Source organism: Marmota monax, unplaced genomic scaffold (genome assembly GCF_021218885.2).
Source record: "Marmota monax isolate L192 unplaced genomic scaffold, Marmota_monax_Labrador192_F-V1.1 WCK01_AAM20220418_F8-fsc00019, whole genome shotgun sequence".
NCBI lineage: Eukaryota > Metazoa > Chordata > Mammalia > Rodentia > Sciuridae > Marmota > Marmota monax.
This window is the reverse complement of record NW_026695242.1, coordinates 1,452,271-1,595,996: the sequence shown is the minus strand read 5'-3', so window position 1 is coordinate 1,595,996 and position 143,726 is coordinate 1,452,271. Positions and strand designations below refer to the sequence as shown.

The following is a 143,726-nucleotide window of genomic DNA, read 5'->3' as shown; positions in this document are numbered from 1 at the left end:
GTGGCTCAGTGGAGTGCCCCTGAGTTCAATCCCCACTACCCACCCACCCCCAAATAAACAACAAAAAGTATCCATCGAGGGGCTGAGTATAGTGCACGTACCTATAATTCCAGCCACTCAGGAGATTGAGGCAGGAAGATTGCAAGTTCAAGGCTAGCCTTGGGAACTTAGTGAGAACTTTTCTCAAAAGAAAAAAAAAAAAGAAGAAGAAGAAGAAGGTTGAGGATGTAGGGATGTAGCTGAGTGGTCAAGCATTCCTGGGTTCAGTTCTCAGTGCTGCAACATAAAACAAACAAAAAAACCACCAGTAAGTATCAGCAGTCTGGGGGTGCAGCTCAGTGGTGGACACCTACTTTGCAGGTGTCCAGCCCTGTGTTCATTCCCCTGCACAATGACAATAACAACAACAACACAACACACACACACACACACACACAGGAAGTATCAGCTAAAAAACAAGAATTTGGGAAGGCGGGCAGCTCAAAAGAAATGACATAAAGCCACCTCTGGGGGGCTAGGCACCAGGAGCCCCACCCTTTCCTGCCTAACCCTGCACAAAAGCTTACTAGATCCTACTAAAGATGTCCCTGCTCAGAAATCCAGACCAGTGCAACAGGCAGCAAGACAAATGTGGCCCCCAGGGCACAGCCCTTCCAGTTTCTGCAAGCACAGTCCTGCCTGGGAGTGAGAACCTTCTCATTCTGAGGCAGTTCTTCACATTTCCACTGAGAGGTGAACCTGCTGTGGGGCGCCATCTGAGCCTTACTAGCCTCCTGGCAAAAGGGTTTGATGTCCCTGCTACTTGCTGTCATTGTAACTTTCTATATCCCGCTTATTAACATTTGTCAACTAGTATTGTTACACTGACCAATTTACTTCTCTATCTCCCAGTGGTAGGCAGAATCCCCACCCCCAGAATTGACACCCATGCCCTAAATTCCTGGGATCTGTGAATAGGTTTTGTTCCATAGCTAAAGGGGCTTTGCAGATGTGATTAAGATTATGGACTTAAAATCCAGAGAGTATCCTGGATTACCCAGGTGGGTCCAACCTAATCACATGAGCTCTTAAAAACAGCATTTTTCTCAGGCTGGGGGCAGAAGGGGAAGGCAGAGAGATTCCAAGCATGAGAAGGGTTTGATTAATCATTGCTGACTGTGAAATGTGAGGGTTCAGATGCAAGGACCAGAGAGGCTCTAGGAGTTCAGTGTGGTCGCCAGCTGACAACCAGTCAGAAATGGGGACTTTCTAGGGCTGCAAGGAATTGGATTCTGTCAACAACCTGAATGAGCTTGGAAGTGAATTCTTCCTAGCACCTCCCATAAGATCCCAGCCAGCCATCTCCTTGTTTTTAGTCTTGTGAAAGAGACCCTGAGCAGAGAAACCAGCCAAGCTCACCTGCACCTCTGCTTTCCAGTGCTATAATATACTGGAAATTTCGTTATGGCAGCAATAGATGACTAACAATTTCCGAAGGAACAGGAGCTCTACTGGGGCAGGAGTGACATTGATTTATTCATTGCTCCACCCCACAGACCTAACCATAGCTCCTTGCACTTGACAAACACTCAGCACAGTGCATTGCCTGGATGAATGGAAGCCTCCCCTTCCACCAGGACTGACTTTTGGAATAATTATTTGAGGCAGAATTCTGCTGTTCCACCAGTGATTGGAAGTAAAGCTTTCAAGTAAAGACACCTAGACACTGGGCCCTGTCTGCAGGCTGAGTGAGCTGAAGCCCCAGGGGCCCCAGTCCCTGGATTTTATGTTCCAATGAATGAGCAACAGCTGTTGCTGGAGAAACAGTTCCTGGAGCTCAGCTCCACGTGTGTGGCTCCTTGGGAAGTCAGCAAGTCTGCCCGCCAGAGTGGACATGCAAGAATGTAGGGGCATCCAGCACAGGCCTGGGACCATTTCCATGTGAGTGTGGGCAGCTCTGAGTGCAAACTCAGGCTTGTGAGGGTGTGCAGCCTTGGGTGTGTGTGCCCAAAGAAGCAGTCCTTCCTAGGATGGGTGCTCTGTCCCACCCAGGAAATCACAGGTGGCCCAACATCTGAGACGTGGCATTTAAAAGAGTTTCTTTGAAAATTTCCTTAAAAGAATGACTACCCCAAGATGCTAAAAATGGAATTCTATTTGTAAAAATGCATAAATTCACACAACTTTTTAGGAATACTATGACTATGAAATAAACTAGACAAGTTAGGGAAAAAAAAATGACCTTAAGCTTGGCTCTTGTTAGTTTCTCAAATATTGAAGACGTTTTTCTTTTAGACTGATTTTTTTCTTAGTTCAGGAGTGGCTCAGAGGATTTGTTTTTTAATATTTTTTTTTAGTTGTCAATGGACCCTTATTTTATTTATATGTAGTGCTGAGAATAGAACCCAGTGTCTCAACATATGCTAGGCAAGCACTCTACTACTGAGCCACAATCCCAGGCCCAGCTCAGAGGGCTTCAAAAGGGGATCTGGGAGAGGCCCATTACTAGTAATGCATCTTGCCCTTGCAGAGTACATGGAGCAAGGCAGGATTCTGGGATCAGAGATTCAAAGCACTGCAAAACCTTAGATTAATTCTTAGGAAGGATTAACTAATGACTAAATAAATAACTATTTACTGAGGGCTACTGTGTGCCACATGCTAGGCTAACCCTAAGTCTACCAACCTCACTTTGCAAACAAATTACTAAGAAAATGCCCCAAACCCAAGTCAATTACTGTTTATCACCCAAATTCACTGCTCTCTTCCCTGAAGCCCAGGCTCTCCATTTTGAAGTCACCAACATCAGTTTTTAACCCTGCAGCAACTCAGCCAGGCCTATGCCCCAGCTCCTCATCTCTCTCTCTCTCCCTCCCCACCCCCTCAAGGGTTAAAACTCAGGGGCACTCAAACACTGAGCCACATCCCAGCCCTATTTCGTATTTTATTTAGAGGGTCTCACCGAGTTGCTTAGCGCCTCACAGTTGCTGAGCTTTGAACTCGCAATCCTCCTGTCTCAGCCTCCCAAGCTGCTGGGATTACAGGCATGTGCCATCATGCACGGCTAGTGCCTCATCTCTTATCCCACCTTCCTGTTAAAACATTCCTAAGGTATGTCTCCTACAGAAACCACTTTGAAGTCATATTTGGAAGAGATTAGACAGTACGTAATAACATCTTCCCAAAAGAACCTGCCTTTTAACAACAGAGCTGGACTGAAGTCCAGTTTTCTCCAGGAAACCCAGTGGGTCAAGCAGACCGCCTCCTGGCCAGCTGGCCTTGTGTCCATGCTCTGTGCACTGTGGGATTGGCCCCTTGAGAACTATTCTCATTTCCCCTAGAATCTTTACAGGGTCCCCACTGCATTCAGGACAAAGCGGAGCTCCCCAGATGGACGCCCGAGGCTGGCTGTCGTCTGACTCCATCTCTGATCACTCCAGCCATGCTCCAGCAGCTGACCCACTCTGCTGTACCATGTGCCCCTCTCCCCGTTCTTGCCCACTTCTCTGCCTCCTCTTCACCTGCCCAGACTCCTCTCATTCCTTCAGGCCAGGAGCAACCCCACCGCCCCTGCTTTCCCTCCTCAGAAGTCCCAATGTCCTTTTGCTTCAAATCGCTTTTCTTCCCCCTTCTGCCATTGTCTATTGCCATCCATGGTTTGTGAGTTTTTCTGGGATGTGCTCTGCCTGGAAATCAGGAGCCTCTGCATTATCGATCCTTCACAGTGCCTCTGCTAGTAGAAATCTGGAGTACATGCTTCAGAAATGCTTGAGGGTTGATGGCAGGTACAGTGGCTAATCCCAACAACTTGGGAGGCTGAGGCAGGAGGATTGCAAGCTCGAGGCTGGCCTCAACAAACTTAGCAAGATGCTTGCAACTTAGGGAGGCCCTCTCTCAAATAAAATAAATTAATTTAAAAGGCTGAGGATGAGGCTCAGTGGTTAAGCAACCCTTGGTTCAATCCCTAGTACCCCCCCCCAACACAAAAAATAAATAAATAAACAACAATAACAACAACAACAAAACCCTTGAGGGTTGAAAGAACCAAAGCGAGGGAAAGTGGGCAAGGGACATAGAGGTAATTTCCAAAGACACCCACTTAGGTCCTGCTTCCCCCAAATGAGCCACACTTGCTCTGACTCGGGAGCAGACATTTGCCTTCCTGGTACTCATAGCATTTTATCTATTTTGGGGACTGTGTTTAGCGATGGCCTCCCATGGACTATGTGCTCCGCAGAAAACCAGGTTCACCTCTGTGACCCCAGCATCTAGCCTGATAGGGGCTCACAACTATGAATTGAAAGAATGAATTGGGGGGCTGGGGATGTGGCTCAAGCGGTAGCGCGCTCGCCTGGCATGCGTGCGGCCCGGGTTCGATCCTCAGCACCACATACAAACAAAGATGTTGTGTCTGCCGAAAACTAAAAAAAAAAATATTAAAAAAAAAAAAAAGAATGAATTGGGGGCTGGGGTTGTGGCTCAGTGGTAGAGCACTCCCCTAGTATGTGTAAGGCCCTGGTTCGATCCTCAGCACCACATATAAATAAATAAATAAAACAAAGGGATTGTGTCCAACATCAACTTAAAAAAAAAAAAAGAATAAATTGGGAGGGACGAGATCCCCTGTTCTGCTTGCTTGTGATTTGCACTCAGAGACTCTCAACATTTGCTCTTCTCCAGTTTAGGCCAGGACTGGAATGCGAGAATCGGTGTCTTCAGGGTAAATAGGACCCTGGCCACAGAGCAAGTCAGAACTTTCTTGCGAGCTCGTTGTGTGGCAGGCACCTCGGTGATTCCTCACTGCAGGCAGGAGACACCAGGACAGGCTCCACCGCACAAATGAGGGTCCTAGGGCTCAGCACTCTACTCCTCCCGGCTGTGCATGGCTCTCATCTTGCAAAGGAGAAAAATCTCTAACCCGGCAGTTGCTGGGAAATCCCAGAAAAGCTGTTGAAAATGCATCAAAACTGCCCCCGTCTTCAATGGATTTTTAAATGTATATTTATTTACTTATTTTGCGGTACGAAGGATGAAACCCAGGATTTTCCGTATGCTAGACAAGTACTCTACACCCCCAGCTACCCCTGCCTTCAAAGGAAATAAATACAGCTCCTGGGGCACAACTAGAAATCAACAACTGGCCTGTCAGTGCTGACATATGTAAATCAGATGCAAAGGGCCCATGGGCCCCCTTCAGACGCTTAGAGCTAAGGAGAGTGTTCCAAAGCCAGAAGCAGCTTGCTAGAAGGGCCCGTGCAGCTTGAGTACTCTGGTTTGGATAAATCAGACAACCACCTGGGCCAGCTTCCAGAGCCTTCCCAGGCATCCCCTCAGTCGTCCCTCCCTCTGCCATGAGGCAGCGACAGTGCCTCTGCTGCACACTGAGGCTCAGGCCAGTCAGCTTGCTCAGGATCATGAAGCTGGAAAGTGATGGGCTCAGCCACCTCCAGAGCTCCCTGCAGGGCTGGGCAAGACTCCCCTCTAAGCAAACCTCCTTTGTGTGGAAGCTACCAGATGAACACAGGCTGTCGGCTTCCAGCTGGGAGCTATGTACCCTGTGCAGCTTTATGGGGGGGGGGGGGGGGACACGTTCCTTGGAGGGAAAGCTCCTGCCTGGGGAGCCATGTTTAGGCAAACAGTGAAACAAGGTGTTCTTGCAGCAGTACGACAGCAACACCTGGCCATTCCCAAGGTGGCTGCCTGGATGCAGGGCCATGAAGTCCCTTGAAAGACTGTGCATGTGGACAATGAACAAACTATATGTAAAAATAAGATTCTGACCCAGAAACCAGAAAGCCAACCCACTGTCTACAACAACCAGTCCAGGAAGCCAAACAACATTGCCTGTAGCAATTGGCCGCAAAGGGCCAGAACTTCATCAATAACTGACCATTTCCTTAGTTTTTGCCCCCTCTTGCAATTTAGGACCAACCCTAAACAATCACATAAGGTGTCCTGAGTCTAGTTAGCCAACCTCCAGCTTCCTGTGCCAACAGCTGCCCATCATCATGCACCTGAAGATTCCCCTTTCTATTGTGGAGTTTTCCCATTCCCACCTGCCTGGCTGTCTTATCTGTGAAATGGGAGAATAACCCTGGGCATAAGTCTTTTAGGAAAAGAATGCCTAGGGTTGCGGCCCACACCCTGTGTCACCTTTGATAGATGCTTCAGCCACATAACACACTTCCCTGTGGTTCGGAGCATTCCTGGGGATAGCCTCAAGTCCAGATCCTTCATTTTTTCCAGGAAGGAGCCTGACATCCAGGCTGAAAAAATGTTTACTTACCCAAGGCAGTCTCCTCCGAGGTCTCTAAGAAACCAGCTGTGGTCTCAGGTTTCCTCCCTCTGACTTCCCAGGAAAGCAGCCTCGGGTCTTTTCAGGAACCCCACAAGTGGCAGCTTAGATCTAAGGTGAAACTAAAGAGAGCAGAAGTCGCATGGGACTGAGTTCCCAGGAGCCAAGGGAGCTTCTCTCTTTTTTAAAATTTTTAATATTTATTATTTTTTTTAGTTTTTGGCAGACACAACATCTTTGTTTGTATGTGGTGCTGAGGATCAAACCCGGGCCGCACGCATGCCAGGCGAGCGCACTACTGCAAGGGAGCTCCTCAATCAGGAGAGGCCAGTCCTGGCATGGCCACAGAGCCGTACCATCCATGAGGACGTTTTCCTTCTTGGTTTTAGGGAGTGCGGGCCCCACCCAGCCTCTCTGAGCCTCTTTAATTCAGGGTGTCTGACTGCTTCTGGAAGAATCCCTTCTTCCCTGGTGCCGGCTCCACCCAAGACTGGCCCCACCTCTCACTGCCAGACCAAAGCAAAAGGGGAATACAAAGCCCAGTGCTTACCTCTTTGTAACCTTGCACCTTCTGCTATCTTAATAAATTTAAATGTATAAACTCTTAATCCTTAGAATAGTCTTCTGACATATGTACCCTTATTAACACATCCATTGAACAAATGGCAAAACTGAGTCACAGAGAAGCCAATAGATGTGCCCAGAGACATACAGCTAGCAAGGAGAAGAACAGGGATTTCAACCCAGCTCCATAATAGAGTGCTTGCCTGGCACACTCAAAGCCCTGGATTTGATCTCCAGCACTGCAAAAAAACAAAAACCACCCAGGTTCAGAAATTAGCTCTAAACGCCCCCCCGCCCTCGCCCTGTTAGCTCCTTAGAATGCTTCCAAATGAACACAAACACCCATAGGAGAATCTTGGGGGTGTTCCAAAGTTGGAAGCAAGATTTGTTTACATTTTGGAAAAATGCTGGGTTCTCTCTCTCTTCTATTCTTCGCTCATTTTGGTCCCTCAGATACCCATTGACCCCCAAGAGTGGCACCAGAAGGACACAGGCTTTCTCTACTGCAGGCCTAGCCCTTTCCTGGGAATGACAAGGCCCTGCTAACCCCCACTAGTGGCATCATCACTTCCTTAATGGTAAAATACAGCTTACCTTGGGAAAAGACACAAAGTGTCACTATACAAGACACGTGGCACTGGAGGGGAGCCTTTGACTTCCAGGTTCCTGGGCTTTAGCTCAGACCCACTGGCCAGGTCCAGGACAATCTGCAGGAGACTTGGGAACCTGAATTTGTAAGTAGGCTCTTATCAGAGTCTGGGAAACGGTGAAGCAGGACCCTCAGAAGCCCTCTCCCAGGGACCTTTGCCAACGCCTGCAGTTTCCACTTGCATTCTGAGCTCAGTGAGCTTCTGGTGAAGGCACCTAAGGACCACTGGCCAAGCCCCAGCTGCGCTAGGCCGGGAGGGCTACAGAGCTACAGGAAGCCCGACGGGTGTCAGGCAGAACTTTCCCTTAAACTGCACAGCTGACGCCTGTGAGAACACACCAGTCCACGCTGCTGCAGACCTCTCTGTTGCCCCCACTAAACAGAGTTTTTCTTTATTGATTTGCTCCCTTTAGCGGGCCCCCTCCCTCCTGCTGACACTTGTCCTTACTGAATGAATAAATTAATGGCAGAAGGAGACAGACGTGTCAATAGCTAGCAGTAATTCAAGCAGAATGGAGAAAGTGCTAAGTGGTGGTGGGATGAGTCATCCACGCAGGCAGGGAAGGAAGAGGGGAAAAAGAGATTCATTGTCTCCTCTGCACTGTCACCACAGTGTCTCAGGCCTTCCTCCCTTCCTGCCCCTCACATTCAGAAGACAGCAGAAATGTCCATGTGTCCCTTCAAGGATAGTTCCAAAGCACACGCCCTGTTATCATCCCTCGGGGATAAGAAATAGTCACCTCCGGAACATCAGAATCTCCGGAGACAGCACCGTTGCCCTCTGTCGCCCTCCTCCAACCTCTATCCGGATTCTGGTGGGAGAGAAAACTGTGTTCCTGCTTCTCTTTATCGATTGGCCATGAGGATCTATGTCACTAGACAAAACATTGTCTAGTGTTGCCTGGTTTTGAATTTTCTCTGACTGCACCCTTCCTTCTGTGGCTTCCTTTATGCAACATGATTTTTTTGGCCTTGCGCCTGTCGATGCTTGTGCTGAAGGCTCATTCAGTCTCACTGATGCACGGTCCAATCTGCTAGGTAAACACACCAGTGTTGACTTAGCCGCTCTCACGTTGATGGTCCTTTGGACTGTGTCCAGTCTTTAGAGATCCCTAACAATGCTGCTGTAGGTGGCCCCTGATGCCTGGGTCTCTAATATATATATATGGCAGTGCTGGGTCATGGGGTATGTGCTTCCAGCTGTGCCAGGTAACTCTAGTTTTCTGGAGGGGTGGAGCCTGCACCTAGGCACTGGCATCTGGAGTTCATCTTCCGCAGTGGCACTGGGGTGGTCTCTCTTAACATCTCCCAACAACAATTGAACTCCCTGGGTTTCTTCAGGCTGAGAGTTTGGGGGAAGCTGAAGATTAAAAAAAAAAAATGGTGCAGAGGCTGGGGTTGTGGCTTAGTGGTAGAGAGCTCACCTAGCATGCACGAGGCACTGGGTTCAATCCTCAGCACCACATAAATGTAAAATAAAGATATTGTGTCCATCTAAAACTAAAAAATAAATATTTAAAAAAGTGGTGCAGAGGGCTGGGCATATAGCTCACTCGGTAGAGTGCTTCCCTTGCATGCACAAGGGCCTCGGTTCGATCCCCAGCACCACAAAAAAAAAAAAAAATGGTGCAGAGAGACCACAGTGGAAGTAAGCCTAAAGTTTATTGGCTCCTCAATAATATAGGTTATGTTTTACTATGAGTGACATAAATCCCCAAATAACAGTTGATTAAACAAGATAGAAGTAGATTCCTCTCTCCACAAATGAAGGTCAGAAGTGGACTCTCCAGGCTGCTATACTGCTCTGTGGTGCAAGTTCCTTTGATCCTATTCTACACATGCTTTGAGCTGCTTGAGTTCCAGCCATCTCAGCAGTATTCTAGCCAATGAGAAGGAGGAAGAAAAAAAAGTCTTGCCCCTCTCCTTTGAATTCACTTTCAGAAAGTCACACAAGACACTTAATATTGCAGGAGCCAGAACTTCATCTCACAGACACCATTAACTGCAAGTGATACTGGGAGAAGCCATTTTTAGGGGGGTGGGAAGAGATGACATCTTGGCCTTGTGCTCAACTAAAAGCTGCTCAACTAAATTCCTACACTATGTTCATTCTGATTTACAATAAATCTTCAACCAATTGTCACTGGATGCACATTATGTCCAGTTGTTATGTCATGGCTGTGTCCCTTCTTTCTGCCCAGGAGGATATGGTTATGTTGGGAAAGAAACTCAGTCTTTCTTTCTTAGAAAAACAAATTTTAAATTATACTGTAGCTCTTATTATTGTATATAATATGTATAATACATCATAATTTGAGGTTAAGTTTACATAACATCAGACTTACCGTCTTCACCATTTTTACCTGAACAGTTCAGAGGTATTAAATGCATTCACACTGTTGTGCCACCAATCTCCAGAGCACTTCTCATCTTGCAAAGCTGAAACTCTTGTACTCATTAAATAATAATTCTCTACCTGGCACTCTCCATTCTGCGGCCTGTTTCTCTGATTGGACTACCGTAGGCACCTCATACAAATGGAATCACGTAGTATTTGTCTTTTTGTGAATGACCTGTTTCACTGAGCACGATGTCCTCGAGGTTCATTCATGTTGTAGCATGTGTTGGAATTTCCTTCCTTTTTCAGGCGAAGAGTCCTGCATCGCGTGTGTACAGCACGGTTGCTCTCCCTTCACTCCCTGATGGACCCCTGGCTGCTCCCACCTTTTGACTAGGAAGTAGAATTGCTGCCAAACATGCTCATGCTGTGTCTCATTTTCTGAAGAAACTCTGTACTGTGGGCCACGATGCTGTCCCATCTCACCTTCATTTCAACAGTGCCCAAGAGTTCCACTTTCTCACGTCCTCACCAACGCTTGTTATTCTCTGGGTTTTTTTGTTTGTTTTCATAGTAGCACTCTTCTTCTCCTTTTGTTTTTTACGTATTTTTAGTTGTAGATGGACACAGTACTTTTATTTATTTTTATGTGGTGCTGAGGATCCAACCCAGTACCTCACGCGAGCTAGGCAGACACTCTACCACGGAGCCACTGCCCCAGCCTGAGTGTCGTCTTTTAATGGTGGTGAGGTGGCTTACTCCTTAAAATTCTTCCTATCGAGGCAGGGCGGCACACACCTGTCATCCAGGTGTCTGAGGCAGGAGGATCGCGAGTTCAAAGCCAGCCTCAGCAGCTTAGTGAGGCCCTAAGCAACTCAATGTAGACCCTGTCTCTAAATAAAAATATGAAAAAGGGCTATGGATGTGGCTCAGTGGTTAAGGGCTCCTGGGTTCAATCCCAGTACCAAAAAAAAAAAAAAAAAATTCTTTCTGAACTGAGCCTAGACCCTGGCATATAGTGTTTATGGAGCAAATTAGAGAACAAATTCAACAGTTGAGGTGGTTTTGTTTTTCAGAGTTTGTACAGTGAAGACACAGTCTCTTCTGGGCATGGTGCTGCACACCTGTAATCCCAGTGGCTCAGGAGGCTGAATTCAAAGCCAGCCTTAGTAACAGTGAGGCACTAAACAACTCAGTGAGACCCCGTCTCTAAATAAAATACAAATTAGGGCTGGGGCTGCGGCTCAGTGGTCAGAGCCCCTCTTTCAATCCTTGGTACAAAAAAAAAAAAAAAGAAGAAGAAGATACATTCTCTGAGAGGCTTGTATCTTGTCCAAAGTCAAGCAACTTGGTGAGGCCCTAATTGTCTGACTGCAAGGTCACATAGTTTCTTTAAAGGACACTGACTTTCTTCTGAGCCTCAAGAGGCTTGTTCCCAACCATGGGGGCCCTAAGGGCCCAGCACTCTCTATCCTTTGGGTGGGCAGCTTCTCTCAGGGGTGAAGTCATCTCCTGCTTAGAGTCACCTCCCCAATCTGGTTCCACCCCACACAAGGGAAAAGAATCCAGGACTATGAAACATGTTGGCATGAACAATCCAAGGAAGGGGACCCCCACCAGCCCACCAGAGAGGCTCTGCAGACCAGGTGTGGGGACAGGAACCTGGCCAGAGCTCCCCTCCCACCTGCTGTGCACAGTGACACAGTCACAGTTGAGCAACACTCCCAGGCCAACCTGAAAGCTGAACCAAGCTCTGCCTCTGGAGAACTCAGCCAGATGCCTGCAGGCTTAGGCTGGGCTGAGTCACTTCCTCACCTTAATTCTCCCCTAATGCCTTCCCTTTCTCTGCAGCTTTACTCAGGCACCACCGTCTGGGTGTGGAGCGTCTGGGGAAGCTGTGCAGGTGGGTCGGCTGAGCTGTTTATGTGGATATTTCCAACAGGGCTGGGGAGAGAGGATGTGGGGGTAAAAGTAAAGCCAGGTTTGTCTGCTGGCTCTGAAGGGCTAATCCCCTCTGCAAACAGGAGCACCTCTAAGCAGGAGTCCCTGGGGGCACAGAGAGCAGGGGTCTGGTGGAGGATGGACCCGGGAAGGAAGGGAGGATGAAGAGGAATAGGAAAGGGGAAGCAATGGCTAGGTTGAGTTCCAGAGACTTTCAATCCATTTCCCCTTCCCTAGAGAAGCTTCTATACCTTCCATTCCTAGGAGAAAAGGGCAGCATCCTAAAAGGTCCAATTCAAGGCTATGCTATATATCATGGTGCTAGTGTTTGAATGTGTCCCCCAAGAGTTCATGTGTTAGAAACTCAATCCCTAAACTTGTATGTAAATGGCATTTGGAAGTGGGCCTTTGGGAGAGAATTAGGTTAGATGAAGTCATGAGGGTGGGGAAAAAGAGACCATGGCTACTAGGCTTGCTCTGTTGTCACATTTATGGTCTCCACCATAATATGATGCAGAATGATGAGGCCCTCATCAGATGTTGAGCAGATGCCCATGTCATGCTCTTAGACTACCCAGCCTCCAGAACTGTGGGGCAAATAAACTTCTCTTCCATATGAATTACCCAGTCTCAGGTAATTTGTTATCAGACAGATGGTTTCCTGGATCAGTATAAGGAGATCTCATACAGTGGGCCACTTTATGCTTTGAATATAACCCTTGAAGCTCTGCTTCTGCAGCTCATTTATTTACTTATTTACTGTACCGGGGATTGAATTCAGGGGCACTCAACCACTGAGCCACATCCCCAGCCCTATTTTGTAGACTCAGAGGTAGGGTCTCTCTGAGTTGCTTAGCGCCTTGCTAAATTGCTGAGGCTGGCTTTGAACTTGCGATCTTCCTGCCTCAGCCTTCTGAGCCGCTGGGATGTGCCCCTGGCTACAACTTATTTTTAAAACAGACTGTTTCTTTCTCTTCCTCTCTCCCTGCTCCTCCCTTATCTCTCCCTCTCCCTAATCTCAGGGGAAACAGGATTACCTTTCTTCCCCATCCTAGGCAGATTTATCTGTCCTTGAGTACACACCCACCATAGGAACAAAGCAAACCAGATTTTGGGGAGGGTATTAAGCAATCTCAGAAATAACTATCTCCCAAATTAACAAGTGAATTATGGCTCCAACAGAACACGTGGAATTTGGCCTTTGAATCACCTCTTTACAAGTCCCCTGTTCTTGCTGAAGGACAGAATCACAGCCTTTGGAACAGGAGTCCCCCGTGTTTCTCCCTTGCTACCAAAGCAATAAACCTTCTTTTTCCTTTTTCTCAAAACCATGTCCTTGTTATTGGATTGACACTGGGGACAAGGACTGGGCTTTCGGCAACAGTCTCCTTGTCACTGTCTGCTTGCCTGTTTCTAGAAGTGCCTGTTACTCTTACCTATAAGTCCTCTTTCCTTCCCTTTGAAAACCACTAAACTTTCCCTTTTTGTGGTGGTGGGGGGCAATGCTGGCGAGAGAACCCAGGGCCTTGAGCACGCACACCAGGCAAGCACCCCACCACAGAGCCAAACTTTCTCTTAGGATACTGGATCCATTGTCTGTCTATCACTTGAATCGCTTCCTTCCTATATTCGCCTGCCTCAGCTTATACATTCGGAGAGAGAGATTGTGACAAAGTTTGAATTTGTATTGGGGTTTCATTCATATAGTTTGCAGGAGTTAAAGAGTGTAAGACTTGTGAAAAGGAGCCTTCTGCTCCCTCATCAGTTACCAATCCTTCTACTGAAACATACGCCTTCAAGGTTTATAATTTGATCTTTTGGCATTTGTCTCTAATTCTCTCAATAATATATTTATTACTTAACTATGCTTTTTTCAATTTTGGGCATCATTTACTGTCTTCCGCATTTTAACAAAGCCACTCACCCTTCCCAGCCCCCGTCCTCCCAATGCAGTCATATAATAATTTGATTAGAGCAACAGCCATTGTTCACATTATTCCCACTGTGTAAAAACTACGCTTATGTATTCACTTTGGGTGTGTGTGTTTGGAGGTTCTTAGATCCTTGCTTAGCATCTGGATGGCTATCTTAAATGACAGCCGCCATTTTAATTTTCACTTTCCTGCCTAAAGACTCACCACCACTCCCTCATACCAACCCAACCCCTAACGGCCCACATTAGGACCCGCCCAGCTCTGATTCCTGAGCTTCCCCATAAAGGTCCCAGAACTCAAGCCTGTTTTGCCTCTCTCTCCTATAGAGAGATGGACTTTATCTGTCAGCTCTGACAAATAAACTCTCCTGTGTATCTCTGCCTGGTCTCCATCTTTCATTTCTCACTTACCTTTCTGTCCTTGCTCTCTTTCCCTTCAGGGGGGTGCTGGGGATTGAACCCAGGGCCTTTGCAGATGCTAGGCAAGTACTCTACCACTGGGCTCTACCTTCAGCCCTCCAAGTGTTTGTACTATAAAGCCTGTAATGGGCTCTATTTATCATTTTATGTTCAATTTTTATTTGGCCCGGAATAATATTTTTCTCTGTACTCAATGCCATAGCTTTCAGTTGTTAAAATCTCCCTTCATGATGCTCTGATGATATTCTGCCCATTATATTTTCTTGCGGAGGTCTCTTTGGGTTTTCTGACCTAGTCTGGTTTGGGCTGGTTGCCCTGTGAGCCTGTTGCATTGTTTTCATTCCTACCTCTCTTCACTAATACCCTAGGGATTCTCTTCATCACCCCTTGGGTCAGATTCCTGTTTCCTGTCATCTTTTTCTTGGTTTACTACATAATTCTGGTGAAACACATCCTTCGGAAGTCTCATGAGTAGGTGAAAAAAGTTTTTTTTAAACCATAAACAACTAAAAGTGTTTTTTCTACCTTCAAACTTCATTGATAATTTGGTTGGGTATAAAACTTTAATTTGGAGACAATTTCCTTCAGAATTTTGAAAGCGTTGCAAGTCTTCTAATTGCCAATGTATCTTTCCAGAGATTCAAGCCACTCTAATTTCTGATCTATTCCTCCTTCCCTTTAGAGACTTGTAGCACCTTTGCTTCATCTTCAGTGTTACCTTGATGTGGGTCCACTTCATCCATCGTGTTGGGCACACAGTGAACTCTTTAAATCTGGAAATAATGTTTCTGGTGTTAGAAAATTTTTCTTCAAGCATTTCCTTGATCATTTTATCCTTTCCATCTTCTTTACTTTTCTTTCTTTCTTTTTTTTGGAAGTTGTATTATTCAGAAGTTGCGCCTCCTCAATGAGTTCTAATTTTCTTACCCAATTGGTATTTTCCAGTTCTATGTTTTTGCACCGCCTTCGTGGGATTTTTTCTCACCTGTATTTCCAATCCTTTTGTTGATTTATTTGATTTGTGATATTATATTTTAAATTTTCTGTCTTGAGACGGGAACTTGCTAGATTGCTCCTGGATTCAAGGGATTCTCCTAATCCAGCTTTTCAAATGCTGAGATTCCAGGCACTTTGTATCAGACCTTTGTATTTTTAATATATAAGAGCTCCATTTTGGGGGCTGGGGATGTGGCTCAAGCGGTAGCACGCTCGCCTGGCATGCGTGCGGCCCGGGTTCGATCCTCAGCACCACGTACAAGCAAAGATGTTGTGTCCGCCAAAAAATAAATAAATTTTCTCTCTCTCTCTCCCTTTAAAAAAAAAAATAAAGCTCCATTTTATCCTTTGGATATTTCTTTTTCTTTCTTTCTTTCTCATTTTGTACTGGAGATAGAACCCAGGGGTGCTCTATTACTGAGCTACGACCCAGCCCTTTTTATTTATTTTGAGAAAAGGTCTTGTTCAATTGCCAAGGCTGGCCTTGAACATGCAATTCTCCTGCCTCAGTCTCCCACTGCTGGGATTACAGGCATGTGTTGCTATAACTGAATTTGACATTTTTAGATCTTTTTCTTTCTTTTTCTCCTCCTCCTCCTTCTCCACTCACTTCTTTTGTGTTCCTGGCGATTTAACCCAGGGTTTAGTATGTGGTAGACAAGTGCTCTATGTCCCAGCACTTCAGGTCTTTTGGGGGGTGCTAGTCGGATTTCTCAAAATAGACTCTTTCATCAGTACCCTGGTGTTACCTGTTCTTGAGGACTGACTGAATGAAGAAAGCTGGGGTTCCACCCTATCTGCAAATGTTTGCTTCCAGGGCTGGGGATGTAGCTCAGTGGTACAGCACTTACCTGCAAATGTTTACTTCATCCTCTATTTTATCTTTTTCTCTTTCAGAACTAAAGGGATTGAACCCGAGGCCTTGTAGTGGTAGGCAAGCAAGCACTCTACCACAGAGCTATATCCCTCTCTCTCTCTCTCTCTGGATACTAATTGAACCCAGGAGTGCTCTATTTCTGAGCTACATTCTCCATCCCTGCCCCCTTTTAAATTTTACCTTGAGACAGGGTCTTGCTAAATTGCCCAGGCTACCCTTGAGTTGGTGATCCTCCTGCCTCAGCCTCCTGAGTAGCTGGGATGACAGGCATTATCCTCTACACCCAGATATATCCCTGCTCTAAATACAGAGCTCTCTTACCAGTTGAATCCAGTATATTCCACTCTAGTGAACTTCTTCTTCTTTTTTTTTTTTTTGAGAGAGAGAGAGAGAATTTTTTAATATTTATTTTTTAGTTTTCGGCGGACACAACATCTTTGTTTGTATGTGGTGCTGAGGATCGAACCCGGGCCACACGCATGCCAGGCGAGCGCGCTACCGCTTGAGCCACATCCCCAGCCCTAGTGAACTTCTAATTTAATTGTCTCTGAGAATAAAATTTTGGTTTTTCACCAATTGGGATACCTGATCTCTTTTTAAATTGTCAAACAATTCTTTTATTCTTAGCTGCATCTTCACCCCTAATTCTTGTGCCATCAATTTTTTTTAACCTTTTGACATTTCAGAGTAAAATCTAGTTGCTTTTAGTTTCTCCCCATGCCATTTTAGGATTAAGCTCCCTTATATTTGCTAAATGGGTTGTCACTCATTCATTTTCCAGCTTCTGACATTGGGGTGGTCATTGTCGTCTCCACTCCCATTAATAAGCTGTGGCCCTCAACTTTAGTTATATGGCCTCCACTGGAAGCCCTGGGTCTTTGCTAAGTTTTCTCCACTCTGGCTGGACCAATGTGCAGCTTCCCAGCTCCGAAAATCCTCTGAAACCTCGTCCCTGCTGCCCACCTACAGCATCTGTCCCCCTAAGGCTTTTTTTGTTGTTGTTGTTGGGGGGGGTCTTGCTACCTTGCCTAGGCTGGCCTCAAACTCCTGAGCTCAAATGATCCTCCTGCTTCATCTTCTTGGGTAGCTGGACCACAGGGAGGACACACTGCTCACATGGCTTCATCTGTTTTCTTGCCTTTTGATGGGGGTGGGTGTTAGGAGTCACCCATGCCTCAAGAAGGAGAATTTTTATTGCTTTTTATTTTTATTTTTGTTGCTGGGGGTCAAACCCAGTAGCCTTGTACATGTTGAGTGTTTTTTCTTTTTTTAAATCAACTTTACTTATCTAAAACACAAGATTTAGGGACTTAAAATGAGTAATGCCAATCTCAAAATATTTTAGCATATGATAATCATCGCAGTACTTGTGAAATTATTAGGAAATAATCTAGGGCAATTTTGTGTGTTTATTCAGATTGTTGGAGATGATTGGTGACTGAAAAATATATTCTTCAAATAAAAGCTGAATAAAAGTAAATACACGGGCTGGGGATGTGGCTCAAGTGGTAGCGCGATCGCCTGGCATATGTGCAGCCTGGGTTCGATCCTCAGCACCACATACAGAAACAAAGATGTTGTGTCTGCCGAAAAACTAAAAAATAAATATTAAAAAAATCCTCTCTCTCTAAAAAAAAAAAAAAAAAAAAAGTAAATACAGACCATACAATGTCTCCATTTATTTACAATAAAATCCACTCATTTCCAGAGCCCAGTTTAACGACTTTTATTTCCAACATATGTGTCACTACTATCACAATCAAAATATAGAACATGTCCATTCCTTTGAAAAGCTTCTTTGTCCCTGGGTTTGCTCCCTGGTACTGCAGAGAAAAAGAAAAGAAGAAAGGAAGAACTTCCTGTGCCCTCAAAAGAGAGACTCATGTAGAATTTGGGGGTTCCTTCTCTGCATCTCCCTCTCTTCCCCCATCCCAGCTGCCCTCGATGACCTTGCACTCTCTCTCTCTTCCCCACCCAGTGGAACTCTTCTTGCCCTGGGCTCCATCTCCCATGGTTCAGAGTATATCCACAGGTGAAAGCCAGAGAGAACTTTGTCAGTGAGCATAGCTCTGCACTGATAATGTCCCAGGTAAAAAATGCATTGATATATTTTATCCAGCCTTTATAGTTGTTTATGGAAGAGGCCAAGAAAGAATAAATCTGATGCCAGCTACTCATCATCACACCTGGCAGGAATTTTAAAATATCTTTTTTTTTTTGGTAGGGGGGAGTACTAGGGATTGAACCCAGGGGTGCTTTACTACTGAATTATATCCTTAGCCCTTTTAGTTTTTTATTGGAGGCAGGGTCTCACTAAATTGCTGAAGGTCTTGCTAAATTGCTGAGGCTGGCCTTGAACTTTCCGTCCTCCTGGCTCAGCCTCGAAAGTCGCTGGGATTATAGGTGTGCACCACTGCGTCCAGCTAAAAGTGTCTTTTAAAATACACATTTGACATGTTAACTAAATCAAAGAACATGAAGAAAACACCTCACTAAAGTAATTCCTTATGACAATCACGGGGAGAGCCCTGCTGGATTTCAAAGAACACCAAAGACCTGATGGGATGGCTCTAGAGTCCCAAGGGTGGGGTTATAATCTGCTACCTGCTCACTTGGGTTTCTGGGCACTCCTGCAGGTAGCCCTGTTGTAATGGTCAAAGCAGCCACTTGGGAGGTCTTTTGGAGGGTGACTTTAGACTTGGAGCTGGGTTTGCATTTTGACTAAGATATTTACTGTGTGCCCAGGAACAAGGATAGAACTACTCTGGATTTGTTTTTTTTCATTTGCATAACCAGTAGAATGACATCAACTTAGGATCATTTTAAGAGCTAAAGGCTGGGACTGTAGCTCAATTGTGGAGTCTTGCCTAACAAGCCTGAGGCCCTGGGTTCAATCCCCAACATCACCAAAAAAAGGAAAAAAATGTTGTGTGTGCGGGCAGCGGCGGTTATTTACAGCTTAGCAGGGTGCTTTCTACATAGGAAACCCTTAACAGTTGTCTTTATGGACATAGAGATGTTTTGTGCCCTAAGTACTTCATAAGCTTCATGGGCACCATTTTTTAGAGCCCAGCACCTGAATCCCCCTTTCTCCATTATGCCAAGGCCCCTCCATTCCTCCCACTCCCCAGGACTGGAGTGACTATCTATGAGGCTTACAAATAATACTGTTATAGACATTTTTTGGTAGTTTTTATTTTTTTTGGGGGGGGGTGGGTACTGGGGATTGAACCCAGGGGCGCTTAACCACTGAGCCACATCCCCAGCCCTCACTCTCTCTGTTCTCTGCTCCCTGGTGGCTAGGTGGCCAACTGAATGATCCTGCCAAGGGAGAAAGGAGAGTTCTATTTTGGCAGTGGGTGCTGAGGCAGATCCAGGTCCACTGGCACCATGGCCAGTGTCCTGACCAGACCAAGCCGGGGGTGTGACCAGCCGGGTTCTCTGCTGCCAGTCACCCTTGGTTTTTGTCCATTTTCTCATCCTGGGTTTCCAACCATCATGATCTATGAGCTACCTGACATGTTTCCAAAAACAAAACCAAATAAAACTTTCCTTCTTCATTAGCCAGATTTGGTTTCTATTTCTTGTTACCAGGAACTCTGATTAGCATACCTAGTGTCAAAGATGATGCAAGTTATCAAAAATGGAGCAGTGAAACACTAGTGGGACTGAGGTGGCCCAGAGACTTTTTCTGCTGGTTGCTCTTAGCTGTAAGAGCAGCAACTTGTGGAAAAAAGAGAAAGTCAACAAAAAGCTGAACCTCAGGAGTAAACAAAGAAGAATGAATTAAAATAATGAATAACACTTTGCCCTATTACATTAGCAAATGTGTATTCACACACATTTATATGTGCACGTAATTAAATGATAATAGCTGGCATTTGTAAGGGACCAAAGTGTTCCATCATGTCACACATAGAGTCTTACAAATAATGTTGTTATGGACATTTTTTAATATGTATGTATGTGTGTGTGTGTGTGTATTTTTTTTTCTTTTTTTTTCTTTTGGCACGGGAGTGGGTACTAGAGATTGAACCCAGGGGCGCTTAACCACTGAGCAACATTCCCAACCCTTTTTAAAATTTTATTTAGAGGGACTGGGGTTGTGGCTCAGCAGTAGAGTGTTCGCCTTGAACATAGGAGGCTCTGGGCTCGATCCTCAGCACCACATAAACATAAATAAATAAAATAAAGATGTTGCGTTCAACCACAGCTAAAAAAATAAATAAATATTTTTAAAAAAAGTAACTTAAAATTTTTTTTTTATTATTTAGAGACAGGGCCTCCCTAAATTGTTGAGGCTGGCTTTGAACTTGCAGTCCTCCTGCCTCAGCCTCCCGGGCAGCTGGGAATATACATGTGTGCCACCGCACCCAGCCTTGAATACAGTTTTATGTGGAGGTATGTATTCATTTCTATTAGGTAAGAGTAAAATGGCTGTGTCATGTAGTAACTGTGTGTTTAGTCTTTATTCATTTGTGTGTGTGTGTGTGGGTGTGGGTGTGTGTGTGTATGTGTGTGTGTGTTGCTGGGGATTGAACCCAGGGCCTGGCATGTGCTAGGCAAGTGCTCTACTCCTGAGATACAAGCCTAGCCCACTTAAAAAAATATATATTTTTTTTATTTTTTATTTTGAGACAGTGTCTCACTAAGCTGCTGAGTCTCTTGACTCTGCCTTCCCAGTACCTGGGGTTATAGTTGTGTGCCACTGCCTGAGCCTTGGAAAAAAAAATTTTTTTTTTTCTTTTTTTTTCTGTAGTGCTTGGGCTAGAACTCAGTGCTTCATGCATGCCAGGCAAGTGCTCTACCACTGGGCTATCTCCTCAGTGCTTTTGATATTATTTTGAGCCAGAGCCCAAAGTAAGTGTTCTAGGCTGGCCTCAAACTTATGATCCTCCTGCCTCAGTCTCCTGAATCACTAGGATTACAGGTGGGCACCAGTGCACCTAGTAGGTGAGTTTGATCTTTTAAGGAATTGCCAAACAATGTCCTAAGGTCCTTTGACATTCCCACCAGGAGCATAAGAGAGTTCTGATTTCTCCACGTTCTTGCAACACTTCTGATTGCTTGCCTTTATTTTAGCCCCGGTGCTTATGGTTTGCATTTTCCTGATGGCTCAGTCTCCTTCCTTCTCCTATGCTCAGAATCCAGATGTTCTCTTTTTCTTTCTTTTTTGGTATTGAGGATTGAATCCCTCAGTGCTTTGCTATTGAGCTACATCCCCAGTCCTTTTTATTTTTTTTTCTGTTCTTTTTTTGAGACAGGGTCTTGCTAAGTTGCTGAGGCTGGCCTGGAACTTGTGATCTTTCCACCTTAGCCTCCTGAGTTGCTGGAATTACAGGCATGTACCACTGTGCATGGCCTCAGAGGCTCTCAAAGTTCCCTGAGGGCTGCTGTCACTGTTCCTTTGCTTCTCCCTCATCACACTCCCTAATGCTCACCCACAGTGGTGACTCTTCAGGTTCTGAGGAAAAAACCTTAATGAGCTCAGAATGTCAAGCCAGAGGGAACTTTGCTTTCATTCAATTCAAACTGCCTATTTTACAGTTGAGGAAATTGAGGCCTAGAGGGACCGATGGTTGCTCATTGTGTCAGTGTGCTGTTGGCAAAGAACCCAGACTTGCTTAAGGGAGCACGAGAGCCCTGGGTTTGGTTCTCATTGATCTGTGTCACTATCAGCCACTTTCTGGACCTTCTGGAACAGCGGTTTCTTTAGTTGTATAATGGAGACGATACCTATCATGCGGTTGGTTTGAGGATTTGAAATATTTAACATAGTAAGTGTTCACTAAATGAATTATTTAATTTTGGAATAGTTACTCTTTACACACCTATGATAAAAAGAGATTCCAACAGTACCAACGAGCATACAGTGAAAAATGAACCTCCTTCTCACATCCTTCCTGGGGGCTGCCACTGCTAGTGGGGTCCTGTCTTTCCTTTCAGGCCTCTTCCGTGCAGTGACGGGGGGCTGGAGTGGTGGGGATCACTAACCAGCCTGCCTTTCTAAGCTGATCTTTCCCACTTTGCCCCCTCAGGCCCCCTTTTCCCACCAGCACACAGGGCTTGGGGCTCTGTTATTTATCCAACTCCTCCCGCCCGGGCTTCCTCCACCTGGTAATGATTTCCTATGGAGTCTCCCAGGTGTCTCCATGGGGACAGTTTTTGCTCCAGTTTCCATGGCAACTCTTCAGGTTGCCATGGTGATACTTAAGTGATTATTTGGAGACCCTTAAATAAATCACCCATAGTGGTATATACTATAAGTGTTTGGCTTTGGCTCTTGTATTTGGGGCCAGATTTGGGGCCCAGGCCCACGGGCAGGAAAGGGGGGAAGAGGGAAGCGGGAGTCAGGGCCCATGGCCCTGGTTTCAACCCTGTGAGGGGCCCTCTCTGGGCAAAGTTGGAATTGAAACTTGTGAAATGGTACGAGGACAAGAGGAATCAGGCTTGTATAGTCCTTGAATAGGGACATTTTGCAGCCAGGACATCTGAGCTGAACTGTGGGTTCAGGATGAGGAGCACCTTCAAAGGAGCCATAAAGTGGGCAGGGATTCTGTCCAGGCCTGCTGACCTCAGGAGGCCCTCAATTCCTTCCCGATGCTACATTCTAAGGGGGAATTTACAGTTGAGTCCACTCTTTCATATATTTATTTATTTGACCAATATATTTAAAAATTGCAGGGGGCACGTACTGAGGATTGAAAACAGGGCACTCGATTACTGAGCCACATCCCCAGCCCTACTGTGTATTTTATTTAGAGACAGGGTCTCACTGAGTTGCTTAGCATTTACTTAGCTTTTGCTGAGGCTGGCTTTGAACTCGCGATCCTGCTGTCTCAGCCTCCGGAGCTTCTGGGATTACAGGCATGCACCAGTGCACCTGGCTAAAAATTAGCTATTTTTTGGTGCTGGGGATTGAACTCAGGACTTTGCACATGCTGAGCACATGTTCTACCACTGAGCCTTTAGTCTGACCACTACTTTTAAAGCCCCTGATGTTTGCCAGGCACTGTGCTAAGCCCTGAGGATAAGCAGAAAATACAACAAAAATCCCTGTGCTCGTGGACTCACATTCTACTATGGAAGAGAGACAACCAGCAAGATAAGTAGAACATCCAGTTTATTTTTTATTTTTTTTATTAATATTTATTTTTTAGTTTTCAGCGGACACAACATCTTTCTTTGTATGTGGTGCTGAGGATCGAACCCGGGCCGAACGCATGCTAGGCGAGCGCGCTACCGCTTGAGCCACATCCCCAGCCCAGAACATCCAGTTTAGATGGTGCTTTTGGTATCCTGGACAGTGTTGAGGGAATGCCAGGATCAGCTGCAGTTCCTGCTGACACCTGGGATGGGGGTCTCTGGGCAGAGTCATGGGGCTCAGCTCCAGGTCTCAGGACAGTTCCTCAAAGGGAGGAGTGTCAAGTGCGAGAGAGGATCTGGCTGAGACTTACTCTATGAGCAGCTACCAGTTCCATCCACTTGTGTGGCAGCACAGCTAAGCCACACACAAATCCCTTCCAGCCTGGATGCCTCACGAGATGCTTGGAAGCCGACGGACACAGCTGCAAGTCTAATCTCCATTTACAGACTGGGAAACTGAGTCACAGAAGAACAGAGGCAGCACACCTAAGGCAATGCTGCCCATGGGCAGCCCAGTGAGGACTAGAACTTGAGTCTCACGCATCTTAGCCCAGGTCCATTTCTGCCAGACCAGAAGATTTAATCACATAGTCTGCAAACTCTTACCTACCCTAGGCACTATGTCACAGAAGACTGAATGAGTTACTTGTACACCTGGGAGACCAGTATAGTCTATCTGGGGAGAGTTTGGTTGCTGTTATTTTTAATGTCAACCTCAGTTGATGTCATGCTCCCTTGACTTGGAACTTTATCACAGTCTACTCATGCCTGACATGTGTGACAAAAGAATCGGCCAGGCCTATTTACTGGAAGGATAGACAGAGGGCACAGGAACACCATTCTTCTAATTCCTGACTTCCCCAGCCCATCGGGGCTCTTCCAGAAAGTGAAGGTTGAGAAGCACAAGCCTCAAGGCCTGGGTAGCCGAAAAATCTTTCTAAGGAGGTGGTGAGGTTTGGGTTTTCCCACATGGGGCTCTCTTTGCCTTTTCTGAGTGTGGATTACCCACTTTCAAATAGACCTTGGATTTTAGGCCAGGTTAACAGGCAGGTTGAGGCTCCAAAAGGCACTTGCTGGAAATTTGCTAGGGTAGCAAGTGAAGGAGCTGAATGGCCGACCTCAGGCTGAATGGTATTCAGCACTTGAAGCCTGAGGTGTAAAACATGCTGGATTTCCAGAACAGCAGGAAGCATGTTAAAACTTCTCAATTTTATGTTTTATGCTGATGACATGCTGAAATATTTTGGACATGTTGGTTTTAAATAAAAAAGTTGAAATTAATTTCTCCAGTTTACTTATTTTTTCCTTTTTTTGCATGGTCGCTTTCCTTATGGAATTAATCTAGTATTAAATTAGTCCTCAACAATAATAGAGAACTACATTACAAATAAACTGGAAGCCAGATGTGATAGTGCACATCTGTAATCCCAGCAGCTTGGGAGGCTGAGGCAGGAGGATCAGAACTTCAAAGTCAGCCTTGGCAACTTAGCGACATACTGGGCTGGGACTCAGTGTTAAGCGCCCCTGGGTTTAATCCCTGCTACCAAAAGAAAAAGAAGAATGAAGAAAACAATTTTATGTATCATTCTATGCCCGTGACCCAGCATTGGAGTTCAGATGTAGTAAAGTTTGGCAGTCATGTTATTTTGGAACGAATGTTTGACAGTCACATTTTCCATCAGTTCAGGACTATTCTGAACTGCCTGATACTGCTAAGGGAATATGATCTAATTTAAATGTCAATGTTTATATATATAACTCAGGCATAACATTTTCAAGAAAGGAAAAGGGAAAGTGAAGGAGTCAGGGTCTTAGTTCTGCATTTCTTTTTTTTTTTTTTTTGGGGGGGGGGGAAGTCCCTGGTCTCACCCCACCCTAGCTGAGGAGTTTAGGAGAATATTCTGAACTTTGTTGAGCCCAAATGGGAAAAAGGTCCTGATACACCACAGGCAGAGATACGATCCTCTCCTACTTCCCGTCCCTCCTGTTTCTTTGTTAACCCCTATTTTTAGCTAGGCACATGGCCACCCAGAGTCCAAACGTTTTCCAGCCTCCCTCGAGCTGGGTTTGGCAGGTTCTGGCTGAGGGGATGTAAACAGAAGTGTCAAGTGACTTTGGGGAACTTTCCTTAAAGGGTAGTGCCAGGCCTCTTTCCCTATTTCTTCTGGCTGGAGGGCCTGGAGCTGGAGCAGGCACCTTAGAGAAATGAGGATGGGGCTGTACCTAAGGCACTGTGGAGTAGAAGGCTGGGGGCCCAAGATCCCTCCTTGGCAACTCTGAAACCACTGTCTTATCACCGAAACGCTCACTTGTGAGTTTCATTTTTTTTTAAACTGGAGATTAACCACTGAGCTGCATTCCCAGCCTTTTAAATTTTTTTTAATTTTTAAAAATTTATTTTTTTTTTAGTTTTTTAGGTGGACACAATATTCTTCTTTTATTTTTATGTGGTGCTGAGAATTGAACCCAGGGCCTCACGCATGCTAGGAGAGCACGCTACCACTTGAGCCACATCCCCAGCCCGTATTTTTTAAAATTTTGAGACAGTGTCTCACTAAGTTGTTTAGGGCCTCACCAAGTTGCTGAGGCTGGTCTTGAACTTGTGATTTTCCTGCCTCAGCCTCCCAAGTGGCTAGGATTTTAGGTGTGTGGCACCATGCTTGGCTCACTTGGGAATTTTTATGTCAGGAAAGAAAATCTTAGCATCCAGGGCTGTGTCAATCTGCAGTTTTGGTCACCCTGTCCTAACCAATGACAGCAACCTCCCATCTGATTAGCTGGTGCCTCCTGCTTTTGAACTCAGGGGCACTCCACTATTGAGCCACATCCCCAACCCTTTTTTGTATTTTATTTAGAGACAGGGTCTTGCTGAGTTGCTTAGCATCTTGCTTTTGCTGAGGCTGGCTTTGAACTCATGATCCTCCTGCCTTGAGCTCCTGAGCCACTGGGACTGCAGGCATGTGCTACTGTGCCTGGCTGGTGCCTCCGCCTTTCTCTTGTTATCCTTGGAAGGAACTACTCAATTACTCCCAGAGCAGAACACTCCAGTAACTTCCAGAACAAGTGCTGCTCCAATATGACTCAATTTCTTTACCATTAGGTACTGGTGTAAACAAAACAAAACAAACAACAAAACAACAACAACAACAACAACAACAAAAAAGACCTTCAGAAGCTACAAAGTCAGAAAGGTACAAGAGAATGCAAATACGTCACCTGCTACCTCTGTCCTTCAGTTACCCAGTTTTTGTCCCCAGAAGCATCCAGCATTCCCAGTTTACTATATTCTCTGTTAATGACTTTAAAATGGTACCCTCTCTTGAATGGAAAAAAGGTCACAGGACATTGTGTTTTATCATAAATCTAACAGTCACACCCAAATTTCCCTATAAAAAATGTCTGGATTATTCTGCTCTTACCCTCATAAGAGCACAATCAATTTTTATGGCCCAAATGAAATTGTTTAAGCCCTTGGCCATGTGACTCTGGTTGGTCCCCTTCCCTAGCCCAATATGAGAGACTAGTACAACACTTCCTAGATCTACTGACTGAACAGTGGGGCAGATGTCATGTGTAGGGAGGCCAGATTTCCAAGGCTATAAAGAACCCCATCTGGGTAAATTAAGAACAGAGGAACCAGGCTTGTTGGCACACACCTGTAATTCAAGCTAATCCTCAAGGGGCTGAGGCAGGAGGACCACAGGTTTGAGGCTAGCCATGGCAACTTAGTGAGATTCCTGTCTCAAAATAAAAACAATTCAGCAGTAGAGCAGCCCTGGATCCAATCCCCAGCACTGCAAAATACCCAAAATGAAAGGGCTAGAGAGTTGGTATTTAGCTGCAAATTCATTTTTTTTTTTTTTAGTAAAAATAGTAATGGTTACCACAGTTGTGAACACTTACTATGTACTATGTGCAAGGCACTGTACTAAGAGCTTTAGGTACAGTCACTTTTAAACCACCCTCACAGTGACCCTAGAGCTGGACAACACTAAATGGCATCCCTGTCTGATAAATGAGTAAAGTGAGGCAAAGAGGCAAAGTCATTTGTCCAAAGTCACCAGGTAGAAAATGGCGACGAGGGTGGGGATTTGAATCCTGACACTCTGATGACACTTAGCAAGTTTTCTTGGGCCTAAACATTTACACGTTCATATACTGTAAACAGACTGGGGGGTCTGGGGAGGATGGCAATGTCCTTCCCAGTTATGAGACTTGTGTCCTCTTCTCAGGGCACAGCTTCTGGAATCCACAGAATTCCTCCTACAGAAGGAGGCCCATCAGAGGACCTGTCAGGAGGGGTTGGAACCAGAGGACCAGCCAGTCGCGGCAAGCTTTCCTTTGCTTATGTGCTGTGTGTGACAGGCCCTGGGTGATGCTGCTTGCCTCAAGAGTGCTGGGCATGCTGGCCAAATTTGGTCCTGACCCTCTTTGCTTCATCCCTTCTGTTGAAGGATTCTTTATAGATGCATAAATATCTGTAGCTGGGCAGGGTGGTAAGTCCAAGCCCAGTGACTCGGGAGGCTGAGGTAGGAGTACCCCCAGTTCAACGCCAGTTTGGGAAACCTAGAGACCCTGTCTCAATAAAAGAAAAATCTAATTGGCCTGTTTACTGCTGCAACCCTAATTCCTAGATGGGTGCCTTAGGTATTTCAGGCCCTAAATCTTCATTGAATGAATGAAAGAACATAAGTCAGGAACCTGGTCCTGGCCAGGGGGCACTTCCAGTGTGCCAGCTTTGGAGACCTTCTTCCACTGTCTCCTGCTGCATTAGCTCCAACACAGGGCTGACTTCATCCCTCACCTTCCTAAATCTCAGAGGCGGGGAGGGTGGGGCACTCATGGCGGTGTTCAAGCACCCAGAGAGGTGCGCTTGTGGCAGGGGATATTTCCTATTTCAGGAGCCCAAGCTCATTCAAGTCTTAATTGCCCTGTTTCATAACCCACAAGGATGACGCTGCTATAGTTTTACAGCGAGGTTCTCCTCTTGCATTTTGGTATAAAAATAAAGAGGTCTGCCAAGAGACAGCAAAAATTCAAGAAAAATAATCATTATACAGTGTCAGGTTCAATCAGACATGAATCAATGTGAATACACATGGATAAATCCTTAAATAGAAACACGGCACCATAATTTAACTGACAGACACGGAAAGACTCCAGAATGTCTCTCCTACCCACGAAGTGCTGACAAAGCAGGGGGCTATAATCAAGTCAAGAGCTATCTTAATCCCCCTGGTCCACAAGATGTAAACGGAAAGGGCCGGGCAGACCTCTATAGTCAGAAAGAGAACTGCTCATGGATGAGTTGAAACATAAAATGTTTTCTTATTTCTTCCAAAGAGGTCCAGAGAGTAACATCCAAACCCTTTCCTGAGATCACTATTGAGAATCCTGCTGCCATGTCTCCAGTCTGCTGGCAGAAAGCCAATGCCAGGGCAGAAGGATGATCACAAGGGCAAATTTTAACACTGTCACAGAACAGTGGGGAGCAGAGAATGCTGCCCGTGTTGATGCTGTGGTGGTACCAGGAGGGGGCAGTGTCCTCTGGGCATGTGGCTTCTCACTGGGTGACTGCCCCACACCTGGCTGGATCCCAGGGTGATGTGGGTCGATCTGCACCCATAGGTCACTTATGTCTCCCACCGACCTGTCAGCGTACACTGGAGTGCTCCCCCAGTCAGGCCCTGCAGTAATACGTTACGCTGCAGGACAGCAGGCCTGCCGTTCCCTCCCTGGCCACGCTGTGTTCTCCAGGGCTCTTGGATGGATCAGGCCTGTGGCTTACTTCCCAGGCAAGTTTTCAAGAAGGCAGTTGCATGTACACGTGGGGTCCCTGTGGCCCTCCCTGGGTTACGTGAGGAGCAGTGCCTCAGTGAGGTGCTGAGTGGAAACCCTGAGTCAGCAACTGTTTACAGCCTTAATTGTTGTAAAGGGAGGGATGGGGGCGAATATTAAGAAAAAAGGCATTTTCCCCATCATTTGATACCTTGAGAGAAGGTCACAAGTCAGCCTAATGGATGCAGACAAAACATAAGGCCAAGCTACAAATTTTAATGGAATTCTAAAAACAACTCGGGTCAAGAATTGCTAACTTAGGAACCTCATCAGTATGGGAGAGAAATCACGGATTCTACTTTCGATCCAAAAACTAACAGCAACACTGAATCTATTAGCAGCATTAACTCAGAACTTGGGAAATCAACAAAGGGACATCCAAAGCACTTAAGCACAGTTCTAGAAAATACTGCTTCAATTCTTTTGGTGTCCTCTTTTACCACATCCATCTCTTTAATCACTCAAACAATAACCTCCTGTCCCTTCAGTTTGGGCTGTTGTCTATTGGAGAGCGGAGACAGTTGAACCTGCTGTCACTGCAGCAGCAGACCTTTAGGAGTGACTGGAGCAAGAAAATAGTGTCAAATCCCTGCTTTCTGGTCATCTCACTCCCTGGGCAGAGAAGAGCCAGAACAATGTGACTCATCTGGGCAGGGAAGTGGGGGGACAAGCCCCACAGAATGCTCTTCAGGAGTAGGGGAACTGCAGCCATTGCCACTTATCCCTGGCTCTGAGCCAGTCTGACTGAGCAAATTCAGCACAAAGAACACATTGTCCCCAGGAGCAAACCCCCTCTTAGAAGATGAGCTACTTGCATTTCTTTCCTATGTTGTGTGAAACCTCTTCCAAATCCCTGACAGACCTCCAGCAATGGTGCTGGCACCAGGCAGCAGCCTGAGTAAACCCAGGACACCAGGCTGGTTTTCTTCTGACAGCCTCAGTGTCTGCTTTCTATTGTCCCAGGAGATTTATACTCTTCAAGGGAACTGTGTTGCCAGCTGGGGCACATCCCCAGCTCCAGCTGATGCTCACCCCCTACGAGGGCCGCCTCCTCTCTTGTCTTGGCTGGTGCCTGCCTGTGACCAGGAGCACTCCTCTCCCACCACTGTCCCTGGGGTACTTTATAGGTCATCAGTTCTGCACCAGCCCTGCACCCTTCAGTTCTGGGAAGTAGGACAGACAGGGAGACACCTCAGGAGGGGTGTGGATGTCAGCAGAAGGCAGCGCTGGCAGCCTAGACAGCTGTGTATCATCTCTGTGGATACTGCCAGGTTCTAAGATACCTTGTCCCCACCTTAAGAGGCTCTTAGCTTTATGGAGGCTTCTATAGGACATGGAGAATAGCTTTGGCTTTTGAAACAAGGTAGGGCCCCACTATGGGTCAGAGGTAGAGGAAAACAGGACAGACACAGCATCTTAAAGACAACAATTCAGAGGAGCTTGGGCCTCTCAACAGTCTCCACTCAGTTACCAATTCTAGATGGTCCTATTTGCTTAACCAGCTTTTCCAGTGTCACTTTAATGCTTCCTTGGTTTCTATAGCTTCTTGGTTTCAAAAAGAAAATAAAACAAAAGCAAAAATTCCAAATCCCTCAAATGGAGCAAATAAATAATAGCAATAATATTTACACGTGTATGCCACATTGAGAGGTTCCAGAATGACCAAGTAGAAGAAACAGGAACGTGCCCTGGCCTGCGTGGGGCCTCAGACCTGGCTCACAGTCAGGCGTGAAGACACCTGGGAGCTGGTGAAGGCTATGCAGTAAGGAGGATGGGCAGTGACTCCTGGCTTTGCCTCTTCTTAAGTCCAGGGAGGGAGGGTGGTAGGAGATGCTGAGATGCTCACAGGTTAGATAACCAACAATCCAGCCTGCCTCAGTGCCCCAGAGCAGTCAGGTATGGGCTTTCCTGTATTAGAGGGTGAGCTGCTCCTGGAGATGTCAGGGCCCCCTCTGACCACTGGCACAGGTCTCTTTAAGCCACCTGCAGACGCACAAGGAGCTGAGATGTGAGAAGCTCCCCTCTTTCCCAGACTATGTGACAAGAGGGATATGGAATTCATTTGTGTCGAAGATCAGAGGCCTCCTAGGAGGGTTTGGGTCCCTGTCGGCTTTGTGGAGCAGCTTGAAGAGCCCAGTTCCAATGTTCATTGGGATTCCCATGATGATGCACTCGGACACCCCTGGAACCAAGCAGAATTTAGATCAGAAAACTCTCAACACATAGGTGGGTTTTCAGGAGGAACAGTCTATTGAATTGGGCACTAGAAAACTAGAATCTGAGTTCTAGCTCCATAGCACATCAATTGGTTGAACTTGGAAAATCACTTTCCTTCTCATCTATAAAAGAGGGATGGCTCTGAAGCAGTGGCCTGGTACTGTGCGCCTGGGAAGGTGGAGGGACTTTTGTACCCTCAGGGAGGGACACTGTCTGCTCAGGGCCCAGCAGACTGTTTGGAAACTAAAATATATTCAGCTAGTTCTCTTCCAGATGAGCCAAGGCATCCTGTAGCCTCTGCCATTGAGAACATAACCTAGACAGCTAGGGTACTGAATAATGCTTGGGAAACTGAGTTTGCCACCCACAGAATCTGTAGCTTAGGTCCTGGAAAGAAGCAAACAACTGGGATGGCAGTGAGCAGATGTCAATGCCCTTGGAAACTGTAGCAGGCAGCTGTCAGTTATGCTCAGAGGAAGGGGCTGGGTGAAGCTTACCAGCCGCCCAAGCCTGGAATAGAGACCCTCAGAAGGAAGGCTCCTGCAGAGTTCCACGAGTGAGGGGCGGTGCAGAGTCTCTGTATAAGCTCTAGTTTGGCTTTTAGAAGTCTCTGTATAAGCTCTAGTTTGGCTTTTTAGAAAGCAAATTCTGGCTTTGCATCAGGCTTCTAAAGCATGTAAGTGGCTACTCTGCTCCATGCTTCATGACAACAAGGAACCAGACAAGCAAAAAACCAAACAAAACCACGTACTGAGGGCTAACCTGGCTTTCAGTGTGCTAAAGGACCAGGAGGAGAGGAAATTTTTCAAAGTGGGGTGGGGTGGCTGTGCTGGATTACAAAGGGTTGGACGGTGGTGGAGAGGCAGCAGGAGTAGGTGGGCAGTCAAGCCCAGCTTCCTGGGGTCAGGGGTGGGTTGCTGGGTTGCAGTCCATGTCAGCAGACTTGCTCTCCTTTTGCTTACAGCCTTGGCCTCCTGTTCTTCTCTGCCTTCCTCTCACCCCACATCAATCAGTGCTTCTTTTTCTTTCCTCTCACCCTTCTTTAACTTGAAGAACTGTGTAATTTCTTTTCCTCTTCCTCTCCAATTTGTGCCTCCCCCCACCTTTATTTGTGATGGGAATCAAACCCAGGGCTTCTTGAACATTAGGCAAATGCTTTACCTCTGAGATATACCCCAGACCCCATGTAGCTTTTAAAAGGAGAAAAGGGTAAAAAATAAGTGAATGTTCTGAATGAAGCCCCACTTAGCCATTCTGTATTTAACAAATCCACACAAGAGTAGGAATTGTGACAGGAAATGGCTACCAGGAAGCAGAGCTCTGGCTTGGGCATGGCAATCAGGCTTGCAACCTGATTGGATCTAACTGGGGGGAACTTGGGGCAGGTTGCTGAACATTCCAAGCCCAGCCCTGCACCAATGCCTCCCTTGGGCCCACAGAGTCTTCCTGTGGACTAAGGAAGGCTACAGAAAGGCCCAGGACTCAGTGCTGACTCAGGGACAGAGATGGTCTTAAAAACACTGTTGAGCACTCCCTTGTTCCTAGGCCAGGACACCTGCAGGGACACTTTGTGGTGTGGGGAGGACAAAGCTTAGTGCAGTGCAGGGCGAGCTGGCAAGCAAGTTTGGTTGCTCTTGGTCTCATTGTTAAAGGTGACCTCCCAGGTGGGCTGAGAGGCTCAGCACACTTGGTGCCTGGTACAAGGGCTTCACAATGGAAATGGCACACCAGCTGCTTCCCAAGGAGACAGGACAGTGGGACCACCCTGCTGGCGCTGAGGGGGCCATGCTATTGCCTTGTTGACACACTGGGTGCAGGATCAACACAGCAGACTACTTCAATAGCTAAAAAAATTCCAAAACACTTAGAGTTGATCTTTTCTTCCTGGTCATAAAACTACCTGTATCTATAGAGGATAGCCTTCTTAGAGAGGGCGTGGGAGAGAACAGGGTGCTATAGTCAGGCTTTGGAGACAAGAGATTGACCAGTTCTAATTCTGTAATCTCTGCCTTTATTCTTGAAAATAAAAGGCTCTAGGGATAGAATTGTAGCTCAGTGGTAGAGCACTTGTCTAGCATGTATAAGGAGCCGGGTTTAATTCTCAGAACTGTATATAAATAAAAAAAAAAATAAAGGTCCATCGACAACTAAAAAAAAAAAAAAAAAAACATAAAAAATAAAGGCACTGCCTGCTCAGTGTGTTCAATTCAACCCTAACAATTCAATTCAATTAAGAAGCCCTAACCATGGGCTAACCTGTAAATAATAAATGTCGCCACCTTCTTTTTGTTTTGATAGTACTGGGGTTGGAACCCAGGATCTTATGCATGCTAGGCAAGCACGCTTTATCTTTGACTTACATCCCCTGCCCTTTTAATTTTACTTTGGGACAAGGTCTTGCTAAGTTGCCCAAGCTAGTGTCAAAGATGTGATCCTCACTGGGCATAGTGGTGTATACCTGTAATCTCAGTGACTCAGGAGGCTAAAGCAGGAAAATTGCAAGTTTGAGGCCAGCCTCAGAAACTTAGTGAGACCCCAAGCAACTTATTGAGAACCTGTCTCAAAATAAAAAAGCAAAAAGGACTGGGGATGCAGCTCAGTGGTAAAGTGTCCCAGAGTTAAATCTCCAGCTCCCCCTACCTCCCAAAATAGGGTTCTCTAGCCTCAACCTCCCTTGGCCTCTTGAGTTGCTGGGATCACAGGCTTGAGCTCCTGAGCCTGCCTCAATAAAACCCTTTGATTCTGCTTCTAGAAACACCAAACCTACCGCACACAGAATCCTTCTGTCCAAAGTAGGCAGCGTCAAAGAGATGGTCAGCTGTCTTCTCAAAAGAGGCCAGCATCAGCACACTCTCCTTCATCTTGGCCAGGCCAAACCTGGTGATACCCAGAACTTCACCCTGTATTGTGGATACATTCAGAGGGCTCTCAAGCTACTCACAAAAGCACCAAACCAAAGCACTGTGCATCCCCTCAATAGTTTTGACAAAAATCAGCCCAATAGCTGTTCATGTCATAACTGCAGGCCTGAGGTTGTCAGTCTAGCCTTACTATCACAGGAGGCAACTGGTCACTGGTGACATGGAGCCTTACACTCCACCTAGATAATGAAGAATTGAGACTCTAACTTAAAAAAAGGGGGGTGGGGAACTCTTGCTTCTTTATTATGGCCCAAAGAACTAAAAACAGAATGAATTTAAAAGCTTTAAGTAGGAAAAATGTTAATTCCATTTAGTTACTTCCATCAAAGAAATGGTGTGCCATCATTAAAAAAGAATATTTAGAAATATTATTTAACAATACAGAAAACGTTTCAGTTAAAAGTCAGAATAAAAGCGGTGCACACTGTCTACTTCAACTTATACAGTAAAATCGAACAAAGTAAGACTGGAAAAGAAGACTTAAAACTGATGGTTGCTGGGCCTGGTGGCACACGCCTATAATCCCAGCGGCTAGGGAGACTGAGGCAGGAGCACCACAAGTTCAAAGCCAGCCTCAGCAATAGTGAGGCAGTTAGAAACTCAGTGAGACCCCGTCTCTAAAAAAAAACATAGGGCTGGGGATGTGGCTTAGTGGTCAAGTGCTCTTGAGTTCAATCCCTGGTACCCCGCCTGCCCCCCAAGAACAAAACAAAACTGATGATCTTTCCTTTGTGGTGGTCCTGTTTCTCACTGGGTTTCAGAGGGCCTCCAATACAGACAGGAGTGTTTGGGGAGGTCACAAACTTAATTCCATTTACTGCTGCCCTATAGCATTGCTAGTGGAATACATTTTGAGGGGGAAAAGAAAAAACAACAACAACAAAAAAACCAACCAACCAACCTTAGCATGCCACTCCCAGTGTTCCGCTTCAGATCACCTACACTTATCCTCTGCCTGGAAGTGGCTGTAGAAGTGTAGTGAACAGGCATAATAGAGTGCAAATACCCCAGCTTGCATGGGAATCTCAGGGCTTTGGGCAATGGATAGTTTTGCTTTAAGATAAAACTCAAGACAAAAACTATGCTCTGGCTCTTGTTCTACTAACTGGGAGTGTTTGCCATGAGACTGCAATTCTCATGTTGGGACTTTACCAGAACACCTGGCCCCATCACCAAGCCTTGGTTTTTGAGTGACAGCTGCATCTTACTTTCTTTCTAGCATGGTCCTCATAGTAGTATATCTACATGCCTTGGAAGCACCGAAGCTCTGTTCTCCTATGAGTGGGTTTCCAGATGCCCTGGTAGCCCTGCAGCTTCCCCTCCTACAAACCTTGTAGGTCATAAGGTCGCTGAGCAGCATCACGTGCCTCCTGTCGATGCTCATGCCATGGTTGACCATCGTGTACTGGATTTCGTTGATGATGGTTGTGCGGGCAGCCTCAATGCCTAGAGTTTTCTCCACCTAGGGATGGCAAGGGGTGAGTGGAGAAGGCCCCTTCTGGACGCTACTGAATCTTCTGTCTACTTCCTCCTCTGCCCAGAAAATTCAAAGCAAACCCTGCTGTTTCCCAAAAAAGGATTGCTGGGTAATTCTTAGTGGTAGGCCCAGAGTAAATTTCGAGGGCCTGGGGAAGTGTGCTGGGAATTGGCTGAGGGCCTATAGGAAGCACAGGGAGATAGCTTGACCCTGAGGAGATGGGGGTGGGCTGAGTGGTACCTCATAGGTGTTATTGGAGGTGGTCCGGGTGCCTTTCACACCATGGGTGGCCATGACTGCCCGCAGGTTGTCACCTTCCACCAGAAGCTTGTACTTCTCCTTTCCGCTCTGCTCGTCAATATGGATGACAGCTCTGGATACCTCTGGGATGCCCTGAACTACCACCTGGATTCAGAGACACAGAGGCTCTAGATCCCATAGCTCCCATGGTCTGGCCAACCTGAGAGCCTCAGAATCCAGGAGGCTGTAAGGGTAAGCTCGTCATGCCCTGGTTTCCTAGATTGTCCCCAGTTCCCAGCAGCTATCATTAGTAACTCTAAACCCAAGAGTGTCTGTGGGCTGTCTGGGGTCAGGTAGAAAAACACAAATTCAGGTGGACTGGGGTTGTGGCTCAGTGGTAAAGCATTTGCCTAGCGTATGTGAGGCACTAGGTTCAATCCTCAACACTGCATGTGAATAAATAAATAAAGGTACATCAACAACTAATAAAAAAAATATATATATATATACACACACACACACACACATATATAATATATATAAGAATATAAAAAATATACAGCGACCTGGCCTCACCTTGGGGAGGTCCTCCTTAAGGAACTGCAGCACATAGTACATGGAGCTCTTGCTGTTCTCTCTAGGGGTGACACACACCACAGCCTCACCATGAACAGCCACGTCGCCAGGCTTCACACGGAGCTTGGAAGTGCAAATAGAATACCGCACCGTCTCAGCGTTCACCTGCAAGGCCCAGGTGTGGGCATTACTAATGGAACTTAAGACCTTCCGTTCTGGGTAATTCCACCCCTAGTTCACTACTGCCTCTCAAGAAGCTTTTAGTCATTTTCCTCCCTTAACATTTTTTTTTTTTTTTGGTACCAGGGATTGAACTTGGGGGCACTCTACCACTGAGACACATCCCCAGTCCTATTTTGTTTTATTTAGAGACAGGGTCTCACTGAGTTGCTTAGTGCCTTGCTTTTGCTGAGGCTGGAACTGAACTCATGATCCTCCTGCCTCAGCCTCCTGGGCCACTGAGATTACAAGCCTGCACCACCGTGTGTGGCCCCCTTATTACTTTTTAATACCACAGATATACTGCATATCTGATATGTACATGTGTCTATCTGCTCTACTCAGTTTTTCTTTTTTCTTTTGCAGCGCTAGGGATTGAACCCAGGGCCCTGTGCATGCAAGGCAAGCAGTCTACCAACTGAGCTATATCCCTAGCCCCGCTTTACTCAGAAAAAAGAAATCTTTTTCACTTCAAGAACCAATATTTGGGGCTGGGGATGTGGCTCAAGCGGTAGCGTGCTCGCCTGGCATGCGTGCACCCTGGGTTCGATCCTCAGCACCACATACAAACAAAGATGTTGTGTCTGCCGAAAACCAAAAATAAATATTAAAATTCTCTCTCTTTCTCTCTCCCTCCCTCACTCTCTCTTAAAAAAAAAAAAAAAAAAAAGAACCAATATTTGGGCTGGGGATGTGGCTCAAGTGGTAGCGCGCTCGCGTGCCATGCGTTCGGCTCGGTTTTGATCCTCAGCACCACATACAAAGATGTTGTGTCCGCTGAAAAACTAAAAATAAATAAATAAATATTAAAAAGAAAGAAAGAAAAAAAAAGAACCAATATTGGTTCAGTTCATGGCAATACACGCAGCCCCTGTGGGATGCTCTGGGGAGGTTGCAGGTCAGCAGAGGCCAGGAGACTTCAAAGCTTCAGCGGAACCTCCTCTATATCTCCTATCACCACAGTTGTTCCTGTGCTACACTCCTAGAAGTAACTTGGCTTTTCTGGTTCAAGAGACACAAGGCAGGCAACAATAGATGAGCAAGAGAAGTCTCTAAATTGGAGACTGAGTGCTAAATTTCATACCTAACTGTCATATGGGCAACACATGAATCTGACACTTGACACTGGACTGAAAGAATGTTTTAAATGCTTTACCACTTGAGGGAAAGAGGAAGGTGCCAGGGAGTTACTAAGTTTGCCGTATGCACCCTGTCTCCATATATCCCTGAAGAAGGCTGATGATCATTGAATTATTTACATGCAAATGCCAGTATGAGACCTCAGGTTAAACCAGCCATTTAAAGACATCTACCAAAGCAGCCAGGTGCTGTGCTGGGTAATGGAGATAACAGATGAGCAAGGCACACCGGCCCAAGAGTCCTTCCAGACACTGGGAAGACACAGAGACCAGTTATCATAATGCCACGTGCTATCCAAAACCAGGAGCCAAAATACACCTTTTCTCCTTATGAGTTGATTAGCTCAAGTATTTGTTACAGTAACAGAAGGTTGACTAACACAGTATGTCATGGTGAACTGGCACTGGGGCCTACACAAAGCCTCAACTAGTTTTCTTGCATCTTTAGATGGCCATGTCTGTGTCAGGGTCAGCTTAGAAAGACTGAAAATGGGATGGTACAACGGGGTCTCCAACAATAGAAGCCAAACTGAAGCCCCTGCACTGCCTCCTGTCTTGCGTGGCCCTTGCCCTAGTTTGTCAGCACCTGTGTTGGGGCTGACAGCATGACTTCCTCCACGCATTTAATTAGGTGACTCACTTCCAGTCTCAGAAGTCTAATCCGTTCCAGGGAGAGCTTGACAAGGATAAAGCAGTCATCAGGAAGAAACACTTCTTCGATATACTCGGAAATCTGTGGTGTTGAGACAGCAGAACTTTCATCAATCACTCCCCTCCTCCCAGAGCACACACGCCCAGCTCTTTAGGCAGAGCTAGAACAGCATGGCCTGCAGCTGGCGTTCCCTCTCAGTGCTGCCTGGCTCCTTTTCTTGTTATCCAGAGGCATCTCTTACCTCCCCCAAGAGGGTTTTCTCAATCCTGCCCTTCACTAGGCGGGCGTAATCCGCGTCGTCATCCTGGTCCAGCTGTGCTGTGATGATGGGAGTGCTGTGAGAAGGAAAAAACGATCACTGCATGAGGACTGGGCTCGCCTGAGGAGCACTGCTCTGCTCTATCTGAGTGCTATTCACAGTCTCCTGTGACTGTACTTGCCATTTATTGAGCATTTTCTGGGTGTCAGACATGCTACAAAAGCCGAATGAACTCTCATTTGGGTTTACTATTTTTGGAGTGCCTCAGGCAACCCACTCCATCAGTGAATGACAACACTTTAAGAAAAATTTTCCAGACAGAGAGAGCCCTGCCCCTTCCTCTTTGGTCCTGAGAAATGGTCATTTCAGTTCTTCCGTGAGTACATTGACCCTTCAGGTACTTCATTTTCCTCCATCCCTCTCCAGGACCACCTCCTGCTTCTCTGACTGCTGACTATCAGTTCCTGTCCTCACTGTTCTCCATGGTGTTCTCCTGAACACACAATCCTAGGACTAATCTGACTAGCCGCAAGGGGCAGGTAGAGCTCTTACCACCCTGGACATCCACGATCACTGTTCTAGAACCAGGAACAGCTATTTTTCACTTATTGCTACTGCTGTTTTGTTAGATTTAGATTATAGATTAAATTGTGATTTTGGTCATCGAATGCAATGTAATGTATTTCAATTTCTTCTAGTTTCAGACTACCTATGATTCCATCGTAAAATCATGAGGGGCATCTCAGAATATGGCATCAGCTTTATTTAGGCAGTGAATGGCATCAAAGGGATGAAATATCCAATTTGTCTGGTCATTTTTCTCATTTTCTCTTTCTTGTGACTTATGGCTATTTAAAAAAAATACAAAACTGCTTCCACTTGACTGCATCCAGGATTTTTTTTTTTTTTTTAATTACTGGGGCTTGAAACCAGGGGCATTCTAGCACTGAACTAAATTCCCAGCCCTTTTTTATTTTTTGATAGCTTTGCTAACGTTGCTCAGGCAGGTCTTGAATTAGCAATCCACCTGCTGCTCAGCCCCCCAAGCAGCTGGGAATACAGTTGTGTGCCACTGCATCTGGAGTGACTTTTTAAAACACCAGAATAGGGGGCTGGGGACATAGCTAAGTTGGCGGCATGCTTGCCTTGCATGCACAAGGTCCTAGGTTCAATCCCCACCACCACACACACAAAAAAATCACACCAAAATACGATCAACACAGTAAGCATGCTACAGAGTGTGAGACACTGTCTCATTAGAGCATCATAGGTATGCGTGGGACACAAGGATCACTGTTCCTCCAGACACAGGGCAGGGAGCCGGGTACCTGATGGCCTTAGAAGCGTTGATGATCTCTTTGATGCGGGGCACGCCCAGAGTGATGTTCATGGAGGCCACACCTGCAAAGTGGAAAGTCTTCAGGGTCATCTGGGTGCCTGGCTCACCAATGCTCTGGGCACAGAGTGCACCCACTGCAGAGCCTGGCTCCATCTGTGCCCTAGAAGGAAAAGGCATGAATGAAAACATAATGTAATAGAGAAGTCCAGCAAAAGTGCTAGGTAAAGGCTTCTAGTTATTGCTTTGTGTGTGTGTGTGTGTGTGTGTGGCGGGGAGTACTGGGGTTTGAACCCAGGCCCCTTAACCACTGAACCACATCTCCAGCCTTTTTAAAAGATATTTTAGAGACAACGTCTTGCTGAGTTGTTTAGGACCTCGCTAAGATGCTGAGGCTGGCTTTGATCTTACGATTCTCCTTCCCCAGCCTCCAGAGTTGATGGAATTACAGGCATGAGCCACCATGCCCATAGTTATTGCTTTTCAAGAAAACAAAGGTGCCACTGAGGTGAGAGAGGAACTGGTAAAGGGCCAGGCTGTTTCTCCTCTGTGACAGAGGAGAAACCCAGCACAGACCAGAAACAGCAATGAAATTCTTTTGGTGCTCAGCATGGGATGAACGGGTCCAACATCCACTGCTTAGAGAAGATCTCAGTGGTCTCCTCTGTAAAGAGGGCACACCCCTGTAATCCCAGCGGCTTGGGAGGCTGAGACAGGAGGATCATGAGTTCAAAGCCATTTGAAGCCAGTTTCAGCAAAAGAGAGGCGCTAAGCAACTCACTGAGACCCTGTCTCTAAATAAAATATAAAATGGAGCTAGGGACGTGGCTCAGTAAGTGGTCGAGTGCCCCTGAGTTCAATCCCCAGAGCCAAAAAAAAAAAAAAAAAAAAAAAAAAAAGGCTAACTGAGGGCACTGACAGTGGACAGAGCAGCTAGCACATGCCATATCTCTTGGAGTTTATCCATGGGGAGAAGACACTTGGGAAATTTCTTTGTAATTACTTCCAGGTCAGAGAGTTTCCAGCCTAGTGACTCACTGGAATTCCTAGATCATAGGTGACAAATCTGCTGTAACCCTGGTAGGAAGGAAGTGGTGTTGGTACAGGATTTTGTGCCCATGGGGAACATAAGGGACAAAAGAGATGTCAGTGGATGCCTACGGCCTAAGACAATTAGCCTCCCTACCTCATATACTTGTCCCTACAGGTCTCCAGAAACTTTTCTATCTGGGTGGGGGTGATCCGGTCCAACTGGTATAGTACACGGGGCTGGAAGAATAAAAACCACAGTTAGGGTCAGGGCACCTGCAAAAACCTGTGCCGTAACTTGTCAGGGAAGGCCATTACCTCTGTTGTGCCGTTATCATTAATGCCATATTTATCTCTGGTTTTCTTGATCCTCTCAGAAACCCCTTTAATGAATTTTTTTATTTCCTGAAAAATTACACAGCAAACATCAGTTGTATGTTTCTCAATAATCTGGAGATTACTCATTTCATAAACTTCACATATGAATTACCCTGTTTTAGCAGTAGCTAGATATATGGTATAAAGGCCACAGTATGGATACTGGTTGGTTCTACTGCAGAGTGTTTTCCCAAGGATCACCCCACCCCATGCCATCAACACCCTGGACACACTCCACCAGTTAAGGGGCTTCTTAGATCTCTTTATTTCAACTGCCATCTGTGGCCTTTGGCTCACTCACACGGCATGTGGGAGCTCACACTTGCACTCTTCCAGAACCCCACAGGATCTACATCCACACCCTCAGAACAGGCATAACTGTACTGTTTATAGCTTTCTTTTCTACACTGTTGGTTCTTGAGAGTTTCTTCTGAAGCTCCGATGATCAATTTAAATACCACCAGCTAAAGCACAGTTTTGTAGGCAGCACGTGCATTTCAAACACACACAATAGGCTCACCTTCATTTCACACAAAACTGTTGCCAATCCCCACTTCTCTCTCCCTCTGACCCTCACTTCTGCATCACAACCATGCTGCCTGCCCCCAGTCCCATGCTCCTTTCCCACTCACAATCAGAACTTCACAAGAACCCCTGGGAGCAGCTCTCGGCCAGATATGACACCCAAGTGCTGTCTGCGCTGCTCTGCACCAGCACTCAAGGCCTCAGGATGACAACACAGGGCAAGGAGGAAGATGAAGAGTTCCTCATGGCGGGTGACTAACAGAGCAGACCTGGAGACCACAGACCTCACTCTCTGTTTTTTTAGCAATTACTCAAAGGGGAAAACCTATCTGTTTTGTTTGTTTGTTTATTTGTTTATCTATTTATTTATTTATTTTTGCAGTACTGGGGATGGAACCCAGGGCCTCATGTATGCGAGGCAATCCCTGTAGCACTGAGCAATATCTCCAGCTCACCTATCTGTTTACTGATTCCCAGTCCATTATTTCTCCTAAAACATCAAGGTGGCCAGCATTTGTCTTGGATCACCAGAGGAGCAGTTAGCATCCTGTTCACTGTGGGCCACCTAATTTAGGGGACCAGCTCTTAGAGCATTTCTAGGCTGAGCAGAAGGCACAAATCATGCATTAGCAATAATCCTTTAGGTCATTAAGTCTCAGCCCTGACAGCTGGCAATGGCCATCCTGTTTTGATTGAGGGATGTTCATCCATAACTACAAAAAAAAAAAAAAAAAGAGTAGAAAAAAGCTTCATGAGGTCTTATTTCTTGACCTTGGGGAAAAGGCCAGCCCTCCCTGCCCAAAGTCTATTCAGTCTACCTGATATGTTAAGACTGAAACAAATGTTTTCAAGCACACTGAATCAGAAGCCTGCTTTTGCAAAAATAAAATCTTATAAAGCACCTATAGAGAATTTTCTATTTCTTAGCCCCACTCTATCTTAACACTATAATGATAAACTTCTTTAGCTTTCCATGGACTACCTACTAATCTGTAGGTACTTTTCTGAAAGTAGAACACTAGAATCTACTTTATGTTCTTTTTCCTTTTGAGACAGGGTCTTTCTATATTGCCTAACCCAGTTTGGATCATCTGAGCTCCTCAAGTGATCCTCCTGCCTCAGTCTCCTAGAAGCTAGGATTACAGGCACACTCCATTGTGCCTGACTGTGTTCTTACATTTAAACAAATTAGCATCTGTGTCCATTGGTCCGTGGTTTACATGCCTTTCCTAACCAGCTAACCAGCTGCTGCCAGGCCTGCAAGACCTGCCTGTGAGGCAGCATGGCCTTAGCTCATCCCCCAGAGCAGGGGGCACTCGGGGCAGAATGAGGTGAGATGCTTTCTCCAAGGTCTGCTATCTGGGTGGAGGTTTCTGTGATGTTGCTTTTGCTCACTGTAAGAAAATCAGTCTGTCTTCTGGAAATCCAGGTGGCCAAGGGAGTGCACCAGGGCTGCCCCTTTCCTATGGTCACAGCTTTTTTGTGACTGCCTGTACTGACCAACTCCCGTTCTTCCCATTGGGAATGTGAGGAGACATGTGGAGGGTGACCTGGCAGCTCTGCCATCCTTCTAGGCAGACAAAACCTTTACTGAAGAAAGGACTCTTACTAACTAGCAAGAGTTTGGAAATCCTCAAGAGGCTGTTTTTAAAGTGAAACTCTTTAGACTCACTCATTAATCAGGAGCCTGAGACCACACGGTCAGATAGTTTCAGTTACTATCTGGGAGGAGGGGGGCAGAACAGCTTTTCCTGGTGGGGCACTGCCGACCATGGGAATATTCAAGATATTTTACGGCTAAACTGAATTTTCCCTTGATACAATTCAGTGGACAGAGCCTCCTTTATATTAGTAATCTTCACCCCTGCCACTTTCCTGGCAGTTACTGAGCCCTACTGCTCCAGATGTGGCCACTCTATCACTGAGAGTGAAAAGCTGCATCACCTGTTGTAGGGAAACAGGAGCCAGAACCAAGGCCACACAGACTCAGGGGTTTTCAGTGGTGTGGAGCTTTGCACACATAAGAAGTGAAAGAGCACACGCAAGAAACCACCACCCAGCAGACACCAGAATGACATCTTTCAGCCACCACCCACGGGGATGTGCTCCAGTGGCTCTGCCGAAACAAAGGATTTTCCATACACAGGGGTTAGGGCAGGTAATTGGGAAGTTAGTTTTCTTTTAAAGGACAAACGCTTGGTGGGAATGAAAACCGAAAGAAGCTACCAAGAACCCAGCTGAATCAACCTGAGCATGCTAGAGAGAGTCACAACATGGCAAGTGGCAGGCAATTAATCACAGACTAAACAGTTGTTAGCTCTTACACTCCCTGCACAGGGTGCGGTGAACGCAGGGCCGATGCCACTGGAGCAGCTTTGCCGCCTCAGCTCTGGCATGGGCTGGGCTGGAGAATATTTCACGACTCAGGCAAATCTGTTCCAGTCAAAGGCTTTTAGACCCTCAGCAAATCTCAGTTCATCAGACTGAGAGCTACTGGCAGGCAAGGACATGTTTAGTCATGTTTGCACCCCCAGATCTGCAGTGTATCTGATATTCGGTGCAGACTAAACCAGTGCTCTCTAAATAGACAAATACTGCTGGTCAGAAGTTCACCTGGTCAAAGGCAAGAAAGAAACAGGTCCAGGAGAAGCCCATGTTTGCCAGAACTGAGACTCAAATATGTTCTCTCGGATGCTGGCAAAGAGCCAGATTTAACCTGTTATGCTCAGCATTCACACCGTGCTAGCAAGTTACCTTCTTATATGTCTCATAGCCTGTCTCAGTAAAGGTCTTCAAGGGTAAACAGAAAAATAAACAGGTAAACATAAGCATGAAGAAAAACCAAGTTACAATACTAATTAAAAAAAAAAAAGGAAAAGAAAGAAAGAAAGAAGCAAATATCTGGAGGAAAAAAACCAAAACAAAGACGCCCAGTTATGCACTGGATGTTAAATACAAGAAAACCTGGAAGAGGCACTTTTTAGCCTGGAGTCCACTGGGGGAGGGAAGAAGTGCAGCACTCCCTTTACAAAGCATTCTTCTTTGAGCTTTGCTTTCCATTTGACTTTTGATATATTGAAAGAGATACACTCTTCCTTAGCCTGCTGATCCTGTGCTGTTGGAACTAGAATCAGCACACAAAGGCAACCATTTACTGATTTCTCTATCCTTTGCTTTTGATTCTAACCATGATTATAAATATGAAGAAACTGCTGGAGCAGGTCAGTGTAACTGAAAACCAACTGACTCAGACAGAAGACCCCAGGAGGGTATCCAGGTACCAGCTCTGGGAAGAATGAGGAAGGCCAGCTCACTGGATTTCTAATCTGTACTAGTATGAGAAAGAACAATTTAAAGGACATGACAGGAAGAGAACTCTGCTATCACTAAGGGATCAGATGCCTGGGGAAAGGAATGGTCCATAGGAGAAGAAGGTGGGCAGTACGGTATGCTGGTGGCAGAGACAGGGCTCAAAATCAGTTCTCTAATGTATTTTTCTTCTAATGGTAAACTGTTTTTGTGAAAGATAGGATATAAATTCTTCATGCTGGCTAGTGAGACATTTTCCTAGGCCATTTTTGAGCACCCTAGTAAAGGAACAATCACCTTAAAAAACAACAACAAAAAACCACTAGCTTATGCAATTCACTGGCCAGCACATGGCAAGACTTCTTGATGCCAGCAAGCTGGGTATGATGGCAGCACAGGGCTCAGCGTACCTGCAGGAAGCTCTCCTGGCAGCAGAGGAACTCGTTCTTCTTCATGATGGACTCCGTGGTCAGGGTCAGTTCGTTTTTGCTGAGCGCAGGCTCACTCTGACATGGGAAGACTGCCTGAATATCAGAATGAGATGGCATTACGTTGCAGGAGTGAGGAGCTGGGCAATATTATGTAAAGGAATTTAGGAGATAAAGTAACTTTATCCAAAGTGAGCTTTTTGCACTTGTCATTTTTCTTCTGAAACAAATTGTGGACTCTACCTTTCATAAGAAGGTGAGAATCAGATAAATACGTACTCTATCTTACACAAAGACTTTCACACTATTTGGGGGATGTTGTTCTATTACTTCCCAACCTTCAACATAGCCCATATTTGTATTAAAATGGATATTGGTCTTAAAAACAAAAAACAAACACCAAACATTTCAAGAGTAAAAATACTCTAACATTGCCAAGCCCATGGGATTTTCCCAAGTTTTAAATGGCTGCATATTATTCTACTGTGTGGGTAGCTAGAACACTGTGTACTTGTCTTATCCTCTACCGATGGCTCGCCTGTCCTGTAAACCACCTAGAAAAGACATTTTTGGCACATTTAGGCTGTTTCTGTAAGGGCAAATTTCTATAAGTGGGACTGTTGGGTCAAAAAGCACAAGTATTTAAATTCAGATCAATATTGTCATGCTATCTTCCCAAGAAGCTGGTTTGGAATTCTACCTCAGCTATGTATGTGAAATGAGCCTGCTTTCCCATGGCCTTGACTTATAAAACTCGTTTCTATATGCTCTCCTAGACACAGAGAAACCAAAGCCTCTTCCGTTGGCACTTGAGTACCACCAATAGTAGATATTTAAATGAAAACATGTTTTTTTTTTTTTTTTTTAATACTGGAAAATTAGGTAATGTAACACAAAGAGAAAAGACTAATATAGAGCTTAGGGAGACATGACTAAAGCATGAATTATGGTATCCAAATGGTACCTATATTCTTAAAAAAAAAAAAAAATCCTCAGAAACATTCTAGCCCTCCCAAATAAGGCTAAGTCTTACTTTGATGTTGTCCAGGACCCTTTTAAACTCCAAAGGTTCATCTTTCCCCTCCATAGCTGCAGGATCTAAGCCGTCTCCCCCATAAATGAACTGGATGATATCACCGGTGGAGCTTCGGACTGTCAAATCATACTGGGAGCAAAGATCTTCAAGGGATTTGACAAGCCTTCTCTGAAGGAAAAAGAAGGGAGTGCTCAGCTGCTCGAGACCAGTCACTTGTGCAGAGGATGAGAGCTGCAACTCCAAGTTTCAAGGTCATAAGCCCCTTATTTTTTTACTTTTAGTTTTTTTTTTTTTTAGTGCAGGAAACTGAACCCAGGGCCTTATACATGCTGGCAAGACACTGCAACTGAACCCCATGCCTAGTTCATGACCATGAGTACTTTAGTCCCATAAAAACACCAATATTAGAAATCCCCTGAAGCTTCCTTTTACTCCAAGAACAAGACCAAGAGAGTCTCACTGGCCTGTGTGGTGATTCAGAACACTCCAAACTCCAGCCACTCTGTATTTTAGAACACCTGAGATTTAAACTGCATCACCCCCAAAGAACTCTGAGAAAGCTGTTTTCTTAGGCTGTTTTGCCTTTCCCCTCCTTCTCCCTAAGGTATAAATCAGTGCAATGGCTTTGCATTTTTAAACACAACCTTAAGCCAGGACCCCTGCAGACTTCAATATGAATTACAGAGGACCAGGCTCAGGCCCTCTTCTGGGACAGAGGGGAAAGAGAAGAGAACAGGGACAGCATTGTGTCTGACCCAGCAGGCAGCAACCATTTCTCAAATCTGCTTAGAGAGAACCTTCCACTAGCAGAATACTCTAGATAGCAGTGTAATGGTGGCTCTATGAATCAGAGAAAGAAATTATCCTCCAGGCAACTTAAAAAACAAAATTTCATTGTGCCAGAACTAATTTCTTCTAGGTAAACACACTGCTCTGGAAAAGTTACACTGTCTACTTTAAAAAGATAAAGACAAAAAACAGTCAAAACATGCCATGGGAAGAGTGGAAAAGCATTTCACAGCCTTCTGGGTTTTTGACAGGAATGCACTCTCCAACTGAAGGACAGCTTCCCACCAGAAGATGAACAAGAGTATCAGATAATGACAAAAAGGTACAGAGAGGCTGTGGAAATCTCTAGTTTATTGGTCATGGTCTCCCAGCTTGTGAGAGCCACATCCCCAGACCTTTTTTAATGTTTTATTTTGAGACAGGGTCCAGCTAAGTTACTTAGGGCCTTGCTAAATTGCTGAGGTTGGTCTTGAACTTGTGATCCTTCTGCCTAAGCCTCCCAAATTGCTGAGATTACAGGTGTGCGCCAGCACTCCAGGTTTGGAGTGTTGCCTTTTGCTGGTATTGTGTTCTAAGAAGTTAATATATTCAAAATTCTGGGGGTGCTAAGGCTGTAGCTCAGCAATAGAGTGCTTGCCAAGTATATCCAGGCTCTGAATTTGATCCCCAGCACTGCAAAAAACATTTTTTTCCCCCAACAAATATAGTTAAGTTATGGAGTAGAGAACAAAAATGATCACAGGACACTGAAAATAAATCCACTGCTGTGGTCTTCTGGAAGAATACAGAAGAGATGAATTTTCACTCTTTAGCCATTTTAGAGTATGTTTGTGGCAAAGTTTGAGAAGCCAAGCACAGATAATTTCTTAATTTTACCCTGTAGCCCAGAGCTGTACATCAATGAATAAGCAGTTAAGTATCTAAGACCTCTGGTGGGTTCTGGAATAGGTATTGGGGCCAATTAACCTGATATTAATAATGACATGCCTGTAATCCCATCAGCTTGGGAAGGTGAGGTAGGAGGATCATAACCTGAAGGTCAGTTTGGCAACTCGGTGAAAAAAAAAAAAAAACTTGGTGGAAAAAAAAAAAAGTCTGGGGAGCTGGAGGTGTAGCTTAGTGGTAGAGCACCCCTGGGTTCAATCCCTAGCACTGCAACAAAACAAAACAAAAAGATGAAATGACATAAATAATTGCAAAGTGGAAAAATCCTCTGTGTGGGAGGCATGTAACCCCACCTTCACATGCTAGGAAACAGTCTTGGAAGGTTGAATAAGAGTGTCCTGGAAAACACTCTTAGCAGGTCCTCCTCTAGTGGAGCTTTGGAACGTGCCTGATCTTGATTTCTCAAGGTATACATGATAATTTGGAATGTGTCACCTTTTCTTTGTTCTTTATTTCCAGAGTACCTACATTTCTAAAATTTTCCCTTTAATACTAATACTGGATACATTATCGCTCATGTGCAAAACATATCCACACTCAGCAGGGCCTTGTCCTGTTCTGTTGCTAATGGGAGACCTTTCTTCAAGTTACCTGCATGTATCCTGTTTCAGCTGTCTTTACAGCCGTGTCGACTAGACCTTCCCGACCGGCCATTGTGTGGAAGAAAAACTCGGTTGGTGTTAAACCAGAATAAAAGCTATTAGCCACAAAGCCTTTGGCAGCTGGGAGCTAAAGAGAGGTAGAAAAAAAGAAAAATCAAACAAAATAAAGTTCAAGGGTCACAATTCTAAAATCCATTCAAATCAGAAAATGCTCCACCTTTAGACTAAAACTACCTGGCCAATGCACTTCATGAACTGGCAGGCTTTATATGCCCTTGCCTAAAAGAGAAATAATTTGGGCAGACCACCCTTACTAGACATGAGGAGGGTGAGGTCCCAGATAGGGCTGGCACAGGTGCTAGTAGCAGGCAAGAAGTTCAGGAAAAGGAGGCCTTGGCTTGGGCTATTATCTGCCTGCTTTCAAGTAGCAGCCCAAGCAGTTGAGAACCTTGAGACATCCTTCCTGTGGGCCAGACCTGCCCACCTCCAAAACATAACCACATGTTGCTCGTGTTTATGAAGTTTCATTTTGGGACACTGAAAATATTCTGCTCGTTTAAGAAGTTTCATTTTGGGATGCTGAAAATATTCCAAAAGTACACTATGACTATAGGTATGACCTGCGAATATACCAACAGTTGGTGATCTGCACAATTTAAAATGACAAATTTTATAATACATGAAGTATGTGTGAATACAATGGCAAAAATATATATACCTATACAAAACATTGCACAGAATGGCTAGCAGACTTTTATATGAATAGGTCTGTGTTCCTCAGACAATCTAGATGAACAGGACTCCAAAGTTCTACTCAATCCACTAAGGCTTACCTTTGAGTGTTTTTCAAAGTGAGGCAAGGACCTGTTTTCAAAGCCATCTGGCACTCGGGAGCCACTGATAGCTTGCTGTCCCACACAGGCAATCATCTGTGATATGTTAATGAAGGAACCTGGGGAACCAGGTCAGAAATATCCATCACTTACTGAAATATGGCTAACTGAAGAGCAGGGAGCTTAGTGGGGTAAGACAGGAACATGACTCAGCATGCAGGCCTTTATCCTCAATAAGCCAGAGCCCCGGGGGTAGTAAAGGACAGAACTACATTAAGACAAGTTGGGGCTCTCAGTCAGGAGATTGGAGGGTGAGAGGACTCAAGTGCATGCCTGGGTTGGAGAGAAGGCTGGGGAGACGAGTCTTTAAGAAAGAAGCAGCCATGGAGCTGGACTTTTGAGGACATATGGTTTGGACACAAAAGAGAATGGGGAAGAATTCCAAAGTGAATGGAAGAGTGAGAGGCAAAGATGGAGGAATGGGAAAGCATCAGGTATATACAAGAAGCATAAAAAAAGAGAACAATGGGATAACAGGAAGCAAAGTAAAAGAGAAATGAGATTAGATTTTAGTTGGGTTAAAAAGCAAACAAACAATAACAACAACAAAAAAACCAGAAACAGCAGCCTGGAGGCTCCGAGTTTGAATGCAGTGCCATGAAACCTAATGTTTTAAAGGCCTGGGTAACTATGAAATTAAAGAGTTTTGTTACATCATTAAATGCATCATTAAAAAATTCCTAGCTGGTGGGGGGCTGGGGTTATGGCTCAGTCAGTGGTAGAGTGCTTGCCTAACATGTGTGAGGCCCTGGGTTCGATCCTCAGCACCACAAAAAAATAAATAAAATAAAGATATTGTGTCCAACTACCAAAAAAAAAAAAAAAAAATCCTAGCTCTCTAGTGAGGATTTAGCAGCTTAGTGGGGTGAGACAGGAACATGACTCAGCATGCAGGCCCTTTAAAGATCAAGTTTCCTCCAAGTTTTTCTTCATACCCAGAAATCTACCCACATTACCATCCAGTTCCTCCAAAAGAGTTAAACTTCCTAAAATTCATAATTAAGGAGCTATCTGTAATCTAAAATGTAGGCCCTTAAAGAAATGAAGAACCCGGGCTGGGGTTGTGGCTCAGTGGCAGAGCATTTGCCTCGCACATGTGAGGCACTGGGTTCGATCCTCAGCGCCACATAAAAATAAATAAACAAAATAAAGAGATATATACATTTAAAGAAAGAAATGAAGAATCCATTTGAAGCTACAAATACTGATGTTATATTTTCCAGAACCAAGTCAGCCATCTGCATGGAGAACACACTGGTAGTCGGTTAGGCCCTGGGGAGGGACCTGCGCACCTTTGGAGCCACACAGTGCCATGGTGAGGGGACTGTTGCTCTTGTCCAGCTCCCGGAGGCAGGCACTTCCAGCATGATCACGGATCACAGACAGCTCCTTCAGGATCAGTGCCTGGTGGGAGAAAAGGAGATCTATGGGGGGTTGTCTCTATTGGCTTTGTGGATTATAAATATTCTTTGTGATATTTAAAGAAATTTGGGAATACTTAGGCAAGATGTCAGATGGCCAATTAATAAAGGTTTCAGTGCCTCAGAGGACCAAAATACTCTAGCTATATAAATACCTGCATCTTCCATGAGGTTCTGGAATCAGTATATATGGCAAAAAAAAAAAAAAAGTAACAAACTTGAAAAATCCTTTAAATGGCCTATAATATAGAATACACAGGGCTTTGGATATAGTTCCCATACAACAAAATACCTGTGTGTATATATACAGCCATGTGGACACACATATCCCCACATAAGAGCGAAATAGGAAGTCTGTTAAAGAGGACTGCTTGTACAATTTATACAATTTGTTGACCTTTTCATGCCATGTACCATGAATTTGCATGAGCTAAGCCTAGGATGAGGTGACTCTACCAAATGTTCTTGCCCATGAACACATCCAGGTTGCCATTCTTCAACTCACAACATAGGATGCTGAGTCAGCTAGGAGACATGATTCTGTTAAAATTGGTCCGACAGAGGCCTGAAGTCATTTTCTAGGTAGGTGCCAGTGAGAAACAAACTTATTGCTCTTTATAAGACTTGGTGAGACTAAGAATGATTTGTGTGAATACCTCACACAATTATGGTTTCTTTACTTTAGAAAATACATTTCAGTAAAAAGCTTCTCTATGTTTCAAGAGGCTTTCTTCCTCACTGAGGTGAATTAAAGCTCAGAACCATAGGCCATGGCCGAGGGTAGAAGGGGTCAGGCAAAACCTTGGTGTCCTCTGCCTGCTGACCTGGTTGCTTCAGAGAGTTTCAAGTTCCCAGGGAGTGAGCCTCATTGACTGAGCCCCCCAGCTAAGCTGGCTTTAAATGTGAGGGGGCAGCAGGTTGGCTGTGTGATTATCAGATGTGAACTTTCCATCCTGTATCCAAGTCTCTTTAAAGACCTTCCATTCACAGAGCTGTGGTGCCAGTTTCTACAGAAAGTTGCTGAAAACAGAGAGGGCAGAAGCACTAATGGGCAGTCATAGGGGGTGTGAGTGTGAGCTTGAGACAAGAGCAGCCCCATGTGGCAGAATGAACAGATGGCTGTGTTTTCATCACCTGGAACACGGGAGCTGGAAGGGATGTGAAGGACTTGGTCAAAGGTCCCGCCCTTGGTAAACAAATGGGCATACATGTGGCCAGCATAGGACCAAGACCCAGGAGGCTGTATCCTTACTTTCAGCTCCTTAATACCTTCTCTGCATGGCTGCCTGCCCATGCCCTGCAGACATCCCTTCGGCTGTGGTGAGCATGCTGTGGCTGATCCGAATCATAGGGCTGCTCTTACCTCCAGAGTCTCCTCGGCAGTGCAGCCAGGCTGCTGCTGCAGCTTGCCTGTGTTCAGGGCTTCGATGTATTCATCACATTTCTTATAGCCAGCATTCAGCAACTCATACTTGGCCTTCAGTAGTCCTTGGCCAGGTGTGACATCACCGATCCCAATTGAGAATCCACGGTTAGCTGCAGGAATTGGTGGGCAGATCCAGAATAGAGCTATAAATGTTGCTCAAGAAAGCTCCTAGGTATAATTTATATTGTACTATGAAGTAATCCCTCTCTTGGGGCTGGGGATGTGGCTCAAGTGGTGGCGCACTCGCCTGGCATGCGTGCGGCCCGGGTTCGATCCTCAGCACTACATACAAAGATGTTGTGTTGGCCGAAAACTAAAAAAAAAATAAATATTAAAAAATTCTCTCTCTCTCTCTCTCTCTCTCTAAAAAAAAAAAAAAAAAAAAAAAAAGTAGTCCCTCTCTTATCTGTAAGGGAAATATTCCAAGAGCCCTGCTGGGTGCCTGAAGCTGCAGAGTACTAAACCGTATATGTAATACTGTATTTTTTCCTATACATTCATACCTATGATAAAGTTTGATTTATTGTTTATTATTTTAAACTGAGGATTAAATCCAGGGGTATTTAATCACTGAGCCACATTCCCAGCCCCTTTTAAATATTTTATTTAGAGACAAGGTCTCACTGAGTTGCTAAGTGCCTCACTAAGTTGCTGAGGTTAGCTTTTAAACTTGTGATCCTCTTGCCTCAGCTTCCCCAGTCTCTGGGATTACAGGGATGCGCCACCTTGTCCGGCTAAGTTTGATTCATATGTTAGGCACTGTAAGTGATTAACGATAATGAATAGAATAATTCACTATAAGATACTATAATAAAAGTTATATAAAAGTGGTCTCTTTCTCTCAAAATATCTTATTGTTCTGTACTTACTTTTTCAGACTCTCATTGACTATAGGTAACTAAACCACAGAAGGGAGGACATGATATATAGACTACCACACATAATTTGAAGTATAAAAAATGTTTTTATACTCAGGAGACTGAGGCAGGAGGATCCCAAGATGAGGCCAGTCTTGGGCAACTCAGTGTGAACCTGTCTTAAAATCAGAAAAGACAGATGATGTGGCTAAGTGGTAGCGTGCCTGGGTTTGATCCCCCAGTACCATAAACAAACCAAAAAAATCTCACAGAAATTTGTCACAATTCAATCAAAGAACAGCTTCCTATCTTAGCCCCTAGAGAGTTAAATAAAATAACAAAGACTCACTTACTCTTCTCCCAGACCTTATGATCCCTTGGGGAATGCAATGTTCTCCACTATAACATAAAGTAGAGTGAGTGATATTTAATACTAAAGAGCAGGCTCTAAGATAGCATGGCAGAAACCTGTCTGCCCTTGTATTTTCAGAAATCACTCCCAAACAGAGAACAACAAGTGAACTCAGTTGTGGTGGCACACACCTATAATCCCAATAACACAGGAGGCTGAGGCAAGAGGATTGCAAGTTCAAAGCCACTACAACTTACTGAGACCCTGTCTCCAAAAAAAAAAAAAAAAAAAAAAAAAAAAAAGATGGAGCAATACCTTCAAAACTAAGGGAAACTAATTTTCATTCTGTAATTTGATATCCAGACAAAGAATCAATTAGATCAGCAGCATAGGGATTTTTGGGGGGGCATGAAAAAATCATTTGACACATGCCATGCTCAAAGCATGTGCAAACAAAGGCAACTAATGAGTGTAAGAGCAATACTCAATCATGGGCTTAGGCTGAATCCTGGGAGGCCTGGAAAACAGTGCTTCCAAGGTACTTTGAGGCAGCCCATGAAGGCCTTTTATATAATACAAAGCTGTAGGCAAGAGGGAGTGACTGCAGATTTTGCAGAGAGAAAAGCAGATTTAAATCTACAAACTAGTCAATTCTGTCAATTTCATTAATAAATGCACTCATACTTCGTATGGAACAAGCATCATTTTTTCTTTGTGTGTGTGAGTGAGTGAGATGAACCAACTATAAAGGATAAACTATCATAAACCCTAAAACTCTTAATCACTGTAGCAATAACAAGAGAATGCTGAGACACTCACACAGGTACACAGGGGCCAGCCTGGCAAGCCGGGACATAGCATCAGCAGCTTCATTCTGCCCCCAGTCTCGCAGCAAAATGTAGAAAATATTATTCTTGGATCCTGATCCCAGTGTTCCTTTGTCCATGCTGCCACTCATCAACTCACTGTTCTGGATTGTGACATCTGGAACAATAATACTGATTATGCATTTAGACAAATGATTACTTATCACATTCCAAAATGAATTTCAGGCAGTTGCTACTGAAAACTAACAGCAGTATCATTGTAAACAGCCCACACTCCAAAAAGGAAAAAGAAAAGAAATTTAAATCTAGAAAGCAACAAAATACAATCTAAAATATGAAGCTAGCCTGAGGGTGTAGCTCAGTGGTAGAGCAGGTGCTTAGCATGCATGATGCACTGTTTGATCACTAGCATGCAAAAAATTAAAAAATAGAACAAGAAGCCAAAGTATCTTAAAAAGCTCTGTGTGTGTATATGTGTATGTTGTCCTTCCATCATGCTTTGGAATGTAGCAGTTTTAGGAAGACTCAAGTGACTTGCAACTAAATCCTGCTATATCTGATCTTCACGTTATCAAAACACTTTGCTGAGAAGATGAGACAGGAAAAAAAATGTCTTGGGATATAGCTCAGTGGTAAAGAAGTATTTGCCTAGCATCATATGTGAGGCCCTGGGTTAGATCTCCAGCACCAAATAAATAAGTAAATAAAGAAAACTTATACTTCTTAGTTTTATTTTTGGACACGAAATAATAAATTATATGCCTTAAGTAATGAGACCCTACTTGTAATCCTAGCTATCAGGAGGCTGAGACAGGAGGATTGCAAGTTTGAGGCCAACATTTGCAACTCAGCAATACCCTGCCTCAAAATGAAAAAATAAAAAAGGCAAGGGATGTAGCTCAGAAGTAGAGCAGGTTCAATCCCTAGTACCATAAAACCACCACGATAATGGACCCTTGTTGATGTCCCCCCAGTTCAAAAGAAGGCAAAATAGAAGACAAATTGCATTAACTGACAAAAACTATTCATTTAGAGAAGAATACTAACCACTCGATTACACATCTACATGATCTCTACCTTCTAGAGAAATGGGGAATTACATATGAGAGAAGAAGGACCTGCTTCTTCCTGAAGCGTCAACTTCCTGCTAGAGGCCTTTGGAGAAACATTGGATTTGCGGCTAAGGGAAAGTACCTGGTAAAGTTAATTTCTGGCCACCTGCTTTTCTGCCATATGTCTGCTCCCCCCTGGCCGCCCCCAGTTCTTTCAACTCACAGGAATCATTGACACAGAGATCTTCCCCCTTGCCACAGTACTGCTTGCCCTTGGTTCGGAGGTTGGCCCTCACTGGATTGTCATCACTAGGTCTGAGGATGACACTGAAGATCTGTTTTCCGGTCCACAGGGTGACAGGCTAGGGATGGAAAGGAAGCCAGAGATGAGGGGCTGAGCCTGGTCTCTACCACCTTTCACATAAGGCAAGATGGTTCAATGATTCCACACCAAGCCTGGCACCAACACAGTTACACTTACTCTATCAGATGTTCTGCACAGACACACATGTACTTGTGTATGGACACATAACTGTAAGCACCTTTACTTATTTTTAATTTTCTGGTGGTATTGGGGATTGAATCTAGAGGTCTTCTACCATAGAGCCACAACTCCACCCTTTTTATTTTATTTTGAGATAGGATCTCACTAAGTTGCCTAGGCTGGCACCAAACTTAAGATTCTCCTGCCTCAGTCCTCCAAGATGCTGGGAGAACAGGTATGTGACACTGTGCTCAGCCTGCACGCACCTTCAGTATTGTAGGATGTGGGAGACGAACTTTAATTTTCTCATCCTTGCCAACCAATATTGAAGCAATGATTTGGCAAGCCTTGGCTCTGTCAAAGAAAGTGTCCTTGAGAGTGAGGAGATAGGCACCTAAGAGTGTTAGAACCAGCACAAAACAAAGAACAGGATTGAAATTAGAGAAATCCATATGCTTTCAACTTTAAAATACAATCATATTACTTACCAACACAATGAATTAAGTATGCAGTGCTTATTGGCTCCCTCCTCCAACTTGAATCTAAGCTCAGTAAAGTGTCTTTGTTTTGCACACTGCTGAGTCCCTGATACGGGGACAGATTCTAGGCCATCAGGCATTAGGCCTAGAAAAAGCCCCATGGTGGGAGCTGGGAGCATTTGTTGTAACCCAACAATTAAAAATACCTTAAACAGGCTCATGAGCAAACTTAGTAAACAAATATAATTAAACACAGGCAATTAAATAGCTTTTCAAGTCATCACATGAATCATTGTGAATGAGAATCCCCATGTTCCAGAGTCAGAAGTTTATTTCTCATGAATTTCACACTCGCACCTGTTAAAAAATCCTGAATAGCAGCAATGAGTGGCTCCCCATTCCTTGGAGTTACCAGGTTTGCTTTAGTCTGAAGGAGAAATAAGCACAATAAGTTAGGCATTTTTGGCTGCATGATGTAGTCCAAAGACCTGCAGAACAAAGCTTTCCGACTGTTGTGAATGAAGAAAGAATATCAGAAAAGGGAACCTAAGAAACGGGGGGGGGCAGGGGTCTTAAGCCTTGTTTTCTCACTCACTCCTAGTTCCTTCCCCTGTTAAGGAGAAGGAAAAAAGTACCAGAAAGATTGGCCTTGGAGGTTCATATTGACACTAAAATGAAATCTGGGGAAGTTGCTTTAGAATTCTACAGAGTTCTATACATGCAAGACTTTACCTATTATTAAGTGTACTTCTCCAGAGAAAATTCACTTCTATGAATGCTCAGCAGCACTGTGACCTCTGAAGCCAACCAAGTCCATATAGCTCCACATGATTGTAGAATTGCTCAATTTCTCTTTTTTGAGACATTACATCTCAACAACAAAATTGAATTTTGTGGGATGGGGGATGTAGCTCAGTGGTAGAGCACGTTTTAGCAATGTGAGGTCCTGGCTTTAATCCATAGCCACCCCCTCCCCCCGCCCCAAAGGACAGGTTACTTGTATTCGAGTGCTAGTGTGACTGCTCCTTGCTTTTTTTTTTTTTTTTTTGAGGGTTCGGGGCCAAGTGCTTTGCTCTTGATGTAGAGGTGCTCGTATGCTCGTGGGTATTCTGGGTCTCTTCACCCACAGTCCTTTGTGGCAAGGCCTTGTTATTGCCTACTTCTCAATCACTGCTCCTTCAATTGGAGTGGGAGATAGGATACACTTGCTGGTTCCCTCACCTGTTTTAGAGCATCTCTCTGAGGTAGAATAGCAGATGGTTTGGATATAGGAGCAGAGGATGCGGGTGGAGTTTTTTTTTTTTTTTCCTGAAAACTCTTCTGGGTAATTTGGGTCAATATCCAAGCTAAACCCTATCACATTTAACCGAGAACTGCTGAGTAAGAATGGGAGATAACAACTTTCTTTCATGAAACTGAGTGGATTTATTCAGCTGGTAACCAAGGATTCCTCCATCCCAACACCCTAGAAGCCTGTGTCTTACTGTTATCATATTTTTTTGGGGGGGGGGATGGGGGTACCAGGGATTGAACTCAGGGGCACTTGATAACTGAGCCACATCCCAAGCCCTATTTTGTATTTTATTTAGAGACAGGGTCTCATTGAGTTGCTTTAGTGTCTTGCTATTGCTGAGGCTGGCTTTGCACTCATGATCCTCCTGTCTCATCCTCCTGAGCCACTGGGATTACAGGCGTGTACCACCATGCCAGGCTTACTGTTATCATTTTTAACTATATTGTAAGATGGCTATAGTGTAGATTTTGAAAAGCAAAATCAGAGATAAAGTCTAACTGGCTGGTTTCTATTACTATTAATGGCTATTATTCTCAGTAACATTCTAAACATTACCTTTTGTTAGAAAAGCAACGTTTTTTGTAGAAAAAAATGTACAAAAATAATTGTTAAAACCCCAAAACTATGCAGGAAATGCTAAACCTAAACCAAAAATAGGTTAGAAGTATCACATCAAAAATGGTAAAAAAGGATCTGGGGATATAGCTCAGTTGGTAGAGTGCTTGCCTCACAGGTACAAGGCCCTAGGTTGAAACCCCAGCACCCCCCCCCCCCCAAAAAAAAAGGTAAAAAAGATGGGTGTTATGGCGCACAACTATAATTCCAGAGGCTTGGGAATCTGAGAGAGGAGGATTTTGAGTTGAAAGCCAGCCTCAGCAATTTAGTGAGGCCCTAAGCAACTCAGTGAGACTCTGTCTCTAAATAAAATATAAAATGAGCTGGGGATGTGGCTCAGTGCTCCTGGGTTCAATCCCTGGTACCAAGAAGAAGAATTAAAAAAAAAAAAAAAAAGGTAACAGGTAGCTAGGCACACTGTGCACACCTGTAATCCCAGAGACTTAGGAGGCCGAGGCAGGAATATTACAAAGTCGAGGACAGGCTCAGCAACTTGGCGAGGTCCTAAGCAACTTATAAATAAATAATAAAAAATAAGAAGAAAGGGCTGGGGATGTGTCTTTGTGGTTAATCACCCTTGGGTTCAATCCTCAGTACAAAAAAACAAACAACAAGACATTATTACAGACACTAGCTCTCTATTTCCAAAGAAGACTGTCCAAAGGCTCAAGAGAAATCAATGAAACGCCAGATAAACACAGGCACTGGTGCCACTGCTAGTTGTGGTGTTATTTTTCACAGGCCCCCTACCCCCATTCCCCTCCTTAGCAGAAGCAAAGCTGGGCCACATCACTTTACCTACCCCCATCAGAACAAGGGCTTCAGCTTTAGCTTCTTCTGTCTGAGGAAGATGAAGATTCATTTCATCCCCATCGAAGTCCGCATTGTAAGGAGTACAGACACACTCGTTAAATCTGAAGGTCCGGTGGGGCTTGACTCTGGCCTGGGAAATACAAAACAAAATGGGAAAAGGACTTTGGCATGCATTCAAAAATTGGTTTCAAAACATTGAAAAATGGCTTCCTGGAAAACTGGACACTTTAAGGAAGTAAATTTTTGGTATTTTTTTTTTTGTTCTCTGTTGCTTTGCCAGGCGCTAAGCAACTTAGCAAGACCCTGTTGCAAAATAAATTATAAAAACTGGCTGAGGATATGGCTCAATGGTTTAGTGCCCCTGAGTTCAATCCCCAATTCAAAAAGGAAAAATCTTTTCAGCATTTTAGCTCTTAGTTAATATGCAAAGTTAAATCAAAAGTCAATTTTCTGGCTGGGCACAGTGGTGCACACCTGATTACCAGCAGCTTTAGAGGTAGGGGCAGGAGGATTGTGAGTTCAAAGCCAGCCCCAGCAAAAGCAAGGTGCTAAGCAACTCAATAAGATCCCGTCTCTAATATACAAAATAAAGCTAGGAATGTGGCTCAGTGGTCAAGTGGCCCTGAGTTCAATCCCTGGTAACCCTTCCCACACACAAAGCAAATTTCCTGCCATATATGTGGTGCTGAGAATTGAGCTCAGTGCCTCACATGTGCTAGGCAAGTGCTCTACCACTGAGCCACAACCCCAGCCTCACATTTTTATTTCCAAGTAAAACTAGTTACTTTCATATTGACTTTCAATTAGATCTTCTCTGTTGCTTTGCTGCATATAAATTTTACATTATACATATTAAAAGTAGCTAAAGTAAGCTTAAAATTAAATAAGTTTCACTCAGCTAAACACTGAGAGGGAGGTCACATTACAAAAATTTGAGATGATGTGCAATTTTAGGAGTCTGTAATTAAGCAGTGAATACACACAGCAAATTTTTACTTGAAAGAAAATAAAAACAATAATCCCGTACTCACCAGATGAGCCATTATACTCAATTTGTGCAGTGAGGGCTGCCGATTAAATAGCACTACGTCTCCATCTATGAGGTGTCTCTCTACAATGTCACCATACTTGAGTTCCTGAGCCATCTTTTCCCGATTTCCGTATTTCAAAAACCTGAATGTGCAGTGATAAAGGTGACCTGTGACATCAAAGTTCTTTGACACCAGATTTCTGCCACTAAGGATTCAATCTCTAAAACATTTCATTAAATCAAAGACACCTCCATTTTAAACTCAGAACATTAATTTTTGTGCTAGCAAAAGCTATTAAATTATGACTGTTGATTTAATATATTTCCTAATTTTAGAAATGTTAGAATATGAAAAAAACGTGTCTGAGAATCACAGAAATATAATAATAAATCAGCTTCTCCCGCAGGCCCTGCAGAGAATCCTCTCATGAGTCAAAATGCACTAGTGGTCAGTTCATCATGCTGCATAAGCCACACTTGGCCCTGTGAGTGCCACGGAGTTAGGAGTGCACTGAAGGAAGCCTAGAGAGCTCAGTGACACAGGAGATGATCCACTTTCATAATCCAAGGTAGTCTGTCACCTAGGCCTGCTAATGTTACATGCCAGGGAACACATGAACACTTCACATATATCAAAGATCAAACTAAGCAAGTGACACACACACAGGCCCATTGAAATTTAAAGAGATATTTCCCATATGTGGAAGTGTCACAGTCATCGTACTCTGGAGTGCATACTGTGGTTGAGCAGGTGACAGTGAACTTGGTCATGAGAACACAGTTAAATCTAACTAGATTGGGAGAGCATTCATTACCTTTTCATTTGTGTATGTCTCTGCTGGATGAAATTAGCTCCTGGGTGAACTTCAGGGCCATTTCGAACCAGTTTCCTCAAAAAATTGATGTTTGCTTTGTTTACCTGAAAGACAATTAAAAACACAGTAAGATATTCTCAGGTTTCTATAAGCCTGTAAACTACTGATTGTGTCCTAATCATTCCTTGAGTAGATTCTAGAAGAAAAAGAAGCTCCCCTGGGCAGCCTGCTGTCTGCGGTCTTAAGTTTAACAGTCTATAGTGCCAGGTCCAGTCTCTACTCAATCACTCACTTGCTGAGACCTGGCCAAGTCCTTTCTGGCCTTTGGTTTCCCCATCAGTAGAACGAACAGGCTGGACTGATGCAGACACCTGTCAGAATATTCTGTAATCCAAGAAACAGGTGGCAATTTCATCTGTAATTGTTATTATTGTTTAATTTTTTTTTTTTTTGTAGTTGCAGGGGGACAGAATGCCTTTATTTGTTTATTTTTATGTGGTGCTAAGGATCGAACCCAGTGCCTCATATATGCTAGGCCAGTGCTCTGCCACTGAGTTACAACCCCAGCCCCTCATGTGTAATTATTTACAAGAGGTGCACTGCCTGCCTTAGTCACACTCTGCAGCCTCTTGGGTAGCTGTTTGTAGAAGAGAATGTCAGAAAAAGAAACTCTTGCATCATTTATAACTCAACTGAGGACACTCAGCACAAACCTCACCAGAAGCATCTATCATCTGGGCTAACTGAATCATACGGGCATAGCCCATCTATATGCTCTTTTTATCAGGCCCTGTAGCCACGTAAACTTTCATAAAAGGAGAGGACTGTAAATACCATAATATACTCACTGTGAGTGCGAACTGAGTATAAATGGTGGCTGCCTTTCTAGGTATACATCGATAGCCTTAAAGTGTTCAAACTCTTTGACTCAGTTATTCCACAAGTTTAGAAATAATAATATCCCCCCAAAATTAACCAAGTGTGGTGTTTATTAATTACTTTAAGATGAGACATAAACCAACATAGAGAGGTATGTACAAAATTAAAAAGTGAAAAAAAGGTGCAGAATAGCATGCATAACGTATACGAGTATATGTATATAAAATCGAATACAACTGTGGTGTATATGTCAAAGACACAATATGTGCTTTATGTGTACAAGACAAACTGGGAAGACACATATATTCATATAAATGAAACTGTGGTTGGGTGGTTGATTGGGGACTTTCCTCTGTCTATAGTTTGGAATAGCAAAACATCATGTAAAAGTCTGGATTAAAAACAAAGAATCTGGGGGCTGGGGATATAGCTCAGTTGGTAGAGTGCTTGCCTTGTATACACAAGGCCCTGGGTCCAATCCCCAGCACCACAAACAACAACAACAACAACAACAACAAAAACCACAAAGAATCTGGAAACTAATTGGTACTTACCTTCTCAGGAAAAGTCAGGATTTTGGCCACATGCACTGGCACAGCTACTTCATCAATCCGGAGGTTGGGGTCAGGCGAGATGACTGTTCTGCCAGAAAAATCCACTCTCTTTCCTGAGAGATTGCCTCTAAACCGACCTAAATAAATAAAAACATGTCATAGGTTCTCACAGCATGTTGTTCACTGGGAGTAATATGAACCTTGACATGGAGGAAAGCCAGTGATCTCCAACTAGGTAAGCCAGATGTACATTCTACACAAGGATATCAAAGACAGTAGGCTATCTTCTACACATTTTGTGAGAAACCTACCCTGTTTTCCCTTTAGCCGCTGGACAAAACCTCTGGTCCATTTTTTGGGTGCCATGTTGAGGGGAATACCGGAGAGCTCACTGTTAATGTAGAGGGCACACTGCAACTGTAGAAAATCCCAGTCCTCCATGATCATCTGGGTCTTGGCTCCAGAGATCCGATGCTAAAATGAGCAGTGAAATATCAGAAAAAAGCCTGATCATTTAATTTTTCTTGTGTTTTCTTGACCAGAGGTTTGGGAGAGACACTACAAAACACAAACTAATGGGAAGCACTGACCTTTTTAATAACATCATTTAGGAAAATGATTTCTGTCAATTTCATCGTAAGATCATCTTCATTGGTGCCAGATTTCAAATCACTCACAACGGAGGGTCTAATACACAAAGGAGGCACTAAAAGTCGTGTGAGAATCAAATCAGAGGGCTTTCCAGCTTCTGGATTCATCAGAAGTAGAGGGACATCTTCAGCAGGAATTCGTTTAAATAAATTCAGAACTATTAAAGGATTCAAGTTTTCCTAAGGGAAGGAGGAACGGAAGGAATGGAGAGAGAAGGTTAGTTTCCAATAGGTAGGGCATGCTCTTCCTTCTCCATGCTCTCTAACCTGTTCACCACTTAAATTAGGGCAAGTGGCCAGCATGGTGGTGCAGGCCGATAATCCCAGCAGCCCGTGAGGTGGAGGCAGGAACTTGTGATCCTCTTGCCTCATTCTCCCAAAGTAGCTGGCATTATAGATATGCACCACTATGCCTAGCTAAAATCTGATCTTAATTGTGAAAAGGTGCAAAGAGCCTGATAGGTTACCGACTAGATGAGATCTCAGTATATCCATGTATGGAAAACTATGAAAAAATTATATGCAACAGTTCATGACTGTAATTCCAGTGATTTTGGGGCCAAAACAGGAGGATGACAAGTTTGAGGCCAGCCTCAGCAACTTAATGAGATCTTTCCCCCAAATCAAACGGGCTGGGGATATATCTCAGTGGTAGAATGCCCCTGGGTTCAATCCCGAATACCATAAAAACAAGAAAACAAAATAAAACAAAGACACCACAGAAATAGTTACTGACATAAAAAGTTCATAAAATATCGGCAAATGAAATAAGCATGTGCATATGTGGTCCCATTTTAAAGAAAAATGTACGTCTTTGCAGAGATGAGGAAATGGAAGCATTTAATGAGGCGTTGAGTTGTTAACAGGTGTCTCTGAGTGGAATCATAATCTTTTTGCTTGTGTTTTGATACTTTAAAGTTTTAAAATGAGATTAAATTGCCTTTGAATTAACTTCATTAATAAAAACACTACACTATAAAAACTCACTCATAGGAACTATGTAGATTATCAGAGATCCTATGTCTTGTTGTCTACTCATTAAATTTTCTGGAGGGATGGGGTGTGGTTGTGCATGTCTATATTCCCAGCAACTAGGGAGGCTGAAGCAAGCAGAAGGATCACAAGATTGAGGCCAGCCTGAGCAACTTAGGGAGACCCTGAGCACTCAGAGAGACCCTATCTGGAAAAAAAAAAGGGGGGGGGGGCAGCTGGGGATAATACTGCAATGGATAAAGCACCCCTGGGTTCAATGTTTAATTCCCATTAACAAAAAAACAAAAAACAACAATAACAACAACAATAAAAAAAACCAAAAAAAATTTTTTCTAAAAATTTATATATTAAAATAAATTAATTTGATTAATTTGGTAGGGGGATTTAAAATTGAGTGGCTGAGAGTGTATGTTACAAGTAGAATTGCTACACTTAGTGAGAAGAGAACAAAGAAAGAAATATTTGAGTAGCTATTGACATTAAGGACCGCAGCAAGATAAAGGTAGGGCAGTCCTGCTTTGGAGGACAGCAGAGTGTAGCTGGGGAGAAGGGACGAACCCCAACAGAAAGGTCTTTGCTCAGGCCCTTGCCCAATGTGTATTCCCTTCCTTAGCCTCCCTGTTTCCCAGCTACAGGCATTTCATTACCACCTGGGGCAGTCAGGTAGGAAATTAATAGAACCCTAAGAATGGGACAAAGGCCAGACTTCACCAAGAGTACCAGATAGTATCAGACAAGAGATTACAAACATCCAGAACTGAAGGGCATGAGAACTAGCAAGTCTGGAAACCCCTTCTTACCAAGAGCAGTCACTCAAGAGTGATGTGACAAGATAGAGTTGGAAAATACCATGGTAGGTGAAGTAAACCAATACCAAAAAACCAAAGGCTGAATGTTTTCTCTGATAAGTGGATGGATCATTAATGGGCGTGGGGTGGGGGCAAATGGGAGGAATGGAGGAACTTTGGATAAGGCAAAGGGGAGGAAGGTAAAGGGAAGGGGCACAAGGGTAGGAAAGATGGTGGAATGAGACGGACATTATTACCCTAGGTATATGTATGAAGACATGAATGGTGGGACTCTACTTTGTGTTCAACCAGAGAAATTAAAAATTGCGCTCCATTTGTGTACTAAGAATTGAAATGCATTCTGCTATCATGTACAACAAATTAGGAAAAAAAAAAAAAAGTGATGTGACAGCTGGGAACAGTGGCATGCACCTGTAATCCCACTGATTTAAGAGGCTGAAGTAATAGGATCACATGCTTGAGGCCAACCTAAGCAACTCAGTGAGACTCTGTCTCAAAAAATAAAAAGGGCTGAAGTGTAGCTCAGTGGCAGAGCACCCCTAGATTCTGTCCCCAGTATTACAAAAAAGCAAAAGAAGAGGGATGTGATAACAGCCTCCTGAGAGGCACACATCTGCTCTGCATCAGGAAAAAGAAACTAGGAGTTGCTGGCGAGAAGCACAGGAAGGCCATCATTCTTGGCCTGCTTGTGATTTTCCTATACTTCATCGTCTATGTGAGGAATAAAGTCTATTTATGCCCAGTACAGCTATAATTTTTAAATATTTTACAATAAAAATTAATAAAACTTATTTACTATTTAAAAAGAACTAAAGGAAATAAGAAAAACAAGTGAGGGTACAAGGGCCAGTTAGTTCATAAAAATTTAGTGCCAGATAAATACCATAGCACAGTCACATGATTATTCCTGGGAACTTAATTGGAATTCTCATTTCATTTGAGAGAAAGTGGGCATATGCAGGTTAGGAGGAGGTGCGAGAGGGAGGGGTGGGTAATTGACATAGGGAAGGCAGGAGGAGGCCAGCATGCATTTTCAGGCTCACCTGTGCCCTTCCCAGCAGTGGCTCGACTTCTTTGTTATGCTCAATGGCCGTTTCGAAGGACTGAAGGAAACTTGATACAATAGGATCCACCACTTTTTTGTTGGTCTTGTATTTCTCGTGAATTATCTTCAGTAAGCCACACTTCTTTACAGTACCTATAAGAGTTCATTCATTTACCAAAGATTAAAAAATTCACTTTTTAGGCTGGCCAGAGGTTAGAGCCTGGTTAATGGAATTGCTGAAATTACTATAGCAATGAAAGGTGAGAGATGCATTTCCTTATAGTACATTTGTTGCTAGGCTCCTGCGCCTAATTTAAAAGGGGAAAAAAACTGACTCCCAAATATTACATAAAGCTAATAAGATAGAGTGAATGAAAAGGGCTGTCACTGAGCCTCCTGCATATTCCACTCACCATTAAAGGCACCACAGTGATGGCAAATACTTTTCTTCCGGCACTTGTCAGAGATTTTCTTCTTGAGGCCTCGCTTCTGAAGGTAGGTCAGGCCAGGCCTCTTTAGGTAATCCAGAAACTGCTGCTTCTCCTCCTGGGACAGCATGATATGGCAGCAGGTTTTGCAGATCATCTTTTAAAAATTAAGCAGAACAGATGATTAAAAAAAGATGAATTCTTTCCTTTATAAAATGACATTCTCTTGTCCTGTAGATGGGACTGGTTGACATCATACACAGATTTGCACATAGATCTGTACAGAGAGGCAGCCTGTGTTCCCAAAATGTTAGCAGGACTCATGACAAGGTGGTAAGGTTTCTGCTAACTTCTTTTTCTTTGTGATGCTCAGTATTGCTTAGATTATTATTATTGTCATTTTTTATAATGTATAGTTACCACCTTCCCTAGGGGAATAAAGAACCCTTAAGTGAATTTAATGTAGTACAAGATGAAAACATAATGTATTTAGTATAAAAATTTCCCCAGATGCATTCCTCATTGCTCAGTTTCAAGGTTCACTCCATTGACCCTGACAATCATTTATTTCTTGGAAATAGGATTTATTTCTTGGAAATTAGGATCTGTGTGCTTACCTGTAAGATGCCTATTACAGCTCTGAAGTAACCCACATGAAAACATGGCAACTCCAGGTCGATGTAACCATAGTGACCTAGACAGTCAGCTAAGTTTTTTCCACAGGTTTCACAAGGACGGTCCTTTTCACTGGTGCCCTTTGGAAGAAAACAGCAAATGATCAACAGAGACCACTGGATAGGATGGGAGCTCAGTCCTCACACCTGGTGGATGACTCAGTATCAGAACCAAATGGGAAGCTACAGTGTATTCACATCTGGCTGATGGATGGCTGGAGGCCCAAACTGTCTCAGATATGCAGAAGAGCCAGGAAGGAAAGAAGCCCCGGTTACTTCCAATCTTGTAAGTCAACTGATTAATCAGTAGGTCAAGACTCAGGCACTTAGAGGGGAAGGAGACTTACCATCCTGTGGTCAAGCACCCCATACAGTAAGGGGGCATGGTTGTTGTCCTGGCTGTACAAGTTCTTACTCACAACCTGGATGTGTGCCTGTTGGCGCATCTCCTCAGGTGACTTCATTCCAAAACAGATGTGGCTTCTGGAATAGAAAGAAATGGGAGTTACAACATCAAAACTTGTAACCAAAAATTGTGATCATGCAGCACACCAAACTGTCTTTCCAACTCTCTCTTTAAGCTCTTCCTCATCAATATTAAATATACTCAAACTTTTGCTGTTTTTCCTTCAAAACATCCTTCTGTCCTACCAGACTATCTAATGCATGGTTCTCACCAAGGTCATAGAGGTGACCTACTTGCTGCAGAATCTAGTAAGACCTTCCTCATTTTATTGCTTTGTGGCATTAGCAGTCCATCTCCTCCCCACCTCCATCTTGAAATCCTTCCTTCTCTGGGTTCTAGGGACACCATACTCTGAGTTTTCCTCCCCTGTCTAATTATGCCTTCTTTTAGTGGCCCACCCTACCAAGGATTACAATCCTTGTCCTCTTTGCATTCTATACATTCCTCCTAAGTGATTACATAACTTGACTATGTGTCAATGTCTGTCAAATTTCTTTCGGTCAGCCACTTCCATTCTATTGGAAACCTGTACAAGACACCTATTCTGGACATTTCCACTTGGATATCCCACAGGCATCTCAACTTGCCATATCTAAAATGGATACTTTCCCTCCCATATTTCGCCCTTCATTCATTCTTCCAATAGATTGGGTTTTTGCTATGGGCCAGAAACCACTCTAGGTGCTAAAGATTCAGATTAGATAAGATAAATAAGTTCAGTTCAGAGTGGTGAAGACAAATAATAAATAGATATAGTCAGCCTTCTATAGCTATGGGTGAGGAGACTCCTTCACACAGCTTCAAATCTCTTGCTTTGTTCTCATCACCCACCTTCCAGTATGTTCCTTGAAGAAGACTGCTTGGTCTGCCTTTTTCTGCCAGGACCCATTATGTGCTCTCAAAACCCTTTCTGCCTACACTGCTGACCTTTTTACTTTCTCCAACTAGACAACAAAGGTCATATTCTTGTCCTATTTTTTTTTTTTTGGTTCTGGGGATTGAACCCAAGAGTGTCTACCACTAAGCTACATCACAGTCCTTTTTATTTTGAGAAACGGTCTTACTAAGTTGCTTAGGGTCTTGTTGAATTGCTGAGGTTGGTCTTGAACTTGGCATCCTCCTACCTCAATCTCCCCAGTTGCTGAGTTTACAGGTGTTGCACCACTGAGCTCAGCTCTGATCATGCCTTATCGCTAATGCTCAACACTGCACCCAGCACACAACATTCTCCTGAGTATTTGCCTCAAGAATGATGGATTCACGTTTAAACTGAGAACTTTAATCGGGGGCCATTGCCAAATATATAAGCTCTGAGGGAGAGCTTCATTAGCGGTTTCACTGCTGAGGCTGAACTGTGATACAAGCTTTCTAGCTGACAACCCCATCATTCGGGTCAGCACATACCGCCTCCTTGTCATGCGCTCTGCGGCAAAATTCACATAAGACATAGTCCCTGCCCCGGACTGCTTTCCTGGCTATAGCTAGGGAAAGAGTTCGATGAAAAAAAAAAAAAAAAAAGGCTGGGGGTAGGGTGTCATCACATGACTCCGGGAGACCCGCGTTTCGACCCAGGTTGTTCCCTTGGCCCAGGCTCAGGCCGTCGGCCTTCTCTGCCCAAGTCCAGGGACCTCCAGGTGCCAAAATTCCCTTGGCCTGCCTAGTGCTCTTTGACCCTCCCTGGTACTTCGGATCCTTGGTCACACCTGCTCTCCTCCTAGAGTCCCTCACCTGTGACCCTTCGAGTTAAGGGACCTCTAACCTCGGCCCCCACTGCCTCTCATTCCTTCTCCCTTTTTTATTCCATCTTACATTTTCTTCGCTACATCCGTCTCCCGGAACTGTTCCTTCACCATGGTGCCGGCAGTCCGGGAGCCCTCCACGATACTCGGATCAGAGAATTAATGCTTCTTACGCCTCCCAGAGTGCTTCTGAACACACGGTAAAAACAACCTTGGCACCTCTCGGCCACCGTAGAGCTCCCCACGTGCTCACTTCCTCTTCCTCCGCGTGTCTGTCAAGAGAAGCCTGTTACAAACCACTTTATACTCGCTTCGTACACCGCCACCTTGTGGCTCCTCCTTCAAATTACACCAATATTTTGCAGTCAATTTAAAAAAACCTTATTTCAGGTTCACCTAGCCAGGCCTTCAGACATAGGCGAAGTATAACTTTTTTTTTTTTTTTTTTTTTTTTTTAAGATACTGAGGATGGAACTCCAGCACATACTAGGCAAACTTTCTACAACTGAGCTACATCTCCATCACTTTTTTATTTTTGAGACAGGGTCTTTCTAAATTGCTAAGGCTGGCCTGAAATTTATAATCCTCCTGCCTCAGCCTCCAGAGTCGCTGGGATCACAGGCATGTGTTGCTATGCTTGGCTAAAATCTGGCAGTTCTGAGGGAAAACTGAGCCATGAAATGAGGAGAAGGGAAAGGAAAGATTATTTATATATTGAAGAAACAAATTGCTTATCTATAGTCTGTTACAATCTGTGGAAGATGAGCCAACTGTGATATCTTAGTTCAGAAAACAGGCAAGGAAATCACACTGCCAGGGCTTGGGAGTACAGAACCTAGAACCAATTCCTTACTATTTGTGAGAAACTAAACTGAACCCCAAACCTCTGAATTTGAAGAAGGAATTTCATTATAATTTCCAGATGCCATAGAGCCTCTCTAGTAAAACTCAAATGTCACAGACAAAAAGAAAATCAGAATTTTAACCTATTTTAGAAGTCAAGCACCCAATATATCTTTGGAGTAATGTTGACAAATGTACCTTTGGGTTCCACATCTGTGGTGGACTCAACCAACTACAGACTGAAAATATTAAAAACAAATTACATACTGAACAAATATATAGAATTTTTTCTTATCATTATTCATTAATCAATACAAGAAAACAACCATTTAATAGAGTTCACATTGTACTAGGTATTATAGGTAACCTAGAGTTAGGTTAAAGAGTCATCTGCACAGCCAGGTGCAGTGGCACCTGCCTATAATCCCAGCAGCTCCGGAGGCTGAGGCAGGAGGATTGTGAGTTCAAAGCCAGCCCCAGCAACTTAGCAAGGTCCTAAGCAACTCAGTGAGACCCTGTCTCTAAATAAAATACACAAAAGGGCTGGGAATGTGGCTCAGTGGTTAAGCACCTCTGGGTTCAATCCCTGGTATTCTCCCCCCCTCCAAAAAAAAAAAAAAAAAGAAAAGAAAAAAAAAGAATCATCTGCACATATGAAAGATGGGGGGTGGTGGTTCTAGAATGCAGAAGGCCCTGGGTTCTATCTCCAGCATCACAAAAATAAATCAGTGAATAAAGCAAAGAGAAGTCAGGTGTTCTTGTACATCCCTGCAGTCCTAGCTACTCCAGAGGCTAAGGAGGGAGGATTCCCTGAGCCTAGGAGTTCCCGGGCAGCCTGGATGACACAGTAACACTTGTTTTACAACAAACAAAAACCTTTGTACATTTGGAGGATGTGCATGTGTTATATGTTAATGCAAATACTATGCCACTTTTTATATAAGGGACTTGAGTATCCATGGATTTTGGTAACCTGGGAGGAGAGAAGAAGGTGGTCATGGAATCCCCCCTAAGAATACCAAAGGATACCTCTACCAACAAGATTTGCGTAAAGAGTGAGTTTATCATTTAGAGATTAAGAGCAAATTGCCATCATGGACATCTAGGTACTACATTTTGGCGGGGGAGGGGTATAGGGATTGAATCCAGGGGTACTTAACCACTGAGCCACATCCCCAGCCCTTTTGTCTCGCTAAGTTGTTTAGATCCTCGCTAAATTGCTGAGGATGGCTTTGAACTCACAATCCTCCAGTCTTAGACTCGGGAGCAGCTGGGATTATAGGTGTACACCACTATGCCCAGTTTAGGTACCACCTTTTAAGCGCTGTGTGATCTTAACTTCACGAATCCCAGTTTTCCCGTCTATAAAAAGGGTGAGTCCCTTATTAAGAGTTGGTGAGGTCGAGTGGAAAAATAAAGGTGGAGTCATTAGAATGTAGGATCATCAGTAATCACTCACTGAGTTCTAATTTTACTGTTCCTAAGACTTTAGAAAAGCAGCCTTCGCACTCTTGTCCAAACCAACCTTTGAGAAATTCTTCCTAATGTGTCCTTGGAACATGCACTTACACTCTTCCTCTCTACCCATCTATCACACTGTTAGCAGAACGAATTTCTGGATCAAGCAAATACTTATTAAAAGCCCAGCCTGCGCAAGGAATAGGTTGCATGAAAAGGGCAAAGAGTTAAAAAAATTTAATCAGAGAATTTCCAGAAATTTCTCAAAAGGTTAATTCTTAGTTATAATAACACGTTGCGTTGTGCACTAACAGAGATTTTGAAGTCAAGGTTTCTGTTGTTTCCCAAGCTGTAAAAGGAAGAGCTTCCCGGAAGGTCTCCTAAGATGCCTTCCAGGTTTACCTCCTCCAACTCATATGGAAGCAGTTTGAAACTTAATTAATTAAATTTGGAGAGACTCTTTCAACAAAAGGACTCGAACGCAAACGGAACACGTGCTTGCGTGAACCTCTCGAAGCCTAGAGGTGTGGCCAAAGGTCAATAAGGCGGAGCTTTAGGCAATTTCAAACAGGCATTGAAGCAGTCGGCCCCTGACCTGGCCACGCCCCCACGTCGGCGCCGCTCGGGGTCCTTCCATGCGCGTTGATATGATTGGCCGGCGGAAAAAGGTTCCCTTTTCCTCCCTGGGTGTCTGAACGTCTACCGCCATCATGGTGAGTCTCTCCAGACTTCTGCTGTCATCCACCCCAAATCTGAGCCATCCTTCGTCCCCTAGTCCTACGGTCGGAGCTGCAGCAGCTCGAAGTCCCGTTCCTCTTCTCTGGTGGTGTTTTATGGAGACTGACTGCCCAGGGTTCTGGAACTGTTGCGCGGAGTCGGGGCTGGCTGGCTGGTGGGCTGCACTGCTGTCCAGGACATGCCAGGCTTAGGGCTGCGCGGCCTGGGGACTGCGGAAGCCACCGCTGCGCTTGTCGACCTCGAGCACAATGAATGGGTGGGGTGTAGACTCTAGGAGGAACGTCTTGCCGCCTTGAGTCCCTAATCGTTGTGGGCAGCTTACAGGTGGTTTCTCCATGCAACGTGAAGAAGGTGCTGCCGGCGTCTGGGCGAGTTGAAATCGTTTCTACGTGTAAAATAGAAAACTTTGTCGGCCAAATGGATCCTCCTGATTCTTAATAGGGAATCTGAGGTATTGGAAAGGAATGCCACCAAAAAAGGTGGGCTTGCCCAAAGCCTCCACCAGTTACCTCCATCGTTAAGAGCTCAGCACCTCATTTTAGTTCCACCTGGAAGCTCTTTTCCCTGCAAGATCAAATACCATTGAGATGAATTGAGTATCTTTCTCAAACTGAAGTGGAAAGTCTATTATAAAGTCAGTTGCTGCCCAGAAAGAACTCTCCTCCTTTTGGTAGAATTTTACTCTTCAGTCAGCTGACTGTATAATTTTGCTGAATGTCCACGTTTCTTGGCAATTATGTACTAAATATAAGAGCTGTCTTTCAGAAAGGAACATGGTTTCCTAATGAGCTCGGTTGCTTCTCTAGAATGGAAGATTGCATGCAGTTAGTGCATGGACCATTTTGTATCTCACATTTGTTCAGGATGTTGTAAATGGGTTTCTGCAAAGCACTGTAGAAGTGATTTTTCATCTGAGGGTGATTTTTGCCTCTAATTGAGGCAAAGTCTGGGTACAGCATTTGTGATTGTTACAATGGGGAGGCAGGGGTAGCTCAAAGGGATTGCCAATGATTAGAGGCTAGGGATTCTTATCCTAATTCGTAGGACAGTCCACAAAGACTTATCCAAACCAAAAAATTGATAGTGCTGAGGTTGAGCAACTGCTCCAGAGTGATATCCCTAACTTTGAAAATGGTATAAAATTTTCAGATTGACAGATAACTGGAGTGCTTTTTTTTGTGTATGTTATATATGTCTTGTGAGTTCAGCACTCTACCTTGGGTGGAGATGGTAATTTGTTTATTTTTATTTTTTTTGTTTTAATTGTAGCTTTCTTGCCATACCCATGTGGCTGTGGAACGCTTGCAGTACTGCAACAGAGGAATTGTCTTAAATATTATTTGATTGTAAATACTAGGCTACAGGGCTTGATGGTACCAAATTAGTATAGTTCTAGATACTGGAAAATAATAGCAATATCAAGGAAAAGTTGTAGTTCTGTTAACTTGTGTGTTATATTTTCAGAATGACACAGTAACTATCCGGACCAGGAAGTTCATGACCAACCGACTGCTTCAGCGGAAACAAATGGTAAGGAAGGGCACATTAAATTTCAGCTAATTGTTTGTTAAAGATATATTAATATGATGAATGCTAAACTCAGTATTTTCTTTTAGGTCATTGACGTTCTTCACCCTGGGAAAGCAACAGTACCTAAGACAGAAATTCGAGAAAAATTAGCCAAAATGTACAAGACCACACCAGATGTCATCTTTGTGTTTGGATTCAGAACCCATTTTGGAGGTGGCAAGACAACTGGCTTTGGCATGATTTATGATTCCTTGGATTATGCGAAGAAAAATGAACCCAAACATAGACTGGCAAGAGTAGGTGTCTTTTGACAACTATTTTTTGACAGCTATTGATTTATTTTGTTTGACAGTAGCATTGTGTAATAGAATGAGCAAGACCAAGCATTGTGGGAAGGAATATCTGTCTTAAGATCTCTTAAAGGGTTAAGAGAAAAGGTTCCAGTTAATGCACAGATTTGGGGTTCAGATTTGGAGTCTGGCACTTGAGAAGAAGGACAGGTAAAGTAGTGCTCATGGAGATGGGCTAATGGTAATAAGTAGAGGGATGAGTTTGGAATAGTAACCTGGGACCAAATTCTGTGGGATCTTTTAATACCCTGTTGAGTTTGGTAGCCAGTAAGCATGAAAATTTTTGATCATTTAATGAACACCAAGCACTACAATAGTGAACTGGACGAGCTACCTAGTTTACATTCTAGTAAAGAAACATTACCTCATCTTATTTTTTTTCTGTTACTTTTTAGGCCATTTTACTCCCTGTTATAAATCCTCCCATACATCTAAGAGGGAAATTGTTGTGTGTAGTATGCAGATGCTGCACTGTATTTAATTGGGTGTTCTGGGTAGGCCTTATTGAGGTGACTTGAAGCTAAAAGCTTTGTGAAGATTTGGAAACAATGTTTAGGCAGCAGAAACAGCAAGTGAAAGATGGCCAGAGTAAAGATGAGAAGGTTGGAATCTCCATGGTAGGAAGTTCTTGGTAAATGCTTTGTAGTCCTCAGAAGTAGGGATTGAAATGACTCAAGAGTCCCTGAAAGGGAAGCCAGTTGGGAGGTGTCTTGGTAGTGCAAAAAGAAGTAGGTTTGGAATAAGGTTTCATAACCCTGGATCTAGTTGGTTTCCATATAAGACTGGTAAGTAGATAATGATTAATTAATGTTTACAGATTACCTAGATATTCTTTCACCTTTAGCATGGCCTGTATGAAAAGAAGAAGACCTCAAGAAAACAGCGAAAGGAACGCAAGAACAGAATGAAGAAAGTCAGGGGGACTGCGAAGGCCAATGTTGGTGCTGGCAAAAAGGTATAGTTCAAGGAAAACAAATATCAGCTGTAGATCTTTAGTTTCTAGAAAGGAGGAGTTTTATTTTATTTTTTTAATAATCTTTCTTAATCTTTTTTTTTTCCTCCTCTTCTGGATTACAGAAGGTAATGTGTTTTAAGAAGCTACCTAGTAGCATAGTAGTGTCTTAATTCTTTAGTAGCGTAGCTTGGCCCACCCCCTGTCAGCTCATAGATTAGTACAATATGAAGGCCACATTGGTCCAGTGATCCTGATGAGCGCCTTTTAAGGCCTATCACAGGGTTTTTCTTTTACTGCTGATTGGTTTGAACTGTTAGAGAGGAAGCAGATCTCCAGAATTCAACTTAGTTTCTCAACGAGGACACTGGTTTAAGAAACAGTTGGAACAATGTGGCCCATGTTTTCTTGGCATGCTGGAAAGGGTTCCTGATCTCAGGAATGTTTTCCTCTCCAGTTAGCCAAGATCTAAGTGATTTTAATGGTAGCAGCTTTTTACCGGCTTTGCTAGCTAGTTGTAAATAGTCGATTGGAATTAAGGTGTTGGGTTACTAAATAATCAAGTGTTCTGTGAACTTTTTTTTTTTTCGCCTTTTCCCTCTACTTTCTTGGATTTCTTGTTCACCAGAAATGAAGTGTCTAGCAGGTACTGAGATTGTGAGCACGGTGTGGGGATGCATCACCTTCACTGAGTTTGCTTTGATGCTTTGCATGTTGGCTTTTGGGTGACAGTTTTATAAGTATGGTCTATAATAATGTCAATGCTATGTTTTGAGATAGGAAGGGGGAAAAGCTAATTAATGTTTATTTTAGAAACTCAAAAATGCATGTTATGTGTAAAGTGATTCACTGGTGGAAGGTAGGTGCCCTTTCCATTGAGATCCTTTTAACTTGTACTTGAGAAATGCTCTGTCCCAGAGAGTCACGTACTTCAGAAACTGGCTTGGGGAAGGCCCTCATCTGGGATTTTCCCTTCTGGAGCTATGAGACCAGTGGATTCTTTGGCTGGACTGTGGAATTTGACAAACCCTGGTAGCAGTCACTTAAAGCCACCATTTATCATTTCTATTGCTTACTACTTAGTCTCTGGCTTTGTATCTGGTGTTCCCTTTTAAATACAAAACTTTTTGAGATAACTATATTCACATCAAAGTCTAATAACACTTTTCCCACAAACTGGTCAGAATGGTCCACTACTCCATTTCAGACACATTTAAACAGCCTAAATTTTGTAAGGTGAAGCGGGCTAAGCATGGAGTGGGGGGTAGTATGGCTTTGAAATGGTGGTGGCTACTGCCCCCTGACTCCTTGCCAGGCAAGACTGGAAACCTTGTATTGCCTGCCAGGGACTGTAGTCATTGTCTTCCCAGCACCACAGACTTAAGTAAAGAACAGCACTGCTCACGAACTGTGGTACTCACTACTCACCTCTCCCTGTTGATCATATCTGGTCATAGAAGTTGCAAAAAAGGCAGTCAAAATTTGTGCTCAGCCTTTCTTTTTCCCTCCACATTCAGTCTCTTGGTCCCTCACATGTGGAGGGTTTTCTGTGGGGACTTGATCCATCACTATTCCTGCTTCAGATTGCACTGCTGATCTTAGTGGCACTGCTCTGAAAAGCCAGCTGGAAAATGAATGCATAAATGAGCACTTACACTCTTGTTTAAAAAATAAGTCAGAATTGGTTTTTGCTCTTACCTTTTGGGTGCAATAGAGTTGTTTTAAACTGAGGCATAAGTAGTCTTATTTGAATAGCAATTGTGGCATTTTTTACTTCAGTTAAACTGCCTCTTTTTCAGTGTTACTTTGTACTCCTCTTATGGCTGTGAATGGTGTCTTTCAAAGTATTGAACTGAGGCAGATTTTTTGGGGGGGTGGGATACTGGTGATTGAATTCAGGGGTACTCAACCATAGAGCTACATCCCCAGCCCTATTCTGTATTTTATTTAGAGAAGGTTTCACTGAGTTGCTTATTTGCGCCTTACCGTTACTGAGGCTGCCTTTGAATGCAGGATCCTCGTCTCAATAACCTGAGCTGATGGGATTGCAGGCGTGCCACCACGCCTGGCCCTAAGACAACTTTAATATGACTTCCTTGGCTTCGCATGGTAGCACACACCTATAATCCCAGCTACTTCCGGAGAGATTGAGGCAGGAGGATCACCAGTGAGGCCAGCTTTGGCAACTTAGTGGGAACCCATGTCAGAAATTAAAAGGGTTTGGGATGTAGCTTAGTACCCCTGGGTTCATTCTCCAGTATCAGCAGTACCAAGACAAGAAAAAACCTTGCCTGATCATTTAGACCAACTGGAGTTCGATTTTAGTCTATTGAGTCCCAGGTCTGTGGATGATGTTAGGGTTCCCAGCATGATCTTCAGCAGAGCAGAGGGACCAAGGCTCAGGTATGCTCACTCCATGCACATACTGGAGTGGCATCCTGGACTTGGTACTGTGTTGAAATAATGATCCCTTCATTATGAATTTATGTTAACCTTGTTAACATTAGAACTAAAATAAAATTGGGAGGAATAAAATTAGTGGTTGTATCTAAGAAGTGTTCTGTGTACAGTTACAAAGAACAAAATGATTATGTATAAATATCTGATTGCATGTACTTAAATGCAGATTATTTTAGAATTTAAAAAAGGACCATTAATGAATTGTTTCTTTTCCCTCTTTCCTCTTCCCCTTTCCTGCCACTGATTCAGTGAGCTGGAGATTGGATAACAGGTATAATTCAAACTCTTAATATAGTTCACTAGACTCATTAATTTGATGAGTAGTTTAAAGAATCACATGAAATACGTTTCTGAGTAGATTTGCAAATGCTCTGAAGAGTTGTAATCTCTTAAAACACTAACTGACATGGTTTGTTTTTAAAATGGTAATGTTTAACTCATTTTTGTTTTATTCCTAACTTGAATGTTTTATTTTTTGATACTTAACGTTTTGTTATGTCACAACTATTCTAGGTTACTAATACTTGTGCTGCATGAGTGTTAATTTAAAGACTGAACTTTTAATTTTTAAGAGCTTTTGGGGCAGCTACTGACTAAATTTCTTTCTCTTGATTCACAGCCAAAGGAGTAAAGATTCTGCAATGACTATCTGCGGTGATTATGCGACTTTTTCGTGAGGATTAATAAACTGTAAAACCTTTTCATATGTGTGGTTATTTGAAATATATTTGAAGCTTAATGGGGGTTGTTATAAAGGCAGGTTTTAATTTCTGCCTATGTTCATGTTTCATTAAGCATTTGGTGAAAACAGGGTGCTATGGGGCAGTGATTGTCCTTCCTAGCAGCAGGAGTGTGTGCCAAGGGCATATGTGGGCCTATCTGCTATGGTCATGTCAGTATTTATCTTTATTGTGCTAGGTTGGTCTCTAAAAGAGATGCTTGATGCTGGTGTGGTGGAGCAGGCCTGCAATCCTGTTGACTAGGATTACAGTGGGCTGAGAGAGGAGGATCAGTAGGCCAGCTTCAGCAACTTGGTGAGACCCTGTCTTAAAATTAAAAAAAAAAATGCTAGAGATGTAGCTTTGTGGTTAATAAGTACCCCTGTGTTCAATCTCTGGTACGAAAATAAATAAGTGCTTGAAATCAATCCATTTTTTAAGTATTCCTAGACCCCAAATTAATTCTTAATAAATATTTCCTGTCTATAGTAGAAGTTAAATTAGATCATGTCTTTGTGGTGTATGGGATGAATGATTTGATGGGGAATTTGAGGACCAGCTATAGTTAATGAATATTGGGTCTGGTGTGCACTTTCTTGGTAGACAAGGCCTGGACCATGGGTTATAGGTCAGCTGTATGAGGTTGGGAGATGGGTGGTGTGGGGTTTCTGGGATTACCTGCTGGGGAGAGGTGCCTTTTGGGGGGATAGGAATTATGAGTCAGCTTCTATGTTTGGGCCAGGGAGACGTTCATTTGTGATTTATGGATTTTTGGTGGCTTATTTTTCTGGGAGGTCACGTTTATTGATATACCTTAGGTGGGCCTACCTGGGAGTCATGTGTAAACACTTCAGAAATCAATGAGCAAGACCTAGGTGGTTAGGCAGGAAGAAGACCCAGGAGAAAACCATATTCATGGAAGCAGAAGGGTGGAATGTTCTGGAGAGGGCCTGGACACAAGGCAAGTTGTGGGACTGAACCTGCTATCTCCAGTGTGCTTGGAGTCGTACCATTAGTGGCTCTGAGGTTGCAGACTTGGGTTGTGGGACCTGTGGGCTCTCTTAGGGAACCCATCTCCTTGCTAGGAACAGGAAATGAGATCAGAGAGCCTGCCATTAGGACAAAGTGAGGAAGATTGGGGCATTTAGCTTTGTGAGCTAAGAGGTGTTGAGTAGGACTTGATGACTTTGCACTTTTAAGTGAACAGTGGAGGCCAAGTCATGCCTGGCAGAAGCAAAGTTTGCAGTGGGAGACAGCTAGGATGGAAGCAGGAATGGAGAAGGGAAGTGCTGGGTAGTCTGGGTGTGTGATGGGATGAGGTCCTTGGGAGTATTGCAAGGAGAGATTACCTTGGGGCTAAGTACCCTGTAACCATGGTGACCATGGTTAATTCAGGGGCAGGGCTGGTGGAAGCAGCAGATGAGCTGAAAAAGGTGCAGCTAGCTGCAGGGAACCTGAAGATTGGCATCAAAGGCTTTCATTCTGTTGGGAATGCTCAGGGAGGACCACATGTGCAGTCATGCAGGCCGGAGACTGGGGAATTGAGTTTTAAAGGGCCTTTTTTTTTCCCAGAGAAATTTCCTGGAACTGGATTCCAGCAATATAGAAGTCAGACTAGCTGTGAGCTTTCTTAGGCATGGATAGCAATTGAAACTTACCTAGAACAACTTACATAGAGATCCAAATTTCCAGCTTTCTGAAATACGCAAGCCAGCATGACCCAAGCCCTTTGTCATGACCGTTGGTGCAGTCAGAGGTTTGGCTGTATCTCTCAGGATGGATAATTGTTCTTCAGGCCACTATAGACTGCTCCTATTTGCCATCTGCCCTGTGTCTCTGCACAATTCTGCTATTTTGTCCATCTGGGTATTTATTTTTCAGGAAGTCACTTGGTCCCTTGTTTGGGGTTAACTTTTTTTTTTTTTTTTTAAACCAGAGCACGTTACCATTGAGCTATACCCCCAGTCTTTTTTATTTTATTATTATTTTGACTAGGGGTTGAACTCAGGGGCACTCAAACACTGAGCCACATCGCCAGCCTTTGTTTTGTTTTGTATTTAGAGACGGTATCACTGAGTTGCTAATGGCCTTGCCATTGCTAAGGCTGGCTTTGAACTTGTGATCCTACTGACCCAATCACCCAAGCCTCTGGAATTACAGGCACATTTTCACTGCACCTTGCTTTTTAGTTTTTGAGACAGTGTCTCACTTAAGTTTCTGAGACTGGCTTAGATCTTGAGACTTGCCGTCTCATCCTTCTGAGTTGCTGGGATGTGTGCAGCTGTGCTAGGCTTGAGTTTGGGGCCTTCCAAAGGGACCTGCTTGGTAGCCCTGATTGCTTTGAGGCTTAAAGAATGTAGGTGAGGGCTGGGGTTGTGGCTTAGCGGTAGAGTGCTTGCCTAGTATGTGTGAGGCCCTGGGTTTGAACCTCAGCATCACATAAAAATAAATAAAATATGATATTGTGTCCAACTAAAAAATATTAAAGATTCTTGGGGATTCAGCACTTTGTTGTCCCTGATGTTAACCAGACTCTTGTCTGTGTGAACAGACTTTGGAGAGACTGTAAAAACTCAAAGTTGACTTTATTAAATGGAATAAACAATACATCATAAACAGCACATCCCTTCCATCCACTTCATGTTGGAAAGAAGCTGTGGCCTAATGAGCATTGGTAGCGTTCTACCCCAGAGCTGCAGCCTTAGCCCTGGCATCTTTGAAGAGTGGCAAGAAGAGAAGCTATAGGTGGTTCTGGAAGTTGCAGTGTCTTTGGATATTTAGGTGCTGCTTATGGGTTGCCCTAGCATTGACCCCCTTGAGATCTGTTGGTAGTTGGATGTGCACAGTGATCATACAGTTTTCAACTGTCTTCTGCCCTCAGGATTTCCTGGCAAGTTAACTACTTACTGCTGCACTTAAAAGATAGCATCTTGTACCATATTTCATGGTGCTGAGGCGGATGCTGTTGTAGATTATGAACTGTGGTCTCTATAATCTGTGTAATGATCCTAGGAGGTAGGTCTCACTGGACACATGTTAGAGAGACTGGACAGTTAACAAGGTCTCAGCTGCTGAGTGGTAGGGCTGGGATTGAAATGCAGTTGTGTGACACTAAATCCTGACTCTGCATTATTCAGGTACCCAAATATTGAGCTGCTGCTTTCTATTAAGCATATTATGGGTGTTATGACTTACTAAATACTATGTGCTTGTCATGGGGGTTTTGAACAAGTATTAGATGGCCAACCAAGTTTCCCATTTACTGAGTTGTGTGCACCAGTCCCTGTTCTGGGACCTGGGGGAGATAAACTGTCTTTGCCCTTAAAGCTGAGGGGTTAAACAACTCCATGATCTCATGGCTTGGCTCCTGTTTCTTACCATGGAGTAGCAGACGGTGCAAGATGGGGACATGAGAGGAATCCAGAGCTGAGTGTAGGGATGCTGGTTCCTGGAGGCTTCTGGGAGAAGTAATAACCTACAGTATGAGACAATCTCATTTAGACAGGAGCAGGGGTCTTATGAGGCTGTGAAAGATGGGAACAAGCAGGCAGCTGTGAGACCAGCCATTCTACAGGGAAAGGAAAGGGGGAGACAGGGCGAGAGCAGAGTGCCGGTGGGCATTTTCTTCCTGAATGGAGATGGAAGGTCCTGTGGGACTTTGGTGGCTTCCAGCAGAGTTTTGCACAATTTCTGGTAGAGAAATTCCATTTCAAAAATAGACTTCAGGTTGACTGCAAGAGCAAAGTGTGACACTTGATTCATTTGTGCTGGCAAAGCAGAGAACTCTGCTGAGTTCCAGAGCTCTCTAGTGGGGTCTGGGAAGTGAACATACCTCTACATGTTGATTGTCTGTCCTTCCCTATCTGTTTGCTCTTGAACTTCCTGCATGCCAGATGTGAGACCTCCATCCCAGTGTCCATAGGCTGGGTGGGAATTAGGGTACATGTGAGGTTCTGGTGAGAAACGAGACTGGAGAGAGCAGTAGGGAACAGATGAAGGAGGACCTTGTATTCCAGGCTAAGGATTTCTTTTGTTCAATATTTTGGTTGAGTTCCATGTTCAGCAATGTGTCCTTGTGACGTGCCGACTTTCTTCACACAGGAAATACTTAGAACTAGTTGATCATTCATCATGCATGTCTGAGAGTTGTGCAGGATAGGAATTCATGAAAAGGTAGCCAGCATAGCTTGGAAAAGGGACCATACACACAGCTCCTGATCCTTACTCAGCCTCTAGCCAGAAGAGGACATGAAGAGACAGGGGACTTATCTTGGTCTTCCATTTTACTGTTTCTGCATCAGGTACAAGAGCTAGGTGAGTAGTTCCCAAGCCTGGCACCTGGGGAGCTTGTTAAAAATACAAATGCCCCGTATCTTGTTCCAGTTTGGGATTATTAGGTCTAGTAACCAAAACTTAACAACTTCCCAGGTGAGTCTGTTGAGCAGACAGGTTGGGAATTTTGGATTAAAAAATTTACTAAAATTTGGACTAAAGTTTCTCCTAGTTCCATTCTTCCTCTGAGTATTCTGTGTCTCTAGTAGATCAGTGTCCCTGTCCTCAAGAAGCTGGCAAATGAATGGTAACACAGTACAAATGAGGATAACATTTACTAGTGTATACTGTGTGCTAAGCTAAATAAATCTGTTGAATGAATTAGTTTTCAATAAACTGAGGAACCTATTCCCACCTATCTCCTTTTTTTTTTGTTACTGGGGATTTGAGCCCAGGGGCACTTTACCCCAGAGCTATAGCCCAAATCCTTTTATTTTTTATTTTGAGGTAGGGTCTTGCTCAGTTGCCCAAACTGTCCTTGAACTTGTGAGTCGCTAGGATTGCAGGCATGCACACCGTGCCTGGGTTATCCCCATCTAACAGGAGAAAATCAAGGTTCAGAGGTTAAGGAACCTGGTTAAAGTTACCTATGCTGGGGGACTGACATCTCACCAAGGAGCCAGAATTGGTGCCAAGCCTTGGTTTTCCACATATGCTCTGTGTAGGGCAGCAGCATCACCTGGGAACTTGTTGGAAATGCACATTCTCAGGCACCACCCCAGAATGACTGGATCAGAAATGGAGAGTGGGGGCCCAGCAACCTGTGCTTGAACAGGCTCTTGCACGTGATTCTGATGCAGCCAAAAGTTAGAACCACTGATCTAAGGGGAGGGGAGCACACTGCAGAGCGGGTGCAGCTGTGGAGACCAGGAAGGCCAGCCTATTGACAGCCGAATCACTGGCCTTTCCTTTGGTAGAATAAAGAGGTTCTCCTGCAGACTACCACGAGGGGGCACTGTGGGCACAGGCTTGGAAGCTGCCTGCTTTGTTGTCAAGGCCACTACCCTTGTGCAAGCATGAAGAAAGCCTGATGCCAGATCAACTGGAGAGGTCACTCTTTTTTCTCCAAGAAGGTCTAATGGGGGTGGTAATCTTGTTTATAGGATTCGGCCCTCACAGGGAAGCTGAACCTGGAGGCTTTCTGCTGTTCTCACGTGCACAACGATGTCTACCCATCCGTGTGGCAAGGTCTCCACGGATCCTGTGCAAACAGCATTCCCCTTTTATAACTGCCTAGCCAGGTGGCTTGCATTTTCTTTGGGGGGTAGAATACCAGAACCCAGCAGCTCATTATGGTTTAGTGTTCAGCTCCCTACGAGGCTGTGCCTCTGTCTTGTTCTTCCACAGGCTTGGGTAGGGGCACAGTGCTGTCTTCCAGCCTTTGCCCTGCTCCGCTGCACTTTGTGATCTGGGGCGAGGCTCTTTCCCATGTCCAAACTCCTGCCCTAGGGAGTGGAGGAAGAGGCAGACTGGTGCTACTCTCAGGCCTGGGACTGCAGGGAGCTGTAAGCCCTGCTGTATGACATCCATCTCCTGTGTTCATTTAAGTAAGCATTTCCAGGGACTTGCTGCAAGGCAGTAAGGTGGAACCTATCAAATTGGATTTTTTAAAAAGTCCAGATCTTTAGACATACAGGATTTGCCTCTATAGATCTGTGTTCTGCGTTGTTTGGAAGAAGGAAAGATTTATACCACATCCTCCTCTCAGCTGCAGTGTGTATTTCTTCTGAAAATGTGTTCCTCAGAGGGCTTCGGCACTCACCTCGTTAGTCCAGGGATTGGCACCTACCCTTACAGCGGCTGCTCACCCAGCAGAGCCACCCTGCCTGGGCAGTAGGCATTCCTTGCCTTTTCTCAGCACTGTAGATGTGTGTGTCCAGAGCCACGAGGGAATTCAAGAGAGTGCCCGGCCTTCTGCTGGCTCCCACTGCCCCTCGTGATACTCAGAGTTTGGTTGGAAATTGCCTAATCCAAAGGCAGTGCCACTGGGCTGCTGCTCTCCTTGTTGGAGGAAACATGCTAAATAAGATGCCTCTTTCCATCAGGCTTCCTTGGAGAGGCAAGGGAAAGCCCTTAGGCCGTTCAGACACCTCCGTGCAGCATGCAGGTACAGCTGCATTTTTTGTTTACAGGTGAGGCCACAGAGACATGTTAGGTGACTTGCCGAGTCCAGGAGCTCATTTATGGCAGAAAGAGGACTGGGTTTCAGGCCTCTGCACCTGGAGCTCACTCCCCTTCTTACAGCAGGTAAGCCATTTGCTATTCAGCTACAACCTCCCCCCCACCCCCCTCCCGCCCCCAACACCTCTGCATTGGTAGGGATGGAATCTCAGGGCGTGTGCATGCTGGGCTAGTGCTCTACCCCAGAGCTTCTCCCTCAGGCTATTTATGGTTTAAGGTTACAGGGCCCTGTGGTGTTGTCTGGGGGACCTCTTTCATGCCATCCAGCTCACTGTGCTGCCAATACAGAGGAGTCCCCTGGGAGGCTGAGAGTTGACATCCAGGCAGATGCTCCCTGAGCTGGCTTTGTCATCAGCTTCAGTGGTGTTGGGTAGGAGGTCTTCAACTGCAGGGAGCAGAGAACTCAGCATAAACTGCCTTGCAAGTGAAGGCCCCCGTCCCCTAGCTCACAGAGGAAGCTCCTTGGCTGCCCAGGGGACTTCAGGGCTGGTGGATGCAGCTGTTCACTAGTGTCAGCAAACCCAAGTGTTCTCTCTCCTGGCTTTGTTGTACAGTGTGGGCGCTGTCCTGCAGGACGTGCCAATCAGAGTTGGGCCAATGGTTTGGGGACTGGGTGAGGCCAGTAAAATCTAAGGAAGCACACAGCAGGGCAGTGCTTTCTTGACCCCAAGAGAGCCTCAGCCTAGTCTTGCAGCCTGATAGAGGCCACCCATTCTCTACAGGTCTGATCTCTGTTCCTGTGCTATTGGCCCAGACTTAGCCTCTTGGTGTACCTCACTACTTGTGGAAGGAGGGGCAGAGTAGGCTGGCTCTGGCCCAGGCAAGTGCAGGGACAACTACCAGTCTCCACCATGGCAGGAGGAAGAGAATGATGCTTCCGAGGGAGGGACCCTTTGAACAGAAGCCTCATTATCATAAGGGGAACTTCCTGGAAATCTGGGGTGTCTAACAGAAACATAAGGCAGGCAGTGGTGGTTGCCTTGCTGGGATTGGCATGGTAAATCATTCTAGAACAAATGAGCTTTATATTCTTACCAGCAACATATGAAGATTCTGATTTCTCTATCGTCTCCAACACCTGTTAATATCTGTAATGTATGTGTACGCTGGAGATCAAACTCGGGGCTGGTGCTCTGCCTAAGCTACATTGTTTTTTTTTTGGTGCTGGGAATAGAACCCAGGGCCTGTACTTGTGGAGCACACTCTCTGTTATTGAGCTATACCCTAGTCTTCCTTATGGTTTTGATTTGCATTTCATAATAATTAATTGTTTTGAGCATATTTTCATGTGCTGTTGGGCAGGTAACATGTCTTAAAAAAATGTCTGTTTGATTCCTTTGTCCATTTTAAAACTGAATTGTTTGTCTTTTTATTGTTGAGTTGTAAGTATTGTTTATATATCCCGGATACAAATCGCTTATCAGATACATGGTTTGCAAATATTTCCTCCCATTCTGTAGTTTGTTTACTTTCCTGATGGCATCCTTTCAAAGGCAAACATTAAAATTTTTTTTTTTTTTTTTTTGGTACTGGGGGTTGAACTCAGGGGCACTTTACCATTGAGCAAAATCCCCAGCTCTTCGTTTTTTATTTTGAAACAGTTTTGCTAAGTTACTAAGATTGGCCTGGAAATCTGTGTTCCTCCTTCCTCAGCCTCCCATGTCACTAGGATTACAGGTGTACACCACTGCACCCAGCTATATTTAAAATTTTGATGGATTCCAAATTATTTTTCTTATTATATCAAAGAAACCATTGCATCACCCTTATGTTTTTCCTTAATGAGGTTTATACTTTCAGCGTTTACATTTAAGTCTCTGACCCATTTTGTGTTAAATATGAAGAAGAGGTCTAACTATTTTTTGGGGTGTGGATATCCACTTTTCCTACCACTGTTTGTTGAAAGGATTATTCTGTCTTTATACTGGCTGGCACCTTGTTGAAAAAAAATCAATAGACTATTGCTACTGGGTTACCTATCCTTGGAAGCCACTGCCAGGTTCCCACAAGGCTTTAAATGTAATAATAATGCCATCCTTTTATTGAGCACCTACTATTCAGTGTGGTAGTCTCATTATATATACTGTATCTTGTCTCTACAACAGTTTTGCAAGGTGGGGATAATTGTCCCCACTTCAAAGATAAGCAAACTGAAACTTAGAATTTTTAGCCGTTAGCAGAAAGTTGCTCGATAATTAGCAGACCTGGGCCTTAAATATAGGTTAGTGTTGCTTGAGTTGCTGACCCTCTCCCTGTGCTGTGATTCTCTGCTCCCAGGAGGTCTGGCCCTATTTGATGGTTTTATTGGGGTTGGTCCCATGACAAAGGACCAGCCAACATTATTAAGTGTGCCCTGGGCTCTAGTTGTGGAGGCTGCTAAATGTTTAAGGTAAATAATTGTTAAGGACATTGTTTAAGGTAGTTTGAGTTGGTTATCTGTTACTTGTTGCAGGATTATGGTCTAAAACTTAAATGTTGATCATGTCATTTCACAAAACTATCTGTGTGATGTGGTAGTTTTAAAACTGCATTGCCCCATCTGCCTCTAGGAGGTGGACACCTGGAGTGATGAGTCCCTGTCCCCTGGGACCTACTAGGAGTTATGTGACTTCTGAAAGCCATGAACAGGAGCCTGTTTAGAAAAGGGTATCTAGGTGGGGACTGCCTTCTGATGGCAGTGTGTGTGACCTGCCTGCAGGGGCTGGGGGATATTTGGTGGTTCTATCAAGGGCTGTCCTGTGGGAAAAGTGTGAGATTTGTCCTGAAATGTGGAAGCCATGGAGAATGGGTTTGGCTGGACAAGAGGATGCTGTTAAAACTCAGAGCTAATGAAAGAAGGCAGGGGCTGCCTTGGGAACAGCGAGCTTCCTGTTGTTGCTGGTGGACAGTCTGACTGCTTCCTTGGTGGGATTGACATTGAGTCTCTTGGGTCTTTGGTGAATTATAGGCCTGGGGTGTTGTGAAGAGTTTCCTTTAGGTCCCAAAGCCTACACGTCGTGGCTTCTGGTTTTATAGGGACTTCCTGTCCATGCAGCTGGGATTGCTCCCAGCCCAGATCTGTCATGTCTCACTGATCCCGAGGGCTAAATTTGGAATTTAATAACAACACTTTGGATTTATGTAGCCTGTTTCCTTGGAGGCACTTCATCTGTTATCCCATTAATTCTCATAACGTCCCTGGGCGGAAGGTGAGGGAGGGTGAGAGAGGAGAAGGAACCTCTCCGCTTCTTCACATCCTGAAGGTGAGAGATGGCTGGAGTAGGGGCACCCTGGGGGCACCACAGCCCCTCTGACCCTCCCTCATGGAGAACAGGCTGCCCACTGGATAAAGGGCACATCTCCCCACAGGAGGCTCATGTCTTATGCACAGTATATCGGCAGTTTGATTCCACAAAAAGTGTAACACACACCCATTGTGCGTCTGTGTGCAGGTAGAGTCTGTGTGGGTGGATGTGAAGGTGAGGAAACACGAGTCTGGAGGTGCAGAGGCAAGACCCAGGTGTCTGCCACACCAGCTGGCAGAGGGGAGGGTCTAGAGGCAGCAGGATGGCTTCCTGGGGGGGTGGGGGGAGGAAGGATTTGAACTCAGTTTGGAAAGCATATTGGAGTGAACTCTGGACTTGCAGTCTGGTGCTCAGAGTTCCAGACAAGTTTCCTATCTCCTAGTCAAGCGATGTGGGTGATGTCCTTGCAGTGCCCACTTTCTCCAGGGCAGGGGTTGCCTGAGTCGCTCTTCCCAATTCTGAGCCCCTGGTTAGAAGCTGTTGGACTGATGGATGCACAGGAGGGACCATGGACTCACTGAAGGAAGGGGCTGCTGGAACTGACTGGGAAGGTTGAGCAAGAATGCAAAGAAAGGGGACCCACGTGGAGGACTTCACTGGGCAGAGATTATCTTTGGGGCACATGTTTATTCCAGGTCACGCTGTTGTCACTTTGACCTCTACTGACACTGTCAGATATATCTGACTTTTACATCCTTCCCAGGCTCCTTCTCTTCAAACTTTGGCATCTGGATTTGGCATCTGGCCTTGGCGGGGAAAGGTTCTCCAGCCTACTGCAGGGAGCCTCTTAGCTGGGCTCTGATTGCTACTCATCTTCCCTGGCACCAGGCAAGAAAGGTGCAGAAAGCCAGGATCACAAACTGTGACATGTGGCAGCAGGAAAATACCTTGAAACTCATCTGGTACTATATTCCCCTTCCTGCTTTTGCAGATGAGGGAATTGGGGTTTGGAGTTGCAAGCAGGGGGAAAATTTTTTTTCAGGAAGAGATGTGCAGGTGCTTAGACCTGGAGGCAAGAGAAAACTGGTGGGTTTATGGAGGAGTTGTGCCAGGACTGGGGAGTGAAGGAAATGGGACTGGAGGCATGGGCAGGGCCCACTCTGCAGGGCTGTAGCAGGTGTTTACAGGAGGGAAGGTATAAAGCAGAGGTGTGGTGCCATCAGATATATAATTTACTGAGGACAGTGGTCAGAAGCAGAGCCCCAGTGCTCCATCTTCACATGATACCTGCCAGTCTGTAACACAGACTGTGTTATCCTTAGGTCTGCTATCCGTACCTTCTGAGAACACTCAGTCTAGAAAGGAGAAACACAAATGCCACATGTAATTATAGACAGACAAATAGTCAAGTTGACAGGCAGGTTGAAGGTCTGTCATGGCAACTGGGGAAACATAAAAATTGCTTTCTTGGTGGTCACCTTAGGGTTGGTGAATAGGGATCATAAGGTGGTTCCTGTCCCAGGGCACTGCAAATTATGTTGAAAGCTGAGGTGTGAGCACAGCAGTTCATGGAAAGACAGATATTGCAGGTTGTGTTTCCAGGGGTTTGTTCTGTGGCCCTACTGTTCCTCACTATTTGCATATCTTGATAGGGGCATGTCTTGATTGTCCTACAGGGGAGTGACCCAGCCTTAAACCAACCAGGGCATAGAATTTCCCTGGGCCAAAGTGACTGATTGAGGTTGGTCCAATCCGAATTGGTGAGAAGGATTCTTTTGATGGCTGGGAAGTGATCTTTCTTGCTTCAGAGGGTGTGATGTGCAGACCAGAGACTTGGAACCACCCAGACATTTGCTGTCTTGAGGGAAGGCTGCCTGAGGGCAAAGTCCACCGTGGAGGTGGGGGGGAACAGCCAGAGCCTGGATCAAATGTGCCCAAGGCTCTAGTTGTGGAGGCTGCTAAAAGTTTAAGGTAAATAATTGTTAAGGACATTGTTTAAGGTAGTTTGAGTTGGTTATCTGTTACTTGTTACTGAAAAAAAACTTAATAGAATTTGCATTAAAGACTTTTGATGTGCAGATTTCTTTAACAGTGGGGAATAAGACCTACACTATCCTTACTCTCTGAGGACACATAGTTTAGAAGCTATGAAAGGAGAAACACAGATTCCACATGTAATTATAGACATACAGCCAAGCTGAGTAAAAACAAAAACAAAACAGTCTCTTGGGCATATTGCAGATCAGATAAAGATCATTTGCTTGCCTGGACTGTGCCCAAAAGATCTGATTTCTTGTAGGCTTTCTTCATGCTACTCATGAATCCCAGGACTTCTGGAAGATTCTCAACTTTCTGTGACCAAGAGATGGTGCAGCAGAGGGCAGGGATGGGACCTCTCTCTTTGAAGGGGAGTAACTAGTCCCTGGGTAGCCCATGTGTAATCTTAGCATTGCCAATGAAGAAATGCTAACTGGTATGGAGGTAGGGTTGGCCAGAGCCAGATGTGGCTTTTTCTTGGAAAGTGCTCTACAGCCCCACCCAAGCTCTTACTCCTCAGAGCAGCCTGGTCTCCCATCAGGCCTCCAGGGTTAGCGCCAAGAAATGCTCTGAGTGGTTCATTCCTGAAAGTGGGCCAGCTTAGGCCACCAGCATGGTTCCTAGCACTGTTGGGACTGTGGGGAGGAATCTGTCTTCCTGCAGAGTCAGAGTAGTCACTATCTTACAGAAGCCTGCCTCCTAGGACAAAGTTGACATTTTGAAACAGGGCAGAGCTGATTTTGTGTGTGTGTATGTGTGTGTGTGTGTGTGTGTGTGTATGCGCTGGGAATAGAACCCAGGGCCTTTATGCATGCTAGGCAAGTACCACTCAGCTACAACCCCAGCTCCAGAGCTGAGTTTTTAAAATCATTTTTCCCCCTTCTCTGGGTGAGCACATGCTCTCTTGGAAGGGTGTCACTCAAAGGGGACAGCATCTGCCACATTTCTGCCAGAGGTCCCTGCACATGTCCACATGGGCACCTGTGGGTAGTGAGCACTTGCTGGAGCCATTGTTGGCTTTGTGCCATCCCATGCACAGGTTCCTTTATTTCTCTTTGTGCCTTGGTTGATGGTGACCTTCCTGGACTATTTATAAATGTATAAAAACATGAACTTACAAAGAAAACTAAGTCTGCTCAAGTATACTTAGCAAACTATCTAAGTGATGGAATAACATAAATGCTTCTTTATTAATGCAATAATAGCCATAGCTTGTGGCAGGTCTGATCACTGTTATAGCTCAGAGTCATGAAGAAGAGCATAGCCACATTTTGAGACATCTGTAATAACTGCAGTTTACGAAAATATCTGTGGTTGCTCTTGGCCAGAGTCACTGAAACTGCTCAAACTAGGGGATTTGTTATCTCATTTACAACTGAAAAATTTTAGAGGGTGGTGAAAATAGAGATGGAATTCTTTTCCTGGGTTTCTTGTTCCTGGGTTTCTTGTATTATATCCATGGATGACATGGATGGTGTCTGTGGGCCCCAAGTTAACCCCTGAGTGATAGGTAAATACTTCTACATATTATATATGTGAACTTAAGTAGATATATGTATCTCCATATCAAGATCATTCTACTCACCCCCACACAGATCTACAGAGGATACTTTCACCTCCCTTGGTGACCTGCTGCGTGCACATGTGCACACACATACTCCATGGGAATGCCCCAATAGACATGGCATGTGCATGCGCATACACACAAATCCAGCACCTGAGGCCACGTGTACACTTCCTTCATAGAAGTGTACACGTGACCAGTACTTTGCTCATGGAGCTGCAGGGTTGTGTGCTCTCACAAGCAGGTGTGTGGATACTTGCCTGGCCCTGTACCCAGAATTCCTTGTACACATGTGAGCATCATCCTAGGTCACAGGCAAGATGGACAGAACCCTTGAGCTCATCATGGTTGCTGTGATGGGCTACCATGGACAGAGGAGGTTAGATTCATGCCATTGGGACAGTGACCCCAAGCACCAAGGAGGCTCAGTCCTGGAGGATAAGAATGCCATCCAATTTGCTCTCCTGAGGCACAAACAAGGAGCCAGCAAAGACCTCATCTGTCACCTGATTGGTTGACATTTCTATGTCACCCTGAGTGGGCTTCCAAGGAATTCTCCACTTGCGTTTGTCTGACTCTGTGTGGGAGAGGGCCTGTGGGCCAAGTACAGTGCTGGGGTGTCCTCAGAGGAAAGCATTCTTCATTGGTAATGAACATTATGTCTGCAGAAACTAATGGCCCAACCTCCTATTCAGTTTATGTAAAATAAAACAGGCCATATGCTGCTGCTTTCAGAGTTTGGGTGTTTAAATTAAATGTTGTTTAATGAATATTCAAACCCATTTGCTCCAAAGTTGTGCTCAATGTGGCGGCGGCTTTCATGCCCCCCTTCCTCGTAGCCCCCTCCCCGCTCCAGTACCCAGGGTATTAAGCCATTAGAACGGGGTGTGAACATCCAGGCATCTGTCTTCCAACCGAAAGTTGGATATTAAAATGCCGGAGCAGATGACAGTATAAATAAAGACATACAGTGAGAAGCTTGTCTGGTTATTTTTTTTTGTTTGGTAATTAAGACTGAGGAGGTTTGACTTAAGTTCTATCTTACTGAGAAACAGAGGTGGGCAGCTGAGACCCGTCTACCCCTTTGCTCTTTGCTTTGCCCATCAGCCCAGAGAGGGGCTTCCACTAGCCTCCGTGTAACCGGTTAACTGCCGAGTGTCAACTGGGTGGCGTAGAGAAGTGAAATGGTTTTATTTTCCTCCAGCCACTTCTTTCTGCTGAACTCTTGTCAAATTACCCTTAACACCAGCTGGAGTGGAGTCCATGATTTTATGGCCGTTTGAAGTTCAGTGTGGTTTAAAACCATAGGCTCATCTTGGATTGAAATTTTCCCCTTCCCCATTGGAGGCCAGACCTGGAGGATGGAAGTGTGGAGGGGACAATGTATGCCGTCACTCCTTTTCTGTCCAGAGCCTTGGATCTCCTCTGGGATGGAGGCAGGCCTTCCTGTGAGAGGGAGAAGTGCTTCTCCAGGGGAGGTCAAAGGTGTCTTTGCTCTGGTCCCATCTCCTCAGTGGCTGACGTGCTGGTCTTCATGTAGATGGTGGGCTGGTGTCCTTGAAGGCAAGGTCCAGCTCATCCCAGTGCCATCTCTTCCCTCAGGAGCTTCATGAATGGTGCCCACCCATAGTCTCCTTTCTGGGTGGGACATTTTTTCCTTGGGTTATGCTGGGGGCTTCTGACCCACTCTTTAGCCTCTGCAACTCCAGGTGCCTACACAGGAAGGTCCATGGGATCAGAGACATAGAGGTCCCCACCCTTTCTTCCTAGGCCCTCTGTACCCCTCTGTCTGTGATGGTGGAAGTTATGTTATCCCCTCTCACATAACTTCCACCATCATAGATCCCTGGGAAAGTGGGTACTCTGCTCCACCATCAGCCTCACCCAAGCTCTGCCTCCTTGGATTTGTTTCTCTTTCTCAGCAGAATCAGCTTGGGGCTGCAGATTCTGCAGCTTAGCAGGCACCCTGCCCATCTCTTGGGCACCCCCACTTCAATGAGTGGTTCTCCTGGAGGTACTCTCATTGAAACAATGTGTTTCTTCTAAGATTAATTTCCCTGACCTTCTTCCCCTTCTCTCTCCAGTCCTTTACATAATTCTGTATGGATGTGTGTGTGTGTGTGTGTGTTTGTGTATGTGTGTGTGTGAGGTTTCGTTTCTTGATGAAATCTTTGGGGAGATGTCTGTTGCTGGTAGTTCTCTTTGGATGTGTGATAGTGAGCACCTCTTTGCCCTTAGCTTGTACCCCGGTGTCCAATTCTGGGACAAAAGTAAAGATCCTAACAGACATCTTGTTGTTTACATTTTGAGGGTTTGTCAATGCTTGGGACAATTTTAGGAACATCTCCAGGGATGTCATTCTCTTCCCCACCTTTCTTATCTCTAAGTTACCTCCTAACCCAGAGAACTCAAGTGGCTCCCATGTCTCTGATTATTAGCGCTATGAGGGAGACCCCAAACCTTTTTTACAAGCCTGAGCTTACTGTGACTCTTTCTCCTCTTGAACATCCTACCAAATTTCCAGTTTCAGTCTGCTCATATCCAACTCATTTCTCCTTCCTTTCCCTCTCCTATAATACAAACTAGTGATTTTCTCTACAGGAAGAACTTTCCCCAAGCATTAGTTGAACAACTACCCACCCAAGTCCTGTGATAGGTGCTGGGGATCTAAGAACAATCAAGAATGGTTTCTTCTTTTAAGGAGTTCTTATTCCAAGGGGAGCCAAGGACTGAAGGAGAGACTCTGAGTATTAAGTGGCAAGTACAGGGACAAACATTCAGCCTTTCCTCTGAGCTCAGTCTTGAATTGTAATAATTAGTCAGGTACGAAATGTAGGAGGTGCATCTGGGGAAATGGAGCCACTAAGAACAGAGGCACGGAGGTACAGGATGGCATGGCTGCTCAGAGCCAGGGCTGTCCATGTTCCTGGGGTCTCAAGTGCAGGGTAGGCAGTGGTCAGTGATGGGCTGCTTTTCTGCCCCTGTTCCTCCAGTGTCCTCCTGTTCCTCCATGTGCAGATGTGGCTGACTCCTGTTCAGCAAATCTTCGTCCCTGCCGGCCATACTGCCCCAGGGCGTATCTTCCCCCTTTACCTTGTGTTATCAGTAGGTAGGTAGGAGATGTCTCCGTCATGGGAGGTGGCCTGCAGGATACATTTGAAGGTGGGAGGCTACTTGGGGTAAGGCAGCCACCCAAGGCTGGTCCCTGAACTCTGACCCATTTTCTAGGCTTAACTCTTTGTCGGTTTGAATTCTGAATCTCTTTGATCCCTGACTTCCCATTGCTTTCTGAGTTTGCTCCAGAACCTGGCTCCCAGATTCCATCTGGTCCCTTGAATAGGCATCCCAGCTGGCTCCCTCTTCTTTGGCATTGACATTTTGCATGTGGCAGGATACACCCTCAGGGAAGAAGGATGCTAAGGTATCCTGTTAGGTTCCTGCCTGGTTCTACTGCTCACAGCTCCTGGCTTCCACCCAGCTGTCCAAGAGGATTGTCCAGCTTGGTGATGTTTTTCTTGACTTGGGTGTGTGTGCATGTGTGTGTATGTGTGTGGCAGTGTCCTAGCTGAGAATCTGTTCCCAGGCTTAGAGGAAGCAGGCATACCTCCCCACTGACCCTGGCCCCTGATCATCTGCATGTGCATTATCCACAGTGAATGAATTGGATTCCAGCTTGATAGAAGGCCCAGTCCCAACCCTATGCTTAGGCCTCTGATTCTCTCAGGTATCAGGTGGGGACTCACAGAATGCATTTTTGTTTAAAATAGTACCAGGGATTGAACCCAGGGGCACTTAACCACTGAGATACATCTCCAGCCCTTTTTTAGTTTTTACTCTGAAACAGAGTCTCACTAAGTTGCTTAGGGTCTTGATAAGTTGCTGAGGCTGGCTTTGAACTTGTGATCCTCCTGCTGCAGACTCCTGAGCTGCTGGGATTACAGGCATGCACCACTGCGCCCCGCTTGCAGAACACATTTCGCACTAACTAGAGCCAGACAATTCTGCAGTGGAACACGATGTAAGGAAACCATTCATTTGTTTCTTCATTCTTCAGTCTGCACTGAGTATGCACTGGGAATCGAGGAACAACAGAATGAATAAGATTTGGCTCCTGTTCTCAAGGGGCCGTGGCCTAGTGGAAGCTGGAAGCATGTTCTGTGATGTGTGCCTTTAATGGCACTGGGGTAACAGCCGGCACGGGGTGAGGAGGGCTAGTGCCTGTGGAGCTCTTGCTCTGCGCCTACCTTGGGGTTGAACTTGCCTCCTGAATTATTTCACATCATCCTTACAATTGCCTGATGAGAACAGTACTGTTCTAGGAGAGGAAGTTTGCTCAGGGAGGGGAAGCCAAGTGTTCCCTGTGGCACAGCATAGAGCAACAGGGATAGGCTTTGAATGTGGACAACCTCTGGGGATTCGCCTCAATTCCTGGGTGCCCACAGGCTCTGTGTGGGGAAGTCTGACATATAGACACAATTAGAGTACATCAGATTTTGGAGTGTATTTCCATGTTGAGTGATGCAGACAGGTGGAGAAATCTCTGGATTCTATCCACTAGAGAATGGTTCTGGGGTTGGTAGATGTGATCTGTTATTTCACTGGGCAGAGTCACCCAAGCCTGGCTTCCTGAGATCAACAGAGTCAGGTCTCTCTGACCCTGGACCTATCCCAGGGGCTCCTCTTATTACCCCAAAGGAGGCAGTTCTGAGGCTTGAGACCTTCCTCTGGCCCTAGAGCCTTTAGGACATGCTGGGGGCAGGGAAGACTGGCCTGAGTCCACTCCTGGTGCCTCCTGCAGAGGAGAATTGGATCATGCTGTTGAGGGGTGGGAAAGGCAACCAGGAGTCAGATGCTTGATCTATGAGCTGGGAGAGCAGTTCCGCCTCCCTCACTGCGGTTGTGGTGAACACAGGAGACGTTACTTGTGAAAGCTCTGGGAAAAGATCAATTCCTGTGATAAAGTAACACATTACTTACACTGCTACCTCAATTTCTCTTGTTTCAGTGGATTTTCCCCCAATCATTAATGAGATTCTTAAAATCACCAACCAACCAACTGGCCAAGCAGTTCCACCTACTCCTTGCCCCCGCACAGTGTGTTTTACCCAGTAATGAAAGACAGGCAGGCAGATGAACTTTAGGTGCATTATTTTGCTAAATATTTTCTAATCCATACTAGTAAGGTCCTATCTCCATTTTCATAGGAGGTGTGTGTGTGTGTGTGTGTGTGTGTGTGTGTGTGTAGGGGGGAATGTTTGGGATGAACTCCAGGACTTTGTGCATGCTGTGTTCATGCTTTACCACTGAGCTACATCTCCAGCCTGAGATGAGAAATTTGAGCAACAGAGAGGTTAAGTATTTTTCCTGAAGCCACAGAACTTTCAGTAGCAGAGCCGTAACTTAAACCCAAGTCTTTTGACTCTAAAGAGCTTGCTGGTTAATGATGCAGGGGCCTTGAAGGGTTGTATTTTTATTTGGCGGAGGAGACTTTCAGTTCTAGGCAATTAAAACAAACAATCCTATAAGCCGTGGCTGGACTGAAGCTTCCCTAGTGAAGGTCAGTAAACTGCAGGAATAGATTACAGATCCTTTCTCTATTCTTCAAGACGGCTACACCATGATTCCCTGCACTCTGTGACAGCATAATATGTGGACTTGTCCTTGGGATTTGGGAAGACTTTGCAGGCATGTGCATGTGGCTTGGACCCTTGGAAAAGACATCTGGAGAGCACGGGGTCATCCTCCTTCCACCATGGCCAAGAGGTTTGAAGATACATCCCTGCTCCAGGCAGATGCCCCATGGAAAGAACCAGGCCCTTTGTCGTTGGCAGGGATCATGGGTTTCATGGAACAAAACCCACTGGGGCCAGCTCATGCGCTGGGGTCAGGCCACCAGATCTTGGAGGCCATCAGATAGCAAGACAGCTTTACTCTGTGTCTGACTCAGACTTTCATCTTTCTGGGGTTGGGTGGCCTCCTTTCTTTGCCTCTGTCATCTTCTCTGAAGGCCGGGCTGCTTTGCTTGCTCATGGTTTTTCTGCTCTGTGCACCCTCCTCCAGCTTCAGTCTGAAGGTGGCTTATTTTTCTGTAGTCATGACTCCAAACCCCAAAGGTCTGCCACCATCTTACTTGATTCAAATTCTTTTTTTTTTCTTTCTATATTTACAATTCCAAACCAGGTGAACAATTCCGTAAAACATGGGAGAACTAAGGAGCCACATTTGGAGCCTGTGCTCAGGGCTGCTGGAATGGGGACCTCAGTGACATTGCTGTGGTCTGGAAATGGCCCTGCAAACCCAGTTCTGTGGAGGATAGTGCAGGGATCCCACCCAGCAGTGGTTGACTAGCAGAGAGGGGGAGATGAACACATATACAGACTCAAGGCTGGAGGGGGTTGGGTGAGTGCTCATCAGGATCTGGCAGCTTTATATTTATTTGTTTAGTTTTTCTTCTTTTCTTCTTTTTATTCATACATGGCAGTAGAATGTATTTTGACATATTTTACAAAGATGGAGTATAACTTCCCATTCTTGCGGTTGTACATGATGTGGAGTTTCACTGGTCGTGTATTCATACGTGATCATAGGAAAGTTATGTCTGAGTCATTCTACTGTCTTTCCCATTCCCATCCCTGCCCCTTTCCCTTCATTCCCCTTTGTCTAATCCATCGGACTTGTATTCCCACCCTCCACCCCCATTGTGTGTTAGTATCCATGTATCAGAGAGAACATTTGCCTTTAGGTTTGGGGGACTGGCTTATTTCACTTAGCATGATAGTCTCCAGTGGATCTGGCAGTTTAAATTATTTTTTGTTGAAGAAGTTTTCTAGGTTTGCAATTGCCTTTTTTTGTTTTTTATAGTTCTGGGATTGAACCCATGCTAGGCAAGTACTATACCATTGAGCCACATCTCCAGCCCCATTAATTTTCATTTTTGAAAACAATCTTTAGGACTCATCAGATAGACTGTGGTCTCCCGGAATGATGGCATCTTGGGGCTCTTTTATTTTCCTTTGGGGCTCCCTAGCAGCGGAGGGTAGGGTGGGGTGTACAGGAGGCTTTTCTATAAATATTTGGACTTAGGCTAGGTCAGAGGCTACCCTGGGCAAAGCTAGAGGTCCCAGGCTGGGAAGTGGATTTCCCTCCAGACACAGGCCTTGGGAGTCTGACATGGTTCCCCTCTCCCACCACAGGAAATGATTGAAAACCAGAAGAGATGCTTAGGAAGGGGGCACTGGGCCATTCCTGGCTCCTCAGACAAGGACTGGTGTTGTGGTTTAGATAGGAGGTGTCCCCCAGAAGCTCATATGTGAGACAATGCAAGAAGGTTCAGAGGTAAAATGATTGGGTTATGAGAGCTTTAACCTAATCTGTGCCTTAATCCCTCGATAGGGATTAACTGGGTGGTAACTGTAGGCAGATAGGGTGTGGCTGGAGGAGGTGGGTTACTGGGGGTGTGACTTTGGGGTTTATATTTTGTCCCTGGAAAGTGGAGATCTCTTTCTTTCTCTCTCTCTCTCTCTCTCTCTCTCTGCTTCCTGGTGCCATGTCCTAAGTCACTTCCATTTACCACACTCTTCTGCCATGATATTCTGTCTCACTTCGAGCCCCAAAGATTAGAGTTGGCCCTCTGAAACCGTGAGTCCCCAAATAAACTTTAATTTTTCTGATTGTTCTTATCAGGTATTTGGTCTCAGTGGTAAAAAGGTTGACTAACAAAGCTGGCTTTGCCAAGCCAGGCCTGTGGCCATCCTCCCCGGAGTCTCTAGGGCCGGGGGAGGGAAATGAAGATCCATGAGCAGTGAGAGGACAGGGGGAAAGTGGTGAAGGCAGGACGTGGTCTTCTAGCCTCATCTTTCTTAGGGAGCAGAGTCAGCAGTGGCCCACCCAGCAGGACGCCTGCTGTAAGAGAGGCTGGAGTCCTTTCTGTTGTTCTTGACAATGGCACTGTCAACCAGGAGCTGCCCATTCTGTGCTTAGAGTGGTGGCAGTGCAGGTGACCTGCCAACAGATATCCTTGGTGTCCCGGAGTGAATTCAAGTCCTCAAGTTGACTCTGGATGGAATCGGTGGCCTCATGGGGCTTGTCAGCCCCTGTTCACTTGGGGAAGCAGATGGTGAGGGGCTGTGTGTCATCTTCCTTGCTGAGGAGGAGGACAGACTTGTGTGTGTCCACTTGATATAAATGCTGTCAGAAAGTGCCATGCTCTCTGCACGTGCTTCATCTCCTCCTTGGCCAGCGCCGGGCCTCTCCAGGATGGGCAAGGGATACCCTCAGAGCAGAGAGTCCACTTCTGCTTGCACTGCTAACCACCCACATCACACCTTGTGAAGTGTGGGTCCCTGAAGGTGAAGTGTGTCTGCACGATGCCTGTGGTCTTCGTGTGGTCGACAGCCTGACCAGCTGCAGGAGGATGTGGTTACTCTTTGCCAGGTGCTCCGGGTCATACACAGAGTAGGCTGAGTTGTCGAGAAACTCTGGGCATTCCAGGTCCCCCAAGGTAGGCCCTCAGGAGCCTCTTGGTGGTGCAGGACCGAGCAAATCTCTGCCTGGTGTCCCTATAGTGGTGGTGGAGGCTCAGCAGAATCAGTTTGCAGGTTGCCCGTGGCCTTGTGGTCGGCTGTGACGGACTGGGTGGTGTTGCTGTAGAGGACCCTCCATCCTCTTGGACGTTCTTCAGCTGCTCTGATTCATTAGGTAGGCGCTCCTCTCTGGTCCGATCAGAGGAGAGCATGCAACATAATCACGGCTACCGAGGGTTGCCCCTCAGCTGGGGGGTTGCCCTCAGCTGGGGCTGTGGGCAGGACAAAGATGCCGTCACTCGTCTACCACAGACCCAGGACAAGCCAAGATTGTTTGCAGAGCCCCTGCAAAGCTTCCCAGGTTCAGTTCCCCACGTATTGATGTTCTCAGATTGGCAGCTGCCTCTGAGGGGTCTGGGTGTGGGAATGGGGCTTTGGGGGAGGACGGCAGACCAGCATTGGCTGGTGGTTTCCTTCTACCGTAGAGTCATGGGGGCAGGAGAGCACTGTGGGAAGCACCTTGATCAAGAATCTCATCATCCTGTCTTCTGAGCATCTCCACGTGCCAGGCGCTGTACCCAACATTTTATACATGGAATCTCATTTAATTCTCAGAAAACTGCCAGGAAAAATGGGCCTGATTACTGCCATCACACAGAGGAGGAATTATTCATCCATTCATAAAGGGCCATTTTTATTGAGTGATCACTGGTACCCCAGCTGTCCCAGATACTATGGATAGAGGAGTACACACTTGTTACTCTTTCTAATCTTCAGAACAACTCTATGAAGGAATTTTTACTTTAAGCCCATTTTATAGATAAGGAAACTGATGTCAGAGAGGTTAAGTTCTTGTAGAAGGTCATACAACTGGTAAGTAGCACAATCTGAATTTAAGCTCAAGTCTAATGGCCTCTTATGCAATACAAAAATTCTGGGTAAAGATGCATCTATTGTTTGTTTGAGACAGAGTTTGCTATGTTACCCAGGCTGTGCTTGAATTCTTAGACTCAAATTCTCCTGGCTCAGCCTCCTGGGCAGCTGGAATTACAGGCATCTGCCACTGCATGGAGCTGAACACGCCTCTAATGGCTGAGAGGCAGCCTGGGAAGTAACGTTCTCCTGGCCTTCACCTCAGCTGGTGGCTTGGGGGCCTGCAGGGGGTGGGGAGTGGGCTCTGGGGCGTGTTCTTCCCACTGTCCTCCTTCATATTCTTCCCACTGTTCTCCTTCCCACTCTTCTGCTTCCTGGTCTCCTCTCCTCTTGGCACCATGTCCCCATGTCAGAGCCACGAGACTCCTGGCCTCCACATGGAGGCAGTGTCTGCTCTGCTGGCCCAGCTGGAGTGGAGCCATGATTGTGTGTGGCTGCCCCTGCCACTTCCCCTGTGCTCCTGTGCACTCCCTAGATGGTGGGGTTGTCCTCACTAAAAAGCAGTTCTGAGTGTGTGAGTGTGTGTATGTGTGTGAAAGAGAGAGAGAGAGAGAGAGGAGAGATAGAGGTAACAGGAGGCCTTAGCTTTAGGGCTTTTAACAGCAAAGTGTCAAGGTGACTGTCCCTAACTGACTGTTACAACAGCTAACTGTGTTCATACTAGTCTCCTGTTTCTTCAGAAGGCATATACTGGGGACAATGTGGGGTCATATCTTAGCACTCAGAGGTATCAGGTAGCTGGAGGGCAAGGGACAGCCTCCCCCGACCTTCCAAACCCAGGGGTCTGTACCTTGGCAGCCACCAGTTGGCTTGGTTAGCTCTGTGACAGCACCTTCTAGATTGCTCCACCTTGGCCTGGGGATGTAGCTTGGTGGCAGAGTGCATGCCTACCATGCACAAGGCCCTGGATTCGATCCCTGCAATAAAAAAAAAAATGCAGATTTAGATTGCTCCACCAAGGATCAGAACCCACCCTGAACAACATTCTCTGTCCCTGCACCCTCTCCTGACCATGAGCATTTGGCTGGGGACTCCCATGTTAGCTGAATGGGGAAAACATGTCAGTGTTGGCTAAGCCGGCAGCAGGAGGAAGGTCTGATGTGGAAAGAGCACAGCAGACTCTTTTTTTCCTGATACCAGGGATTGAACCCAGGGGTGCTTCACCACAGAGCCCCATCCCCAGCCCTTTTAATTTTTTATTTTGAGACAAGGTCTTGCTGCATTGCCTAGGGTCTCACTAAGTTGCTCAGGTTGGCCTCAAACATGCAATCCTCCTGCCTCAGCCTCCCAAGTTGATGGGATGACAATGTGCCACTGAGCTCCATGTCAGCAGACTCAAATAATGAAGAATGTGGGGCTAAGTTCTAATAAGATATTAGCTAGACAGATGCAGCTCTTAGAGTGGGCTAGGCATTCTTCTAAGCACTTTGCCTATTTTAATTCATCTAATTAATGTTCACAACAACCCTGTGAAAGAGGCGCGTGATTTTTTCCATCTCATAGTTGATACAATTGAGGCCCAGAGACATCAGTGACTTGCCTGTGGTCACAGAGGCAGTGTCAGAGCAGACAGTTACATGCCACTTGCCTGCAGGCTTCCCTGTAGACCTATCCAGGCCAGGCCTCTGGGCTCCTCGGAGTAGCTGATCTCCGGATGCCCGTCTGACCGTTTGGTGTCTGCAGTTAGTCAGTCTATAAGACTCTGAAGGGTGTGAGGTGGTGAGGGGTGGAATTCATCTTCCCAGGGACAAAGGAGCGGCCCAGATGATACCCGCACCACATCGCCCCAGCCAGCCTTTCCTGCTTGATCACGCCAGTCATTAATCCACATGTGAGCACAGTTTGGGACCGGGCTCCAGACCCTGTAATCACTGCCATGTTTTCATGAGCCTGATAAACGATTCTGCTGCAGAGGCTTGAAGGGCATCTGTGCAAAGTGGTTTTGAGCAAGATTCTGGAAGACCTTTTCACACCTCCCATCCATCCTCAGCTGCCCTGGGACAGCCTGGGATCTGAGAAAAGCGAGTGCTAGCAGCACTAGGAAGCCTCACTCCACAAGTCTCTGGTCTGGACTCCCAGGATACTGGCCAGGCTTCTCCCAGGAAGTCAGATGCGGAGTCCTGGAAAGTGTCAAGTTCATCTTTTTTCACTGTGCATGGGAGGACACTTGGGTCCACACAAAGTATTCAAGGTTGACCAGTGCTGGGACTCTTGGGACCATAACTGGCCTTCTGGAACATGGTTACAGTGTATCACATGCATCGTTTGCTTTTCATCTGCACACCAACCTAGGGAGGTGGTGATATTAAATCCATCTTACAGATGAGGGAAGTGAGCAAGGCCCAAGGGGCTGAACCAGGATTTGGTTCCAAATGCTTCTGTGTTATTCCTGTGCATCCTTTTAATGTTCAGATCTTTTGTGTATGTATGTACTTTGTCTTCTGGTGGCAATAATTCCTGAACCTCAGTTCCTCACTAGATGGCCAGTCCAATCTCAGGCAGTGCAGGTTCAGTTCCAGCCCCCACCACCCCTTTTAATCCCCCACCTCCTGCTATTTACTAATTGTCACCTTGAGCAGGTCATGCAGGTCACTTAGTTGTGGAAGCCTCAGTTTCTACTTTGTAAATTGGGGATAATAATGCCCAAATTGCAGGGCAATTTTAAGGACAAAATGACACAGTCCTTGAAAGACAATTGTAATGATACCAAGTATATAAACAGTTGCCCCTGTGTAATTATTATTGATAAGGAGCTTCACTATTTGATACTATGTCTAATTCTAAAAGTCTTAAATTTTTGTTTGTTCTAATGATATGCTATAGGTTTTGGCTAATTTCTAAAATGGCATGGTATTATGATCTCATTTATTAGGGTCCGTGGTTGACCGCCCCCTCACCCCCAACTCGAATGTTACAGTCCTGTTCTGGACCCTGTGAGTATGTTACATAGCAAAAGAGACTTTGCAGGGGTAGTAGAGTGGAGGACCCTGTGATGAGAACCGCAGGTTGTCTTGGTGGGTCCCAGGTACTCGCAAGAGTCCTGGCAAGAGGGAAGCTGGAGAATGCAATCAAAGAAGGAGATGTGTCAGGTGGTGCACCTCTGCAATCCCAGCTACTCGGGAAGCTGAGGCAGGAGGATCAGCCTCAGTTCAAGGCCAGCCTGGGCAGCTTAGTGAGATCTTGTCTCAAAATAAAAAGATCTGGGGGCCTAACTCAGGGTTGGAGCACCCCAGGTTCCATGAAAAAAAGACATAGAGATGATGATGAAGGAGATATATAGCAAGGGTCAGAGTGAGAGAGAGAGAGAGAGAGAGACACTTGAAGATTGTTGACTGTTGGCTTTGAAGATGGAGGAAAGGCCACAGGCCAGTGACTGTGGGCAGCCTCTAGAAGACAGAAGATGGGGTCCAGATTCTTTCCTGAAGTTTCCACAAGAATAAATGCAGCCTTTCAACCCATTTTGGATGTTTCCCTTCCAGAGCTGAAAGGTAATAAATGTGTGGTGTCCTAAGCCATTAAGTTTGTGGTAATTTGTTACAGCAGCAGAAGGGCATTAATGCAAGATCTGCACTGAATATTTTCTATTCCACAGGCATTTATGAGCACCTCTGCCCACACAGGTCCTGTGATAGACACTTCCTCCTAAATTTGTTTCTTTCTCCCTCCCTCCCTTTCTCCTTCCTTTCCTCCCTCCCTCCTTTTTTTCCTTCCTTCCTTCCTTTTCGTACTGAGGATTGAATCCGAAGGAACTTGCCTCAAACTTGTGATCCTCCTGCCTCAGCCTCCTCAGTTTAGGCCACTGTGCATGCCCTAAAGGTGCTTCTATAAGCAGTGTAGTGATTGGCTGCAGATGGGGTGGTTTTGTTCTAGAAGACCTGAGTAGGAGTCCCAGCTCTGCTGCTTATCAGCAGTCATTGGATCTCTTTGAGATTTAGTTCTCTGGTTTCTAAAGTGGACAGTTCAACATGTGAAAAGTAATGGACATGGGCTTGGCACTCAGTAAATTCTAACCCAACTGATGTTGCCACCTACTTCTTGCCATAGATGGCCACACCTCTTTTTTTTTTTTTTTTTTTTTTAGGAGCATCTGTCTAGTGGGAACAGATGCTCAGGGTCATGCTCAGGGCTTCCTGTCCATGAGGCGCTCCTAGGTGCAGCCAGCTTATTTTACAATCCCAAGGACAGAATTAGAAGCAGATAGTGTGAAAGAACTTTCTTTTGGCCTGGGCTTTCAGGAGGTAGAACTAGGATTTGAACCTTGTTTGGGGGGACTCTGGTGTTATGACAGTGCTCAGGCCTGTCCCCCTATGGCACGGGTTTCGCATTTGGCTCAGGCCTCACACTATAATTTAGATGGGCACTTTTGATTTTGGGTGGGTGAACAATATTTTGGTAAATGTACATACTGAAAATTCTCTTCTTTTACTTATTTATTTAGTCATTTGCATCTTGCTTTGGCAATTCTTCATTTGCCACTCTGTTCAGAGCTTTGAGAAACAGAAGTAGTCAGAATTGACCTTAATCTCAGGAAGGCCTTGCCCCTAACCTTCCCTTTGAACCAAATCTCCTGCATTGGATTAGAGGCCCCCTTTTGAGCCTCTATCTCATTCATTATCTCATGTAATATTCTCAACAGGGACTCTCAGGGAGGTACTGTCATTTGTGGCTCTAGAATGTTCAACCAGGATGCACGGAGGGTCATTTACTGCCAGCGCCCACTGGGATTGGTCAGGGCCCTTGCTGTATGGATGGGTACTTGTCTGAACAATACTCCTGGTTATCCCTGTTCTGCAGATGAGAAAACTCAAACAGGTGAAGAACATGTGCAAACCTCCCAGCTGAACCCTGCACCCCAGACTCTGAAAACCCATGAGCTTTTTCTCTGTCCAGGCTGTCCTTCTTTATGGCAAATTAAATCACACTGGCCTTAAAGACCTCATTACAATACCTCGGTTTCTTTTCTTTTTACCACCTCTGAAGTGGCTGTAAAAATATTAAAACCAATTGCCGTCATCTTTCAGACCGCTCCGTTTATGAGATGTAGCTTTCAAATGAATGGAAATAATCGGAAACTCCCTCCCCATTCCATTCTATGGGGGCATTTCAGATTTATACAATATTTCTGAAAGCTCTTATAATAGGGCATATGCACTTAGGGCATTAATGAAGTCAGCTCGGTGCTTGCTGGTCTCATTTCACGGAGCTAATTGTTAAGTGTTTTGCATACTTACAATTGAACTAAATTATCCCAAGCTAGCTGGTTTCAGGAAGTGTTAATTATATTTCAGTAAAGGAAAATCAAGGCTAAAAAATCATCCACTTAGAGCTTATCTATTTATGAACATCTCATTCTGGGGATCTCAAACATATATTTTAACGCCATGTGAATATTGAGATTAATATTTCTTCACCAAAGAAACCTTTATTCTTTCCTTGAATAGCCCCCCTCCCCATCCCCCATCCTCCCAGTTTTATTTAGCAGCCCTAGTCTGGAAGTTGAAAGAAGCCTTCCTTTGTATTTCTGGCGCCTTGAATCTTTAAGTTGGATGCCAAGAACAGCATTAGCCCCATTCAACTCAAGACCAACTGGCCTTCTGTAAATGATATTAAGTAATTAATTTATGGGTCCTACACAGACCATTTAGGACCAAGTGCTCCCTTCTGGGGTTTGAGGAAGTCATTTGGACAGGAGTTTTCACCTGGGACTCAGGTCAGAGAGACTGAGCTGCAAGAGATTGCCCCCAGGGTCTCAGGGCAGGGTGGCCATGGGGTGGGAGTGGGGGCCTGAGTTAGGGAGGGGCCCTTCACCACCTGCACTGTCCTGTCACACTCTTCCCCCGCTCTGTGTTGAATCAAGGGTCTGAATGAACGCCTCAGGAGCTCTCTGAGCCCCTTTTGGATCTCATGCTCAAGTCCTCTCTGTTTGGTTCTGACTTTCTTTTCACTCACTCATGCGTGTGTTCTTCGCTCACTCAGTGCCCTCATAAGGGAATTTGGAAAGCCCATTGCACTGGGCCAGGGCCTGGCTGTGGAAGGCTGTGAGGAGGGAGGGTCCCCGCTGATGGGGACTCTGCATGAATATGGTTGTTCCTGTGTCTGTGGGGGATGCATCCCAGGATCCTCCTTGGATACCAAAATGCTCAAGTCCCTCACATAAAATGGTGTAGAATTTGCCTATAACCTACACACATCTTCCCATACACTTGAAATCATCCCTAGATTACTTATAATACCAAATACTGTGTGGATGTTCTACTGTGTTATTTAGGGAATAACAATGAGAAACAGAAGTCAGCATGTGGTCAGTACACTTTGTTTTTTTTTTTTTTTAAATATTTTCTATTCAAGGTTGGTGAATCTTTGGATGCAGAATGTGCACCAGGGCATCAGAACCACCTGAGGGGGTTGTTAGAACACTGAGTACTGCCCCACAATTTCTTCCCCTCCCCTCCCCTCCCCCTCCCCTCCCTTCCCTTCTCCTCCCCTTCCCTCTCCTTGGCTCCATCCCCCTTTCCTCCCTCGTTCTTTCCTTCCTTTCCCTCCCTCCCTCCCTCCCTTCCTTCCTTCCTTCCTTCCTTCCTTCCTTCCTTCCTTCCTTCCTTCCTTCCCTCCCCTCCTTCCTGGGGACTGAACCCAGGGGTGCTTTACCACTGACCCATATCCCTAGCCTTTTTAAAAAAGGAGTTTCTGAGGATCTTGTTAAGGGTTGGGCTGTAAATGTTGTAATTGGTCCCTCTGGGTTGGGGGTGGGTGTGGCTCCGCCTCCTTAGAGCACTGGGAAACTTGCCATCCTCCTGCCTCCATCTCCTGAGCACTGGGATTACAGGAGTGTGCCCTGCTCCCACAGTTTCTAACTCAGCAGGTACGAGAAGGGTTGACAATTGGTCCATATGACGGGGCTCCAGAGGATGCCACTGCTTCAGTCTAGGGAATCATGGTTTGAGAACCACTGTACCAGACTCCTGCGATCTCAATTTGTACCTAAATTCACATATGCTACTGCCACAGAGCTCTTTTTTGGCTGGCATCTGATGGAGGTTCCCCCTCCCCCGCCCCCGCAAAGTTGTTTTCCTATTGGAAAAAAATCACTTTATTTCACAAATGACTAGAGAATGATGTGTAGGTGTTGAGATGCCGCACTGCGTGGCAGGCTGGCTCAGGAATCAGGAGTCACCACTGCCCTGTCATACCAGTTTTCCAGAATAAGAGTCAAACCCACACTTCTGTAAAATGACAAACACATTCTTTTCAGAGGCCTCCAGGGATGTTCGTGTATATGGGACACCAGGTGGGCTTACCACGTGGTAGAGCGACGATCTGAACTTCAGCTCAGTGGTAATTCCGCACATGGCCAAGCCTGGGCTTGGTCGCTGGGCACTGGTGAAGGTGTGGCCAACTGAGAGAGAGAAGAAGACCCCAGGCCTCTGTTTTACACCAGGTAGTTTGAGTTCTGTCTCTTGCACTGTGATCTCTAAACACACGGACTCCCCATCACCCAGCGCAGGACAAGGAACCTAGCAAGTGTCCAATCAGCTTGTCCAATGAACATGGGACTGGAATGATGGACAAGCAGAGAGGAGGCGACCAAAGGCTGCCGTTTTATTCTTCTCCCAACCCCTTGAATGCAAATGAAATACTGGGGACGGCCACCAAAAAGATGTCCTCTTTTCCCCTAACCCCTTTGACACCTGGGCTACCCCGCCCCGCCCCCTGCTTTAGAAGCTACACGTGTGTCTGGCGCTGTCTCTGATGTTTTCCCTCGCATCGCCACACTCTCACATCAATTCAGGTGGCAGATTAGAGCCAATTAAAATTTATAAGCCACAGGTAGTGAGTGAAATCCCAAGGATTAATTTGCTCAGTGGAGTATTAATCTGTGTAACGTCGTCAGCGCTCCTTCAGCAAACGGCAAGATGGAGTCCAGCAGGCACGGCCCCTCCTGGGTTGGGCTGTAAATGTTGTAATTGGTCCCTCTGGGTTGGGGTGGGTGTGGCTCCGCCTCCTTAGAGCACTGGGAAACGGCCGAGTCAGCAGTTTGGTCATCAGACTGAGCCATCCAGAATCCAAGTCCACCCCTTGCTGTGCCCCAGGGCTGCCAATCCTTTCAAGACTGGACTGGCCAGAGGTACTCCCTTTCTTTGACCAGCTCCACCTTTGTTGAGTGCTGTCCCAGGGGCAAGGCAAGGCAAGGCTCAGTAATGGGCAGGTCCAACTTGCTTCCTGGGGCTTTGTGATTAGAATCCTTCCCAATCAGGATGTGAAGTGAATCTGCATCCACAGTTAGTAACAAGGCACCTGTCCAGCCACCCGCTCTGCCTCCTAGGTAGCCCAGATAGCAGCAGAGAGGACTTAACTAGAAATGAGGATACAAACCAGGGCACAGCATTCACTCTGAGCCTATCTGCCCAGGTGGCCTGGGAGCTGGAGACCTTCTAGACAGATTCCTTCACCAGGAGACAACATGGCTCAGGAGGACCATGTGTTGGAGGAACTTGACATCCAGAGCCTGGAGGATCTCAACTGTAGTGTTGCAGTTAGAGCAGTCCACCCTGGAGCTTCGAGGGACTTAGTGAGGCAGGCGCCAACAGCAGGAAGCTATTTAATACAATGACTAAGAATTCTGGCTTTGGATTCAGAAAGACCTGGACTGAAATCCTTGCTCTGTACTTGGCAGGTTGATGCCCTTGGGGACATTTGATAACCTTTCTGAACTTGCTTTCTAATTAGTAGCATGGAGATCATTAATTAATTGCATGATATATATGAAGTGTTTAGTGCATTGCTTGTGAATAGCCAACTCCTAATCAATGGTGGCTTTTAATATTGTTAATAGTAATGGTAATCAAAACTACCCTCAAGGATCCTGAGTTCCAGTTTTCATGCTTTCCTCTCCCTTGGCTTCTATCAACCCTACTTGCCAACAACAAATACCTGTCCTACCTGCTCACCTGTGGGTTGTAACAATGAGACTGGGTAGTGGATGGGAAAAGAACATAATTGGTGTTTGAGGGTAAGGAATTGCTCCTATTACCAATAAGCTAAAATGAAGGTCAGAATCCTTCAGGGACAGTATCTTAGTCCATTTTCTGTTGTTAGAAGAGAGTACTTTAGGCTGGGTAATTTTTAAAGAAAAAAGGCTTAATTGGACTCATGATTTTGAAAGCAGGTTACAAACATTTGCTTGGCTTCTGTTGAGGGTCACATGCTGTTCCACACATGGCAGAAAAGAAGAAAGGGAAGTGGGTGCCTATTGAAAGGCCAAGGTTCGTCGCCGGAGATTAAAATGCACACACACAGATAGCAGTGACAAAGATGAAGCACTTTACTGCAAGCTGGTTCTAGCTTATATAGAAAGTGAGAGTCAGTTATCTTAAACCAGGAAGCTCCCGGGGCCAATCATAGTAAAGGTCAGGTCATCACCTACGGTGCATGCACGTCCGCCCTGCATAAGATTCATGGGGGGCACAAACTGTCCACGAGCGCAGAAGACGGGAGGACCAATTAGAAAATTTTCAAAACAACTTGTTATCCGCCCACTGGCAACTTGCCCGCCGCCATGTTGCATTAGGGGCTCCTTATCTGAAAGGCCCAGAGAGTTCTAGCTGCCCACTGGCAATTTGCCCACCACCATGTTTGAAAGGCCCAGGGAGTTCTCAGGGAAACTCCCAACACCTATGAAAGAGAAGGAGAGCTCAAAGGAGATGACTCACTTTCAAACATCTTTCTCAGGAGCTACTAACTCTTCCCTTCCTGAGGGTGGAGACTTCAGACCCCAACCACCTTCTCAACACTCCTAGTGGGGACCTTGCTTTCATATGAATCTAGGTGGGGACAAGCCCTATTCACACCATATCAGATGGCTCAATTTCTTTGATGACATGGGGGAGAAAGTACAGATATTGGCTCTAGCTGACTTAAATAGCAAGGGAATTTGTGAAGGAAATATGACAGCTGAGAGTGTCAGCGCGAGAGCTGGGGAGCCAGGAAGTGGGTGGCTGGGCCCTAGGACCAGAGCCTCAGCCGTGCCATAGCAGGGCTCACATGGAGCTCATGTTACCTCCTTTCTCACTGGGTGTGTGCCTAGGACCCCACCTACAAGCCCTGGGAACATGGGTGCTGCCTCTTCCTCTGGGGTGTGTTCTCTTCTGACTCTGTCTCTCTGTGTCACTTAGAAGTCCTGGATATCTGATTGGCTCTTCCTTGGTGACATGCTAGGCTCTAGCTGCAAAAAGGAGTAAGGAAAATTTAAACAGGGTCAGGCCTTTATTGCTTTTCCAGAGAGGAGGAGGGCTCTGTCTTCTGAGTACTCAAGCTGTACGATCGTCCATGGTGAGAACTCAGACGTGGGGCAGCCAGAGAGGGATGTGAGGCAAGGACAAATGATGGGGGTGGGGAGAGGGCACCAAGCATCCCCACCCTGGGTCACGATGATGTGGAAACCTCACCTGGCATGTATCTGAGCTGACTGGTGCACTGAGGAAGGGACTTGGACTCCTGAGAACTGAGGCCCAGGTCAGGGGATGGGTAATGGAGTTCTGGGGAGGGGAGAGAGGCGAGGGGATAGAGATGGCTCCGCCCAGCCCTCCTTGTGAAGGCAGCTAGCCAAAAAGGTCAATCAAGGTAGAGTCCAGCTATTAGGGAGTCTGTGAGTCAGCTAGGGTTTCAGGGGAGGGGGGGGGGAGCTAGCAGTGAGGTCCTGTTGGAAAGCTGCCATGCCACCTGTCTGGTGACATGCCTGAGCTGGGTGACCTCCCTCCTCACTGATTCTCACTCTGATTATGTGGTGTGTCTAGTGGTGAGGAGATGGGTTGACCCTCCATCATATATTTCTATTATTTATATCTATCTATTTATTCTATCTATTATCTATTTTTCTTTCCTTTTTGAGAAGGATCTTGCTACATTGTCCAGGCTGATTTTGAACTTCCAGGTTTAGGGGATCCATCTACCTTAGCCTCCGGAGCACCTGGGACTATAGGCATGTGCCACCAGGCCTGACTCCTCCAAACAACACATAAGCAGTTCAACATCAATATAAAAATGAAAGCTAATCTTGTTCATACAACAGAAAAAACTAGAGCTGCTCTGTCTTGATCTTGGGTGGGCAGAAAGGAGGGGAGGTTGCCTCCCCTGCATCGCCTAAAACAATATCATGAACCTTAAGGACAGTGGTCCTTGACATGTGGTCCAGCAGTATCAGCATCACTTGGGAATGTGTTAAAATGCAAATTCTCAGGTCCTGGCCCAGAGGTGTGGAGCCAGGAGTTCAGGGTGGGCCCAGTACCATGTTTTAGCAATGTCACCTCCATTCTTACTGAAGCCTGAGAACCACCACCTGTAGGATCTGAGGGGATATGCTCTATCTCTAAGGACCTCAGTTTCCAATGTGTAAAATGGAGAGTTGGAATGACTTTTTAAATAAATTAAAATAATTCCAGGAGTGGGAAATCCTGAGTTTCTTATTCTGCTCTGTTTTTGATTAGCTGAGCGCCACTGGATATGTTGCTAATCCTCTTTGGGCATAGTTTCCTTATCCCTCAAAGAAGAGGTATTCAGATAACTTCTTGGCACATCAGTTGACTTGGTGGCCTCAGTGAACCCTGTGTGTGCCAGGTTGGGTTTGCAAGGTGGCTTGCTGCAACACCAGCTTTTATGGCACCAAATTGGAACACAGCTCCGTATCTGCAAATAGGACTGGCTGAATAAATTATGGTTACATCTATACGGCAAAATATTCTGCACCATCAAAAAGAATAAGGAGAATCCATATGTACAGATTTGGGCCAATCTCTCAGATGTATCAAGTGAAAAAAAAAACAAGGTAGAGAACAATATGTTCACTAGATGAGCATTTGCGTTAAACAAGATGTAGACCTAAATCTGTTTGTGTGTAAGAGATCTCTGGCTGTTGACACCTCCTCAAACGAGTTCCTTAGATTAGGGATGGACATGGGTGGGGGTGAACCTTACTTTTCTCTGTATCCCCTTTGACATGATTTGGGCTTTTATTTTTATTTTTTTCCCATTTTTTATTGGTGCATTATAGTTGTACATACTGATGGGATTTTTGTAACATGCTTGTACAGGCACAGAATACACAGTATAAAAATATAAGTTGGCCAATACTAATTTCCAGCGCTTCCCCCCTCCCTCTCTACTTTCCACCCCCTACTGATCTCCTTTTGATTTCCATCCATTTTCCTGTAAGGGACATGATTTTATTTTTCCTATGGCTGAATAAAACTTCATCGTATATATGTATATATACATATATACGATGAAGTTTAGGTATATATATGTATATATACATATATATGATGAATGAATAAAGAAAATGTAATTATATATATATATATATATATATATATATATATATATATATATATATATATATACACCTAGTCTGGTTTCATAATTTGGCTATTGTGAATTGTGTGCTATAAACATGGATTTGCATGTATAATTTGGGTTTTTAAAGGATACACGGTATTGCTCAAAAAACACCAACATCATGCCAGGCATGATGGTGCATGCCTGTAATCCCAGCAGTTCAGGAGGCTGAGCAGGAGAATCGTGAGTTCAAAGCCAGCCTCAGCAACTTAGCAAGGCTCTAAGCAACTTAGCAAGACCCTGTCTCTAAATAAAATACAATGAAGAGCTGGGGATGTGGCTGAGTGGCTAAGTGTCCTTGAGTTCCATCTCTGGTATTCCCCCCAATACCCCCCAATAAAAAAACAAAACAAAACAAAAACACCATAAAGAACCAAAATCCTGTGTGATGCTCTCATGTGTTGATCCTTGGAGTATTGTTGGCCAATAGGTATGTGGATGAGTCAGGTATGCAGGTGTCCTGAGATAGAAGAAAGGAATGGCATCTACTCTTGGCAGTTCCCCGTGACACCCTCATAGAAGGCTCAGCTTTCCTTGCCTCTTTCTGCACCTTGCAAAGGAAGGGGAGTCTTGGAGATATGGAGGGCATCGGCTCTTAGGCCAGGGATTTTGCTGGTACCCTGGAGGGCACAGCTGTGCTTGTCAGGCAGTGGGGCACGACGGCAGGTGGGCTGTAGCTGGGCACTGCCATGAGGTACCTGGGTGGAGGGGCTGTGCTGAGCGTCAACTTCATTGACAAGGCTCCCCACCATGGCCCCATCTCCCTTCGTGATCTGTTGCATGCCAGGGAGGGGGGAAACATTAGCCCCTTTCTGTACAGGAAGAGATGAGAGCTTGTTTCCTCCAAGACCTGCCCAAGATCTCATCTCTGCTAAGTGACTACACTCTGATTATAGAACTGGGTTTGCTTATTCCCTAGTCTGTGGGATGTGAGTGGTGGATTGAGTTCGTTGGTTGCTAATTACCTGGAAAGGGAAGGAGTGTTACCCTCTGATGGCCCAGAGAGCTTTTCTTGCCTTGCTCAGGCTATAAGAGCTCAGGGTCAAAGATATGGATTTGTAAGAGCTGATAATTCTCAGAAACTTCTTTGCAGCGAGAAGAAAGATGCTCTGGAATGCTGGGAGACCATCTCCCACAGCCTGGTCCCATTTCCCTCTTCTCATTACCAAGTGCCAATCAGGTCAGACAGAGGACTGAAATGAACATTTCCTGCCTCTTGAGAGCCCCTTATTCCTTTAGGCCTAGTTCAAATGCCCCACTCCCAATGCAGTTTCCCTGGTCAGGCCTAGCTGACTGATCTCTTTGTTCTTACACAGCTAGAACCCCAGGCAGAGAGAGAGAGAGAGAGAGAGAGAGAGAGAGAGAGAGAGAGACTAATTCCCTCCTGGAGGAAAGGGCCAGGATTAGCATTCTTTGACCTCACACCTCCCATAGCAAATTACAGGTGCATAGCAACGAAATGTTTTGTGAAGGCTGAAAGGTCTTCTGTCCTCATTTCTTACTGTAGATGGAAATACTTTGTGATGAGGCATCTCCTATAGACCTCCTCCTAGAGAGCCTGGGGCAGTGTGTTGCTGGAGTCAGGGCTCAGAGTTGGGGCTGGTTAAAAGAGACTATCCTGGAGGTGGTGGGAGCCAGGGGAGCGGCTGGAGTGCCTTGTTTTGTGAAGTGGGCTCTCCGGCAGTGGTAATGTGGGAAGACTGGACTGAAGGTAGAGCCTGGATGGGGACAACCAGAGGACTTGGCAGGCTTAGGGATGCTTGCTGAGTCTGGATGAGGCATCCGGAAACCTGGTGCAGGGGAGAGCAGAGATGTAATTAACAGTTGGAAGAGAGGAGGAGGAGGAGGAGGAGCAGGAGGGGGAGGAGACAGAAAGAAAAGTCAGGGTACACTTATGTTTCCTGGTGGCCTCTGATGGGCTGGGTTGTAAGGATCTCAGGCGAAAGGAGGGGTCAGAAGAACCCTCAAAAACTGAGGGACACAGCCTTTTAAAAAGGTGATGTGGGAACAACAGCCCACTTCACAGGCTACAGGGGAGGCTGACCTGGAGAGCTGGGAGAGGAGGTTCTGGTAGCAGTGAGGAGCTCCCTGGCTTCTCTTTTCTTCTTCATCTTATTCATTTTTTTAAAATATATTTTTTAGTTGGAATGGACACAATACCTTTATTTATTTATTTATGTGGTGCTAAGGATTGAATCCAGTGCTCTGCCACTGAGCCACAACCCCAGCCCCTTGGGGTGATGGTTTTTTTGGGGCATGATGGTGGCGCAGCTGGACTGCAGAGGGAGACGGGCATCGTGGGCATTGTAGGCTGTGCAGTGGGCAGGCCCAGGCCTGCTGCTTCTTTGATTCTGCAGCTTGCATGACACAAATAGCCGGAAATGCAAACATTATGGCATCCAAGCGCGGCACCCCTTGGCATTGCTAATTAGCCCTGCGATCATTCCTTGCAAGGGAGCAGCCCCGTCTCACCTGTGTGACTGCCAGATGACCTGCGCAGGGAGGCAGCTTGGTTAGTGGCTGTCCGTGGATACCTTTCTTCCAGTTTTTCTTCAGAAGAGCCCCAAATAATCACCCTGCCCCGCCCGCCCCTGTTCCACCTTTCCAATGTGAGGATGCTCAGGTCTTATTAGTTAAGAGAGGGACTAATTTGTGTAATGGAAAAGTCATGGAGAGAGAATGTGGAGTAAATGTTAATCGTTTTTTTTTAACTTCGCATTATGTGATCCGTTAACATTAATATTTAATTTAATGCAGTCAAAAGATTAATGCTTGTGTTTATTTCTAAAAAAAGGCAAGGAGGCTTCAGGCTGCTTTTTCAGCTTGGTTGAGCTTTGGGGAAAAAAAACCCACAGAAAAACAACAATGCACCCAGCTCCGAAGAAATGTATTCATGCCGTAATAATACAAATACCCTCTCCCCTACCCGCTCTCCCTCCTCGACTCCTAAAAATAAGCCACAGGGTTCTAATGGGGACACTGATTAAATATTCGGCTCTGTAATTTATGCCCAAGTGAATCCCAACAGGAACCAGAGGCCCTGGAAATCTGTTGTGAAATAATTATCCTGAATGACATTGCAGGGATGGTCTGCGAGGGTGCCGTCAATAATGCATTAGCCCAAATCTGTTTGAAATACGGCAAGGAAATTACACCATCTTCATGGGAACCTGAAAGAATTATCAGTAAACAAATTTAATCAACTTGATGTTATGCATACCACTCAACCTCTTATTATCTGATCATCTGGGTTTAGAACACGCAGGGGAATTGAATGACGTGGGATGCGAGGCTGTGGCTGTGGCTGTGTGTGTGTGTGTGTGTGTGTGAGAGAGAGAGAGAGAGAGAGAGAGAGAGAGAGAGAGCACACTCAGCTTTGGCTCCCGCTTGATGGAATCAACTTAAGGTCTCTGCATTTCTCCTCTTAGCAGCATTTCATTTGCATTTTTCTCTTGGCTTGATTGTTGACTGCCAGCTCTTGCTAAAGCCTGTCCCTGAACTCTCACTTCCCCCAGGGTCAGAACCCTCCCTTAGAAAAGTAGCGGATTGCCCATTCTTCCTCCAGATGCCTCTTCCTCCTCTTCTGCCTTCCAAAGAAGGGGTGATGTGAGCCTTGCCCAGTAGCAGCCAAGAGGTGGGGTGGATAGGAAGCAAGTGCTGGTACCCAGGGACATGCCTCCCGATGGAGAAGAAATGTTCTAAGTGAGACAAGGTGATCTCATTTGAGTCCCTTTCCATCGCTGGGTCTTAATTTTGCCACCTGAACAATGGGGCTTAGGCTGGGTGGTTTTGTGACATTTTGGTAGGTTGGCAGCAGGGACGCCAGAGGGAAGGGATCTCTCAGGACTGCAAGGGAAATAGGAGGCAGACTCAAGGTGAACCCTTCTTACTCCCTTCTCCCAGAGCCTCTGCCTTGGGGTAGGACCTTGCTGTCCTTTGCTCTGAAAGTCACAAGAAGCATTTCTTTCTTTCTTTTTAAAAATATTTTCTTTTCTTGTATTTATTTATATTGTAATTGTAGATGGACAGTATGTCTTTATTTATATGGTGCTAAGGACTGAACACTGTGCCTCACATGTGCTAAGCAAGTGAACTGTCACTGAGCTACAGCCCCAGCCCTAAAATATATATTTTTTGGGGGTACTGGGGCACTCAACCATTGAGCCACATCCCCAGCCCTAGTTTTTGTATTTTATTTAGAGACAGGGTCTCAGTGAGTTGCTTAGCACCTCATTGTTGCTGAGGCTGGCTTTGAACTGGTGATCCTCCTGCCTCAGCCTCCCAAGCCACTGGGATTACAGGCATGTGCCACCATGCCCGGCTCACAGGAAGCGTTTCTGAGTTAGTTTCAGACTGAGCCCTTGAGTTGGTATCAGGCGACTTGGGTTGTTCTTCCTGGGCCTCCAAATCCTTTTTATTTCCCAGCCTCAGTTTCCCTATTAGTGTGACAAAGGGGTTGGAGGACGTGGCCTTTCATAGGCCTCTTAGCCTTACTTTCACAATTCTGTGTTGTCATCTGTTAGTTAAATTGGCTGTAACTTTGTGCTTTGAGGAACAGTCTAGGGTCTGTTTCTGGATTGTAACCCTCCCTCCTACTTCCTGGTGAAACGGAAGCATATATCTGTTTAGCAGTTGCTTTGGTCATTCCCCAGGACTGGGCCCTGGGAGGAAGGACATGTTTATTGAGTTCTTCTTTGTTTCTGTCCCTGGCCTGGTGTTGGCCAATCTGATGGAACTTGGAAAGTTCTACTTGGGGACTAAGTGAACACCAACTCATTTAACAAATTCTTTTGGGCACCTCTGTGTGTCTGTTCTTATCTTGGGCATTAGGTGGGGTCATAGTAACATTATTGAATAGGGACTACGTACTGTGCACTGAGTTAAGCACTCCATGTGTTTAAAAGCTTAGTGAAGGAAGCTTTCGTGTTCCCTGGGAATGGACCACTAGGAGTTAAAGGTAGAGAATGAAGAGTGATTAATTGTGTTATAAAGAACATCAAAAATGAGGGTACTAACACCCCTCCAAAAGCTACTGAATGGGCTCTTCCACCTCCAGCCATCATGGCAGGCTGGACCTTGGCCACATACAGTCCCAGACTAACAAATGAAAGTCTAGATCTGGTGCTGCCCAATATGGTAGCCACTAGTCCAAGATGGCCATCAACCATTTGACATGTGGCTACCCCAGATTGAGATGTACTCAATATAAATCACATGCTGGATTGCAAAGATTTAGTACAACAAAAGAATGTAAAGTGTCTCTTTTATAATATTTTATGTTGATTGTGTTAAAATAAAATTTGTTTATCGAATTAAATAAAATACAGCACTAACATTAATTTTACTTGTTTCTTGTGACTACTAGAAAATTTACAATTGCATATATGTGTCTTGCATTGTATTTCTATTGGACAGTGCTAGTTTAGATAGATGTTCCAGGAATTTGCCTCTGGGGAGTTGGGGGTCCGGGGAGGGTGATGGTGTGGCTTTCTTCTCCCATTTCTCAGGAGGAAGGCTAGAGGATAATTTGTTTCTTCCATATAGAGGATTCTAAAAGAATTAGTCAGAAAGATGGGGGAAGAGATCTTGGATGAAGGAAGATTGGCATCTTTTTTTTTTTTAGATTGGCATCTTATTCCTTATTTAATTTCTCAGATCTGCTTTTGGTACTTATTTGAACAGCGCTAAAAAATAATTGGAGAGTTGGTAAGTAGAATAATGGTCCCTCAGAGATGTCTACCTGCTTGTTCTGGCATATGTTACCTTTTATGGCAAAAGAGATTTTGCAGATCTGATTAATTTAAGGACCTTGAGATAGGGAGATGATCCTGGACTTTCTAGGTGGGCCTAATCTAATCACAAGTCCTTTAAATCTGAGAACTTCCTTGGCTGCCATCAGAGATATGATGACTGGGGATGAAGAAGAGGCAGGAGGAATTAGAAATGTTACAGGGACTCGACTTGTCATCATGGGCTTTGAAGTTGGAGGGAGGGGGCCATGAGCCAAGGAATGCAGGTGGTCTCTAGAGGCTGAGAACAGCAAAGAAATGGATGGTTTGATGCAGCCTCCACGAGGAACATGGTCTTTCCAACACCTTCAGATCTTGCTGGACTTCTGATCTATAGAACTGCAAGGTAATCCATATGTATTGTTTTAAGTCACTGTGTGTGGGGTAATTTGTCAAAGAAGCAATAGGAAACTAGTATATATAGAGAGTCATTGGATTGGAGAGAGGGCATGCAGTCTGGCACGGCAGAGCTGCCAGGGTTGCTCAGGAGTTGAGAAGACATTCTGGAAAGCAGCCAGACTTCAGCCATTCTGCCAAGACCCATCCAGGCAGCTGGCTGAAAGAGAAGGGAGCTTAACAGCAAGAGGCTTTGGGACGGACCACCACTGGTGAGAGTAAAGGGGGATCAGAGGAAGGTCGGTTGGGCAGCTCCTGGGGATGTGTAGCAAAGAGCCCCCTTCTTGTGGGGGTCTCCTGAAGAACTCCATGTGTGCTCCTAGATGAGTTTGAGAGCTACCACCTAGAGTGGTGAGGAGAAGGCCATGTAAGAGCCATTGGCCACCAGCAGCAATCAGAAAAGCTAGGTCATGTGAAGTAACAGTCCCCAAATCATAGTGCCTATGACAATGAAGATAGAGTCATTGTTCATTTTCCATGTCTGTCTCTATTTGTCTTGGTGAAATCCATGCTCAGGTGGTGTCTACTAAACCAATATGGCTCTGCTTATCCTTCAAGGGGACAGAAAGTATAATCCCACCACATGCCTGAAAGAGGCTAGAACTGGGGATATTGATTGACCAGCACTAATGCCTATTAATTAATTAAAATTCCACTTTCTGTCCTTCTTATTCTTGTTTCCAGGCCCAAAAGTACTCGAGGAGAAAGGGCCCCAGAAAAGGAAGAAAAGGAGGGCAAAAAAGAAGGCCATATCCCATCTCTCATGGTGTTATGGTTGAGATATGAGGTGTCCCTCCAAAATTCCTGTGTTAATGCTGGAGGTGCTGATTAGATTATGAGAGCAATAACATCACTGGATTAATCCATTTGGTGGGTTAAGAGTTTGAGTGGATTATTGGTGGTAACTGCAGGCAGCTGCACTGGCTGGAGGAAGCGTCACTGGGGGAGTGCCTTGGGGATTATATATTTTTTCCCTGGCTCCTTGTACTTGCTCTTTCCTTTATGGCTGTCATAAGCTGAGTAGTTTTCCTGTGCCGTGCCCTTCCCCCATGATGTTCTGTCTCACCTGGGGTCCAGAGCAATGGAACTGGCTGACCACGAACTGAACCTCCAAAACTGTGAGCCCAAAATAAACTTACTCCTCCAAGTCATTTTTGTCAGATATTTTAGTCACAGTGACAAAAAGCTGACTAACACAGTGACGTGGCAAGAGTCTGTGTGTTTTTTGAGTGGTGTTGAGGATTCAACCCGGGACCTTGCACATGGTAGGCAGCACATGCGCTACATCTCTACCCATTTTCATTTTGAGATAGGGTCTTGCTGAATTTCCCAGGCTAGTCTCTAACTTATGATCTTCCTGCCTCGGCCTCCCAAGTCGCTGGGATTATAGGTATGGGTTACCGTGCTTGGCTCTCAAAGTAAGATTCTTGGTCAATGCCTAGGTAGCAAGGCAGGAAGGGAGGATGTGAGTACTAAATTAGATATGTAATTATGATTTTAGGCCAGACTGGACTTTCAATTTAAATGTTGAAAATGAAAGGAGGCTGAGGGCTCTTCCTGTGATTTGGTTACAAAGTAGTAAGTGGAGATTGATCAGGACAGGGATGAAAGCAGTACTTAGAAGGACACAAAGCTGTTTTTTAAAGTGTGTGGTCCACCAGTTTTGGACTCCATCAAACCAACTACCCATGCACTTAATCCTCAAAATGATCCTTTGAAGTCATCACTGTTATTTCCTTCATAGTACACATGACAAAGCTGAGGCTCAGATGTTAAGCAATGTGTTCAATGGCAGACAGATCCAGCAGCTAGCTAGGACTCGGACCTAGATTTGTCTGACTCCATGTAGGCACTTTTAAAAGCCATCCTTGCTTTACTGTGCCATACCCTGAGATAAGTGACCTTCTTGGAGTAGACAAGGAGAGACATGTCTACAGTGGGTAACGGTAATATTAGAAAACTCCTCAGGATATAAGAAAGGGAACCTATGTTTCTGGGGCACCTACTAACAGCTGGGCTCTCTTAGAGACTTGATATGCATTATCCCACTGAACTCCAAGGGCAACTCTATGAAGCAAGCAATTATGTGCCAGTTTTGTAGATAAACCAAATGTGGAGGCATCAGGAGATCATGCAATGTACCCAATATAAAGCAACTAGTAAACAAGAGTTTAACCTTCATTTGAGAGTTTTCAAAACTCCCCCCAGCAACCATTTCTCAGTGAAAGAGTATTGGAGGAAGGAGAGACCCTTGTGTGGAATCATTTTGGAGGGTGAGGATATAGAAGCCAGGAGGTGACAGGTACCAGATGCCAAGGTGAGAGTGCACACAGGGGTCTGGGGACAAAGATAGGCAGGTCTGATTGGCGTTGAGCATGTGTAGGAGTGGGGGTGGGTGGGTGAGACGAAAGGCGGGTTGCAGCCAGATGGGAATTCGTTTGGAGTGCCAGGCTGAGGAGTTTGGCTTTGTTCCTTCAGGGGCTGTAGACCGTTTGGAGTGAGGTCTGGCAAGCTGAAGGAGGAGCAGTAGGAAGCCTGGGAGTCTGGGGCGACTGGGGACACCTCTGGGCACTGGCTGGGGGTTTTTTCCCTGAGAGTTATTATCCCTTAGCAGGTGGGAAACAGGAAAGGCCTAGTTTAGGCAGAAATATCCCTTGAAAGAAATGTGTGATCAGGCTTGAGGGAGACAGTGGGCAAAGGATTCAGGGTCTGTAGGGATCACACCATTGCCCGGAGGTAGGGAGGTGCACAGGGCAGGAGGGACAATGCGTCTTTGGTACCTGGTGGACCTTATTCAGAGCTCAGATTACTCTTTCACCATCTATGTGACTCTGGACACATAATTTTGCTTTTCTGACACGCACAACACCAAAACCAGATCACCTGAAAAACCTATGAGATGGAGCCATAAAACCTGCAAATTTCCTCACATTGTGCTTAACATGTTCCAGCCAGTAGCCCCTTTGGTCTATCTGACTTCCATTCCATAGGAGGACAGGAAAGCTTGACATGCCGACTGATGGTGTCCCTCAGTCTGTTCAGTCCCCTTTCAGGCATCATGTTCCTATGCTTCATTTCTACCTTCCCATGAGGACTGGTTTAAATAGTCCCTTTGGGATTCTCCCGTGACTCTTTAAGTCCAGTCTTTGGGAGTTGCCCTCCTTCCTCTATACCTCTCCCAAGGTGGCACCTGGGTATCTGAGGAGTGAACTTCATTCTCAAAGCAGCAGGGAGAGGGCACCTCAGATACGCAGGGCATCCTCCATATGAGGGGCTAGTCTGGTCTGATGCCTTACCATCTTCCGCTGAGGCTTCTTCTAGCCTTCTGGGAGATGAGCTGCTGTGGAGTCTGTGGTGTTGGCCATTTGTCCTCAGGTCACAAGTTCCTGTTTCTTGCTCTGAGGCTTCTGCATCTCACTCCCTTTGAGTGGCCCCTCTGTGTTCCCTTCTTGAGGAGAGTTGGGGGCTCAGTTACTATTTCACGCAGTCTCTGCTATGCCCTTAACCTCTGCCATGTTGAAATGCTTAGGTGAGTGGCTTTTCCTAGAGGTTTGGGATTCATGGGAAGTGGACCTTCAGTTCTTTGCTTGGCCTTGGTTTCCCCTGCAACCTGTCTAATGTCTCTCTCTCTCTCTCTTTTTCTTTCTTTCAGTACAGGGGGTTGAACCCAGGGGCACTTAACCACTGAGCTACACCCCTAGACCTTTAAATATTTTATTTAGAGAAAGGGTCTTGCTAAGTTTCTTAAGGCCTCATTAAGTTGCTGTGGCTGCCTTTGAACTTGCTATCTTCCTGTCTCAGCCTCCCAAGTTGCTGGGATTACAGGAGTGTGCCACTATACCTGGCTGATGTATCTCTTTGAGGTGAGATGGCAGCTGAGAGGAAAAGTAGAACATATTAGCCATACTATAGCTTTTTAGCCCTCCCTTCCTCCCTCCCTCCATCTTTTCTTTCATAAACCCCTTTGACTATGAAGAGAAGAACGCCCTGGCTTTACTTTGGAGAAAACCCTACCCCAGACCATGTTTAGTGGTGCTGATTCCCTGTATAAGTTTCAGTGGCAGACAACTAAGTTAGGCCTGGCCAATCATTGGTTCAGCGATCAACACATGACCCATATCTTGCAGTGATACACTTAAGTACAGTTAAGTGAACTTAACGTAGCTTCATGACATAGAAGTGCTCTCATTTTGAATTGCAATGTAACTGACATAAAGTGAAAATGTATAGATCTTCAGTGTTCAGGTGGAAGGGTTTTGACAAATGTTTACAGAGTTGTGTAGCTAACACCCAAGTCAAGATATAGATCATTTCCACCATCCATCAGTCCAAGAGGGCTTTTTTTTCCAGTCAATTCCAAAAAGCTCCTTCTTGCCTCTGTCCAGTCAATGTTACTGTTTCCCTAACACAAACACCAGAGGCACTTATATGCTGGCATTTATCTCTGCAGATTATTTTCCTGTTGTAGAACTTTTCATTCTTGACATTTCATTCTGTTCCATTATCTATTTGTCTGTTGTTAACCTAGTATCATATTGGCTTTAGTACTGTAATTTTATTTATTTATTAAAATTTTTTTAATTAAAAAAAATTTTTTTTAGTTGTAGATGGATACAATACCTTTATTATTTTTTATTTATTTTTATGTGGTGCTGAGGATAGAACCCAGTGCCTCACACATGCTAGGCAAGTTCTCTACCACTGAGCCGCAACCCCAGCCCAGTACTATAATTCTATAACAATAGTTTTATTTTAGTTTTTTTTCAATGATAGTACTAAGTATTTAGTACTATCAGTAATCCCCATTACTGATAGTACATTCTGAATCTAGGCTTTATACATATCCTAATTTTTTTTTTTAACAAAGATCATTTTTGCTATTTAGGTCCTTTGGATTTTCATGTACATTTTAGAATTACCCTTTGATTCTCTAAAAAGCACGCTAAAATTTTGATTGGAATATCACTGAATACATAGATCAATTGGGTAAAATTGATCTATTGAATCCTCCAGTCCATGAATATGGTATATATCTTCATTTATTTAGTTTTTTTAATTTCTTTCATCAGTGATTCATTGTTTTCAAAGGAGAGGTATTTCATTATGTTTATTCCCAAGTATTTTATATTTTTTGATGTTATTATAAAACTTTTAGAGAAATTTAGTTTTCCAGTTGTTTTATAGCTAGTGTGGAAGTTCTCTTGATGGACTTGCTAAACTGTTGTGAGGAAAACAAGCAAGGGCCACCATGGGGAGACTGTCTGCCTAGAATGAATTCAAAAAGGAAGTAGAGCTGAGAGAGAGAGAGAGAGAGAGAGAGAGAGAGAGAGAGAGAGAGAGAGAAAGATGTGTGTTTGTGAGGACTGAGACTTGAAGAAAGCATTTGAGCTCTTTTATTGAATTTTGAGTGAAGCCAGGTCTACGCTGAGCTGAAGATAGTAAGTTTACTTTATCTGCTGAAGTTTGTTTTGAACTGGATTTCTGTGGCTTGTAGCTGAGAGTCACAACTAAGCCCACGTCTGACTTGGCCCAGCTCTGAATAGAGCTAGTATGTGAGTTCTATGCCAGTGAAGAAGAGAAAATAGGTCACTAATTCCTATTCTGTTTTTCCATGAATGAGTGCTGTGGGTCTGCTGATTCCTAAATAAGGTTATTGCTATGGACTGACAGTTTTTGTCTTCTCAAAATTCATATTTGGAGCCTTAACCCTCAAATGATGGTATTTGGAGATAGGGTCTTAGTGTCGTATGAGGTCAAGAGGATGGGACTCTCATGATGGGATTGGTGTTCTTATAAAAAGAGATACCACCTCTCTTCATGGCCAAGCACTAAGGAAAGGCCAGGTGAATATATAATAAGAAGGTGGGTGTCTGCAAGCCAGGAAGAGAGTCCTACGTCCTCAGGCTTCCAACTTCCAGAACTGAGAGAAGAGAAATTCTGTTATGTCACCCCATCTGTATTATGTTATTATGCAAAATCATATAATACATCTTTTTTTTTAAAGAGAGAGAGAGAAAGAATTTTTTTATATTTATTTTTTAGTTTTCGGTGGACACAACATCTTTATTTTATTTTTATGTGGTGCTGAGGATCGAACCCAACACCTCATGCATGCCAGGCAAGCGCGCTACCGCTTGAGCCACATCCCCAGCCCCAACTTCCTTCCTTTTCTTAAGAGAAGCACAATCTGAACCCAAACTGAAGAGAAAACCTCTCTATTATTAGATGGACAATGGTTTGGTCCTCTAATATACAACAGCTCTCTGCAAATTTTTGAGGAACTTAAGAACCATTGTCACTTCTCTTGGGGGTCTATGACATCACCAAACGTAGACTTGCTCTATAACTTAGGGTAGATCACTGACTCTTGTTAAATTCTTTTAGTTTAGACTTTCCCTTTGATGTGGAAGGATTAGGGGTAGGAGTGGGGAATATGTGTATGGAAAACCTATGCCATTTCCTCACTACTGTTTAGCCATCCATCCGTTCAACCTTTCATCTTATTAGCACTGAGATTTCACATGATTCCCATTGCATTCCTTTGAGACGGACAATATTATTACCCCATTTTACAGACGAGGAAGCAGAAGCTTGGACAGTTAAGCCATTTATAAGTCCAAACATGAGAAAATGACAACACTGATATCTGAACCCCAAGGCTCATGCTCTATTTTGAGATGATCTTGACTTTTTTTGTGTAAGGTCCCTGCTCATCAGTGCAGAGGAGAGGTGAGAGAATTAGTAGGGACCAAGAGTGAATCTTGTCTTCGAACCCAAGCAGTCTATTAGAGGAGATGAGACAATGAGTGAATGACTGTAACACAAAGTAGAAGAAGCAGGAGTATCTTTTTTTTTTTGTCTCCCATGTATGTGTGTGTGTGTATATATATATATATATATAAAATTTATTTTTTATTCTAATTTGTTATATATAACAGAAGAATGCATTACAATTTATATTTCACATATACAGCACAATTTTTCATATCTCTGTATATAAAGCATATTCACACCATTTGTGTCTTTATACATGTACTTAGGGTAATGATGTCCATCTCATTTTTTACCCCCATGCCTCCTCCCTTCCCCTCCCTCCCCTCTTCCCATGTTCCCCCTCCCAACCCCACTATGAATCAGCCTCTTATATCAGAGAAAACATTTGGCATTTGTTTTTTTGGGATTGGCTAACTTCACTTAGTACTATATTCTCCAACTCCATCCATTTTCCTGCAAGTGCCATGATTTTATTCTCTTCTATTGCTGAATAATATTCCATTGTGTATATATACCACATTTTCTTCATCCATCCATCTACTGAAGGGCATCTAGCTTGGTTCCACAGTTTAGCTATTGTGACTTGTGCTGCTATGAACATTGATGTGGCTGTGTCCCTGCAGTATGCTCTTTTTAAGTCTTTTGGGAATAGACTGAGGAGTGGGATAGCTGGGTTAAATGGTGGTTCCATTTCCAGTTTTCCAAGGATTTTCCATACTGCTTTCCAGATTGGCTGCACCAATTTGCAGTCCCACCAGCAATGTGTAAGTGTGCCTTTTTCTCCACATCCTCGCCAACACTTATTGTTGTTTATATTCTTAATAGTTGTCATTCTGACTGGAGTGAGATGAAATCTTAGAGTAGTTTTGATTTGCATTTCTCTAATTGCTAGAGATGTTGAACATTTTTTCATATATTTGTTGATTGATTGTATATCATCTTCTGAGAGGTGTCTGTTCAGTTCCTTGGCCCATTTATTGATTGGACTATTTTTTTTTTTTTTTTGGTGTTTAGCTTTTTGAATTCTTTATATACCCTAGAGATTAGTACTCTATCTGATGTGGGCATGGTAAAAATTTGCTCCCAAGCTGTGGGCTCTCTATTCACCTCACTGGTTTTTCTTTTTGCTGAGAAGAAGCTTTTTAGTTTGAATCCATACCATTTATTGATTCTTGATTTTAATTCTTGCACTATAGGAGTCTTATTAAGGAAGTTGGAGCCTAATCTGATAAGATGGATATATGGGCCTACTTTTTCTTTTAATAGGCACAGTGTCTCTGGTTTAATTCCTAGGTCCTTGATCCACTTTGAGTTGAGTTTTGTGCATGCTGAGAGATAGGGGTTTAATTCCATTTTGTTGCATACGGATTTCCAGTTTTCCCAGCACCATTTGTTGAAGAGGCTATAAACTTCTAGAACTAGTAAATGAATTCAGCAAAGTAACAAGATACTAAATTAACACCCATAAATCAAAGGCATTTCTGTATTTTAGTGACAAATCCTCTGTCAGAGAAACAAGGAAAACTATCCCATTTACAATACACCCCTCTCCTCCCCACAAAGAAAGCAGGAATATCTTAATATAATGGTATTAGACTTTGGATTCAGGAACAAGAAAATCAGAATTCCATGGGAGTCTTGATAATTCTCAGAGTCATAGTTTACTCCTAAGATTCCCATTTTCTTCATTGTCTACTCATTATTCTGTAGACTTAATTTTTTTTAAGAAGTAAAAAATATTAAGTTAGTGGAGTAGAATTGTACTATAGTGGATATTAAAACATGGGAGAATACCAATGAACACCACTGGGGCAGTGTTTGAATCATATGACCTTGAGATTTCCTGGCAAGGTTAACAGCCCTTTTCAGAATCACATGTCAAAATTGCCAATTTAAGGACTTCTTTTGATTTCCAAAACTTGTTATTTTCAGGAACACCACTCATAGAATTTGTGCAAAGTATACTATGCATATGAACCTATCAATATTTATTTATTTGCAAGAATAACTCACTGTTCACAGCCAAAAGGGCAACAAACACACAAATAACACGACAAAACCACAAGACACACTGATGTCAGCCTGACCTTCAACTCTAGACGTCAGCACTTCCTGCTCTTGGTTTTGACTTTACATAAATGGATTCCCTGAGCCAGTAAAGTCTTTCTATTGATAAGCTTGAATTCCCACATGAAAATTAAGATGCTCTGTCTAGGAGCACATTGGAAGTCTTTGGACTAGAGTCCTGGGGATTTCTTAAACATCTGTTGAATTGAATAGGTGTATGTAAATTATAAGGAGATGGATTTTAGCTCAGCCTATGCAAAAACAAGGCCAATTTTTTCATTGACTTTTTTTGTTATGTATCTGTCTTTGTATCTATGTAGGTATATATCTATGTGTCTATATGTATCAGTATATTTTTCATTCCTATAATGAAGTACCTGAGTCAGGATAAGCTTATCAGGATAAGTTTATTAACAAAAGAGGTTTATTTAGCTTACATTTCTAGAGGTTCAATGTACAAGATGGGGTAACTCCACTGATTCAGCCTCAGGTGAGGGTCTAATGGCAGAACAGTGGGAATGCTAACGGGAGTAAGAGATCACACCTCAGAATAAACAGCCAGTGAGTGACTCGGCTCAGGGTCACTTTTATTACAATTTGCATTCTCTTTCTGAGAGCATACTCCCAATGACCTAAGGACCTCCCACTAGGCCCCTACTTAAAGTTTCCACCAACTCTCAGTCCCATCACAGTACGGACTAAGGTCCCAGCATATGAACCTTTGAGAGACATACTCAAATCATATCCAAATTATAGAACTGTGCGTCTATTTACCTAGGCACACATGCATGTATGTATCTAACTCTCTCATCATCTAGCTTCTATTTGCTGATGCCATGAATTTATAACTGATCATGGTTTCCTCTTTCTTTTGCCCACAAGGAAACTGAATTTGTAGCTCTGTAGAATAGGATTGGTGCCTTTCTGAATGCTGATCATACTCCTCACTTTATTTTTTTTCCTGTGTCAGATATATTCATTCAGGTTGCCTCACATTAAAATTTTTTTTTAATTGTAGATGGACACAATACCTTTATTTTCTATTTATGTTTCTGTATGTGGTACTGAGGATGGAACCCAGGGCCTCCCACAAGCCAGGCAAGCACTCACCACTGAGCTACAGCCCCAGCCCCAAGGTTGCTTCACATTTGGATAAAATTGGGCACAGGCTGAAAAATCCTAACAGTCTGATGTACAAAACAGTACTATGTGCTGCCATGTGAAGTCATGAGCTCCCGGTCACCAGAGGTGTGTAAGAGGAGGTTGGAGGACCATCTGTCTTTAAGAGCTCTGAGATGTTCTGATTCTGTGTGTTGGAAATAGGTCATTCCTCTCATTGTGCCCACAGCCGGCTCCCAACAAGCTGCACCCTTGTGCTCACAATAAAACCCTCGTCCTCTCCTAGGCCTGAGGTCCATTGGCTGCTCAGACTAATGAGACTCTGGGGCCTGGGGATGCAGGCTGCCTGGTACTAGGGAAACAGTGCAGATGACATTAATAACATGTGACTAGCAGTGGATTGATTGGGTAAGCAGATGTTAAGGTTTTGGCTGGTAATGATTCATTACTATTTGGGAAAAACCTGATAGGGATGCTCTCACTCTGAGAATTAATTAGTTTATGCTTCATCAGTCGTATTGAGCAGAGTGTAAATGGCTCTTCTGAGTACAGGGCTCTCCAGTTAGAGGAATTAGTATTCTTCCCACCTAGCAAGACATGAGAGCAGGGAGCTTCCTTCCACGGAAGAGCGGGCAGTGGGGAGAGGAGGAAAGAGGAGACAGAGGAGCAGGCCCTTGCTTTCCCAGCGTCCCCCCTTTTCCTCTTCTGCTTAACATCTGGGGATGCCTCGTTGCTTTTTCCAATCCATGCTAGAGTGGAGCTCTTCTGCAGCTCAATTGTGGAGGGAGACCATGTGACCGTGGCTGGGCCAATCGGTGCACTGAATTGCTTGGGCCAGAGATTGGTTTAGGAATGTGTATGGGTGGCCCAATCGGACATCATGAGGTTCAGTGAGACATTTGCTTGGAATTTGGGCAAAGCCATTTTTTTTGACTTTTCTTGGAGAGAATGTGAGTGGAAGCTTCAGCAGCCATTTTGGTGTTGTTTGTTTTGAGGTGAGGGTGTGGGTCTCCCTATGTTGACCAGGCAGGCCTCAAACTTCTGGATTTAAGGTTGCCTCAGCTTCCTGAGTAGCTAGGAATACAGATGTGGGCAACTACCCCTGGCTGCTTTTTGTCATTCCAGTCCCTAAGCCATCGAGGGAGTCACTCCCAGTCTTTGAACCTCCCCCACTGGTACCCCTGGAACATAGACAACTGTCCCCACTGAGACCTGTTCAAATTGTAGATTTGCAAGTAAAATAAGACTACAGTTTAAAGGCACCAAGTTTGTGGTGACTTGTTACACAGCAACAGGTAACTGGAACAGGTCAACTTCCCCAGTTTGGAGTCTAGACTAATCTTTCTTCGTTGCTCATCATCTTAATCCTCACAAGATGGGCTGGGTGGTGCAGGTCTGTTATCTCAGCTACCCACAAGGCTAAGACATGATGGTTTGAACCCAGAAGTCCAAGGTCAGCCTGGGCAAAGTGGTGAGACTCTTTCTCTCAAACAAATAAAAAGTCCTCCTAAGATTGCAGGAAAAAAACCAGCACCTTCTTGTGGTATTCAAGAACTTTCTGGATCTACCTCTGATATCTCCCTGCCCTTCCTCCCAGGAATCCTGTCTGGCCTGCGGCTCCTCAAGCAGCAGGTGCTCTCCAGGCCTCTGTGTGGCACCTGCTCTTCCCTTCATCTGGACTGCCTGCCCTTTGACTGTCAGGTGACCCTCCATGGTGAAGCCACAGTTTTCTTCTTTCTGTTTCTTGAACTCCTCGTAGTCAAATGTTAGATCTCTTAGATGAATCACTGTAGTCTCCCTTTCGACTATTTTTTTGTACATTTTCTTTGTTTCATTTTGTGGAGGATTTTCTTGATTCTATCTTCTAATTCTTACGGAAAACTTTTTAATTTTTTTCCTCCACATTTTTTATTGGTGCACTACAGTTGTACCTATTGATGGGATCTGTTGTTGCACATTAGTACATGCACACAATGTAACAATATAATTTGGCCAATGTCATTCCACAGCTCTTCCCCCTCCCTCCCCTCTTCTACCCACAAGGTCTCTTTCCTATTTTTTACTGATCTCCCTTAGCTTTTGTTCCTCTCACCACCATCTTTCTTTTCCTTTTTCCTCCCTAGCTTCTGCATATGAGAGAAAACATTCTATCCTTGACCTTCTGAATCGGACTTATTTCGCTTAATATAATGATCCCAAGTTCCATCCATTTTTCTTTGCAAGGGACATAATTTCATTTTTCTTTATGGTTGAATAAAATTCCATTGTGTATATACCACATTTTCTTTAGCCATTTGTCTGTTGGTGGACTATGGAGGCTGGCTCTCTAGTTTGGCCATTGTTTAGAAAACTTTATTTGGATCATCTTGTTTTACATTCCCAGAGACTTATTTTTTGGTTCTGCTTTTTGTCAAACATCAAACTTGCTTCACGTCTTATGTTTCTTATTTCATGAGTGAAATATCTTATTGAATCTCTCTGCTTTTCTGTTTGTTGAACAATCATAGATTCAACAAAGATTCTTTGCTTGACCAAACTTTTAGTCAGGTTCCTGGAGTTTGTCCTCAACCCGTCTTGTATTTCCTTGTCAAATCTAGTTGTAGCCAAGAACCCTGCTAAATCAGTTTAGCAAGAATCCCTTGCTCTTCAGTCAGAGAAATGCAAATCAAAACCACCCTAAGATACCATCTCACTCCAGTAAGATTGGTAGCCATTATGAAGTCAAACAACAACAAGTGCTGGCGAGGATGTGGGGAAAAGGGTACACTTGTACATTGCTGGTGGGACTGCAAATTGGTGCAGCCAATTTGGAAAGCAGTATGGAGATTTCTTGGAAAGCTGGAAATGGAGCCACCATTTGACCCAGCTATTCCCCTTCTCGGTCTATTCCCTAAAGACCTAAAAAGAGCATGCTCAGGGACACTGCTACATCGATGTTCATAGCAGCTCAATTCACAATAGCAAGACTGTGGAACCAACCTAGATGCCCTTCAATAGACGAATGGATAAAAAAAATGTGGCATTTATACACAATGGAGTATTACTCTGCATTAAAAAATGTCAAAATCATAGAATTTGCAGGGAAATGGATGGCATTAGAGCAGATTATGCTAAGTGAAGCTAGCCAATCCCTAAAAAACAAATGCCAAATGTCTTCTTTGATATAAGGAGAGTAACTAAGAACAGAGTAGGGACGAAGAGCAGGAGAAGAAGATTAACATTAAACAGGTTGAGAGGTGGGAGGGAAAGGGAGAGAGAAGGGAAATTGCATGGAAATGGAAGGAGACCCTCAGGGTTATACAAAAGTACATACAAGAGGAAGTGAGGGGAAGGGGAAAAATAATACAAGGGGGAGAAATGAATGACAGTAGAGGGGGCGGAGAGAGAAGAGGGGAGGGGAGGGGAGGGGAGGGGGGATAGTAGAGGATAGGAAAGGCAGCAGAACACAACAGACACTAGCATGGCAATATGTAAATCAATGGATGTGTAACTGATGTGATTCTGCAATCTGTATATGGGGTAAAAATGGGAGTTCATAACCCACTTGAATCAAAGTGTGAAATATGATATGTCAAGAACTATGTAATGCTTTGAACAACCAACAATAAAAAATTAAAAAAAAAAAAAGAATCCCTTGCTCTTGATACTTGATCACCCTCAGATCTGACCAGAATTCCTCATTCCACACTTTTGGTATCTGATCACCTTCAGCAAATATCCTGTTAGGTTAAGGTAGCCAGAATTCCTCCTAGTTTTGATGTCTCATCTTAGCAATATTCCATCTCCTGCCCTCCTGCTTCCTGACTATAAATACCCTCTTAGCCCAGCTCTATTCACAAGGGAGCACAATTCCATGCTGGGGTCTTTTTGCCCCATTGCAGTAGTTCCAAATAAAATTTGCTTTCATTCACCCATTTAGCTTCTGTCTGGCTTTCTTCTTCATCTTTTTAAAAATACACTTCTTCATGGGTCTATTTTTCTCTATCTCTTGTTCTCTTGCTTTCATGTTGGGAGCTTGCTTCAAATGTCTGCTGATCCTTCGCTATCCATTTGTGTATAAGAGAGAGAGGGGCTTCGGATCTCTGAGGACATAGGGATTGTGTCGATTAGAGTTAAGGGCACAGATGTTAAGCAAAGGGATGGAAAAAAAATATACCATGTGAACAGTCATAAAGAGAGAACTTGTTACTAGAGGCAAAGGAGGACATTTATAATAATGAAGCCCAGTGCATCAAAAAGATATAACAATTATAAAAATATATGGGCCTAACAACAGAGCCCAAAGACATGACAAGACTGAAGGGAGAAATAGACAATTCAACAATAATCATTGTGTCTTCAATACCTCACTTTCAATAACGTATGGAACAACAAGGCAGAAGATCAACAAATAAAAATAAGATGTGAACGATGCTCTAAACCAAACAGGCCTAACAAACATCTAAAGAACACTTTATTCCAAAAAGGCAAAAATGCACATTCTTCTCAAGGGTGCATGGAACATTCTTCAGCTTAGACCACATACTAGGTCATAAAGTAAGTTTGGATAAACTTAACACAGAGGATAGAAAACAACAGAGAGAGCTGATGAAACCAAAAGTTGGATATTTTTTTTTGTCTAATTAGTTATATATGAGAGTAGAATGCATTTTGACACATCATACATAAATGGAGTATAACTTCTCATTCTTCTGGTTGTATATGATGGAGAATCGCCCCAGTCACATAATTATATATGTACATAGGTAATAATGTCCAATTCCTTCTACTATCCTTCCTATCTTTATGTACCTCGATCTTCCCTAGCACCCCTCCCTCCCCATTGTGAATTAGCATCCAAAGAACCTCTGTCTTCCCTAGCACCCCTCCCCCCACATTGTGAATTAGCATCCTTATACCAGAGAAAACATTTGAGCTTTGGGTTTTTTTGGGGATTGGCTTATTTTGTTTAGCATGATATTCTCCAGTTCCATCCATTTACCTGCAAATGCCATAATTTCACTCTTCTTTAAGGCTGAGTAATATTCCATTGTGTATATACACTATATTTTCTTTATCCATTCATCTGTTGAAGGATGCCTAGGTAGATGTATGGACCTTTATTTTTATTCGTTTATTTATATGTGGTGCTGAGAATCGAACCCAGTGCCTCACACATGCTAGGCAAGTGCTTTATCACTGAGCCAGAGCCTGAGCCCCTTAAAGATGCCTGGATAGCTTCCATAGCTTAGCTATTGTGAGTTGAGCTGCTATAAACATTGATGTGGCTGCATCACTGTAGTATGCTGATTTTAAGTCCTTTGGGTATAAACCATGGAATGGAATAGCTGGGTCAAAAGGTGTTCCATTCCAAGAAGATCAACAAAATTGACAAAACTTTAGCTGGAATGATCAAGAAAAAAAGAGAAAAATCAAGTAATTAAAGTCAGGAGTTAAAAGAGGATGTCACTACTTAACTGATGTTTCAGAAACAGATTATAGAGGAATACTTGGATTAACTGTATGATGAAAAATCAGATAACTTTGATGAAATGGACAAATTCCTGGAAAGATATAAAGTGACTCAAGAGTAACAGAAAATCTGAATAGACCTTTAAGAATAAAAGAGAATATGTTAGTAATTAAACTTCCTATGCACTCAGGCACACACACATGCACATACCAGGGAGAGATAACACCTAGAGTTCACTGCTGAATTCTCTCAAAGATTTAGGGAAAAATCGAAAACAATTATAAACTCTTGCAAATAAGAGGAAGGAATGCTTCCCAACACATTCTATGAAATCAATTACCATATTACCCAACACTAGGATCAGACAAAGACATCACATGAAAATAAAACTGCAGTCGAATATTCTTTTTTTTTTAATTATTTTTTTTTTATAGAGAATTTTTTTAATGTTTATTTTTTAGTTTTCGGCGGACACAACATCTTTGTATGTGGTGCTGAGGATCGAACCCGGGCCGCACGCATGCCAGGCAAGCGCGCTACCGCTTGAGCCACATCCCCAGCCCGAATATTCTTAATAAACTTTTTTTTGATCAAACATTTTTTGGTATTAGGGATTGAATCTAGGGGTGCACTACCACAGAGCTCTATCACCAGCCTTTTTTAAAAAAATCATTTTTTAAATTTTGAGTGTGTTTGGCTAAATCGCCCAGGCTGGCCTGTGATTCTCCCACCTTAACCTCTCAAGTATTTGGGATTAGGTGTGCACCATCACACCTGGCTCTAGATATAAAAATCTGGAGCAAAGTCCTAGTAAATAGAATCCAGCAACACATAATGAGAATTGACTATATACCATGACCAAGTGGCCTTTCTGCTGGGAATGCAAGGTTGGTTTTTCATCTGAACAATCCATCAGTGTAACAAATCGTATCACTAGAATGAATGACTACATCATAATCTCACACAGAAAATTGTACTTGACAAAAACACAACACTCTTTCAAATTAAAACCAGTGAAGAGTCTAGGAATAGAAGGTATGGTAGATTGAAGGGTGCTTCCCCCAAATATGTCCATGTCCTAGAACCTGCGAATCTGACCTTATTTGGAAAAGGGGTCTTGCAGACATAAGTAAGTGTCTAGAGATGAGATCAGTCCTGGATTATTTGAGTGTGCCCTAAGTCTAGTGACATGAGTCTTTATAAGAGACAGAAGAGGTTCAGAGACACAGGGAAGGAGGCCATGTGAAGATGAAGGCGGAAATGGGAGTAATGCAGCCACCAGCTGAGGAATACCTAGAGTCACCAGCAGCCAGCGAGGCACGAGAGGGTCCTCTAGAGCTGTTGGAGGGAGCGTGGCCCTGCAACACCTTGATTTTAGACTCCTTTCTCTGGAATTGTGAGAGAATACCTTTCTGTTGTTTTATGGAAGTCTGCTATAATGCAGAGGGGGACTTCCTCAACCTAATAGCAGGCACCCATGGAAAACCCACAGCTAACCTCATCCTGGTATGAAAGACTGCTTCCCTTCTAATATCAGGAGCAGGACAAGGATGGCTGCTCTTTCCACTTCTGTTCAGCATTGAAGAGGAGGTCTTAGCCAAAGAAAAACCCAGCACAACTAGATAAGGAGAAAGGCAGGATTTAAAATTGATTCATAAGTGAAAAATATGTGAATCCCGCTATTGCTGGGTCCGTTTTATTATCCTGAATGTCTTGAGGCTTTACTTTCCTTGTTGGCCTACTTCTTGGACAGTCTCCAAAAAATAGCCACTAGGAACTCCAGGCTTCCATCCTTAGCTGAGCAACGCGAGCAGAAGGCAGAGCACCTTCTGCCTGGATGCTCCAGCAGAGGTCCTGGAGCTGCTGCTTGTTGATCTGGCTGGTGTCCCCAGCCCATCAGTGATCCAATGACCATGGCCATACTGCTTTTGGGTTCATGTTCTGATTGGCTAGATTTTTTCATGAGGAAGCATTTGACTGGAGCTGTATTTTGAGAGTTTCTGTTATATTTGGTGGATACTTTGGCTGGGTTTATAAAAGTCTTAAGAGATGAGATTTCTGCAGGAATTGCTCTTCTGTTTTGGACAATGACTCTTGCAGAGAGGAACACTGAGGAAATCTCACTGTAACCTGCTATGGCTGACTTTACCTTTTGGCTGGAATGGCCATTGACGATTTTACTTTTTGAGGAAATTAGTCTGAGATCACAAATCTCAGATTTGCAAATTTGGCCTATAGTTTTGGGTCTTCCTTTATTTTAGAATGTTGTCTTCTATTATGTCTTTGACTACTTTTATGCTTTACCCGTTCTGTTTTCTTCTTCAGGAGCCCCTAGTAAGTGCTTATTGGTGTCATGTATCTGTTCTTATGACCCATCTATCATGTTACTGAAAGAGATGTTTTTTGTTCTGTATATCTTTCTAACATTGTCTTTCCTGTTTCTACTTCTTTTGGTTCCTTCTAAGCAGTTTTACTTCTTTAAATATTTTTCTTGCTTTCTTCTGTTTCTCCCCTGAACTCTGACTTTTGATTATCCACTTTAACTCTGCATTGGTCTTTTCAAAGAGTTCATGTTCTTCTTCTTCTTCTTAAAATTTTCTTTTAGTTGTCAATGGACTTCATTTTTTTTTTGGTTTATATGTTTTTTTGTTTTTTAAAAAAATATTTTTTAGTTGTAGGCGGACACGATACCTTTATTTTATTTGTTTATTTTTATGTGGTGCTGAGGATGGAACCCAGTGCCTCACACATGCCAGGCAAGTGATCTACCACCGAGCCACAACCCCAGCCTCTTCATGTTCTTTTTGAATTCTTTTGAAATCTACAAGAAAACTCTTGCCTTGCCAGGAGGATCGTGAGTTCAAAGCCAGCCTCAGCAACTTAGCAAGGCCCTAAGCAACTTAGTGAGACCCTGTCTCAAAATAAAAAATAAAAAGGGCTGGAGATGTGACTCAGTGGTTAGGTGTACCTGGGTTCAATCCCTGGTAACAAAAAAATAAAAGAAAAAGAAAGAAAGAAAACTCTTGCCTCCCACCCAAGATTAGAGGCGGGGATAATGCAAACATTCAGGATGCATGAAAACAGCACTGAATAATCTCAGAATCATTTATTTTTTCATAAAGTACTTAGAAACATCATTTTTGAAGTTTGGTTAACTTACAATGGTAACTGTTTAAGTAATGATTCTGTTTTTCACGAGTATTCCAAAAATATCATTAAAAAAAATCAGATCCAATGACTGTCTTAATTTGGATTACCATAACAAAATTCCATAGACTAGGTGGCTTAACCTGCAGAGGTTTACTTCTCATAGTTCTGGAGACTGGAAGTGGGGTTGGTGTCTGGTGTGGGCTCTCCTTAGGCTGTGGATGGCTGTCTTGCTGTGTCCTCACATGGCCTTGTCTTGGCTTAAAAGCTCTCTGGAGTCTTTTCTTAGAAGAGCACTAATCCCATTATTAGAGCCCCACCCTCATGACCTCATCTAAGCCCAGTGACCTTCCATAAGCCTGATCTCCAAATAGCATCAAATTGAGGGTTAAGGCTTCAATATATAATTTTTTTTGTAACATAATTTAGTCCATAGCACTGAGGCACCATTATTTTACCAGGTGACAATACCTAAATTGTATAGAGAATCTAAAGTTACAGACATCTACTTTACTTACTGTCCTTAGTTCCAAGGAACTAAGAGCCGACTTTCCTCTCTTTAACAAGCTTGGCTCTCGTCCAGGGAACTCACCCTCCCTGGGGTACAGTAAAGCAAAGTGAAGGGAATCATTCTGCCTCCTGCTCCTGAGGGACAGCTGAGGGTGGAGGGGGAGCCCCACCCTTGGGGAGAGTAAAGGCTCTTCTTTTGTGTGGGGCTACCTGGGAGTGACTGTGCCGTTATGGAGATAGCCGGGTCTACACAAGCTAGAGCACTCAGGAGTGAACCCCTACATTACTATGAACTATGCCTTTATCCCCCAACAGCTCTTAGAATTAGTCCCTGGCAGTTTTTATGTGAGTGAAACCTACTGCAAGGCGAGTTGTAGGCTCTTCCTAGTCCTTGAGACAAGAGGCTTCAACCTATGCAGGGAACTGGCTGGTGACCATAAAGGAATTTCTCATTAGATGACATTTGTTTGAAGGGCCAGTCCCCCTAAAAAGGGACCCCTACCATTGTGCTACTTCCCAGTGCTGTTGTGAAGGTCAGTAGCTACTGTTAATGGATACCCATTCTAGCATCTGGGTGCTAGGCACCAAGTTGTCTAAAAATATACATTTGTTGTCTCCTCTGGCAATTCACTTGCCATGGAAGGAATAGAGGTTTAGAGAGGTTGGATAACTTTCCCAAGGTCACACAGCTAGTACGTAGCAGAGCTAGGGTTCAAAAATAGATCTGTCTGACCTCAGAGGTCCTGCACTTTCCATTAGGCCAGATGACAAGTGCTTAGAAAATAGAAAAGGGTGTTGATGATGTTATGATTTACACAGAAGGCTAGCTAGCATTGATTCAGTACTCATCCTTGGAAGGAGCCAATGCTGATGCTGTTAGCTGGCTATGATCTGGCCGTGCCTCCCGAATGTCCCATCATATTCCTTCTGGAGGTACCTTTGGGATCCAGGAGACACCGGTTCTGATGCTGCTCCTGCTGCTCCAAAGTTCACCTTTTACTCTCCACAAGGGTAGGCTGTGCAATGGTAGAGTGCTCTGTGCCCTGCTGTATAGGCTCTGAGCTCCAAGGAGATGTTTGTCAGGGATTGTCCTGCAAAGATGGTTCCCCTGCCATCAAACTTCCTTGCTTGATGGGGTTCCTAATAATTGCCACCACTAATTGAATACACCTGCGTGCTCTTCTTTCAAGGAGGTTTGCTGAAAAGGAGAGAAACGGAGTGGCAACTGGAGGGAAAATTGGGGTTAGGAGAGGCAATTGGTTTTTTTTTTTTGGTGCTGGGGATCAAACCCAAGGCCTTGTGCACGCTGGGCAAGCACTCTACCACTGAGCCACACCCCCAGCCTGCAGTTGTTTTCTTTAATAAAAAAGTTAATAAAAGCATGTATGTATGCTGAAAGAAATGATCTTGTAGAGAGGGGACATGTGATGATGTGGGACAGGGAGAAGACAGAGATGTGGCTGAAGCCATGTCCTTGAGTAGGCAAGAGGGGTCTAGTGCACAGGTGGCAGTTGGCTGTAATTGGACACCTTGTGGGAATCTGGCTCTCCTGTACTTGTGGGACCCTCCAAGTTCTACCTGCTAGGAGGGAAGTAGCAACCTCTGGGAGGGGGTCCTCTGGCTTTTTCCACAGGAAGACTGAATCTCTGGTGGCCCTGTGCTTCCTGATGAGGGACCTGAGATGGGCTGAGTGACCTCTTTGGGCCTCAGTTTTGGTCTCTGATAAAATCCAGGTGAGGCCTTTTATTTTGCCCAATCACAGCAAATATTAAACAAGAGAATTCAGACAGAACCCTGGGCCTGGAGAACTAAAGCGATTTCATCACCGAGAGACAGCCATGGTTACCATTTCCATGTGCTTTTTGTGCCAGTCTTTTTCCCCAATATAGAAATAAATACTTAAAAATAGTGCCCTTCATGTATAGTTCTGTAACATGCTTTTAGCACTTAAAATATATTAAGGACAAATTTCCATGGCATTATATGGCTTTCTATAACATCATTTAAAAAAGATATGCAGATCATTCCAGTAGGTGGACTGACAGTCCCTTTTAACCAATTCCCATTTTAGACACTATGTGAGTTGTTGCTTACTATCTTCTACTATAAATAGCACTGTTTTGAACTTCCTTCTGGCTATATTTTTACATCCATCCATGGCTATTTCCCTTGGAAAATTCCATTTGTAGCAGTGACATTTCAGCTGAGTTTTGGATGAGCTCTTTCACCTGCCTGCAGAGACAGGAAGGAGTGGATTTTGGGCAGCAGTAGAGAGGTGAGCAGAGAAAGAGGAACAGCAAGACCGCTGGTACACAGGCTGCTGTCTTCCCTGGTGCAGGACTCGGGGGGGGGGGGTGGTGGGGGCGAGAGATGAATTCTGGATGTGGTCAATCCCCTCCAACAATTTAATTGCTGCCCTGGTTGAACACATGAGGACAAGCTTGTCAAACATGAGGGAGCCTTGGGGTTGAGGGGGATATGTTGAATGACACAATCAAGGTGCCCAAAGACCCTTCCTGGCAGAGAGAAAGGGCTAGAACAGACAGGATAAATTGAAAAGGGAAAACTGCAACGTGTTCTGAGTGAAAATGTTTTTGAAATCTAGGCCATCTAGGGGAGACTTGGTTGGACACCAGGTCATCCAGAAAGACATAGGGTTTGGTGTGATGTGATACAACCTCAGGTTATACCAATCTGAGTGTAGTTCAGACGACATGTCTGTTGGGTATGGATAAACCAGAGCTGGTGATCAGGCTTTTGTGGAATCTAGACCCTGGTTGCTCGAGAGAAATATAACACAAGCCAGATACATACATACATCTGAGAATGTGGGCAAACCGAACTCAGTTTCTCATATACTCGCACTCAACAGTCAAACCCAAAGATTTCTGTGACTGGATGTGTGGGTATTTTTTTCCCCACACACTAAGCAAGCAGTTAATTCTGCAGTGGACACCAGCTGGGTGTCCTCTAATTCAATGCAATTCTGACTGGAGATAGTGTCAGATCCCAGTGGTCAAGGGTTCATTCCCCAAGAAGACCCCTTCAGATGGCAGTCGTGAACCCCAGGTTGTTTTACCTGTGCTTCTGACCTACAGAATTCTCATACCTCTTCCTCAGGTCCAATTCATTGGCTGCAGTGGCTCAGGGAACTCAGGGGAACACTTACTTACTTTTGGTTTATTATAAAGGGGATTACAAAGGCTACTGATGAACCCAGATGAAGAGAGGGTACGATGGCTCGAATATGGATTGACCCTCTCAGAAACTTAGATTCCAACTTAATCCCCTGTGGGGTATCAGAAAGGTGGAAACAATCCGACTATATGGTTTAGAGGTGGGGCCCTTGGAAAGTGACCAGGATTAGGTAAGGTGAGCAGGGTGAGTCCCCCATGATGGAATCCTGGTGGCTTTATTAGAAGATGGAGAGAGACCAGCATGTGCAAGTGTGAGTGTGTGTGTGTGTGTGTGTGTGTATTTTCCTGCTTCTTGTCTCCTGCCATGATGTTATTTACCATGATGTGATATAGCCAGAGGGGCCATTCCCAGGCCCTGTGGCATGCTATTTGGACTCTCAATCTTGAAAACTGTGAGCTAAATAAATCTCTTTTCTTTATAAAGTACCCAGCCTCAAGTATTTTGCATGAAAACAGAAAATGGACGGAGACAGGTGGAGAGGGCAAGGCATCGGGGAAGGAGCATGCAGCTTCCACGCTCTCTCTGGGTGCCCCACCTTCCAGGACCCTTCCTGTGTTTGGCTGTCCAGAGCTCTCTGAACACTGTCCTTTTGGGTTTTTAGGGAGGTTTCACTATATAGGCACGATTAATTAAATCATTGTCCATTGGTGGTCAACTTGAACTTCCCTGGAGCTTGGGGAATAAGGCTGAAGATCCTAACCCTTTAATCCTGACTTTCTGTTTCAGGGGACCAGCCCAATCCCGATGCTACCTACAGGCTGCCAGCCAGTAGTCAACTGTATAACCTACAAAAGGACACTTACCACTTTGAGATAACAGGAATTTGGGGAGTTGTAGGCCAAGATCAAATACCTATTTCACAGTATCACAATGCCTACATAACTTAAAATGTTCAAGCAGCCAATAAAATACTTTGGATAACACTATAATTTTAGCATGTAATCCACATAAACACATTATTATTGAGATATTACATTCTTTTTTCTCTAAGTACTAGGGCTGCTTTTTAAATTGACATATCATAATTGTACATACTTATGTGGTACAGTGTGATAATTTGAGACATGTTCACAGTGCGCAATGATCAATTTAGGGTAATTAGCATTCCCATCTCCTTAAATATTTACTATTTCTTTGTGTTAGGAAACTTCTAACTCCTTTTTAAAGTTCTTTATAAAATAAATTCCTGAGAGTTATAGTTGCCCTACTGTGCTGTAGCATGTTCAACCTAAAGCCTTCTAGGTAACTGTATTTTGGTTCTCATTATCCAACCTGCCTCAGTGACCAGAATTTTACTAAGTCTTTCAAATTTAGTGTATATTCTACACTTCTGGTGCATCTCAATTCACATGTTAAATTTTCAATGGTTAAAATGAAATATAGCCCTACCAAA

At 44.6% G+C, this 143,726-nt stretch overlaps 2 protein-coding genes across 5 annotated transcripts; one reads left to right on the top strand and one right to left on the bottom strand.

Annotated features, from left to right (window-relative positions):
• Positions 1–29,172: 29,172 nt before the first annotated feature.
• On the bottom strand, positions 29,173–69,878 carry Polr3a (RNA polymerase III subunit A). Of its 2 annotated transcripts, XM_058577905.1 has the most exons (32): positions 69,719–69,878; positions 67,791–67,926; positions 67,387–67,524; positions 66,755–66,926; positions 66,340–66,494; positions 63,435–63,674; positions 63,156–63,318; positions 62,845–62,981; positions 61,412–61,515; positions 60,598–60,739; positions 59,556–59,696; positions 57,202–57,271; positions 56,632–56,759; positions 56,105–56,243; positions 54,822–54,986; positions 52,731–52,903; positions 51,239–51,350; positions 49,887–50,005; positions 49,043–49,180; positions 46,715–46,885; positions 45,664–45,777; positions 44,699–44,734; positions 41,360–41,446; positions 41,199–41,281; positions 40,005–40,175; positions 38,659–38,752; positions 38,406–38,498; positions 36,408–36,572; positions 35,832–35,996; positions 35,445–35,576; positions 33,961–34,093; positions 29,173–31,158 (listed from the first exon to the last, which is right to left on the bottom strand). In XM_058577905.1, the coding sequence occupies exons 1-32, from the start codon at positions 69,760–69,762 to the stop codon at positions 31,010–31,012; spliced, it is 4,209 nt and encodes a 1,402-aa protein (XP_058433888.1). In that variant the 5' UTR covers positions 69,763–69,878; the 3' UTR covers positions 29,173–31,009. The 2 variants fall into 2 exon arrangements, with proteins under 2 accessions (XP_058433888.1, XP_046275721.1); XM_046419765.2 differs by lacking the exon at positions 44,699–44,734.
• A 2,692-nt stretch (positions 69,879–72,570) lies between these two features.
• Positions 72,571–78,679, top strand: Rps24 (ribosomal protein S24). Of its 3 annotated transcripts, XM_046419890.2 has the most exons (7): positions 72,571–72,662; positions 74,152–74,217; positions 74,304–74,513; positions 75,412–75,522; positions 76,148–76,165; positions 78,229–78,250; positions 78,599–78,679. In XM_046419890.2, exons 1-5 carry the CDS (start codon positions 72,660–72,662, stop codon positions 76,151–76,153), a joined length of 396 nt encoding a protein of 131 aa, XP_046275846.1. In that variant the 5' UTR covers positions 72,571–72,659; the 3' UTR covers positions 76,154–76,165; positions 78,229–78,250; positions 78,599–78,679. The 3 variants fall into 3 exon arrangements, with proteins under 3 accessions (XP_046275846.1, XP_046275844.1, XP_046275847.1); XM_046419891.2 differs by lacking the exon at positions 76,148–76,165 and having other exon boundaries at positions 72,572–72,662; XM_046419888.2 differs by lacking the exons at positions 76,148–76,165; positions 78,229–78,250.
• Positions 78,680–143,726: the final 65,047 nt, after the last annotated feature.

What these genes read in the sequence shown, in the direction of transcription:
- Polr3a (XM_058577905.1), bottom strand. Translation starts at nt 69,762, where the DNA reads ATGGTGAAGGAACAGTTCCGGGAGACGGATGTAGCGAAGAAAAT. An exon ending in AAGCCCTTGTTCTGATGGGG is followed by an intron (nt 57,272 to 59,555) that starts GTAGGTAAAGTG and finishes TTTCTCCTTCAG; the next exon opens with ACTAAAGCAAACCTGGTAAC. An exon ending in TATTCAGGATTTTTTAACAG is followed by an intron (nt 56,760 to 57,201) that starts GTGCGAGTGTGA and finishes TAACACTCTTAG; the next exon opens with GTGCCTATCTCCTCACTCTC.
- Rps24 (XM_046419888.2), top strand. An exon ending in TGCTTCAGCGGAAACAAATG is followed by an intron (nt 74,218 to 74,303) that starts GTAAGGAAGGGC and finishes ATTTTCTTTTAG; the next exon opens with GTCATTGACGTTCTTCACCC. An exon ending in CCAAACATAGACTGGCAAGA is followed by an intron (nt 74,514 to 75,411) that starts GTAGGTGTCTTT and finishes TTTCACCTTTAG; the next exon opens with CATGGCCTGTATGAAAAGAA.